General features: G+C 48.8%; 4 protein-coding genes across 25 annotated transcripts in view; 2 read left to right on the top strand and 2 right to left on the bottom strand.

Moving 5' to 3' along the window:
- LOC100550717 (lethal(3)malignant brain tumor-like protein 4) overlaps positions 1 to 33,894 on the top strand; it is a 45,037-nt gene extending 11,143 nt beyond the window's left edge. Inside the window, exons 3-22 of one of the 3 annotated variants that reach the window (XM_085208802.1) lie at positions 1,327 to 1,489; positions 3,822 to 3,930; positions 4,035 to 4,206; positions 5,596 to 5,653; positions 6,805 to 6,893; positions 8,129 to 8,233; positions 8,829 to 8,964; positions 9,352 to 9,443; positions 10,382 to 10,533; positions 12,041 to 12,117; positions 13,549 to 13,634; positions 16,327 to 16,437; positions 17,607 to 17,721; positions 17,837 to 17,936; positions 18,784 to 18,963; positions 20,336 to 20,467; positions 20,867 to 20,928; positions 22,668 to 22,834; positions 27,062 to 27,124; positions 30,361 to 33,894. In XM_085208802.1, the coding sequence (XP_085064928.1) occupies positions 1,327 to 1,489; positions 3,822 to 3,930; positions 4,035 to 4,206; positions 5,596 to 5,653; positions 6,805 to 6,893; positions 8,129 to 8,233; positions 8,829 to 8,964; positions 9,352 to 9,443; positions 10,382 to 10,533; positions 12,041 to 12,117; positions 13,549 to 13,634; positions 16,327 to 16,437; positions 17,607 to 17,721; positions 17,837 to 17,936; positions 18,784 to 18,963; positions 20,336 to 20,467; positions 20,867 to 20,928; positions 22,668 to 22,834; positions 27,062 to 27,124; positions 30,361 to 30,489 (2,298 nt within the window). In that variant the 3' untranslated portion in view covers positions 30,490 to 33,894. Of the gene's footprint in view, positions 1 to 1,326; positions 1,490 to 2,437; positions 2,633 to 3,821; positions 3,931 to 4,034; positions 4,207 to 5,595; positions 5,654 to 6,804; positions 6,894 to 8,128; positions 8,234 to 8,828; positions 8,965 to 9,351; positions 9,444 to 10,381; positions 10,534 to 12,040; positions 12,118 to 13,548; positions 13,635 to 16,326; positions 16,438 to 17,606; positions 17,722 to 17,836; positions 17,937 to 18,783; positions 18,964 to 20,335; positions 20,468 to 20,866; positions 20,929 to 22,667; positions 22,835 to 27,061; positions 27,125 to 30,360 lie in introns of all 3 variants that reach the window. The other 2 variants (XM_085208801.1, XM_010723392.4) reach the window with 2 other exon arrangements.
- Positions 33,895 to 34,679: 785 nt separating this feature from the next.
- Positions 34,680 to 52,996, top strand: TMEM200B (transmembrane protein 200B). Of its 4 annotated transcripts, XM_085208804.1 has the most exons (3): positions 34,680 to 35,371; positions 37,435 to 37,560; positions 51,454 to 52,996. In XM_085208804.1, the coding sequence occupies exon 3, from the start codon at positions 51,477 to 51,479 to the stop codon at positions 52,680 to 52,682; it is 1,206 nt and encodes a 401-aa protein (XP_085064930.1). In that variant the 5' UTR covers positions 34,680 to 35,371; positions 37,435 to 37,560; positions 51,454 to 51,476; the 3' UTR covers positions 52,683 to 52,996. The 4 variants fall into 4 exon arrangements, with proteins under 4 accessions (XP_085064930.1, XP_085064931.1, XP_085064929.1 ...); XM_085208805.1 differs by lacking the exon at positions 37,435 to 37,560; XM_085208803.1 differs by lacking the exons at positions 34,680 to 35,371; positions 37,435 to 37,560 and adding an exon at positions 45,414 to 45,683.
- Positions 52,997 to 57,347: 4,351 nt separating this feature from the next.
- Positions 57,348 to 126,384, bottom strand: EPB41 (erythrocyte membrane protein band 4.1). 17 transcript variants are annotated; one of them, XM_085208799.1, is made up of 26 exons: positions 119,315 to 119,523; positions 101,502 to 101,943; positions 99,226 to 99,456; positions 96,733 to 96,837; positions 93,759 to 93,801; positions 92,257 to 92,332; positions 91,337 to 91,555; positions 89,324 to 89,411; positions 89,037 to 89,189; positions 88,481 to 88,578; positions 88,061 to 88,233; positions 87,112 to 87,228; positions 85,844 to 85,975; positions 85,011 to 85,118; positions 83,354 to 83,565; positions 81,562 to 81,618; positions 81,384 to 81,428; positions 80,858 to 80,920; positions 78,194 to 78,373; positions 76,461 to 76,496; positions 65,447 to 65,851; positions 64,198 to 64,326; positions 63,431 to 63,532; positions 62,868 to 62,948; positions 61,682 to 61,789; positions 57,348 to 61,098 (listed from the first exon to the last, which is right to left on the bottom strand). In XM_085208799.1, exons 2-25 carry the CDS (start codon positions 101,934 to 101,936, stop codon positions 61,691 to 61,693), a joined length of 3,387 nt encoding a protein of 1,128 aa, XP_085064925.1. In that variant the 5' UTR covers positions 101,937 to 101,943; positions 119,315 to 119,523; the 3' UTR covers positions 57,348 to 61,098; positions 61,682 to 61,690. The 17 variants fall into 17 exon arrangements, with proteins under 17 accessions (XP_085064925.1, XP_085064911.1, XP_085064922.1 ...); XM_085208785.1 differs by lacking the exons at positions 76,461 to 76,496; positions 119,315 to 119,523 and adding an exon at positions 126,242 to 126,384; XM_085208796.1 differs by lacking the exon at positions 65,447 to 65,851 and having other exon boundaries at positions 119,315 to 119,522.
- Positions 126,385 to 132,968: 6,584 nt separating this feature from the next.
- Positions 132,969 to 140,754, bottom strand: part of LOC100550412 (CCN family member 2-like) — an 8,237-nt gene continuing 451 nt past the window's right edge. The window contains exons 2-5 of the mRNA XM_003212535.5: positions 137,936 to 138,149; positions 136,019 to 136,270; positions 135,383 to 135,591; positions 132,969 to 135,012 (exon numbers count right to left, since the gene is read on the bottom strand). Of these exons, the coding sequence (XP_003212583.3) occupies positions 134,701 to 135,012; positions 135,383 to 135,591; positions 136,019 to 136,270; positions 137,936 to 138,149 (987 nt within the window). The 3' untranslated portion in view covers positions 132,969 to 134,700. The remainder of the gene's footprint in view (positions 135,013 to 135,382; positions 135,592 to 136,018; positions 136,271 to 137,935; positions 138,150 to 140,754) is intronic.

Genomic DNA, 140,754 nt, shown 5'->3' with positions numbered 1-140,754 from the left:
AGGTGATAGGTTTCTTCTCTTAAGCTGGCCAGAGAAGTTTCCTCTGCAGGAAATGCAGTTCTTACCTTAGAATGATTATTTCTTTGTAATGAGCCATTTCTTGCTGAAATAAAAACGATGCTTGGTCTCTGGGAGAATGCAGAGGAAGAGGTGCACTTTGTAGAAGCAAGTCCAGCGTCTTTGAAGCCCTAAGAAATAGAGGTTTTAGATCAAAAGCAGGCAGGGGGAGGAAGAATATTTGGGATGAGGCTTTGATAGGGTGCTGGGGGTGGGATCAGAGACCAGGAAGCGTGCAGCGGTAGAGGCAGAATGGTGCTCCGTGATGAGGAGCCCTGCTTCAGAGGTGACAAAATGCTTTAAGACTGAGTTTGCCAGTTTTGAGTGAAGAACGGATGGCTGTGAAAAGATTTCAAACTAATAAAGGGCTTTGAGAAAAAGCTTTGGAGCAGAGCTTGCGAATGGAACCCACCTTTGACTTGCCTCTTTCATTCTTGAGCTCGGTAGCTCTGTGCTGCAGGCAGTGAAGAAGGTCAAGGAGTGACTGCAGCTATTTGCTCATCAGAAAGGAGGTTTTATATGTATATATATTGTATATATATATATTTCTTAATGTATATATATATTTTACAATGTGCCTGGCAGGGTTTTTGTGCTTTGCACCCCTGTTTGCTCCTGGCCTGTTGTAGGTTGGGCGCATCCTGGTTCTCTGCTACATGCAAGGAGAAGAGCTGCTCGCTGTCTCTTCGTGCCTTCTGTTGTCCAGCAGCAGTGCCTTTGCATCTCCCCACGTCCCTCTGCTCTTGTGGGAAGCTCACGTTGCCCAGTTGTGCCCCCAGCCCCTGCAGCTCACTGCATTCTGTTGCTCCAAGGTCTGCGTTCCCCATTGCAACGGGACTTTTAACAGCTGGGTGATTCCTGCCTACGTGGAGATCTGGGGGAATTTGCTCTAAATGTGATTGTGCTTTGCTAGGTTTGAAGCATCAGAACAGAGGTTTGCATTAAATTGGTTTTCTGCAGGTATTTATTCTGGTGCTTTTGTCCCAAGTCTGGCTTTTAAAAGAGGGAACGCATCCAAAGCAGGTAGAACTAACATGGCTTCCTTTGGCAATGAAATGCACTGTTGGGATTTTTGGGAGCCCGTTGCTGGCATTTTGAGGAAGTTATTTGGTGTTTCTTGTTTTTGTCGTTAGTTATTTTTGCTGCTTTTGTACGTTACATAGAGCCATTTCTTTTTGTCTCATACCTCACTGCTTCTCAGGGAATCCTATTCCTTCCTCTTCCCTTTCCTAACTTATTTTCTACTGCTCATTCTTCTGTTACCTGCAGTACTTTTTAAATGAGTTTGGAATGCTAGAAATCATTACTGAAGTAGAAGCAGAAAAAGCAGAAGCCTTAGAAACTCTTTCAGCCTCAGCAATAAATGCCAGTCCAGCCAGCTTTGCTCCTGCTGCTATCAACGCTCCCGCTGCCTTTAGCACTGCTTTGGAAGGTGAGCTTTTGGCTGTGAGATAGAATATACAGTTCCTGAAAAAGCTTCTAGAAACAGAACTGAAATGTGTGTTTCAGCAGCGCTGTGCTCCCTGACACAGCGTGTGCAGTGAGTCACTGTCTATTTTGAATATATTAGAAGTATTTAAAGTGAATGTAATTGCTGCACAGTCATAACACTACCTGGCTCCTGCATTGTGCTCTCCTATGTGGAAGGTAAGTGTGGTTATAGAAATGATGTGGGCTGGGTTTGTCAGCTTGGTCAAACATCCCACTGCCACTGAGTTTAAGCTTAAATCCTCGGGTGATGCTGAGAAGATGGAGCTCCTTCTTGCCAGGGCAGCAGATCATCAGTGGCATCGATGTTTGTCCTTCGTGTGGGTGATGTCCTTGTCCTGACAGCTGTTAGTTGGGTCTGCATTTGTATTAAACTGAACAGTTTGATGCACTAGTACAGATGTGCCTTCATTGATCACCCCTGGGGGCAATGGGAGCTTCCAGTGTCATTCCTCCACCTGCAAGTGGAGTGTGAGTACGTGACACAGTGCTGTGCTAATTGGGATTCGTGTCCCTTAATTAATTAATCCCCACTGTGTTAGCTTTGCTAGAACTCCTAGAGAGTTGAGTCTAACCTGACTCCTGCTATAGATACTGTTAGCTGCTACAGTTTCAACATTTCCAAGGCTGCTGCAATCTAAATTAGGGGAAACAGAGTTCTAACAGGACAATCTAAGCATGTTCCTAGACATGCATCAACGTAATGATCAACAAATATCTCAGATTGGTCTTTGCAAAACTCTTCTTGTTTTCCAGAAACCAGCAACACAAAATGGAACACTTCTATGCCAACCTCTCAGCTTTTTCATTCCAGACCTCTCAGTTATTCTGGGCAGTCTCCCTCACCTCAATCCCTCGTTTCCTATGACCAAATTACTCATTCTTTTGGCAGGGCTACCTTGTGAATGTGCCAAAGCAATCCAGTGCTGAATCACTGATCAAGGCAGGGCTGCATCCTTGAAATCATGCACACCCATGGAGGGAATTTCTTCTGTAGAAGAGAGCACTCTCCTCTTGTTGCTTGCCTGGACAAGTTTCTACCAGTTGGCTTTCCCAACTATTGTCATGGAACTATTTCTTTTCTCTGGTACGAGGGCTTTGTACCCATTTTCCCTGCTGTTTCTCTCATCTCAGGACTCACCGTAAGCTCTGTAGGTTCCCTTAAGGCATTCTTGTGCTCCTGCTGTCTGGCTGTAGTCTTCCTCCCCTGCCAGTGCTGAGGCAGCAGCAATCCATCAGGCAAAGAACCAGCTCATCTGTGGTCACCTCAGCACCAAGAATTCTTCACATCCTTTTAATCTGCCAGTGTGACTCTTTGGGCAGAACTCTTCAAGCACTGTTGGCCTTGCACGTTTCAAGTTAGAGGGTTACTAGGAAACGGGAATCCTGTCCTGTTTATAGCCTTGAGATTATATTCTTACTTAATACTTTGACACAGGGGCTCCATCAAAAAAGGGGTGGCCAGCAGGGACAGGGGGGTGATTGTCACCATCTGCTCTGCTTTGTGAGGCCCATCTGCAGCACTGCATCCAGGTCTGGAGCCCCCAGTACAAAAAAGACAGGGAGCTGTTGGAGGGGGTCCAGAGGAGCCACCAAGATGATCAGGGGGCTGGAGCACCTCCCCTACGAAGACAGGCTGAGGGAGCTGGGCTTGTTCAGCGTGGAGAAAAGAAGCTGCGGGGTGACCTCAGTGCAGCCTTCAGTACCTAAAGGGAGCCTACAGACAGGAGGGGAATCAACTCTTGGAAAGGGGAGATAACAGCAGGACAAGGGGAAATGCTTTGGAGTGGAGGGAGGGGAGATTGAGGTTGGATGTCAGGGGAAGTTCTTTACAGAGAGAGTGGTGAGGTGCTGGAACAGCTGCCCAGAGAGGCTGTGGATGCCCCGTCCATCCCTGGAGGTGTTCAAGGCCAGGTTGGATGGGGCCCTGGGCAGCCTGGGCTGGTGTTAAAGGTGGAGGTTGGTGGCCCTGCATGTGGCAGGGGGTTGGAGCTTCGTGATCCTTGAGGTCCCTTCCAACCTGGGCCATTCTGTGATTCTGTGATAGGGTAGAGCTTCTCCAAAATTAAAATATTACAGATAAAAGTAGTTTGTCTTTAATGAGGTGGTACACCCTATTTGTATACTGATAATAATTACTTCCCTCCCAACGCATTCTGAGGTTCACTTAATGAGAGTTTGTAAAGGACTTTGACAGAACTCCTTGCATGAAAGTGTTTCAAATGCATGGTTTTAACAATTTCCTTTAATAGTTTTATTTTTCTCTGCTCCTGTAGTGCCCAAAGACGACGTGCCCTGTTCTGATTTCCCGACTTGCAAGCAAATGGATTGCTTTGAGAATGGGAAGTTTTGTGCTCAAACAGGCTCACAGCATCACAGGGACAGGTAAATGAACCTCGTTCTGCCAAAGAGGTACAGAGGCAGTGGGGATACCACAAGAATACTGCCGGGCTTTTAATGTGATTTTGTTTTCAATTTTGAACATTTAGTGATACCAAAGAAATTCCAGATGGTTGCAGAAACAGGGGAAATGGTAGAAATCTTAATGCCAGCATTGGCTGTCAGGTAAATGAGGCTGACAGACCTGCGAAACGACTCAGAAGAAAGAGAAGATTGCTTTTGGAGTCTGAGGATGATGAGGAAAATGCATATGAGGATGAGGTAAATGAAGCTGCCTGTCTTTTGTTTGAGGAGAAGTGTGAAGTGCAATGCTGTGGCTTACATCTCACTGCATGGTGACAGCTGAACCAAGGGAAGTTGTTTTGTACCTATGAGAAGGGGCTGGGTCACTGCTCAGCTCTGAAGTGAGAGGAGTCACTGTTGGTGAGCAGCTCACGTGAAGTCCAGATTTCACCGTACCTGAACATAGTTCTGCTTACAGCCGTGTGCACTGAGCACACTTCACCGTAATTAAAATACATACCCCCAAAATATTATGCCTAATTACAGTTGAGGAATGCTATGTGAGGCTGAGGACTGGTGTCCAGATTTCTATTATTATGTCCTTGTGTGCACAACCACTAGAAGCAGGTATTAATGGCATCTGAACAGTACTTCAGTTGTGATGTGATCTTAACTTTCATTAAGCATTGTACTCCTTTTAGGGGCCTTTCTTTGTGCAAGTCTGCTCTCTGCTACCATGCATGTAATTTCAGGCCTGAACCATTACATCTGTACTTGTGTATTGCACTTGTTTTTCTAATGCAGAGCCACTGGAGTAGGTGCTTGTTGGTAATGCAAACTGCAATTTCTGATCTCATGAACAGTTTAACTCATCTTATTGCTTAGCTTTCTCTTTGATGTGCCTAAGAGTTTTCGAAGTACACACATTGCAGAAGTATTTGACTTCTGTCTCTTCCTTTTCTCCTCTTCATCATTTGAAATGGTACCTCTGTTTCGTCTGGGGCGTGTTTTGGGAGGCAGCTTTGCATTTCACATGTTGCCCTTTGGGGTTCACTCTGAGAAATAACAACCCTGGGTGAATTCACATGGGTTTGAAAACTTCATACAGCTATGAATGGCAGTTTGGCTCCAAGAGTGACGCAAGGAAACCTGTTTCGGGGTGTTCATCTATGATGGTAATTACTTGAAGCTTCTGCTTCTGAATTTCAGGGCTTTCTAAGTGCTTTGTTGGTTTTTCCCCTATCCATTCCCTGGCATAGATGGACATAAGAACATCAGAAAGCAAAAGGAAAATGGAGCATCGCAGTAAGGTTGCTTACATGAGCAGTAAATCCTGCATTGCAGAAAGCAAATCCTTAATTTCCTAATGGAGACTGTGGGCCTCTACTGCTCTTCAGTGGCCATATTGAAATGAACTTTAGTACCACATGGAATAACTTGTAAAGCATTTTGGGATGCTGCAGGATCAAAGTGATGTGTGTAACAGGCCCTACTAATGTTCTTGCAGAGTTATTCAAAGGGAAATGATGCTAGCTAATACTCCTGTTAGATCCATGTAACATCCTTATTGTACATGCATTGTGAGATGATCAAAGAGGGAGGAAACAACAATATTGCTAAACTTTTTTTTAACATATCTGTGTCTAGGAGAAGAATAAATCAAATAATATGAAAAGCCGCAGAAACAGTAAACCAATAAAACAAGGTGAGCTAAGCTCATAGTCTCTTTTCTTTAATGTTTATAGATTATTATTTTTTTTACTAGCTATTATAAAATGAATAGTAGTAAACAGAAGAGGACAGTAGAGCTCATTCCACATGCAGAGTAGCTTATGAGGCACATAACCCTCTTACCACAGTCAGTCTCCTGAGATGTATTAGCAGGAATACACGAGGTTTGCCTGCATGGTGGGCACAGCACAGAGGATCTGGAAGGAGAACAGCCCGGATGCAGAGCTTGCTGAAGCTGATAAGAATCCCTCCTCCATTGACTTTAGAGAGCTTCAGAGCCACACGCAGCAAATGCCCAACAGCAAATGACTTGTAAACAACGTGGGGTTGATTATAGACCTTGGGATAAATTTATTACCTACCTTAAAGGAGCTAGTGTAAACTGGGGGGAGATTTTTAATATGCACTCAAAGCATAATTTTGTGTGGACAACCATGGTCCTACTAGAATGAATCCAAGCACATGTCCACGTTGTCTTCATCATCTGTGTACTGACAGCTGCCTCTCCAGTAGATGCACTGTGCTATTAGCAGGCTATAAACACATATATTCATGTACCTATACATTAAAAAAATTGAGTGAACACAAATTCACTTGCTTTTTCATTTGTTTTGTTTAAGGTTCACATTAGACGCAGTTACACATTCCCATTTGTGCTGTCCTTTAGTTCCTACCCAGTCCCTTCTTTCTCTGTAAAATATCAGGAGAAGGAAGTATTTCCCACAATTTTACACCGTTATATCTTTGTCAAAATATTATCATGACAGCTCTCCGCGGGCAGCTTGCCAGCAATCCGGGGGCCACAACTTCTTTGACCTGTGATGCCATCAATTTCGGTTAATGAGAAACGAGCACGGTTTGTCCTGCTGCTGGAATCTGTACGTTTCCTCAAAAAGTTGGGTCACACTGCCTCCTCAGGGGCACAGCAAGGCACAGCACTGCTGTGCGTGTGGCTGGGCTGAACTCGGAGCTGCCTCCTCTTAAGAGTAATTCAGCACTGGAGCAGCCAGGAGATGCTCCAGGTGCTTTAAAACTTGCAGGAATGGGAGGAGAAAGAGAAGAGAGGGCAGAACGGGAAGCACCTGAGAGAAACATTCATTTTTGTTTCTGTTTTTGATTGCTCAGTTGTTCCTGCAAAGAAGAAGGTGTGGAACTGGATTTCCTACTTAGAAGAGGAACGGATGCCAGCTGCTCCCCTCAAGCTGTTCAGAGAGGTTGGAAGCTTTTTTCAGATCTTGCTGTGTTTTTCTCAGGCAATCTCACGGAATCACTAACTCCATGGATGCAGAACTGCAGACTGTCCTCAAACCAGCAGTTAGGTTTATTAGCTGTTTTGGTGCAAGCAGGCTGTAAAACCCAGTTGTTTCCAGCCCTGAGGTGCTGTGGAAAGTGACATCCACCCTGAGAGCCTCATCCAAAAGCAGCACTTTAAAAAATAGAGATTGAATCCCACTCACAAATAAACAGTGACTGTTTCAGGCTGCTTTGGGTAGCTCCGAATAGGTCAGTTGTTAGGCAAGCTCTAAGTAATGCTGGAGAGGAACAGCTTAATGTCTTCCATATGTCCTGTGTTTCATCCGTGGCTGTACAGCAGCCTTCCCAGCCTTCCTGTGTAGGGAATTGTAAGTCAAGTCGTGAATGTTAGAGATAAAATACAAGGGAAGGTGGAAGTTGTGGAAGATCCACTGAAACTGAGAGAATATGGCTGTTAATTTAGGCATGGTGAAGCTGCTTCTGCATTCCTGAGCTCCAGCCTGAATTTGAAGTTCAACTCTGAGTGAATCCTGTAAAAGTCAAGGGCTGTTTGCAGCCTGCAGGGTGAGGTGAGAAGGAAAGTCTGGTACTCTGTTGGATCCAGTAAGCTATTTGCAATTCTGGTTAAAATTCTTCAGCCTGTACTATACTCCAAATGTTTAATTTGGATTAAGTTTGCAAATAAATGAAAACCACAAACGTTTTTTGGAATGGCTGTGTGAATGGGCTCCAGATTAAACATGCTTTATCCCTTCTGCTGTTTGAAGATGAGAAGTTACCTTTTGGGAAAATCCATCCTGCTGACCTCGTGCTGACACAGGCAGAATGATTGGAGCTTTCCTCTCTATTTGTTTCTGCCAGCCCTCCTACACTGGGCTATGAAGGGAGATCTTTTGTGTTTGAATAGAGCTCATTTCTGTGTCTGCTGAAAGATTTGTTCCCAGTTAAATGCAACAGACTCGTGGTTCAGTGTTTTTCAGAGGTGAATTAGGATAACAAGTGAACCTGAAATACGGTGAACGTGCCATTACTGATCTCTGTACCTCTGCTTGTCTGTTAAAGCAGCTATCATTTAGGGGTAGAATTTGCCACTCGGAGCTGTAAATTCAAACCCTGAGGTGTATCTGACTGCTGTGCTACAGCTTTTTCTCTTCAGGAATTCAAAAGTTTCTCCTTTCTTTCCTCCCTCTCACAGTCTCAGTCATTCCCACAAGGCCGGAACGGATTTAAAGTTGGAATGAAATTAGAAGGGCTGGATCCTGAGCATCCCTCTCGATTCTGTGTTCTTACAGTGGCAGAGGTAGTTGATACTCCTATCTTTGATTCCAAAAATCCTGTTTACATTTATGGTATTTTTGTTAAAAGATATAAGAATATTATTTTAGTTCATTAATGATTAGGAGGATTTCAGATACTGAAGGAATAATGTGATTAAGAATCTGTATATGGAATCCTACTGTCAGATTTGTGCAGCTGTAATTCATAATGGTAACACACCTATTCATTCCATAAAACGAATGACTGTGAAAAAAAGCAATGCATTTTGGCCCTAAGACTTATTAAATATAAGCAAGCTGAAATGCTTTCATGCTTCTTCAACACATTTCATGGAATTGAGCTGGATGGACGTGAGTGTTCTGCTGCATTTGCATGCAGGACGTTGCAGCACAGGATGTTCGTTGTGTGCAATATGAGGGCACTGCAGCTGCACTGGCCAGTTTTATCACCTACAGTTGGAAGCGAAGAAGGAGGAGCATGGAAAGTGGGAGATGGAGACGAGGGAAAATAAAACCAGATCTTAGATATAAATCCAAGTACGGGAGGAGCATTTTATGAGTGTTTTTCTTTAAGTTCTGTGTGACCATGTGTGATAATCAGAACTCCCCTGCTCACAGGTACAAGGATACAGAATGCGATTACATTTTGATGGCTATCCGGAGTGCTATGACTTCTGGGTTAATGCTGACTCCTCAGACATCCATCCTGTTGGCTGGTGTGAAAAAACAAGTCATAAGCTGCTCCCTCCTAAAGGTTTGAGTATAATATAGCCGTGTACAAGAAGGCATAAACTGTACTGAGAGCTCTTTGTCCTGGCTGTGTTTGTTTTGATGTTCCCAAAGATTGACGTTGTTGGTTGGATTAGAAACTCCTGGATGTGTAAAGCAAGGAGTTTCGTTAGGGTTCAGAACTTCCTTTCCTACATTCCATTTCCTGGAATCATTTGAAGGTTGAGATCAATGATTGGACACTGTACTGAAAGAGAGAGGGATGTTTTAGCTGAAATGCATAACCCCTGAAGATTGTAGAAGAGCAGTTATCATGCAGAGTTCATATCCTTCCTAAGTAATTTCCACTTCTGAAAAAACAATCTGAATGTAACAGGGCTGTGTAAAACAATCTTTTTATCTCTCTTTCTAGGTTTCAAGGAGGGAGAATTTAATTGGACTTCCTATCTGAAGAACTGCAAAGCTCAAGCAGCTCCGAAAAGCCTTTTTAAGACCCTCAGCACTGTAAGTGATTATATTGAATACAAGGTGTTTCCAAACAGGTCTGATGCTAAGCGAGTTTTGACCAGAATATTTACGTGTTTTTAATATGCTCATGTCAGAGGCCACAGAGCAGTCAGATCCAAGCTATTTCCTGCTGTGATTTATTTGTAAGATGGGAAACTAGTACAGTTTTTCTTCCTTCCCATAGTCACTGGCTGTCCAGACAGAGAAATTGTATTTCCCTTCTTCCTTAGCACTGGAGGAAAAGATTTATTCCACCATTTGTTAAATATATTGCAATGGACTTGCTGTGTCCCTACAGTCAAGATATTTGTGTCGCTTTTGTCTAATTTAATCATTTCTAAAATAATTTCTGGTTTCCAGCAGCATGCTCATGTGCACCCTGGGATTCATTATGAGGCAATGGATCTTGAGTATTTTTCATCCCTCACCCACTGTTGTTTTCTTTCTGGTTGTTAGCCTCAGTTTCTGTATAACACAGTTTCCCATTTTGTGGTACTCTAATGACACAAAGTCCCCAATCCCATGGATTCAGTGCTCCTGATGGACAGAGCACTGACTGCAGAGGGATCTGAACTTAACCATACAGCTCTGCTTGTGAAGACTCTCTATTTTTTATACCAATAGCAGAGGACTTGCAGTGCTCATGCTAAGCCTTAGCCAATACTTAGCAGCACGAGATTGTGCATCATAGCCTTTCAGTTTGCATTGTTGTGTACCTGCAGATTCTGTTATTCAGGCTGCGCAGCCCTTTTTTAAAAGTGACAATTCCTGCCAAAACACGTGGAAGTCTAATCTGTAGACCTCTTGCTAATGGCCTGAGTTTTGGTCGGTGGGGTTTGAGGTTATAACCTGCAACTAACAACTTTACAGCAGTAGTTTAAATGGCCTAACCTAGACTATGACTGATTTCTTTTTCCTGCTGTCCTGTTCCTTAGCCTGTCACGCCATCTGGTTTTCGTCTGGGAATGAAACTAGAGGCAGTGGACAAGAAGCATCCATCACTGATGTGTGTTGCAACCATCAGTGACATGGTGGATAATCGCCTGCTAATTCATTTTGATAACTGGGATGAGACTTACGACTACTGGTACAGAGAATCTTTTTCTGTTGTATGTCTGCAAGCATTACTGCAGTTTATTTCACTCTTTCACTGAGGGGGATATCTAATATTTTAAACGTAGTCACTGAAGTCAGGATCTTAAATCAGTTTTCAAATATCTGAATAATTTGGGGGGCTATGACAAAGTGGCATAGTAGTTTCTCTTTCTGTTTGATGACTTTAGTTGGTTCAGTGCAGAATCAGTGAGACTAGCTTGAACTGCCAGTGCAGTGTTCAGGGTAATGCAGCTGTTGACTTGGAGTCAGGCTCATGTTATCCTTTGGAGAACTAAAGGAAGAACAAGCTGCTCCACTGGACAAACCCTTCTGATTAGTGTCAACCTCCAGAACTAGTAATGGAAGTTGGCAAACTTACATTTGGAAGCAGTACTGAAATCAGTAAAAATCTTCCCATTTGCTTCAGCAGAGTTTAGTTAAGGCATTTTGAAAATAGAAGTGATTGCCAGCATTTAAGCTTTTAAATCCTGACCTGCACTGCAGTTCTTCTGCATCTGGGAATCTCAATCCCTGCCCTGCATGCTGGGGCCAGGTAAAATATTAATCTAGGGAACATACTCTCTCTTTGGCCTGTGATTTCCAGCCCACATGAATGGAGAAACTGTCTTTGAATTTGCCTGTGAAAGCAACACAAGGCATGTGCTTATCTACGTAGCACTGACTCCATCAGTGCTCTGTATTTTCTCCCCCACCTCCTTTTATTTGTTTTTGTTTTGTTCTGTTCTTCAGAATAGGTGCCAAGTTGGTTTTTTCTTTCTTTGCCAAAAAGATATCATCCAGAACCTTGTAGCACTGCTGTTTCTATTTGCAGAACATTAGATCTAGTTCTTTTATCACTTTAGTCTGTGAAGCTTTGTTTCCATGTCTTGTTTTGTTTGGAATTGGAACATTTTAATAGGAAACACAAGCAAACAAAGCTTCAAAGTAGCAATTGACTGAAAACACAGTTTGTGACTAAAGGGGCTGTCTCAAATGGACCCATCCCCTCCTTCAGGGCCTCAGAGTGTCTATATTTGCAATAAAATTGGGAACCAGGCAAACCACCGGTAGGTTTCAGTTGGAAATAATGGCTCGTGCAGTTCTTGTTAGGACATTTGAAGTCATTGCCCCTTCTTGCACAGTAGTTGTGTTTCAGTTAGGGACAAGTGTTTGATTTTTCTTTTGCTTGCTTCCTTTGTATTTTAACTTGGATGATTTATGTCCAGGCTGAACTGTGGTTTGTGTGGTCTGTGTGGGGGTTGGAGCTATTTTATTGTTGTTGCTGTATTTGAAAGCAGCAGACATCTTCTGGAGCAGCTTGAATACCTTGATAACTTAGGTGTATAAATTCTAACAAGGCAATGCTTGCCTTTTACATCATGATCACACCCACTGAAAGCATCTGCTCCCCTAGCAAAGGCGTATCAGAGAGCATTTGAAATTCTGCTTTTCTTTCTGCTTTAAAATTGACTTGTGCCAACTTTTCCTCTTTGATTCAGGTGTGAATCTAGCAGCCCATATATTCGTCCTGTTGGCTACTGCCAAGAAACTGGAACCCCACTGACAACACCACCTGGTATGTTGAAAGTGAGACATTTCCTCCCTCAGCCAAAAAACCTGCAGGCTTTATCTTCCACATAATTATATGTTTGCAAGTTACAGGTTGACTCTTTTCTTTGCTGATTGAACAGAGTTATTGTTCATACTTTTTGCCACTGTAGTTTGTTTTACAGCTCTTTCAAGCAAAGGAACAAGGTTTGGTAATTTGCAATTGAGTTTTATTTCAGAGGGAAAGAAATTAGAGCTATTTTCAGAATTTCCTCCAAAGTGAGCAGGAAAAAAGAGGAATCGGTGTCATGATTTTATAGATGATGAGAGAATTTCTGAAAATGAAGGAGCAACTAGAGCCACATCTCTTTCTGCTTCATTGGAATTCAGTCAATGTAGAGAATGTGGGCAAATGAAAAAGGACAGAGCCTGCAGGAAAATCAGTGCTGTTTTCAGGGCTATGGAAGTTCTCATTTGTCTTAAAAATAATAGTAATTAAAAAATCATGTCTGCTGTTAGCTAGATTGACAGCCTTGGAGCAAGAAATTCTGTAATTACTTACAGCATATCAAGTTTAGTGAAGTGGGTACCACTACAAGCTGCCTTTGCAGTGGAAGAATTAGCCTTTGTGCCTTTTACTGCAGATGTTAAAGGGGTTATAAGCTCTTCAGCAGCATCACATCTGTTCCTGCTTCTGGAATGTGCACCAAGGCTGTGGTATACAGCTCCACTACTCACATCACAATTGCCTGTGCCCCTGAGAGAATCTGCAGTCAATTCTCATTTCTCTGCTAAAAGATTTATGTGCAGCAATTTGCAGTCTGTCCTATGCAATTAGTGATTGGACCCTCCCGCCTAAAGGGAACAATATTGAGGCTAAAAAATACTGAAATGGGAAGAAGAGGAAAAAAAAAGGTAAAGCACTTTCTTAAATGTCATTTGGGAGTTGCTGGTGAAGAGAGAAGCACAGCCATGTAGGTACCTGGGTAGGTGGGTAATGGTGATAGAGCTTTCACATCCAGACTGCTAATTCTATTCAGCTATGGATGAATAGGTGGGAAGAGACAAGAAGTTTCTACAAGCACTCACACATAGCATAGTTAATAAAATAGAAAATGAGTTTAGTGATGTCATTGCACATCACAGAATCCTCTGACTGGCTGCTCTTAATTGCCAGCTTTTGCAGAAGAATAAGAATGGATTAAGCTGTACAGAAAAAAAAAACTCTTCAGGTTCTTCAGATTGGGATTAAAATTTTGTGCAGAAGCTTGGGAAACTTGCAGTGCTGTTGTGTGTGCTATAAGTAGTGTGTATGAATAAACAGATCACTTTCCAATGCCATGCATTTTTAAGTGCTCCATTAACATTATAGCCATATGTTACATAGCAGCTTTTCTGTTGTTTGTAAGAATAACTGTGGGGTTCTCTTACTTAAATGTTAATTCTCCATGCTTTTCAGGATACAAGGATCCCAAAGCCTTCTCATGGGAGAAATATTTGGTAGAGACCAACTCGCAGGCAGCCCCAGCAAGAGCATTCAAGCTGGTTGGTGAATCTCTTTGATTTTCCTAGCTCAGGAGAGAAAGGGAAACACATTATCTTCCCTTTCTTTCTAGATGCTTTATTTTGTGACAGTTCACCATGACTGTGCCAAGAGGATGAAAGTGTGTTTTCTACTTTGAGTCTGAGATTAAAATTGTCTGTGCTGCTAAAACAAAACAAAATCTTGGTACTTCTAGGAAGGAGCCATCTGTGCCCTCTACAGGAATAAGCATACCACCTGGTGACAGAGCATCTCTGCCTAACTCCTAGGTGGAATGAGACCATCCTGCAGGCTAAATCTGAAGATAGATCTCTCAACCATAGGAACATGAGCATCATTTTCTTACAGTGTGTTTATCTGGGAGCTCACTGTGAGCAGAAACAAAACAAAAGGTTTTAGAATAACAACTTAAATAAATTCCAAAGTTTTGGTGTTTTTTGTTTTTTTTTTTTTTCTTAGCAGCATCTTCCATGCTGATTCATCTTGTTAAATCTTGCAGTGTGTTTAAGAAGTTTTTCTGTGCCATTGTGACATTTCCCTTGATTTCTTTTGGTAAAGTTAGACTTGCAGGTTAATACCTCCTTCCCTCCCTTATATTGTGTTGGCAAGCTCTTTGAGACTGAAGAAGATAAAGCAATCAAGGTGGCTCCAGGTAAGGCAGGTAAAAATCCAGCCAAAGAAAGTTGATAATTGCTAGATTTCAGCAGGCATTCATTTGAAGATGCTGTAGGCTGCATGGTGGGTGTCACGTAAAGAGGCTGTTTTGCCTCTTTAGAGAACTGTAGGGCCACAGCATGAGTTACCTGCAGTGCAGTTGATCTCCATAACATCCCTTGGATTTAGATTTTCTGCAGTTGGACAGGCTGCATCTCAGTCATGGAGCACAGCACGTGAATCATAAAGCCACAACAGTGCTGGAAAACAGGAGCCTGGAATACAAGAAAGAAGGAATGAGGCAGCCAATCTTCTGCTTAACAGAGAAACAACAGAAATAGTGTTGTAGAGACAAATGTTTTGGAAAGACAATAAAACTCTTTGTGACAGTGGAAACAGTGAAGTGCAACCTACTTAGAAATGCCAGGCTGAAGTCCTCAGTAATCTGTCATTCCAGCACTGCTTCCTCAGATTCCAGAATCCAAAGAGTGTTGAGAAATGTCACCTGAAGATCACAGGGCTTTTGCACAGTACATGGGGCCTTTTTCATGTGGGTACTCCCTCTTCTGGATTCTTCTGAAATGAAGCATCTCCCCAAGGGGGAATGCAGCCACCTTGTCTGACTCTTCCTGTTTTATATCAATTTCTGAAGCTTTTGCTTTGTTCCTTCAGATGCCTGGCTGAGAGAGAATGGTAGACCGGCTCTCATGAAACTCAAGAGTATAAATTAGCATCCAAGTCTGTTTTTTGAAATAGAAACAGAAAAAAAAGTGAAAGAAGACACTTGATACAGCAGCTGTTAATGTAACAATATAAGAATAATTTTCCAAGATTGCATTTTGTTATTTTTCTGGCTTGATTGGTCTGAAGTGCAAATACATGGCAGAGTTATTGATTTTATTATTATTATTATTACTATTTTTCCAGCTAGCAATTACAGGAAATCAGTATATAAAAATATGAGTTGAGAGACAGAACTGGTGTTTCTCACTGAATTAGTTTTTAACAGTTTTCAAGAGCTAACATACGTAGTGTGGAGACACTGATCATTAGCACATGCAGCAAATCTTGTGTCTGGGTTTCTGCCTTCTTGTCTAACCAAAGACACAACAGGAGACAACTGTTGTCAGCATCACTATTTCAACTTACTGTCTTGGTCTGTCAGTTTATAAACATCCAAAAGCCATTGCAAAAAGGTAGCAGCCCTTCAGCAAGGCTCAATTAGCCTCACTCATCTCCTGGGCAGCATTTTGTTCTAGCTCTCCAACTCCTTCCTCAAGGTACTCAGACAGTGTTGGCTGTCTCAGTAAGAATCTCTTAAAACTAAAAGCAGTGTAGGCTGTCTGCCTTCTGGTCTACCAGCTGGCTGAAAGACTTGCATCCAGTTCAAAAGACCAAAGAGAAACTTGAGGTTTGGAGTGGGTAGAAAGAGGGATGCCCCAAAACGCCAGGTTACAGGTAGGACAAAGTCACAGCATCAGAGGGAGAATTTACATTGCACTGATACGAAACCAAGTGTGTTTCCCAGCACTTGCACCAAATGAAGGTAATTAATATCCAGAGGCTGAGGCAGTGGTGGCTGCATGTGATGCTGGGAAGGATGTCACATTGTGTAGCAGAGGGAGAGGTCCCACAGCAACGTGCTGCAGGTGTTTGATAGCAGCAAGCTGGCTGGTGTCCTTGTCAGGTGAGGGGTGATCTCTGCTCTGCTGAGCAGTTTTACTGTCAGACTGTCCAGTCTGTTTGTCAGTGGAGTTTGTGGTTGTATTTGGGCTTTTTGATTCTGTCAGAGAAGAGCTCTCACTCTGGCTGAGATGCTGCTCTGCTCTGGGAAGCTCAGGCTTCTCGAGTACTTTTGGGCTGCTGACAAATGGACAGCTTATTTTCTTAGAAAACTCTGATTTTAACCTCTGAAATAGTCTGCCAGATGAGATGGGGGCAAAACAATAGATAAAAAACTAACTACATTTTATTGAGAGAAGGTGACCGGTTGCAACTGCCTTCACTTCTTAGTATTCTCTTTACAATCTTATCTTACAGCGTCCTGCTCACGGATTTCAAGTTAATATGAAGTTGGAGGCTGTAGACAAAAGAAATCCCATCTTGATAAGAGTGGCAACCATAACTGACAGAGATGACCATCGTATTAAGGTATGACCTTGCTTTGAAGGGCAGAGCCCTTGTGCTAAGGAATAATGCAATGATTGGCAATACAGAAAAAAATACCCATTTGGTGTGAAGAGCAGCAAACAAATGCTTTGCAGGCGATCTAGCCTACAGGAGTGCCCAGCTGGAAATGATTTCTGTTGTTTTGTCCCCTTGAAATCTAACGGAATTGCCTGGCATTGTTAGTTACTGTTTTACTGTAACTGTTTTGAAATAAGATTTGACAGAACGGTTTTCCATCTGTGAACTGCACAAATGAAGGTAGCAGTAACCTTCCACTGGTGGGAAGCTACCTGAATTTATTATTTTTTTCCTAACACACTTAAGGGAAATCCAAGAGCAAGTTAAATCCTGGCCCGTTTAGGATGTGGCTCTATGCACCAGTATGAATTTGTTGCATAGGTGCAATGTAACTGGTTGTTTTCATATTGATATGCTGCCAGGAGAGTCTCTTGTGCTTTTGTTTATGAGAAATTAAATATTATCAGCTGGCTGAGGTGTAAGTTGCACTGATGGGGCTTCTTGGCTACAGGAGTCCTTCCTAAAGGATGCTTCCATGAGCAGGAGGGGCATTTGCTTTCCCTTGCTCGTTTGATTCTCAATCTCATTGCTGTGGTTGTAAGCAAAAGTCGAGTTTTGCCAGAGTCTAGAGGCAAGATGTTCAGTTCATGCCTTTGTTTGAAACTTTGCCTTATTCACAGCCCAACAGCCTTTAAATAGCAGTGGTCCTTAGTCTCTGTTTGCCTAACCTGGATCCAAACCAGCTATTACTCATCCCTTCAGCAGAAAATTCTAGTTTCTTCACTGCAAAACGTGCCAAGTTTGTGGTGTTCTGGGATTTGTAGCAAATAAGACAATTAAAAAACCAGTTATGTTTGCATAAATTTAGACTTGAATGGAGTGCCCCAGAGCACCCCATGGTCTGTGCTTTCTTGCAGACCCTGTGATTTACTGTGTCACCAGAACGTGGTGCTTCTGTAAAAGATAGACAGAGAGGACAGGAAAACAAATTGAACACAAAGGATGGTTGTGCTTGACTGAAAGATTGAGTGAATCAGCTCCAAGCTGAGCAAGGTGAAACAAAAGGGGAAGTTAAAATAACAGCTGAGTCATATCCTTAACTGTATCTCTCACTGAGACTGTGCTTCTTTTAGATACATTTCGATGGCTGGGACTGTAACTATGATTTCTGGGTCGATGCAGACAGCCCTGATGTTCATCCAGTGGGCTGGTGTGCAAAGACTGGACACGCTTTGCAAGTCCCTCTAGGTAATATAGATGATACCATATCATTGTCCATGAATAATTTTCCCAAAATGCAGCCTTCTCTTCAGAGGTAGGAAGTTTTTCACAAATCTCTTCACCTTTGTATTTTATTCTCCAGGTGCTGTTGATCCTGTGGGAACAGTGGGACAAACGTGTCCCACTCCAGGCTGTCATGGTATTGGTCATGTCAGGGGGCCACGATATGGAACACATTATACGTACGTATCTGAGATCTTATGAGGGTTCTGTCTGGGAGCATCTGAGTGTTGCCTGTAATAATAATGCAGCAACAAGCACCTGCACTGCACTGAAATTATCACAGGGTGTTCTGGAGACAGCTATTAGTGTAATTGCAGCTCCCTCTTGTGTCTAAATGAGCTGTTCCACCATAAATTTAGTTTATAGCAGTATGTTTGTTCCAACTGCAATACAACATAGCGTAGATTAATTCACTCCAATTTCTACATTCCAGCATCACTGAAGGAATTACTTACGTAAAATAATGTGCTCAAGAATATTGCAAGGCAATAGCTAAAGAGGAAGAGAGTGCTGGTGTATTACTAGAGCATAAGAGTGAGGAGAGAGCTCATGTTTAATGGTTTCTAAAACCACATTGGAGTCAGAGGGTTTTCTTCCTGGCTTTTGGGTGACAGGTTTACCTTTGGTTTCTTATGTGTTCTTGGAAAAGGAATGTTTTTCTTGATTAAACCACTTTACAGAGCAAGAAAACAATCTCAGATTGGAGGTCTGGGGTGTACTTAATGTGATAAAGAGCTTCAAACAGTTACTGTTTCATGAAATGTTGTTCAGGCAACACGGGAAGATCTCCTGTTATTCTCTAGGACGATTCTTCAAAAACATAAATTCGTTTTCAAGATGTACCATTTGCTCCTCTGCTTTCCCATACCTAAAACTGGGTAATAATGTCTCCATCTGGGTGAGTTTTAGGCCTCACTTTTCCTGGGTTTGTTAATGGTTGTATCTGCCTGAGGCTGCTAAGACTATGACTTAGGAACATAGGAACATGCATCATAACCTCTCTCTCTTTTTTTTTTCTTAACACAGATTAGTTGGCTGCCCATATTCTGATGTGAACCTCAACAAAGAAAACGTGTTACAGGACCGCCTAGGTGGGGAGAGGCCTTCCCCCAGCAGCAGCCTGCAGAAAGCCAAGAGGCTGGAGACCCCTGCCCAAGTTCTGCTCAGAGCAGGAGAGTCTTCTCAGGAGGACTCTCCACAATCCAGGTGAGCTGAGCCCATTTCCCAGACACACACTGCAGAGCAATACCATTTTACAAGGCTGAAAAACACAGGAATTGGCAGAGAATCAGTAGTGCATTCAGTTCATCTTTCTGTAATATTGGCCCATGCTCCAGACACTCTTAACACAGAGCAGCGTGCTTTTATACCCTCATGTACCTTAATAGGTTTTTTGATTCCTTAATCCTGCTGCTCTGGTCACATTCCAACAAAGGAAATTGCATTCTGTCTCCATAATTTTTTTTTTTCTTGCTGTTTCAATTTAAAATATATTCTTTTTCTTCATTTCCTGTCCTAAAACTGTCAGGCAAGGTTATTTTGCACTATTAAATCCTAACTGCAATCCACCTCAGCGCCGGTCGCATTACAGTGGTAGGTGTAATGACTCCATATGTATCACTTGGCAAATAAATTGAGCCCCTTCAGATATTTTATTTTCTTATAATAATTTTGGAATTGAGTATCATTGAGACAAACCAATTTTTTTGGCTTCTGGACTGCAGGAAGCAGTTAGTCTGTCATGGGACAAATCTGGACACAAAGGCTTTCATTATTGTCATTTCTAGGCTGTAGGAATTAAGTTTCACCACGGCAATCTCCAGTGCTACCTTTGGCCTCTTTTTGTGTATTAAGGCTTATATACATTTTAGGGTTTCTTTGCTTTGCTTAAATTTATGACATTTTGTATTTTATATATTTAATATATAATTTTATATTGTATATATGGTATATTTGTTCAGACAGAAGGAAGACTTCTCAGTCCCAAGGTGCATGTGGTCAAAGTTTGCTTCCTCTCATCCCAGTACCACGCAGGGGTCTCCTTTTGTTACTCTTGATAGCAAAATCGATTGCATTTCAATGGCAGCATTGCCATAACGTTCCCTTAAGAGTTTTCAGATTCTCCCAGAACCAATATCATTCTAAAACTGTATTATTTTTACATTCTTCTGGGCAGTTCATTTCCTGATAGTGGGAGGTTTGAATTCGTTATGCAGGTATTACAGCTTCCTGCTGCTCATCCTTCTTTGGGCGACTGTGTAGCAACAAACTCAGTCATGTAAGTTGTCTTAAATGTTATCCAGGGTTCATAAATCCTAAATCGGTTTCAGTGGGCTTCCTGTAGCTGCTGGGATTGCAGCCTTTGTCCACAGGGACTGATTATTTCATATAATGTCTCTGAATCTCTGCTAAAGAGCAAAAAAGCACTCTGGGCTGCAGCAGTAAGGATGCTAGGGGAGAGGAGAGCTTTCACCACTAGGTGGTACTTGTTACTCTCATTTTTGCCAGCTTTGCTCTCTTCTGGGGAAAGGAAACTGAGAATGTCAGCTTAACTCCTATCATTTGTCTGTCTCTCCAGGAAATCTGCACAAGAGAGTGGAAAGTCCTGTCAAAGCAGCATTCAGAGTCCGTCAGAGCGGTCTGAAAGCAATGAAGCAAAAGACAGGGTAGAAGAGAAACCCTCTGGAAACATCAAAGCCAAACCCAAAAAGTAAATAAGATTTTTGTGATGTGTTTTTGTGGATTGATAGTTGTGTTTCTTGATGCTGCTGCGATATCTGAAATACAGGTGTTAATCAGGAGCTTAGAACAGCTCAGTTTGATTGGAGATATACAGCACAGGGTTTTAGAATTGCTTGTTAAGTCTTCTTTCCTCACACTAATTTGGGAGCTTTCTTTCCCACAGCAAACTCAGTTCTGAGTTGCAGGTATGAATTTAATACCACAGTTCTTAATTTAGAGAGGAGAAGCCAGGGACAAAGAAATTCTGTCGCCGATTGTAAGAGGGAGAATGTTCTGGTTCCTAAATACCCCATTGGTTGATCTGTATAGAGGAGCAGTTGCCCCAGTTTGTGTCATCATTTGAGATGTTTTGTAATTGATGTTTCAGGCTTGGATGCTCACATGCCTACATAAAGTTGCAGCTGGTGAAACAGGAAAACGACGGGAAAGGTTGGTTGGTTTTTATTTATTTGTGTGTGTGCATGTGCAAAATACCAGACCTGTGAGGATCATTTATAACTTAACAGATTTTTTGTTGCTGTTGATTCCACAATCAAGAGAATGCATGCTTGGAGATGATGATGGTGGTTGTCCTTCTTCCTTTGAAATGAGGAAGAAGGGTAAAATTGCCTAGAAGTGTAAGGTTTAATACCTTGTGAAGTTTTGTATTTATTAATTGAGAAGACAAGGTTTCACCATCTCCTGTAGCATTGCTTGTTCTCCTGAAGTGGCAAGGGGAGGCTGTTACCCCTTCCACGACCATTCTGCAGACACAACCCAAACCTATCAGGTGGTTGCTGAGTTCCATCAACTTCTTTCTGTAGGTATCCAGAAAAACAGTTAGAATCGTTTGGGGTGACTTTTGGAAGGTTCTCTTCAGGATGAAAAAGAAAAAACCAAATGGAAAAATAATGTCTTTTTTATTCTGGTACTTGATAGGTTAAGTTTGAAGAGAAGCTTTCTGATATCACTTTAGCAAACCATATGCTTAACTTTCAGATTTACTATAAAAAGCCATTTCAGAGAACCAAGCTGACCAGGCTTTTAGGAGGATTTAACATGGTAATAGACTCCAATCAAAAATAGCTAAGCAGGCACAAACTGGGACAGGTGCCTGGCTTTTTTTTAATTCATTTTTACCTAGTGCTGACTTCTGCAGTTGGAGAAGTCTGCCAGCTCTGAGCTGCAGTTGCAGTTGGCAGGGAAAGCTGTCTGCTTTCCTGTCGCATTCACCTTAAGCAGAGTGATGAAAATCAGTGGAGAGAAATTCTGCAGTAATCCACTGACCTGTAATTTCATGATTGCACACAGCTTCCATCCCATTTGAAGAGCAATTCTTACTTAGGCTTTATATGTCTGTTTTTAACCCCTCACTCTGGTCTCATTATTAGCAATAGAGAACTATGTTTGATGGCATCCTACATTGCTTAGGGAGGTGGAGGTGAAGGTAAGATGACACAGCTGGAGACAGAAGAGTAACAGCTGTGTGCCAGGCCAGCCTCTGCCTCTACTGTGACCAAGCATAATGCTGGTTGTGAACCAGAGGAGTGTGTTCCATGTTATTTCCATCCTCTGCTTCACTTCCTGTTGTATAACTGGGCAAATCCCTGTAGGACCATGACTCTGCACTACTCAAGTGATCTCATCAGGGAGGGGTGATTTCTTCTCTCTCTCTCTCTTTTTTTTTTTTCCCCTCTTTGATTTTTAAAGCTTCCATCACTGGATGCACAAGGGAACTGATGTCTGGAGGTAACACGCAGCACTCCTGGCCTGGGAGTCTCCTGGGGAGGCAGTGAGCCCAGGCCATCAGCTGCACACATCTCACTCCTCGCAGGCTGCCAGCAGCTGGGGCAGTGCCATTAGTTTCCAGCCGAAGATGCTGTTCCCAGAACTCCTCCACCTTGTCAATGAAACGCTGCAAGCATCTTCTGTGTTAGCAGCGTGACATCATTTTCCTGGGAAGAAGCTAACAATATTATATCCAGCCTGGCAATCTTATCTTTTTTTTTTCTTTCTCTTTCTCAGGAGGGTGGGGGAGCATGCCCTGAGAACACACTGTGCCGTGCAGTAGCAGTGCCTTGCTATCTTGTGCCCTGCCTTGCTTTTCCCTCCAAACTGTGACCTTTCCTTCTCCTCCATAATTGCTCCTTCTTGAAAGCTTGCTCTGACTTGTCTCGTTTTCTTTACAGACCTCGATTTTAACCTCCAGCAGGCCCTCCACCAGTCCATCTTCATGCCTGCCCTGGACTCTAACCCCAGCCACCGCCTCCATCTCTGCTGGGAGCAGCACTGCAGGCTCTTGCCAGAGGTCTCGGGCCTCACAGCCAAACATGTGTCCAAGTGGACTGTGGAAGAGGTGAGTTTCCTGCTTCCTCTCTGCTCCTGGCTGCGGGGGGTCCCAGGGCCCCCCTTTTCTGGAGTGCTAATTGGAAAACACCTTTTTTTCTTCCGAGGTAGTGCTTTTTTGTTTGCTTTGCATATGCCATAGCTAACTCAGCTAAAAGTTATACCCAAGTCCCTTTATAAAGGAAGGATCTCTGTTAACCCTTTGGTGTCCATGCCTTACTTCTGTGAACGCAACTCTCTTTGTTTATTTTCCCCTTTATCTTTCAGTCCTCAGCCCTGAAGCACCATTCTTACATCAGACTTTGTTTCTCTCTGATCTCCCCCCCCTTCTCCTGTGACTTTGCTGCTGATTCACTTTTATATTGCAGATAATCCCAAACTGCACTGCATGCCTGCTCCTCCCGCATCTCCCTGCCTGTTTCCCTGGAACAAACTGCCCACAGCCTGACCTGATTTCTGGCAGAGGCAGCTGTGTGGCTGGGGATAAGACTGCAGTCCCAGCTCTTGAGATGTCTCCTGTAATTAGGTGGCATGTGAAAAAGCTGCTGTCTTTTGCGTGCTGAGTAGTTGTTGTTTTTTTTTTTCACTTGGTGCCTTGGGCGTAAATAATATTTGCATCTCCACTTGGGAAGTGATGACAATTCGGATCCTGGCACTTAATCACAGGCCATTTAATTCAAGAGAAGTGTGCTGTAATGTTGTGCTGACAAGATAGGAGATAATCTGCAAAGCAGGAGAAAGGTGCTGTTCTTCATGATACATAGAGGATTTTCAGAGGCTTTCAGAAAGTGCATCTTCCCTGAGTGCCTCTTTGTCAGGGAAACCAATCCTGACTTTGCTCTTGGTGCTGGAGGACTACTTGGAGTGTGGTGGGACTGATCCCAGGGACAGGAACCACAGCAAAAGGGAAGGGGATTGAATAATTAGTAGGGCTGTTTTTAAAAATGGTCCTTTTAATATTCCTTTCTTCCCTTTGTGTTTTAATGAAAATGAGCTTAAATTAAATTGCTTAGCAAGGAGAAAAAAATCCGAGAGATTTTCTATTTGTATCCTTCTTTAGAAAAAACTCCCATTGTTGTGTTGTTTTTTTTTCCCAAAAAGGTCTTTTAATAAATCAATAAAGACAGAAGCAGCTAATCCTCTGGCATGAAAACAATCAGAATCTCTTTCTTTTGGACAAAACATGGAGGTTGGTTCATGGAAGAACAGAGTCAGGATACAAGCCAATAAAATGTGTCCTTTACAGTTGACCTTTACAGCAACTGCTGGGTAAATTTAGCTAGGATATTAGTTTGATAACAGATTAATATAAGTAGCAACCACAGTGCACTCTGGATGTGGTGATTCAAAACCCAGAATACAGTGAGCTGCCTTGAACAACGAATGGAGTGTTGGCAACCAGTGGGAGTGTGAATGGAGTGTTTAAAAAGATCAGCTGCAGCACCACAGTGGACTGGCTGAAGTCATGATGGATTCTGTCTTGCATTTCAGTAAAGTGGATTGGTTTCAACAAATTGTGCTCTTTGTAGATTCCCATGGGAATCAATTTAGCTTCTGTCTGAGCGCTTGGAGGATCACTTTGTGCAGGGCAGTGTAGCCACAAGCTCTGGAAGATGAATGCACTGGGACTTCATGAGTTCTAGTGAGTCCAAAGTAGGTTGGATCTGTCAGTATTTGGGCTCCTAAATCTTCCTACAGGGCAAACATTTGCCTATGGGTTGTACTTTGAACTGTGTTGCCCAGTGGAGCCCATTCTGTTGATCTGAAACAAGAGCAATGGGAGTGTTGTACTCTCCTTCAATTTGAGGCTGAATAACTGCTTTTATAAAACCCACATTAAGGAAAAAATCTTGCTTTAATTCTTTGTTGGGTTGGGAGCAGCTTAAGGAGCAGCAACAGCAGCAATATTTGGAGGCCCTCAAGCTAAGAAACTCTTGGTAACACTGAGCAGTCAACAGGAGTAGTTACTGTAATGCAGCTTTGTTAGTTATTGAAAGCTTCCTATCTTTTTTCAAAGCACAGCAAGCAAAGGATCATGGAAGAACTTTAATAATGTGCCAGAGCTGAATTGTTCATTAGTTAATCCTGAGTCAGAGGGTGTTACTTTGTAGGGGGACTGTACCTGTGCTAATGGCTTGTGGGTTACTGCATAGCATCAGGGCTGCTATAGCTTGATACCACATGGGTGCTGGTGAGAGACTCCCAGCTTTTCCAGAAGGATACACTAATACTGTGCCCATTTCAATACATGTCATGAATCTAGGATTATCTTAGCACCTCTCTTGCATGGAGCTGTTAAAGGTGCTCTCAGAATTACACAGAGCAGTTTCTCTTCCCTCAACTAATGTGCAGTAAGGCACTGCCACCAGAGGGATTTGTGAGATTATCAGAGGAGACTTTTACTAGCAGAAACAAAAGGGAACTGTTGACCTCCTCGAAGGAAAGGCCCTGATCTGTCCCATCTCCCACCATCCCCATATCTCACCTTTCCCTGGGGGAAATGTTTCCCTGCCATCACTGTGAAGCTGCTTAAAGGTCCAGACAAGTTTGTCCAACTCGTCACACTGCTTTGTTTTTGCTCACACCCTGAGATCCATCTCTCCTGCATGCTTATCTTGCATCCTCCTCCTCCTTTTGTTATCTCAGTTTCTGGCAAGCCCCAGGACTCTGTTTGTTTAAAAGACCATTGCTGTGGAGCAGGGAGCTGGCTGTGTACATGCAAGTGACTTCTGGTGGAGATCAAAGGCCATCACACCATCCATGACAGTGGCCAGCAGCAGATGTCCAGGGAAGGAGAGAAGAGCAAGGCAAGCTCAGAGCTTTCCCTGAGATCTCTGCCAGCCTGTGAGTGCCACAGGCCCTGAGGGACATTCACTGCCTTGCTCTCAAGGGTCCAACTGCCACTTAACATTCTGGAAGATAGCAGCCCTGCAGAAGTATTTCAGTTGTTTTTTTTTATCATAAGGAGATACAGGGAAAGTATTCTTTTGTTATTTGTTTGCAGTAGGAGATTGCACTTCTGCTTTGGAATCAGTGCATGATGGAGCTGTGGATTTTAGGGGTTCTTTTTAGGATGGAGCTTTCCTTCCTGGCATGGTGTAAACGTGAAACACAAGATGAGAGAAGCGTTCTGCTCTCAGATTGCATAACAGAAGCAGCAGGAGTCAGTGATGCTCACCAAAAAGCAGCTCTGCCAGGACAGAGCGCAGCTGGGGGCAAGCTGAGAGCTTGCTGCTGTGCTCAGAAGGACCCAGGTCAGCAATGGGATCAGCTGGAGACACAGTGATGTGATTTAGGGGGGAGCTTGACGATTGTGATTTAAAGGGAAGCTCATCTTTGACAGCGACCCCCTCTCCCCAAACTGTTTGTCTGTTTGTGTTTATGGAAGAAATGTCACATCTGTAATAACTCAAGTGAATATGCTTCATGAAACAGAGCTGTTCCTGCAAGGGAGCATCCAATTAGCATGAAACGTTTGATCTGATTATGCCTCAATATACAAATCTTCTGTGAACCAGTGAAGCTGCAGATGGAGAAGACAATATGTATTAAGTCATCCTTCACTGCATTCAGGATTGCTGCTTGCACTATGTAGTGTTATATAATATAATCCAAGGCTTGCTTGCATGTCTCAGAGGAGATTATTCCAAATGTTAACAGATTTCCTGCTTAGAAAGGTTTTCCCTAATATGAAATGTAAAATTAACTGGTTTAATCGTGTTGGTTCTGTGGATCCTCTGCATCCACCATGCATTAAATAAAACCACAACTTCTTTCTCTCCTTGCTTTTCTGCCTTCTGTGTGTTAATAAACCAGGAGTACTCATTTGGTTGATTTATATCATCTCTGAAAAGGATGTCACGATGGGAAATCGTCTAAATCCTTCTTTTTAGTTTTATTTTCTGACAAAACTGTAGAGGAAGGAAACTTGTGGAGGGTTGTAAAATAATATATGACTGTATACAGTTTTTAATGAGTGATGTTTTTAAGCAGTGGAGAAGCTGAACTCTTAGAGAAGTGGTCAAATAGCAATATGGGAAGTACAATTTGTGACCAGAATAAGCTTTACAGGCATGTTGTAGCAACACCCCATTGTTAATTCTTGTATATAACCTTAATTAGCAGGAGAGTTTTAAGTATTAAAGTTACAAAAATTCTTGCATACAGAAATAAGATGCTTGGTACTTGATCATCATTCTAATCATCCTTGTTTCTCTTCTTGTAAATCTGATTGTAGGTGGTAAACTTTATCCAGCGTTTACCTGGTTGCAAAGAACAAGCAGCTGTGTTCAGGGAGGAGGTAAGTCAGGTCTGCCCCAATCCTGTGCTGTGAGCTGGGTGGTTTTGTACCCCTGCTGCTCTGCAGTTACAGTGCTGACTGCACAGACATGCTCAGCTTTGTCATTAGCCTGTAGCATTTAGGAGACAGCTTCAGCTCTGAGCTGAATCCCAGTGTGGTTAATTGCATTCTGCTGCTTTAAATTTCCCCTCCCGTTCCAATCACTGAGCTTATGCTTAACATCCTGTCTTGGACTATTGTCTGGTGTTTTTGGCATCACTATAAAGATGTCCTGTTGGAATGGCACAGCACAGATCTCATCTGCTCCCTCTAACAAGAACATATGCCTGCTTCTCTTGGGCAGGCTGGCAGTCAGAGAGCTTCTTAGGAATCCCTGGCTTCTCCTGGGGACCACAGAGGGAGCAGGAGGGGCACCTGTCCTTGAACAAGCAATTGCTGGGGAGTCAGAGCATCTCCTGCTGCAGCACATCCTGTCACTGCCCTGTGCTGGGCTCTGTTCCCTGGCTATGGTGCATTCCCCATGGCTTCTCAAAAAATCCCAGCAGTGCAGGATGTGGCTGCCCTGTTCTTTTTCACTGATCCTGTGACGCTTAGACTCTGTTGAGAGCTTTGGCTTCCAGTTACGTCGCAGGGATGGTTTGGAGGTTCTTTATAAGCCCGTGATTAATTTGCACAGACGTGCCTCCTCTTCTGCTGCTCTGATTCTAAGAGCTTGAGGGAAGGGACTGGACCTTCCCTGCATTCTGCAAGGCACTTAGTGCACCCTGTGTGCTGAGGAGGAGCACTGCGTAGTGGAGTGGCTGCAGAGGACAGGTTTGTAATAGATGACTGCTCCCCAGAGCTGGCTTTCTTTCAGGATGAATCAGGCTGGAGTGCATTTTATGGGATTTACGTCCCTGTATTTTGCTTTCCCTTATTTTAAAACACACGCACAAAATAAAAAGCAAAATAAATTGATGTTTGTTCACAGTGTAGCAATGTGGTGGAATACCATTTAAATGAATGCAGTGGGAATGATGAAATTTCTTCCAGTAAAGCAGTCCTTCAGCATAGCTGGGTGTAAAAGATGCTTCCTGATTTCTAACAAAGATGAGTTCAGAGGTGAGGGCTTGGTGAGGTGTAAGTCTACTAATGGATCCAACCATTTACAATTTGTTTTCTTTCTTCTAGTAATAATTGAAATGGATCCTGAACACAGTGGCTGTTTTCTAGTTCAGAGAGCAGCACAGCCACGTTCTATTTTAATATCTTCTGCAGTCTCAAAGTGTGGTTCTGTGTGCCAAACAAGAGAGGCTTGGATTGTTTTTCAGGTTTGTGCTGGAACTAAACTGTCAGTGTAAATTTAAAACCCTTTTAGCAGTTTGGCTCTGGCCAAAATTCAGGTGTGAGCGACAGCACTGCTGGGCTTCACCAGGGTTGTCCATTACTGTAATCAGGCCTTTGAGTGCTCTCCGTTCAGGAGAAATAAATCCCTTGCAGACTCCTGTTGGCAGGAGGGAGGAGGATGAGTTCCTGCTTACGTTACAAATGAAGAGAACAAATTGTGCACAGAATTTGAAAAACCATCCAAATAAGATGGAACAAAAACCACAGGCAGTGATACTGCACTCATTTCTAGGACCAGCTCAGGGAAGGTCTGTTTAAAACAAACATCGTTGAGGCGATGCAGTGAAAGTGAAATAATGATAATATTGGACTCAAAAGCATTTTAAAGCATTAGATTGTTTTTTCAGCAGTTTTCTCCTTCTCTTGACTCTTTATTTAGTTTAAGCAGCAGTCCATTTATTTCAAGCTATTTTTACCATGGGCCTTGCAGCAGTGTTGACTCAAAGCAGCTTGCAGGTAGGATTCAATGAAATGTGGCTGGAAGCCTTGCTGTTCCCAGTGTGCAGACTGAGAAGTAAAAGAACTTTACTTGCTCTGCAGTCTCCGTGAGCTTAGAGAGGGGCAGCCCGAATTCCTGCCTCCCAGCTCTTTGCCTTATTGCTGTTTGTCCAAGGTTATTAAGTGTATCCTTTTCTACCAGTTGTTGACACTGAGAATTCCAGTTAGGAAAAGTGCAGGGACAGAAGGATTGTTGTTCTGGTTAGGCCCAGTGTCTGGCATTGTCCGCTGGGCTGGTGAGCATCAAGTGAGAGGAGGAGATGCTGTCAGTCTCTGTAAATGCACTTTAATGGAATAACTTAGACATGTACTGTTTGCCTGTGTCCATTAATCTTTGGCTGCTTCTCTGCAGCATTTGGGGTTTATATTAATTATATCCGTTGTCTCTGCGGATGCTTTTGTGAACCAAACTACATTTTTAACCTCTTCTTAAAATCATACTTTGTTACTCTCTGCTACCTAGAGCTCCACTTGTTTTCACGTGGTAATACAGTTTTAGATTGCTTGCTTTGAATCTGCTTGCATGTCTCCTTGCTGACGGATTAGGAGAGTATGTGTGTAAATCCAGGCAGATTCCATGGCTTTATTATGCCCTGTTTTATATAACACACCATCTCCTTTACCTTGTTCTGAACAAGCCCATTTAGTGCCATTGAAAGCTATTTCATAAAAGCCTCCTGCCACTCCTTTAAATGGAGGCCAAGTGTCTGTGGGCAGAGTGCTAGTTCTGAGAGCAGCCAGATGTTCACACCTGTCCAGTTCTTCTCATCTTGCAAAGTTTCTAGCAAAGCTGACCAAAGAAGCAGCAAAGCTTCACACTTCACCTTGAGCTGCTTAACAGGAGTCTGAGAAGCTGTGCAATGACAGTATGTAATGAGTGTGCTAGGAAATGGTGATGTGGTGCTTCTAATTGCTGTAGATGAGTGTAATGCATTAATTCTTGGATAGCTGCCTCCTGAAGGCTTGCATTTCCTGATCTAATTTTTTGCCACAGATTGGGACTAGGCTGTGGGATTTTTGACAGTTGTTGGCTTTTTATGGTAAGTATCCTTATAGTGAATAGAAAGTCAAGTGGACGAGCCTCATCCTCATTATTTCCCAGTGAGTTTTGTCCACATTCTGACTTTTCAGGCTTCAGGGGAAGGCCTGAGACCCCTGGGAAGGGCAGCGTGCTTGGGAATCGCAGGCTGGTGTGGGTGCCAACATCAGAGGGAAGATTAAGGTTTCCATCCTCAGGGCTGTGTCTGTATTTTCATTCCTCAGTACACTGTTTAACTGAACAGCCAGAAGTAAGAATCCTGCTTCTTTCTTCATTGTAATTTTTATCTCCTATTGTGTTTTTACACCTCTAGCAGATAGATGGTGAGGCCTTCCTGCTCCTGAACCAGAATGACTTGGTTAAAATACTCAATATCAAGCTGGGTCCTGCCCTGAAGGTTTACAATGCCATTCTCATGCTCAAGTCTGCAGAAGAAGAGTGAGAAGAGCCCTTCCCTCGAGCCCAGGAGGAACTGACAGGGAGCAGATCTTCACTGAGAGCATTACAGCATGCCCACGAGGCAGGCTGCGACTCAGATATATTTTAAGTAGAACTTATTAAAAAATATTTTTAGGACATAAAAATCCTGCCACAGTCTGGAATATGGGGCAGCTTCACTTCCAAGAAGAGGTTATTATATTTTGTAATTGAATTTGGTTTTGATATATCAATCTCTTTTTGAGATCTAGAAGAAACCTCCGGTTATAAGGGGAATCCAGGGTAACAGTGGTGGAGCTGCAATAGCAAGAGGACAGATATGAGTACAAAGTCTGCTGTGTCCCATGAGAGTGCCTGAAAGAGACTGAGTTATCACCAGCATGTTTAACAGATGTATGTATGAAAGCTCTGAAGAGGAGAGAGTAAGAAAATGGGTGAGCTTCAGAGCAGCTCCTCTGTATCCTTCAACGCTGTGATTCGGGAGCTGACCTTCCCACAACTGATTCTGAAGTTCCAGTTTCTCGTGCTGATCCTGGTTGTTCTAAACCCCTTGTTGGCTACTGGGCTGCTTCCACCACAACTGAATTGCACCATGGGCAAAGAGTTTCCATCAGTGGTGGCTCTGATAACAAGCAAACCGTTGTCATTTGTGCTGCCAGGCAGTTGGAGGAAGGCCCTGTTCGGATAGATTTTGGGTAGGCAAAGATCTCTCCTGCAGTTATCTCCCACAGCACCCAAATATTCTATCTCTTTTTTCTCCCATCAGTGCTTTTGGGCAACTGCTGTCTGGACTATGATCATCTTATGGCAAAATAACACAGTCAGGAGCACCTGGTAGTGTGATGAGTTTGTCCAAGCTGCCTTCACAGCCAACCAAATGCTAGGAATGGGAGCTGAAAACCCCACAGTGGACAGCGTATGCATACAGGTGCACGCAGAGTTCCTACAAACAATTTCCTTTTATTTTCAAACCTCTTCAAAACCTGTGAACACTTCAGTGCTTCGGCATATTCAGCCTCCAGGTGGACGTTGGTCCTCAGCATCTCTGGCAGTGAGGTGGGAAGAGCACATGGGCAGGTTTGCCTGGAGGGGGATCAGTCTGAACAGCCAGCAAAGCAAGCTGAGAACTGCTTCTCAAAAGAGATTTGCTGGTCTGTGTCAGGGAGAAAGCAAAGCTTGTGGCTCTGTTCCTACATGTGCAGGTGGCAACCCGTGCTTACATGGCAGAGGTGTATGCTGGTATTTCTGCTGTGCTGGAATTGAGTGTGCTTCTGTGAACATGTAGCAGATCCTGATCTCTCCATGTCCTTCCCAGTTCCTGAGAAGGTCCTCGTAACATTCTTAAGGTAGTAAGTTTCTTAAAAGTGTAAATAGAGCGGAATCCACACTGCTGAATGCGTTTGGTCCTGGATTCGTTGTAGATAGAGCAATTTATCTCCATACCTTCTATTTTCATATAAAACGTTAAGGATTTTTAGCCTTCCCCTGCGAAGACATGGGAGTGGTGGGGTATTTTGTAGCTGAAAGTATCAGCCATGCAACTGCAGGGGAGTCTTGTATTCTAATGCAGCGACAGGGATGAGACAACATCAGTTTATTTAACTGAATTTATGGTGTGATAACCAGGATCACCATTCCTTTGTCCCACTCTGTGCATCCCAGATCTCTGTGAAGCCTTGAGTGGCACATCCTGGGCTCTGACACAGCTCACCTTCCAGGCAAAGCAGAGCTGTTTTGTGACAGCTGGAGCAGAGGATTGTTAGCTGGCCTGTTCTGCTCCTGGCTAAATAACCTCAGCCCTTCTGTGCTCTGTTTTTCCTCCTCTGTAGCAGCCAGCCAGCTGGAATGTGTGCAGTTCTACCTTGTTCTTGTTTGCAGTCAGCATGTCCTGCTGAATCTTCTGTTTCACCTCTTTCCTTTGGGAAACTGCATTGAGGGACAGCAGATTGCTTCCAGCAATAAAACTAAATGTAATATTATTTCATCTCCTTTACTATATATAGACAGAGGATGAAGAGAATTGGTGAAGCAAGCAATGAGATTCTAGTCACTGAAATTACTCAAACAGAAGAGAGATCTTAAATCCTAGAGGCTTCCAAGCCAGCTGGATCAGGGCTGAAAATGTGTACTTGGAGTTTGTTCAGTGACAGCAGTAGTAGTGCTCTGAGCGAGGAGGAAGAAGGAAACCTTTTAGGGATAGAAGGAGGAGGAATGTGTGCTTCTTGTGCCTTTTTTTGTAATCCAGTAATTGTCTTTGCAGAGCAAGCAAGAATGTGCACTCATCTATTGCTGGGTCTCTTTCCAAATATAGCTAGATTCTCATAAAATCAGACAACTTCACACTGCTGCAGCGACAAAAAGATTCCCAGTGTCTTCATGGGCACACAGAAAATTCCTTAATTCTTCTAAGACTAAGAAAAACCAGAACAAGTCCTCTTTGAGCCCAGCTTTGCTCCTTGCCTTAGGAACTCAGTGCCTGCTGACGGCATCTCGCTTGCATCAGGGAGCTCTGCTTTCGTGTGCAGCCCAGCAGCTTGCTTCTGTAGCCAGGCTCTGCCTTTTCTCAGCCCTGATCACGCTCTGTGCCTAAGCAAAGGGTCTGCAGATGCCTCTGATTGCATAACGCCTTGTTGTCTAATTTGAAACACGCACTTTGAAGCAGAAAGCCAGAAGTTGTAGCTCTGTGTTGCGCGAAGCTGAAGCTGGTTAATGCCAACCTGGTTGAGGAGGCTCTCAGTCTGCAAAGCACAAAACCTGCTGCTGTCCCAGCTGAACCCAGCAATCACTTGGAAGTGCATTACTTGAAGCCACCCAGGGCTGTGACAGCTTCCCAAGGCCCAGCAGTGCCATCGAGAGCTCTGCTGTCTCAGTGGAAACGGATCTTATTTCCTGAGCGTGTTTCGGAGATCCAAGATGACCAAATGGTTCTCCTTTCTTCTGCTGTTAACTGCACTGTTAAAATCTTTTCTTGTGATCCCCTGTGTAATCCAGGAGGAGCAGATTTCAGCTCTGGGTAACGCATTAAAGTCGGACAGAAATGCTCAGCGCTGCTCATCACAAAGTTCTCCGACCAAAGGAAAGATTCTCAACCCAGGGGATAAGCGAGTTCAGCTGTGGAAGATTTCCTGCCTACTACTTTCATGCCCTGCGTGGGGATTTATGCCACAGAAAGCTTTAAAGTTTCTGACATTCTCTCTGTCATGTGCTAAGGGCTTATTTTTGAGATTCCTATTACGTGAACTGGAAATGTGCACAGGGAAGGGAGCGCACACCCGTCGTCTCCGTTCAGCCTCAGAAATGTTTGCCTGCATTAAAGCAAACAAATACTTGAGCTTTCTGCCACTAGCTGTGATGCTGCACTCCACCACTGCTTTCTCCTGGAAATGAGAATAAAATTAATATAAGTTCAGACCTGACTTGTTCTTCCTGAGCTCTGGGCTGGGTTCTGCTCCTGTCTCTTCTCCTCCTCCTCCTCCCAGAACGCAGAGGTTTCCATCTCTCATCTCTTTAACCAGGCAGAGCAAAGCACTGTGTCTGTGCTCTCCTTGATTTGCACACAGCCTTGGCCAGCATCACAGCTGAGGCTGTGCCTAATCCCCAAATTCCTTCCTGTCCTGTGCTGACAACATTTTAATCCCTCACGGTTTTCTGTTGCAAACCATCCCAGGACCGTGCTATCCTAAAGCTGCTCCCAACCCTGAGTGCTTAACTAAAATTAGCAAGTTGTTATCAGTGTGAATCAATGTTAAACCTTTGGGGGCTTTGTGCCTCTTCCACCTTCCTGCTGTCCCACATCCACGGTGGTTAACTTGCCTGCTTGTTGATTTCTGCTTTAATTGCAGTTAGCTGACTAATTGCAAATTGCTGTGCTGGTGGCTGGTTTCCTGCCCCCCAAATCAGGTGGTGGAAGCACTGACCCTGATGGTCAGACAGCTGTGTGCAGAGCAGCCCTGACACAGTGATGGTTCCTGGTGCCCCATTGAGCAGAAGGAGGTGAGGACACAGACCCACAGCGCTGCAGCCTGAGATTAGCAGACCTTTCCAAACTAAAAATATTGGAGAGCTGGCATCCAGCCATAATTTCTAAACTATCCTTCATCAGGGTAAACATTTGCTCTCACTGGTTTTCCTTTCCAAGTTTTTTTCTTTTTTTTTTTTTTTTTTTTTTTTTTTTTTTTTTTTTGCTTCTATTTAAACCCAGCTTGTTTGCTTTTGTTACCGTGTTCGGGTTCCCAGTCTGCTTAGCTTGGATGTTTGTTGTGTGCTCAGTAACACTGAGTTTTGCTTTTCCAAACTCTGTTAGTCACTCTTGGGTTCTGCTGGAATGCGTGCTTGTCTGTCTCACTGCTTTTGATACCTGAATTCCTCCATGGAAGCCGAAGGGTTGGGAGTTTTATGTTTTGTTTTGTTTTGTTTTTTAACCAAGATTTTGATAGGGAAGTCTTAACAGAGCGGTGTGCATTAACCACCCCAATGGCTGATTACATTTGCGGGTTGTTCTGCTCAGTCAGATGTGGGGTTTTTTTTGTTCTGAGCTGTGTTTCTCGTTAGGCAGCCAAACCTGTTTGTTCTCTGGATGCTGGAGTTGTCCTGCAGGCAGCCCCTGCCCTCGTGGGATCTGAGCATCCATGGGAAGGTTTCGAGGTGTCTCCAGGCTATAAATTGAAGACAGCTGCCCTGAAAGGGATGTGCTGCCCTTCTCTCATCAGCACAATGCAGCCCTTTGAGCCCACCACCCTTCCTAGCTGCCCTGAGCCCTGCGGCTGTGACTGAGTGCATTTTCACACTGTTTGCACTGTTTGCTGGTGGGCAGCTCAGCCTGCCTCTGCCCTCCTGGCACAGCCCTGCCCTGGGAGGAGCTCTGTGATGCCCAGCTCTGCAGCAAGGTAAGTCCTGCAACCTTCACTTGCCATTTCTCTGCTGGAAGTGCACTTTTCCCATAGGTGAAGGTGTGACCTGCAGTCTGTGCTGTGCTGGTGAGTTGTTAAGAGTTCATCTTCGAGCTGCTCCTTTCTTGTTACGCCAGTGTTAACGTTTGCAAAGGAGCAAACGTGGCTGATGTGGGTTGAGCCAGCAGTGGGGAAAAGGAACATCCTACTGACCTGAGCTCTGCACAGCTCCTGCACACTGTGAGTCCTGCTCCTCTGCCTCCCTTAAAGGGTTTGTGCTCTGAGCAGGCGTCCTGACTGATGTAGTGTGCAGCCTTTGGAATGCTAGGTTGGCTTCCTCCCATGTAGGTGGCTTTAACCTCAGGTGCCAGGGCTGTTTGCTCCGTTCTTGAACCATGAGCATCAGTGCCCACTGGGCTGAGTTCTGCTCCTGTCCATGGTGGGATGAGGCAAAGCAGGACAGCAGCAGATTGGTGATGTAAGGTGTGAGTGATGTGAGCTGCTCACTTCTGGCATTGATTGCATTGAATAGACTCGTGCTGGAGTTGCCTGTATTGCTTATTTGAGAGCACCGGCTCTTTCCTCCCCACACATGCCCATAGAGCTGGGTGGATTCAGCCTCTCGACCCAAGGCAGCTCTCTGCTGTGTATTCCTGCACTCCTTCCTCATTTGGCCACTGGTCCTTCCCCACGTGTTGGTTGGCTCTGTTGTTTATTGGCTTTGCATGTCACTTCCCCTAATATTTTCTCACATCCTTGCTGCCATGCGCATCTTTAGCTTACTAGTTTTTCCCCCAATTCTTTCTTCTCTGCACATAGTCGACCATCCCGACACTTTTCATGTAAGCAAGATATTTTTTCCTGTTTGGAGACACACACGTTTGCTGCTGGAGCATTTCCAGCCATTCCTTGGGCGTTGTGCTGAGGACTTCTGCACAGAGGGTTTCAATGCACCACCAGGAGCTCCACGTCCCCTGCAGACCTGAGCAGCTCCTGTTCAGGCTGTGTGCCTCCAAACCCAATTTCATGCCATTGCCGGGCTCAGACTGATGTTTTTTGGTGCCCTTTTGCAGCATCACTGATTACAGAAGTTGCCCCATGTGCAAAGTGCCAGCTGCTCCTGCAGCCCCGAGCGGCGTTTCTGCCTCTCCATAGGCACACAGGGATGTGCTCTGCGTTGTGTTATCTCTGACAGGAGCACAGGAAGCTGTGCTGTGTCTCCGTGTTACCAAGCAGGACCACACAAATATTCAATGAGTCTCCCTGGATGGTTTTCACACTGCCTCAAACTCCTCTCTCTTACGGGTGGGATTGAAAAAGACCAGAGGAGAGGCTGTGATGTAAACCCCCTCTTAGAGGCACATCTCTGCTGCTGCCCGTTGGCTGGGGAAGGCCTTGCTCTCTGTTTTCAATGCAGAATGCCCTAAGCATCTTCATTTAAGAGCCAGCACAAAATTAGAAGGTTTTCTTTTTTTTTTTTTTTCTCCCTTTCTCCCTCCATGAAACAGATTTATTTTTCCTTTGGCTCGCACTGTGCACCACGTGCAGAAGGAATGCACCTAATGAGTGGCTGGAGCTCAGCAGCAGAGGAGGGGGTCTGGGGGGGAACCAGAGGTTCCTGCCTCCCCTTGCACAGCTGGAGGGGCAGATCTGCTCGTGTTGGAGCAACGCACTGCAGCCTCAGGTGCTGATGGATGGTGATGGGTGCCAATGGGTGCCCGAGGATGTGGCACTCTGCTCCTCCTTTATATAACTTGCCATTGTTGGAGCTTTCTACACCATTCTTGGGGTTCCACAGTGGTCTGGGTGATGGGAAAAGGACTAATGACACCTTCATTAACAGAGCACGTTGGCTTTGGGTCAGAGCTCCATTCTATGCTATCAGTTTTGGTGCGAGACGTGTTTTATATCCAGGCGGTTTCTCTTATACAGTGTGCATGAGGACTTTATGTAAGCAGGGCAGGGAGCAAGCTCTGTGTTTTAATCTTGCGCAATTATCTCTGTGCCAGAGCAGCCAAAGCTTTCCTCTTGCCCTGAAACCAGTGCTTGTTCACATCTAGTTACAATCAGTGACATGAAGCACCCGGAGCGATGCGCCCTGCGTGATGCTGCTGCATCCAGAACTCGTGGAAAATCTTCATGAAGTTGGATGTGGAGCTTCTGGTGATGGAGCTGTTTTCTTTGAGGTGAGGGGGAAAATAGAGAGTTTTTGGCTGCACAGAAGGTGATAAAAGCTGCCCTGGTTGTATGCAAAGAGTTGTAGTGGTAACCAGGAGGAGTGTAATGTACCAATGTGCTAAAAAATTTACCAAATAAGAACTGAATCTCCAGCAGGCTGGAGGCTCTTCAGCACAGCAGGAGCCACTCCTCAGCATTTTCTCTCATCCAGAAGTTGTGGTTCCCAATGCACATGGGTGCAGCTGGAGCTGGGTGGGTGCGACCCCCACCTCCCATCAGCTCTGCACCCATGGGTGGGCCTGTGAGATCTCTGCTGAAGCACCCAGAGGAGCTGGGGGGTAGGAGGGGGGGGCTGTGGTGTCATCCTTAGAGCTGGCAGAATATTGGGGTGGTGGTAAATTAGCAGTGGAGGTGATGCTGGGTGTGCTCGGGGTGCCTTGGGACCCAGCAGAGCTCCGCCAGGGCAGTAGCATCTGCATCCCTTTAAGGAGCCACGTCTGGTTAAGATCATCTGCTGCTTCCGCCCCAGAAAGATTTAGAATAAGAGACCTCCCCTTCAAAGAGGTGGCTTTGTTTAGCAGTAAAATTGATGAATTGCTGGAAGGGATAAAGAAAACAAAGCCTCGTTGATCCTGTGGGGTGAGCCCTGTAGAGGCAGAGAAGCGGCATCTTCATCTCCTGCTGCCTCCCAGCAGCATCCTCCCAGGGCACAGCCAGATCCCTTTGGGCCAGAAGGGCTCCTGCCCAGTTTCAGGAGGTGGAGAAATGGTGGCGATAGAAAACATCCCACAAAGGGCTTTGGGGGACTTGAGAGCCTTTCATTCTGAGCCTTTCTTGGGGGAGAGTGCTGCGTGGGGATGGTGAGTGCCATCCGAATGGGTGCAGGCGTAGAGCTGTCTGCTGCATGGAACACCAGCTGCTGATAAGGATGAGAGCTGTGTCCTGAGCCTGCTCCCACCAAAAGCCATTGCTTTCTGCTTCCATACCCAACCCCCACACCCAAATGGCAGCTCAGGTTCAGCAGGACTCGTGGAACCACTGCTTGAGCCCTGGGCAGGATGTTAATTATTTCCATGCCTATTAGAGCTGCATGTGTAATTGCTCTGATGCCCATTAGCAAGTTTCTCTCCTGCATGGCCCCCCTCATTCCCCTAATTGTTATCCAGACACTGCTGCTCCGAACACTGATCCAAGTTTTCTGCTTAATGTGGTGTCAAACCTCTTCGCTCATCAGATCGTCCTCTCCTTCTGGACCACTCAGGGATGGTAGGAAACCCATTTTGCAGCAGTTAATGCCAGAAGAGCTTGCACTGCTGCCATGGAAGAAACCCAGTCTTCTTGAGCCTGTTGATTTATTTCTTCAGCAGAAAATCATCCCGAATTTCATATCACTTCTGTAAGACAGAGCTGGAGATCCCTCTCGTTACTGGAGTATTTCTTCCCAGGAGTCACCGCTCTCATTGCGTGGATTCCCCACCTCCCCTTTGGATCTGCATATCTCCTCCCATACCTCCTCCCATATTTCTTGACTTTTTACCCTCTTTTCAGCCCCCCATCATTGCTTCCATCTTCTCGTGGTTGAGATCTCCTGAATGGAGGACATGGAGAAGCATTGCTCTGGATGTGCTCCAGCAGCAGGGACGATGCTGCTCTTCCTTCACTACAGCTTCCAGAGATGCTTCTACCACCCAGCTTGACTCCTTGACACCTTTCAGCTAATGATCACACTCAAGTGTGCCTGCAAATATAATCAGTGGTAAATGCACATATAGAGTCATGCTGGGGAGGAGAAGAGGTGCTGCTTAGCAGCTCCTGCAAAGCATCGGCGTTCTTCAGGCTATCAGCCCTTGGGGAATGGCAGCACATGCAGTATTCAGCGGGACGTGGGAATCAACAGGGGCAGAACCATAAATATCTCCAGGAGAAGTCAGCGATGGGGATGGCAAAGCTGGAAACGATCGGCGTGGAGAGCTGCCCCTGGGAGCTGTGGCTGGAGAGCCGTGCTTAATTCCCTCAGTTTACCATGGGGGAAGGCCCCAGTGTGTGCTCACACCGTGAGGGGCTCTGGGGAAGGTTCCCAAGCCCCAAAATGCTGCTTAGGGCTGAGGAGGGGATGGGTGAGCTGTGCTCGTGGCCGTGCTGCAGAGGAGCAGCCCCCTGCGTACCTAATCTCATTACAGTATTTTCCATCACACCACAACGCCGACATAATTACTACAGGATTTTCCATTAGCCAGGCCCTGACTGAAAACTTACTCGGGGGGAAACAGTGTCAGGTTGCACACGTGGAAGTTATCCCTTTTTTTTTCTTCCCCAGGACCCCCCAAGTTTGTGCTCATTTCCAATGGTGTGCTCAGCTCTGCGCTGCTGCCCCTCCTCTGCTCAGCCTTCAGGTGACCACAAAACATCTCCATTCCCCAAACCAGCGTGGTGTAATCGTCTCCAAAGGGATTAGTGACGGTGCTTCTCACGGCTGTCATTGCCTTTATGCAGGCTGTCACCATCCCGGGACTCTCAGAGCAGTGCTTTGGCTCTCATACCTGGCTGAGTTGTGGCTGCCAGCTCTGTTCATCTGAGCTGTGTGAAGTGGCAGACAGATTGCATTACTCTCTAAGCGTGTGCAGCTCTTCCAAAATCCATCTCTGTGCTCAGTGTGGTGCTCCCTACAAGCTGGCAGTGCTGATGTCCCACAGCAGCCCAGGGACCTTCACCAGGCACTGCCCATGCAGCTCCTCTGTTGCTTTTCTGGATAAGAATGGCTCAAGTTGAGGCTTGATAGGAAGGAAAAGCATTGATTGCAGCTTCTGGTTTTGTGCTTTGACTGTTGTTCCATCAGCTGTGGATCTGCCTGGTTTCATCTAGGAAAAGGTGTATTGAAGGTACCTGCCTGTTGCTGATAGATATTTCTGCTGAGGTCGCAGTGCAGACTCTCATCACATCTATGGCAGGGAAGTGCAATGAAGAGTTCTTCATTCAGCCCATAAGAATTCTATATTTGCATTTATCAGCCAGGGCAGCTCTGTTTGAGAGTGGCATTGTGAGGATGCAGGGCTGACCGGCAGAGTGGCTCAGTGGTGAGATATTTGCAGCAAGAAGGAGCATCCAGAGACAGCGACAGGGAGAGAGGGAAGAGGGGTTTTGCATCCTGGGATGGGGCACGTGTGGCTGGGGCAGGACCCAGCCCTGCTCACAGTCCCCAGCAGATTCCCCCAGCAGCACGAGGCACCAGAGAAGCCTCCAGCCCCGCTCTTCCCATGTCCTGCCTCGGCTGCTCTCCCTCTGCTTGCATCATGGAAACAAATCTCTCCTCCACCCGTTGTCTGGCACAGCCCCATGCAGCCGCTCGCTGGCTCTGCTCCTCCCCTGCCCTCTTCCTTCTCTTGATGCTGCATCCCTAAAGGAGGAGAGGAGTGATGGAGCTTCCACCTCTTCTTCCTTCCTTCCCTGCCATTGCCAGCGAGAACTGATTAAAGCAGCCGAAGCTCAGCCCTTCCCTGCTTCCCTTTTAATTTCAGCCCCCTGGCAAGAAGGGACATGATAAAATGTGAGATTAAATGCCTAATACCAAGGATTTGGGATTACTGAGGCTGGGCTGGATGCTTTGAGAGAGAGACGTCTTGGTTAGAGGGCAGTTTCTGCTGGCTGCTCCTTCCCATGCCTCCTCTTCTTGCTCTGCTCCTGAGAGCTGTATGGTGGGTGGATGTGCCATGGAAAGGATGGGCTCCCACATTCCTGCCCCAGGGCGCGCAGGGATGAGGTTTCTGGGTTTGTAGGTAGCGGCATCAAACGATCTCTACCTCAACCCAAGAATAAATCGCCCTGAAATCCCACTGCTCCATATTCAGTCCCGGAGGATTTCAGGCTCTGATGGCTGCGAAGTTGCTGCTGATTTATTAATGGCCACTTCCCACACATTAGCTCTAACAGCTCCATCCTCGTGCAGCAGCACGCCCCGCTCCCTGCCCACCATCGGCTGCCAAGGTCAGGCACGGGGAGATGCCAGAGCCCAACTGTTTCCTGGAAATAGGTTTCTAGATTTCCATCCCCACAACTGGCCCTTTGGAACAGCAGGCGGACACCAGGAGCTCATTGTGTCTTTTCCATGCGCTTCTGCCCAATTCCTGCCCAACCCTGGGGCCACAACTCCCTGCCTGTGCCCTGAATGTTGTTTAGGAACATCGGAGAGATGCTGAGATGTGGCTGATGGGTCGAGGAGGGGATAAAGGCAGGGTCAGCACTGAGACACAGCTCAGCATCCTCTGACCTCACTGCAACAACAACTGCAGAGCACAGAAGGAGGCGGCGGTGCAGCTTCGGGGTCCCCTGCAGTGCTGGGCAGCTCTCTGCATCCTTCTGCTGTGCTGTGCCCATCCCAGCTGCCAACACATCAGAGCCGAGGCCGACCCTGCGGCGTCTGAGGGAGGAGGAGACGAATGGAAATGACAATTGTCTTCCCACAATGGCTGCGTGGAGCTGGAGCAGTTATGGCTCGATTCTAAATGAAGCGGCAATCTCCGAATATTGCCTTTCTGTGAAATATTCCATCCCAGCTTCAGCTGAAGCACTTTGCTTCTGCTTTTATTTTTGTTACCTCGACATTAGCAAGCGCTAATGCTTGGTAATTTAGAACATAACCTAAATGCCAAACCAAAACGTTCTGATGAGTTTGCTGAGAAGTTCGGCGCTTCTCCGAAACCTCCGTCTGCCCCGATGTGCACTTTGGGATGGAGAGGGTCTGGGGATGATTTTCTCTCCGTTGTTCCCTCCTACACCGGGAGCTGTGCCCACATCCCATGTGAGCCAGCAGCCAAAGCAATGCGCAGCCCCAGCACTGGGACAGCAGGAATGTAAGTGCAACCACTGTGTTCTCCCTCATAAATATTTCCTGCACAGCACGTGCACCTGGGTGCACTCTTGTGAACCTTTAGCTGCGTAAAGCTCAGCAGAACCACGCTGTGCCTGAGGTTGTTTGGGTGTTTGGGAGGAAGGAAACCATTCCCAGAGCTGTGCACGGGATGGAGTGCTGCAATGGGCAGCATTGCTTTACATGGCAGTGGAGCAGGGAGCCCGTAAATCAGCACTGTGTGGTACCACTGGGGGTGAGAACACGGGGCGGCGTGGGGCAGCGTTGGCAAAACAGTGTTGTAAATCACAGGGAGATGAGGCCTGGAGTTTAAGCTTGGGAACGTATTGAATTGGCTCTGATCGTTTTGTAAATTTGGTGGACTTTTTTAACCTTCAAAGATATACCAGTTTTCTTATATGTGAAACGATGGCATTTCCAGGGTTCAGATCTTCAAACTTTTCCGAGTTCTCACTGAAAAATTGGGGATAATTTGTTTTCCAGAGACACAGAGATAACGAGACTATTTGCAGAGCACAGGGTAGGGGTTTGTGTGCCTGTTTGCATTTGCAGCCACCAGAACAGCTGTAACCCCCATATAAATGGAGCCACCTCTGTAGCTGACGGTGCAGTTCTTATCCCCGTGCACTGGGAATCCAGCACTGTGTTTGCAGGTGTGTACCACAAAATACATCTGGAAGGGCTATGGGAAGGCACAGGTTCCCTCCTCTGCCTTGGAGTTGCTCCTAATGCCTTCCCCAGGTCTCCCCACAGTCACAGAATCCCACCCTGGTAGCAGATGGGAGTCTGGATTCTCCCCCAGGCTTCCAGCCATGAAATTCCCTGCCTCCCCACAAAGTGTGGCATCCACAGCCAGGGCTGCAGCAGTGAGTACTGCCCATCACCAGCCATGTTCTGCTCTTTGCAGCCAACCATCAGGGAGTGCATCTTTCTGTGCCTCAGTTTCCCCATTGCTCGGTGTGTCCACATTGTGCTCAATGCATCCTTGTGGCTCCAAGCCTGGGCTTGGCCATGGGATGGGTGCTGCTGTGCAGTGCAGAGGTGCTGTCCTCATCCCATCCCATCCCATCCCATCCCATCCCATCCCATCCCATCCCATCCCATCCATTGAGTCAGGGAGCAATGAACAGCCCCAGCTCCTCTCTCCCCTCTCTGCTCACAGGGAGGGCTCTGCAGCCTCAGAACTCGGTGCCAGATCCCTCTCCAACAGCTGTATGTTCTCCAGCATGAGTCATCCCACCCTGAGCTCTCAGCCTCTCCATAACAACATTCCTTCTTTCTGATCTAAGATCCTGGCTGTGATCAGTCTCTGTCTCCTTCTCCTTCCTCTGGCCATTCGGTTCCTGTGCCCAACCAAGGCAGCACAGAGCCAGGATGCTGTGCCAGGACCACCAGCCCCCAGCACCTGAAAAAAGGCTGCAGTTCCCTTTCCCTCTCCTATATCAAGAGCAAGGCGCCTGATTACCATGAGATCTATGTTTTATTTCCCCTCTCAGACAGTAACCTTGATTTACTTTTCTTATTGTCTTTTTGCTGTTCCTCCCCATTTCTGTAGCAGTGCTCCAAGCTCTGGTCCTGCTCATCTCCCACCCCACAGCGAACTCCTCCCCGAGATCCTTCCTCTCTATTCCTGGTGCCCCTTTGCCCCCTCTGCATTACTTTCTCCTCTGCTCTCCACTCCTCCGGGTGTTATATCACTTTCTGTGAGAAGAAGGAGGTGTTGAGACAAGGGAAACACTCACCTCCAGTATCCTCTGTGCCTGCTTCCCCCATCCTCAGTCATGTTCATGGTGTTAATGACACTTGGGGTGTCAGGGGGTGATCTGGATTTGGAATATTGCAGTGGAGCAGGCTCCAGTGCTCCGGTTGGGAGGGATGGAGCAATGTGCCTCTCTGTCAGCTCGTGCTCCTGGAGCTGAGCTCTCATCGCTTCCAGCTCCAGTTCCTTGGCTGGCTCCACCTGGCACAGGTACAGCCTGGGGATGGAAGTCAAATTTTGCTCAAAAGCATTAATTTCTCCTGGATCAATGAGAGCCCGGATATTTTCCTGTGATAGGAAAGGGAGAACAGGCTGTAATTCTCCCTGGAATGCTGCAGTAGTGGGGTGCAGGATGAGCTCCCCAGCTCAGTGGGACACCTGTAAACTTGCAGCTGCAGCCCCATCCCAGCCCTCCCTGCTCCAGTTTCTCTGGTGCTGTTTCACCCAAGCATCACAGCAGGGCTGGGAAGGACATCACCAGCTCCTCAGCATAGCCCAGAGTGGGGGTTCTCTTCCTCTTGTCGTTGGGTCCCGGGGTGATGTTCCCCCGCAGGAGATGGCTGCACATCCTGAGAACTCTAAAACCCTTTGCTGGGCAATGCAATAAAACCAAGTGGATGGAGTTTGCATTTGTTTACAGGCCATGGGATGCTGCTGGTGGCTCAAAGTCACACAGGGAAGAACCGTGGAGCTGTATTTTGTGGAGTAAGCAGGGATCTCATTTGATGCTCTTAGTTTTATCCCAACCATGGTGAAGAAGGGGAGTGCGAGTTGGGTATGTTTGCATTAAACCCTGACAAATGCAAATGGCACCGGAGCAGAAAGGAGCCGAATCTCTGTGGCACTGGTTGGTGTGTGGTGTTGGTGTGTGTGGGTGACACCGGGTGCGTGGCTTGAAGCAGTGCCTGCAGGGGGATGGCTGGAAAGTGAACTTCGAGCGGTGCTTTTATTCCAACAGATGTGCTCTGCAACTGCATGGTTGGAAGGGAGAAAGCAAAGCGTCCTGTAGACCCAATTCCCAGCGCAGGCAGACTCGACAGGGCCGGGACTTTGTGCGTCTCGTGGGATGCGAGCAGGACGAGGGGCTCCTTCCCGGGGCTCGCTCTTCTTTGGCTCCCATCCTGTGGACCTGGGGTCCGCGCTGCTGGACGGAGGTCGCGAAATCCCCCCGGTGCCGCAGCGGAGCTGCGCGAAGCGCCCGCAACTTTTCGTTCCCCTCCGGTCGGGTCGGGGCACGGCTTCTTCTCGCTCTTCCCTCCGCCCTCCTCCTCCTCCTCCTCCTCCTCCCTGGCGATGCTCCGGGCCCCGCGCTCCGCCTCCCCGCGGGGCCGCGGGCGGAGGGCGGGGAGGGGAACCGGCGCCGGGCGGGACGCGCTGCCGCCCCGAGCCGAGCCGAGCCGAGCCGAGCCGGAGCGAAGGGAGCCGCGCCGCTCCGCAGCCCCTCCATGGCCCCGACCCCCAGAGCTCGGCGGCCCGGGGGAAGCGGCCCCGGCGGGAGGCGACCGCCGGTGAGTGCGGGCTTGGGAGCGGGACGGGAGCGGAGCGGATCCGGAGATGGGAGGGAGAGCGGGGTCGGGGCAGCGCTGGGAGCTCGGATTTAGGGACGGACATCAGCCCCGGGCTCACGCTGTACCGCTATGCGCACACGCGGGGCTCCCACGGACACGCGTTTGCACGCACACGTACGCGTGTGTGCACGAAGGTCGGAGCCGGGTGCTTGGAGCAAAAGCAAGTGCGCACACACACGCAGATCCACATGCACACATCTACATGCACCATTCCCGTGCACGCCGCTCACGTTTGCACATCCACACGTGTGCACACATCCACAGGCACACAGCCGTGCACAGCCGGGACCCAAGAGCAGGGAAGGATCGGTGCTGTTGTAGCCGAACTGCTGTACTTTTTGCAGCTTCTCATCTCCTCGCTGGGGGTTGGCCTGAGGGGTGGTCACAGAGCAAATACCCACACAGGATTTGATTTAGGCACTCCGGAGAGGAGCAATGGGTGGAAATGACCCCCGGAGCTCCTGGTGGTGGGGATCAGGAGGGCCTTTCTGCAGCAGCAGTGCATTGGGACCCACACCTCTGCTCACAAGTAGGTTTGAGTTTCTGCTCATGAGCAGAAGCATTGCATTCGTGGCCGCAGGGCAGAGCAAAGTAAAGCAGGGCACAGAGCAGAGAAGATGTGAGCGTTCAGATGCTGGAGGGAAGAGCGATCCCAGCTGGGAATACGTTGGGAACGCCGACTGCCAGCGCTGCTCTGCATGTCAGGGATCCCTGGGTCAGGGAGGGATGTGCGCTGCCGGACCCCTCACACTGTGCCTGAGAGCACTGAGCTCCTGGCAGCCCCCACGTCCCTCCCCGCCTCCACTTTGGCAGGGATTGTTGGAGAAACAAAAGGAAAGGAGCCAAATTCAGAGTTTGATCCCAACTCCCTGCAAGATGCAGACCTGGGGGATTCCCTTCCTTTTCTCTGGGCTGATGTGCAAGGCGCCTGGCTGCAGTCCCTTCTCCTGCACCCTGCTATCCTGCACTGCTTCACAGAGGCAGGAATTCTCCCAGGAAATCCCTCTGAGCTCCCCACGCCTCCTCCTTCTCCAAGGTAGTGAAAAGCTGACATTAGAAATCCGTTCCCCGTTTAAATTTAGACGCCTGCGTGATCTCGAATTTGGATTTACTAATTATTTGCATCTGGTTCCTATCAAAAAGTTGAGCAATGCAGATGTCCTGATTTCAGCATCGGCTCGGAAGGGTTGCACGGAATTCGCCCTTGGTTGTCTCACAACAACGGGTCTGAGTCTCTTCCCAGGCCTGCCTTGAGCACAGTGCCCATCACCCCGCAGCATCGCCTCGCTCCGGCTGGCTGCCGCTCATTTCCCCGCTGTGGAGATTAGTCTAATTAGCAGAGTAAATCTGGGTAAGGCGAGCTCTGATAATTAGTAATCAGTGGGATGTTTCCACGCACTTTCTTTGCCTTAAGGGCAAGGAGGGATGGAGCAGATGGCCCCGTTTTGGGAGCAGGGAGGAAAGTCGAGGTGAAGGGGCTGGGATGGGTAAGAGGACAGAGCTGTGTGTCCGCTCACTGCTGTCCCATGTTCTGTTTCCAAGTGACATTGGTGACCACAGTGCCTCCAGGGACATTGGGAACTGATGAACTGTCACCTCTGGGCCATGGGCAGAGGGTGAATGGCCACATGTGGGGGCTGTGAGTGCTGACAGCACCTCAGGAGCTCGGCTAAAGGTGGGACCCCAACCCAGGGATGGAGCTGGGACCTTCATTCCAAGCTGTGATTATCACAGAAAGCTTCCACGGGGAAGCTTAATTAATGATGATTGATTAATGGGTGGCCCCAGCAACAGCTGGAGGTGGGGAGCTGGATTTTGTCACCGTGCTGGGAACGTGTGGGCAGGGTGTGGAGATTTACTCACAGGGACTGAGCCCAGAGGGGACTTTGTGCTGGTGGGATGGTGAGTGGGGCTGGGGGGTGAGGAGGGATTTCTTCTGCTCAGAGAACCCCAGAAAATGCGGGGCTGCTTTTTGCTGCTGTCTGGACACCTGTGTAGCTAAGGAGAGAGATTTGGAGGAAGAATAGGGAAGTGGGAGGGATGTGACTGTGGGGTGTAGCCAGGCTGGGAGTGAGTTCATCAAACCGGGATTGCTGGAGCAAAAAAAGGCAGTTGGCAATTGGAAGCAGAAGAGCTGGGGTGCTTTGCTGGAGAGCAGCTCTGCCTCGAGACAGCTGGAAGTGAGGAACCAGCAGAGGTTGGGACCCTGCAGTGCTCCAGACAGCTGGAGGTGAGGAACCAGCAGAGGTTGGGACCCTGCAGTGCTCCAGACAGCTGGAGGTGAGGAACCAGCAGAGGTTGGGATCCTGCAGTGCTCCAGGCACCTGCAGGTGCTGCTCAGGCACAGCAGCCACGATGAGGGCTGTGCATGAGAGCTGGGGGGGAGGTGAAGATGGGAGGAGGGCTGGCAGCAGGCACTGCTCTGCAGATCCCAGTGCTGGGGTAGAGGTTATGCTGATGTGTGCTGTTTTTAACCATCTTTTCCCAGAGCAGATTGCTCTCTCCTCACTTCCACTGCTGGGTGGGAAGCCCCTGGGCTGTGCTGTGCATCCCTGCACCCATGGGTCTGTGCTGCCCTGCTGCCCCTTTGCTGCACAGAGGGCCTTTGAGGGGAGCTCAGCCTCATCAGGCATCGGGACCACAGGAGCTGAGAAGTGATCTGAGCTGTTTTTATTGCGGCACGTGGCCAGCAGTGCGGTGCAGGCTCTGGGAGGATGGCCCTGCTGTGCCCACAGAGGATACTCAGGGTTCTGGGGAGGCTCAGAGCGGTGGCACACGCTCCCTGCAGTTGTTGGGGTGAGTTGGAGATCTCATCCATCCCAGCAACCTTTAAATGGGCTTTGCTGGGTGATAGGGTGATGGGTTTCAACATCGGCTCCTGAAAATCAGGAAAGCAGCATTAAAGTCATAGAAGTCAGGAGAGCAACATTTGGAAGTGCCACAATATTTCTAAAAAGGAAATGGGAAAATGATGCGTTTTCAGTTTGTTGGTGATTTCCTGAGCTTCTGCTCCCACCTGGGCCCCTTCTGTCCCTTTCCATGCCCATGGGGAACACCTGGGCTGTGCCAGCCTCCAGGAAGGAACACAGAGAAAGGACAGATGTGATGCTTGGCAGATCCTGATGTCTCCCACCTGCAAAAGTCAGCAGCATCTCTCCTCCCCATGAAGGCACAGGTTGTACCTTCCCCATCTGCTGAGGGTCCGTGGTGCATTCCCAGGAGCTGGGGGTGATGCTGATTGTATCACGCTGCCATCCCCTTTTGCACACCCCTTGTCCAGAGGGAGGTTTGAGGACTAAATATGACTTTTGATAGACTGTGGCATGCTGCAAATTCACATGGACAGCATGGCAGAGCATCCCGGGGCACCCAGGTCCTCCAGGGACCATCCCTTATTGTCTGCACCGCTGCCATCGGATGCACTGCAGTTGGGTGCCCAATTTTCAAAGCGTCTCCACGCAAAGGAGGGAGCAGAGGATCGAGGTGGGAGGACGGAGCTGGGGATGTGCCTTCGTGGTGAGGTGGATTAGAAAAAATATTCGCGTTTGTTTTCACGACAGCCTTATTGCTGGGATTGGAAGCTTTGCTTCGAACTCGGCAGCGCTCTGTGACAATGCTAAAGGCATTTACATTTCTATACCTCTCCCCGAGGAAACGGGAGCCCTCAGCACCAGGCAGGTTTGGCCAAGGGGAGGGATGCGGTGGCAAGGAGTGGGGCTGCCCCACATCCCCAGGCTGTGCTCTCCCAGCGGTGCCACCACGACCCCCATTGCTGCACCCAAACTTTGCCTGGCTCAGCTGCCTCCGCTGCATTAACACAACTGCGGGCGCGTCGGTGTCTGCCAGCTCCTGAATTTGATGGCAACGCTGAATTTTTCTGTTCCCCTCCCCACACTCCCCCCTCTTTGAGCTTATATAACCTTGGGGATTCTATTAATAAAAGTAATGGTTTTGAACTCTGGGAACAACCATCTCCAGCGATGCTGCAGCTTCTGGACGCGGGCAGCTGTTGGGTGGCACAGAGATAAGGGGCAGCGGTACCTCCGGCTCCGGGGGGGGAAGCAGAGGGATAAACAGGGGCTTCCAATGAGGAGCCCAACCCCGGGGATTGGGCAGCACCCGGAGCAGGCTGTGCTTGTGCCTTGTTGTGTGCCAGGCATCTGTCAGCCCGTGCTTTGGCTGTGAGCCATTTCCGATGGGAAATCGTGGGAAGAGCATCCCGGCCCCATGGTGGTACTGAAGGGGATGCTTAGGGGCGGGGGTAAGGGAGACAGTGAAGGAATTTGGTATAAAGGGCTCGGTGCCAAAATTAGGAGCTGCTGCACGGCCGTGGCAGGAGCTGGGCAGGGACCTGCAGCTTTTGCCTGGCTCTGGGTTTAGGGGGTTTTTGCTATTGTTTAATCCCTAAGATGCCAGCACGGTGTTTAAATGGTTTAATGTAACATTTGAGAGGTCGAATTTAGGACCGTAACCAACAAAACTCAGGAGGGAACCTAAGCAAGAGTGCTCAGAGCTGCAAGAAACACGGGTCACTTTTCCTTTTGGGTGACCGTTGCATTTGGTCTCCTCCAGAGCAGTGTCTGTTTTGCTTTCCGCCTCGTGACGTGGGATTACCAGCTGGTTCCAAAGAAACATTGAGATCTCACTCAGCTGTCAGCTGTAGGTTGGGTTTGTTTTTTGTTGTTTTGTTTTGTTTGGGGCTTTTTTTTCCCTTAAATCTCTCTCATTGAAATGGTCACAGCTTGACAGCCTCGTGCTGGGAACACGCTGTCATCCTGAAACTCATATCTTTAATTCCTTCCTTGGGATGCTAATGACACCTTAAGATGATTAAGGCTGGAAAAAGCCCTCGTGTTTTATTTTTCTCCTCCCGTTGGTGATGCTGTTTGCTGGCTCTTGCCACTTCATTCATCTCAGGGAGCAAATGAGACTGCCCATCTCCCCTCCCTGCCCTGTGCCACTGTGTTCCCAATCAGTTTTACTTTTGGCTTCTCATCACGGTGCTGTCGGGCTGCTTGTGTGATGCACAGCTTCCCTCTGCTGCTGTGTCACCTTTGGAGCACATTTGCATGTGGAGTTCTGACAGCTTTTTGAAAGCCATTCTACAGCTGCCCGTCTCCGTGCCTCAGTTTCTCCACGAATAAAGAGCCCCTTTCTCTCCGTGCCACCAGGCAGAGCTGCCTGCTGCCATTTGGTTGCAGGAGACACCAGGTGGCTCATTTTCTCTCATCTGTGTGCTGGCGCAGCATGGGCTGCAGCAGGATCGTGGCTGCCCTGCACAGCTTGGGCTTTGTAGGGCTTTGGTGGGTCTGAAGGAGCCCTCAGCTTTTCTACCACCACCAAGATCCTGAGCAGGGAGGCAGAAATAAGCAGAGGAAAGTGGGCAGTGAGATAGGAGATCAAAACTGCTGGACTCTGGCATGGCACAGCCTGTGGGCTGAGTGTCCCTGTGGTCCCCATCCTCCTGGTGTCCCCATGCTCCTAATGTCCCTTTTCTTCTCATGTTCTCAACACCCCTGTGGTCTCTGGTCCCCACGTTCTCAGCATCCTCATGCTGCCGGTGTTCTTTTGGTCCCAACATCCTTATGATCCTCATGTTCTCACCATCCCCGTGCTCCCAGTGTGGTCCCACTGTCCTCGCATCCCTCCATCCCATACATCCGGACCCCCAGATCACCACACGAAGCTCATAACACCTTTCTCCCTGCAGGAAGAGCAGCCAAGGCACCGACGATGACTGCCGAGAGCACCGAACCCAATGGCCCCATGCGGGAGCCGACGGTGGGGGGCACAAAGCCGTCAGCCCCCCCTGCCCCACCGCGGCGCCGAGGCCGAAGGCTCCGACGCAAGTCACTGCCGGAGGTGGCGGTGAAAGGACAGCTTCGCATGCGCTCACCATCGGGAGCCTTCGTCATGGTGGGCATCTCAGTGGTCTTGGTAGGCATGACCATTGCCGTGGTGGGCTACTGGCCCCACCGGGGGCATGGAGGTGCTGGGGCTGGAGCAGGGAACGCCAGCACGGCGGGGGACATGAGGAGGGAGGTGGTTGCCGGACGTCCCACGCCCCACAATGAGAAGCTGAAGCTGATCGGCCCTGTCATCATGGGCATCGGACTCTTCATCTTCATCTGTGCCAACACCATGCTCTACGAGAACAGGGACATGGAGACCCGCATGCTGATGCAGAAAGGCCTCTACTGCATGGCCACGGATCTCCCCAAGGAGACCAGCCCCAAGGATGAGGACACCCAACTGGCACCCAAAGCCAGCCCTGAATGCTTGGAGGGCTGCTATGAAGTGGACCTGTCCTTGGGCAGCAAGTGGGCTGATGGCTTTGGCCCCAACAGGCTGCAGACCACAGCTGAGCTCATGCAGTGCCCGGGGGCATCCCCAGCAGCCTCCCTCCTCAGCCTCCACTCGGAGGCAAACCTCGGGCTCTCCACCACCGTCGGGGCCTTGGCATTGCCCATCATCAAGCTCAACAACCGCTTGCTGGATGCGGCCTCACGGGGGGCCAACGGGATGACAGAGGGAGCCCACCTCCCCACTGAAGGCCCGGTGCCCTCCTGTGCCCTGCTGTCCCCCAGCGGCAGCAGCGTCGCACCTCGGGGCCTGGAGAACCACAGTGGCCATGTCGTCATCAACATGGAGGACGGTGGCCCCGCGGTGGATGTAGGCCCCGATGCTCAGCCCCACAACCCGGGGCACTCCAAGTCCCTGGACCTGGGCAGGCCGGGGGTGCTGCTGGTGGCTCCCATCAAGGACCGTAAAAACCGGAGTTGGCCCCGGCTTGATCACGTCAACGCGGTGGCTTATGCCAAACTGGAGAACTGGGGAGAGTCCTTGGACCGGCTACTGGAGACCAGCGGGACACCACACCATGCTGAGCCCCGGCCCAGCTCCTGGGTGGTGGGCATGGAGGGGGGCTCACGGGTCTGACAGCCCCGGGGTTGAGGGTTTGAAGCAGACTTTTGATGCTGAGAGGTCCCCGAGCCTGGGGAGGACTCCTGGGTTGGGACCTTTGCTCCTCCTCGCCTGCCTCTTCTTCCTCACCACCTTCCCTGGGGATGCTCTCAGCCTTACAGAGCCCTTCTGCTGGCAGCCTTCCTGGAGGAGCCCTCACTTGTAGACCCACGGTGGACCATGGCATGGGGTCGGGGTGAGCAAAGCACAGATGGGTCCCCTTGCCCAACCCAAAGGGAAATTTGCTTGAGCAGAGCCTGACAGGGCCATTAAATGTTACCTTGATGCCACGCAGTGCTCCCTTGTCTCATACTCAGGGTGGGAGTATGACATCCCCACCACTCTGGGCTCTGGGCAGTGTGGGAATGTGTGTGAGGAAGGTGGACAGGGAGAGCTTTTCCTGGAGAAACATCACCACTTCACTGGAGCCAATCACCAGCCCTTGCAAACCTCTGCTTTCCCTGAAATTGCCTCAAACCTGGGTACAGACCCATCTCATCCCTTGTTTCTTGAGCCTCTGTGCTCAGAGGACTCGGTTTCCCATAGGGAATGCCAAAGGGGTAAGTGTGGATGCTGCTGTCCTAAAAGCAGAGGTGTTCATTGCGCCGGTCCTGTGGGGTTTGTGCCAAATGGGGTCCAACTGCCTGCACTGGGGCTCAGCTCCTTCACAGCCTCTCTGTGCAGGTATGGCAGCAGGAATGCTGTGTGCCCTGCTGCTGTGTATGTGCAGAGAGGTGGTGAGCTCAGGGTGATGCAAAAGGAGCCCAGGGAGCTGCAGATGTTGGTGCTGCTGCCCACTTCACACTGCCCAGGCAGCTGCAAAGTTCAAGCAACAAAATGGAAAAGTTCCTGGAGTTTGTTTCCGAAGCTGATTTTGGGGTGGAGATGATAGTTTTGTTTGGATGCAAGCAACAGGAGGATGCAGTGGGGGAGAGAAAGGGGCTGGCTCTGGTTTTATGGTGCTGCTGGTTGCTCTTGTGTTACTTGGTGCCATTTGGCTGCAGGATGGGAGCTGCTGAGGGGCATCACGTTGCTTCCATGAGGACAAACCAGAGAAGGTTGTTTTGCAGCACCGCGGTCCATGCCTGATCCTGCTGCTGCTCCAGTGCTCAGCAGGGCCCTCCCCTCCCAAATTCTTTCCAGCAGCAGCAGCTGGGGACACGTCCCCAAACCTCCCAGCTCCTCTGCAGGCTGCAGTGGATCCGCACTCAGAGCTGCTGCTCTTGCCAGTGACCCGGGAGGCACAACAGCATGGCACTGCTGCATGGGCTGGATCCCTGCCTCTATCCCAAGAGCAAAGTTGTGGTGTGGGGCTGAGTGTCAGCTGCTGAAATATGTCTTTGCTGCATGAAATGTTTTTGTTTTCTCTTTTGTTCCCATCCCCATGAAACAAGCACAGAGTTTTGGACCTTGGAAGCTGCAGGACAATGTCTTTCTTCAGCCCAAACCATCTCTGCAGAACATTTTGGCTTGGCAGCCATGTGCTCTGACACAAACACACCGTGTTGTCACTGCCAAAGCCCCCTGTGTCCTCGAGCAGAGCTGTGCTGGTGTTGGGGACAGGGGGAGGGCAGGAGGTGCCATGGCTCACCACCAGCTTGCATCTCCACCCTGATTAGTGGTGGTGATAGCACATGGCACCAGGGCTGGGATTAGACAGACGAATGCCTACAAGGCTCAAACCACTGATTTTAGAGCAGTCAGGGCTTTTTTTATTTTCCCTCTTGGGAAATTTGGCATTGTGTGTTTCTTTTCAGTGTCTGCTTCTTGCTCTTTTGCCCCCACTTTGCTACAAAGCAGCCCAGCAAGCAGATGGGCTGTGGTTGGCTTCCTGCTTAACCTCCAGGTGATGCAGCACTCAGTGAGTGCATAACCCAACCAGCCAAAAAGCCACCAAAGGGCTCCCGGGGCAGGAATGCACCTGGGGGCTGTTTGAGATCAAAAGTAACTTTTCCTTTGCATGCACCCACACACCCCCCAGCTCTGCTGCTGCCCTGGGACACAGCATTGGAAGCAGTGTTGAAATGGTGCTTCCATCCCATCACAAAGTTAAAGCACCCCAAAAGTATCTCAGTGCTGTGCGGCTGTGAAATGCAATGCCTTAAGCTGGGGCAAAAAATAAAAATACAAATTAATATATATACATAAAATAACAAGGTATGGAAAAGAGATGGAGGGAAAATGCTGCTATTTTGCAGAGGGTTTCCAGCTGCTCAGCCCTGGGCTCATTTGCAGCGTTTCCCTCCCTGCACTGAGCAAACTCAGAGCTGTGATGCTGCCTGCCTGCTAAGTCTTGTCTGTTTCTCCCCCCTCTAAGATTTAAAGTCTATGCAAAGGAAAGCACTCTGCTGGTGCTGCGTGCTTGTAGTACAGCCAGGGAACCCAAGGGAGGGAACCCAAGTGCTGGTACATTATTTAGGGAAGGCTCTCCCTGCTATAAATCTCTGTGCACTGGCAGTGTGTGGAGGAGGGGAAGGTGAGAGGGCTCAGCGCTGCCACTTGATGAGATCCCAGTGGTTAAGGAGGGTCCATGCAGGGATGGGTTGTGCCCTGCAGTGATGGAGGCTTCTGACCTTTGTGCGTGGGATTTAGGGCATTACCTTTGGTTGGTTGTGGCAGTGAGCTCTGAGCTCACATCTCAGTGCTCGGAACCTGGCTGAGGTTGCTTGTTTTGTTGCAGCCTTTGTAGGTTTGGGAGGGTCCCATTGGGAAGCTGAGTTCTGAAGCCTGAATTTACTGTTTGCACCTCAGATTGTAAGGATGGGAACTTGGCATCTGTTCCCACTCCAACAAAACACCTGGAGAAGGTCAGGGGTGCCTGGCACTATGTTGGCTCTCTCCTGTAGAACCCTTTAACTCCTTGGTGATAATTAACCCCAAGGCAGCGTTAATGGCTCAGCTCCCTCAGTTCCTCCAAGCAGAGGTTCCAAATACAAAACTTCCAGAATGATGTGACTTAAAAATGCCCCTTTGTGCTCTCCTTTTCCCCCTGGATGTACCCCATAGCACTGAGGTCTCCGTCCCCAAGAAATGGACTGAAAGGTTTGGCTGCTTGGAGGAGGGGATGCAGTGGTGATGGAGTGCACCAACGTGATGTAATTATGAGTGCTGTGGTGTCTGAGAAGCACAGTGTGGAGCAGAAACTGGGCTGTACTGGTGTGGTGTGGTGGTGTGCTCTGGGCTGGGCCTCCTGGAGATGGTGTGGCACGGGGCTGTGTGCTGTGCAGAGCAGGAGGGATGCTCTGAGCCCTGAATCTTGCTGATGGGAACAGAGATCAGGCAATTATGGGGGCACTGGAGCTGCAGCACCCATAGGTGCTGGTGCTACAGTGCATGGAGCCCAGAGATCTTGGTGGGGCTGATGCAGCAGGGGAGAGTTTCCAGCCCCATCCCCATCACTGGGATGCAGGGGTTGAGGTGCCCCTCGTGGCTCCTGGGCAGGGAGAGGGGCTGTGGGTGCTGGGTGTCACAAGTGACAGCACTGACCCTGCCTACAGCAGCCACATTCTGGCTCCCAAAATGGCATCAACAGCCTAAAAATATCCCCATAGGATGCGGATGGGAACGTTCCGCTCCCAATGGGATCTGGAGAAGGGTGGGAGTGGGGGAGCAGTGGCTTTGGCTCCTCTAAATGGATGGGAGCTGTGAGACAGAGCCTGGGTGTGGGGCCCCTCAGGAGGTGTGCTTTGGGATTGGTGGTTTTCCTTTGGGTTTGGTGGTTTTCCTTTTTATTGGAATTCCTTTACATTTCCACGGTGTTTGTTTGCCTGTTTTTATTTCCCTTGCAGGCAGGCTCTGCATGGGGGGGAAACTGAGGCAGGGGTTAAAGGGATGCAGGGCCAACTCCTCACCTCACCAGCTGAATGTTTTGCTCTTTCTGCCCCAAACTCGTGTTTCTGCCCTTCTCCATTTCCCTCTATGGCACAGGGCTGCTCCTGCAGGGACAGGGTTTTGTCTGGGTCGTGCACTGGGCACTTCAGCAGCCCTCCCCAGCCCCAAGGCAGGGTTATTTAAGGAGCATTTTGGGCTCGCTGGCGCACACAGTGATCCTAATGGGGTTGGACAAACCTCAGAGCCTGGGGCACCGCTGGCTCAGCGACCCGATGCGCTTTTCAGCTTCATCTTTGTGCTGGGTCAGTCACACCGTGCTGTGATGGAAGAGGCAGCTCCAGCAGCGGCCGTTTCCCAACTATTTGTGGCTGATTTCTATGGCTCTCTTTTAAGTTGTGCCTGCAGCGGGTTGCAGTTGAAAACATGGAGCAGTTCGAGAGCCAATTGGCCCCCAGCCCCCGTGCAGCACCGCCAAGTGTGCCGTGTCAGCACTCCTGTTGGTGTTTCTGCTGCTCTTAAGGATGCTGTGGATGGGATGGATGCCTCCCCAGCCAAGCAAAAAAAGCTAAAAGTGGCGTCAGACAGCACCTCTGCTCTGGTTTGGTCACAGCCATTCTGGGTTGGGCAGTGGTTGCTTTGCAGAAGCGCTCACCTGTTAACGTGATGCTGTGATGCTGTGGGGGAAGCTGGGTGCTCAGGCTCTGCTTTTGGGGATCCCATCCCAACCCGGGGCTGCAGAGGGCATGGAGTGAACTGCAGGGAGAGGTGCTGGGAAGAGAGCTGGCAAGGAAACCGTTTGGGAGGCAAGGATGTGGTTTTGTTTGAAAATTTATTGAAAAATGCAATACAAGAAGCAATACCGAACACTTACGTCTGTCTAAATGCTACGGCAACTTTCCCTTTGATTTACTATGAAAGTCCAAAATAACAGCTCCCATCACTATTCAATCTATAAAGATCTGCCAATAGGTTTCTATTTTTATAAAGAAGAGTGTAAACAGCTAGCCTAGACAATTCACCATTGCCTTAAAAACTTTACAAAGCTCCTTCATATCTCAACTAACTTTTTTTTTTTTGTGTGTTTTTACAAGTTTAATCTCTAAGGTCAGGGCACTACCACCTCTTCAGGTAATTGTACAATTAGGAAATCGGCAAACCACAGTTCTTTAAACCAGAAGTCAGACAGTCCGTGGGTAATACCCCAGAAATTGCTGTTTGGTGACTGGAGCCAGATTTAATGGATGAGCACGGGTCACGAGCTCCGCTCCTTCTATAAAAACATTCATTCATATATAAATAGCTTCCATATAATGTATATTATACAATCAAGACAGTCTCTGGGTGAATTTGTGGAGTGGGAAGAGCTGGGAACATTCATAAAAATAGACCTTAGTTGCTTTGTCCCTAACACAGTGAGATTTAACAACCTGGTGCAGGAAGGGGAGCGGGCTGCACACCGGGGCTGCCAGCTGGAGCAGTGCTGCACAGAGCAATGCTGCACAGAGCAGTGCTGCACAGAGCAGTGCTGCACAGAGCAGTGCTGCACAGAGCAATGCTGCACAGAGCAGTGCTGCACAGAGCAGTGCTGCACAGAGCAATGCTGCACAGAGCAATGCTGCACAGAGCAGTGCTGCACAGAGCAATGCTGCACAGAGCAGTGCTGCACAGAGCAGTGCTGCACAGAGCAATGCTGCACAGAGCAATGCTGCACAGAGCAATGCTGCACAGAGCAGTGCTGCACAGAGCAGTGCTGCACAGAGCAGTGCTGCACAGAGCAATGCTGCCTTCAGCCCCACAGGCAGGAGCTGCCTGGTGCCCAGCAGCACTTTGCTGCCCAAAGCCACCCCAGCAAGAGCTCTCACCATGGGGAGGAACTCTGTCTTGTTTGAAGCGCTCGAGGAAAGCGAGAGGTGAAAAGAGGGAAGCGTGAGGATGAACAGCTTGAAAAGAACCACCTAAAATGCAGGAAGGAAAAATAGAAAAAAAAAAACATAGGAAAAAAAAAGAAAAAAGAATAGCTATTCTATTCTGTGACCTCTTAAAAAGGGGCATATGCAGCTGTGTTAGTGCACACTCGTGCAGCCTCTTGGTGATGCCTCTCGTGACTGCAGGTCGCCCGTTGGCCAAGCACCAGCCTTGCATGGTGCTCCCCTCAACTCTTGTGACTGCTGAGTGCCTCTAAGTGCTAAATTCACCACTGTAAAGCTCTGAAATTCTCTTAACGTGCACCCAGTTCCTGGCCAACGAGACGCAGTGAGCTGGGAATGCAGGAGCAAAGAACTCAGCTCCTGGAAAAGGGACAGGGAGCAGAGATGCTGCGTGATGGAAGGGCTGTGCTGCAGGGAAAGCAAGGGAGGGGCTGCTCAGGTGGACATAGGAAGGTGTGAGCTAATGGGCAGCACAGGATGCTCCAGGAGGGCACTGAGCCCTGGAGCAGCCGGAGGGGAGGCTGCAGCTCAGCCATCCATGAGGCTCACAGCCACGCATCCAGCAGCCCCTGTGTTCTCAGTGTGGGCTCCGATCAATACTGACAGCTTAACGACACGTGCACCTGAATCTGAGAAGTGACACGGAGCCACAATGCAGTCTGAGGGCTGTTTGCTGTCCCTGCAGCCTCAGCTAACTCCAGTGACTTCAGAAACAAATCATTCAAGTTTAAAAGAGCAGAGAGCAGGGGATTTTTTATTGCCATTTTCCTCCATCCTTGACTGGGGAGCGGCAGCGGAGCGCTCCACGCCTTCAGCTACCTATGTGCCACACTACACTAAATAAAAAATAATAAAAAATTGCATCTTCCAAATCTTACTGCTCACAAGCGTTAGGCAGACTATACACAGCTTTATTTTTTCGTGTTTAGATGCTGGAAGGAGAAACCAGGGCATGGTGACAGCACTCCCATGGAGCTCAGCACTGGGAGCAACGGAGGGAGCAGCAGTGAGACCTGGGTCACATCCACCGAGTGGGGATGGCCAAGGGTTTGGGAATGGGTGTGAGGGGGCTGGGGCTTCCACAAACAAACTTCACATTACGTGCTTTTCTTTCTTTCTTTCTTTTTTAATATCTATTTTTAAGATATTTTGTATGTGGTCTGTAAGCTCAGCCCAAAGATGCAGATAAGAGCCCTGGTGTTTCATTCCAGCAAGGCAGCCACGAAGGACAGATCCTTCCTCCGGCATGCAGGAGGGGAGGCAGCACTCCCAGAGTGCTGCACTGCTTTCCACAATTGGCTTTATTGCAACCAGCACTGTGACACCTCCTAAGGTTCCCTCTCCCAATGCAGCCTGCAGGCCTGGGGAAGGACTGGCTATAGGATTTTAAATTAAATCAAAGCAGGATGCAACACCTTGCCCTGATATGTGGGTAATGTGTTCAGCTTTAAATAGCACCAGGAGGGGGGAAAAAAACAAAAACAACCCATAACAGGGGGGAAAAAAAAAAACTCATTTAAAAATTAGAAAAAGAATACCAACAAGTGAAAAACTATGATACAGAAAGAAAAAAAATCAGTTACTGTGAATGCTGCATAAGACTATCTTAATAGCATCCAGAGTCCAAATCTCCTAAACGCACACTTCTAAGGGCTTTTTAATTTAATGACATCTAGAAAACACAACCAGGCAGGGAGCACTCAGCAGGGATGCATGGGAGGAGGGGAAGTATCTACCACAGTCCTCTTAAAGCTCTAGAATTCACAGTATAAGGTACTCGAAGCAACTTCCAGTATTCCTTAAGCTAGCCAACTACGAGGATGTGTGCATGTGTTACACCACACAACCCTACTGCATTCAGACACTGGGGGTCCAACACCCAAATGTGAGGAAAGTCCAAAGGATGAGGGTTGGGTGGGCATGGGGGGGTTGGGATGGTGATTTGAGATTCCCAACCTTAATGGTTCTATGAAGCTCACGGTGAAGGTAGAAGCCCTGCTCTGTGCCTGGGTGTTCTGCAGGAGTCTCACACTGCTTACAGCTACAAACGGAGGTAATTAATTGGAAATGCTGCACAAACTCAAGTCTGACCTTTTCAAGTGGCTCTTCTGGCAGAAGGACTCACTGCTTTCTGAATGTGTGTACAAATCCTGCAGTCAGGATATGCTCTGGTGTGGCTGTACCTCCATGATGCCTAACCAGGCTGAGGGAATAAGACTTTAAAAAAACAACAACAACAACAAAAACCACCAAGAAAAACCCACCAAGCAACCCTAAGAGCCCTGTGGGTTGTGTCTGAGCCTGCATCTGAAGAAGCTGTGAGAGGGAATGCAAATTTGAAAACCTGTAAAAATATTTAGTACAGTTAGAAATATGGCATACTGTTTGTCACTATATATATATATAATTATATATATATATATTTAAAAAAACAACCAACAAACTATATCCGAGAGGATCCAGTGCATTCTGGACAATCCCAAGTAAAATGGTGAAGCGTAAATCCAGCTAAGTGATATGAATTTCAGTCTCTGAGGATAAAGTCGTGTAGCTCTGAGGTCTCTGTGCTCCAGGTAGTTGTTTTGTAGTTTTGCTCCGTTTTATTTCCTGGTATCATCTGGAAAGAACACTTCCTAGAAAGAGAAACAGGGTAAGCTATGACTATTGACAGTCATCTCTCTGCAAAAAGGAATGTGCTCCCCTGAAGTCACTGGAGAGATGAGACGAGCTGCTGGCAGTGCTACGGGTGAGCCCGGGCTCTGCACAGCTGGGCATCTGTCCCAGCAATGTCCTGTGTCTGTCTCCAAAGCACCAATTTTAAGAGCCACCAAAGAAGTGATGCTTCAGGCAGGTCAGGAGCAGCAGGAGCCCACTGCCCCGAGGTGACACAGGCAGGGATCTGTGGAACCTGCAGTTCAGGATGCTCTCGAGGAGCTGGAGATGAGAGGTGTGACAGAACAGCCCCATCACCCATCTCACTTCTTTTACACCTTTTTTGGGGGCTCACTTCCACTTCAGAATAAGCCTGTGTTTCTGACTGCTACACCAGCCTTAAAAGATTCAATAGGAACAGTCTGAGCAGGACTGCTTGGTGAACAACAGTAATTTTCCTTAAATTCTGACCATGTTGAGCCAAACTTCCCTTGCACTGACATCAGCTGCCTGCCCTGAAGAGGAACAGCACTGTCCTTTATGGCACGTGGTCTCCCTACTTACTCAGCCCTGCTACTCCTCTGCAATCTCAGTCTCCTGGTGCACAACCACTTTGGTCACCGACATGTCCGGGTGCTGCTCCTTCGCTGCCTTTATGGCCTGAGCAAGGACCTGCAAGAGAGCACATCTCAGACAAGGGCCAGAGGGAGCTCGAGGTAACAAGAGCCTATTTCTAACTCTGGGCAGAAAGAAAGGAAAGCAAAGCCGCCTGGCTGCAGTTTGGAAGGAAGCATGGTTTAAAGGCAAGGCAGGAATCAATGGTGCACATTACACCCAGCAGAGAATTCCCATGTCCTGAAGGCTCCTGATCCCAACGGGAGCACGGTGACGAGGTGCTGGAATCACTGGGCCATTTAGGATCTGTACACAATACTTGGCCATGAGCTCCACGCAGAGGAAATGTGCTCGTTTCTGGGAGCTGGGCAGAGCACAGCTTTCAGTGGCACTGGGCTATTTGTTAAAGGCAAGATGGTTTTCTAAGAACAAATCACATCTCTCAGCTGCCCCCGTTAGAAGACGGATAGGAGCAATTAAGCAAACTCTGTTTATTCTTCCAGCAAGCATGACTAGCAAGTTGCAGACGTTCTCAGGCATTTGCTGTCAGAATTAACTAACTAGTTCTTGTTGTACAAGTGTTTTCCAGGCCCGTGATAGCTGCAACTAAAATTAAATCTAACGTATGATTCTCTGATGACAAAACCATCACTTCCAACACACGCTGCAGGCCAGTGAGGCTGACTCATCAGAAAGGCTCTCATATAAAGCCTGTGAGATTTAATGCAGGCACCTCTTCTCCAGGGGTGCTGAGTGCTACGGAACAACTTCCGGCACTGCACTGCAGCAATCTCTCTTGTAAGGTTTGAGAAAATTAATGCAGATAATCCAGATACCACGAAAAACTTATTTCATTTTCCTGCAGATTTTTTTTAAATCGTAATTTTCCAAAGCAATTCTATCAAAACACTGTTGCCAATATCAGTTTCAGAGCAGAATTAAGCTTTGCTGTCCCAGTTATGAAACTGCCTACTGTCGAAAAGGAATTTATTATTAAAATCAGCTTTAGAGCTTTATTTTTACCCAGGAAACAATCCCTAGGTTATTTTCTGTTTAAATTATCTTCAGAAAGACAGCATGGCTGCAGCCTGTGCCAATGCTGAGAAGCTCTTCTGACCTGCATCCAGACTCCTACCTGGTCATGGTCCACATCTGCATCTCCTGTGATGACAATCCTCTTTTCAATCCGTGTCTCTGAAATGCCACCTTTCACAGTCTGACACAAAAGGAAAACTGCTGTTAGCTGAGAAGCGAAAAGGAATTCGAGTGCACTGGGGCTGTCTGCCTAAAGATGGTATCCAAAAATAGGATTACCAAGTACTGCTGTCATACCAGAGTATCAAAATCACACAGGAAAACTGCCACTGCTCATAGACAAACACTGTCAAGCATTCAATGATCTTTTCTTGTAACTGCGCCAACGAAGAGCTTTGACTCACAGTGCATTTCTCTCCTGTTGTCTCACAGGACAGCTACAGCCAACATCCAGACCTGACTCCATGTAATACATCATCTATAGTTTTAATACAGCACAGGCAGTTCTGGGACCCTCAAGCTTTGTTTCAGGTGATAGTCACATTTTTTTGGAAAGGAACAGGAATGTAAGCTTTTTTTTTTTTGTTATTCAATTCTGCCCATCTCTTTATCACGTTGCTGCTTTACTTTGTTGTTTCTGTTGTCACTGCTTCATCTCATTACCTTGGTGATCTGTGTGGTGGTGGTGCTGCTGGTGGTCTCTGATGTGATGGTCTGAGCAGTGAGCAGGATGCCAGGGTCCAAATCTCCATTGCCACCATCTGTCTGTGGGAGACAAAAACAAACACCATCAGCCTCTGTGAGCAGTGATGGAAACAGGGGCTCCACCTCAGCAGAGCAGGCTGCAATCTGAGTACAAATCCCACCTCAGAAGCAGATGCAGGAATTAAGAGACAAAGTGACCCCCTCTGCAGCTGGCTGAAGGACTCTCAGCTGCACAACAAGGACTTTGTTGATCCCAGGAGGCTCAGCACAAAGCCCCAGGACTGGAAACATACAGATCCATCACCTCAACACCTGTTTCAGTATTGAGGACTAAAGGAGAATCTTCAAACGTTTCCAAAAACGTTTATAGAGTTCTGAAGAGGCATAAACAGCAAAGAGAACTGGGGGAACCAAGCCAAGCCAGCTCCTGCACAAAAAAAGCCAGCTCTAGCCAAATGTGCACAGCCTGATCTGCATCCCAGAGCTGAAGATAAATTCTGTTTGCATGCACATCTTGAAAAGGTAATTATTCTTCAGGGATGCTAAAAATGCTGCTACTCCAAAATCACTGCATGCCTGCAAGTACAGACCATAACCCGTGCTGTGGCTCAGCTGTTCAGAGGAAGGCAGGCAGCACCAGGTGGTGCTGCAGGATCACCCCAAGGAGCTGCATGTTAGGATGGGCTTAATTAAGCTCCTGGAAAATTAATCAGAACACACCTTACCTGTGCAGCTTCGTAGGTGATGGTCTTCGTCTCCGTGTGAACGATGGGAACTTCTTTCGTTGGAATTTCACTTTTGACAGCATTGGACACGTCTGAGATGGTGACTGTCTGTGTCTTCACTAGGGGTGGCTGTGAGACAGGTGTGAAAGAGCTCAGTCAGTGCCCTTCAATATTTCCACATCACAACTGTGGTCTGCAAATGTTCTGACACTGATCTGATAAAAGCTCTGTGGGAACCAAGGTCAGCCTGGAACCTCCACTGCTAAGCCTCTGCTCCAACACACTTCTCAAAGCTCCGTGTAAGGATTTAACAGACAGAAAACCCTCCAGATACCATGGCACCATCTCAGCCCAACAAAGGCAGTGAGGCTCCAAGCAGTGTCACCATGCCTTAAGGAACATCTCACCTGATTACGAACTTTCTAATTACTAGAAGCTCCCCGGCCAGCTGCCAGTAAGAGATGACCCTCGCTTACTGATACAATTAACACAACCCCTGGACAAATGGAGACTTGCTCACCGCTGAGAAGTTTCATCCTGACGACAGGCGGAACATTTCACTAAAAACCCTCGTCTCATCCTAGGCCTTCAACTTTTATTAAATCAATGTCAGACAAAACAGAAACGTGACATCTTGGAAGAGAAATGAGGAGGAAAGAAATCAGCTGTCCACCACCTGGTGATAATCATCCCAAAGAAGAGTTAGTTCAGCCCCGCAGTGTTTGCCCCAGTCACTCCACGGCTGTTTGCAGTCCCAAATCTGACCGCTGCCACCAGTTGTTAGAGGGGAAGCAGACATCTATTGGAATGGAAGCAATTCACGTTCAGGAACACTGAAGCAGGCAAAAATGCCTCTCAAGGTGGGGAGGAGAAAACGATGTCAATGCCTATGTCTCATGGAAGCACACTTGACAACGCATCCAATTCGCTGTGCTGCACTAAGGCTCAGCCCTGCAGTACAGGAGATGGCGAAAACCTAAATGCTCCTCTTTTAGGGATGTCAGAGGACACTTTCATTGCAGAAAGGCAAATGGCATTGTGCTGAAGCACAGCTTGTGTTTAGTGCAGGGATCAATTGAGAGGGGCTGGCGCACACCGACTGCAGGACATGGACCGGGTCCTCAGCGCCAAGACAGCGCCCAAGCCGAGGAAGCACAACTCCTCCTCGTGGGTCTGAGCACCTGCTTGCTGCAGTGTTTGGGGTTCCACTCCCAAGCCAATCAGGGAGGTGTGGGGACAGCAGGGCTACCTGGAAGCAGCGAATGACCACGGGCAGCTGGCTCGCACTGCTCGAGCCATGACATTCGCCATCGAGCTCCCCCACCAATCTGTCTTCGCCGGCCTCCGCCGCCTCCGCTCTTCCCTGGGGCTGCAGCAGAGGGGCAGCAGGGACTGCGGTGGGCTCAGGCAGCTCAGAGCCAGCCACCAGCTCTTCCACAGCTGCACGGGAGCCCTGGGCACGGCTCGGCTCCTCCTCGTGGTCCTGGCTGCTGGCGGGGGATGCAGCACGTGGAGGAGGCTCGGAGGTGTGCGGCACTGGGGTCTCGCTAAAAGCTACCGACTGCCTTGGGCCCTCCCATTCAGAGCCAGGGTTAACACTTTTCCACTTTGGCTCTTCAGCCACATCCTCTCTGCAGAGAAAGTCATTCATATTCTACAAAGAAAGGGATACACAAGAAGGCCAGAGAGAGAGAGAAAGAGAGAGAAAGAGGGTTAGGAAGAACAGGAAGACATGAAGCAAAACATTGGTCTCTTACAGCATCTCCATCAGTGAGCGCAGCAGCAGTGGATTCTGAACATTTAAGAGCTTGAAATCCTTTGAAATGTGATGGATTTACTGACACAGGCCTCCTGGTAGGTCAGCAATCCATGCAATGACAGTGTAATGCATTAACATTAAAACAAAATTAAATGAAGAACCAAAGAACCGCTGCTTCACACTCTTTGCCCAGTTTGAAAACAGGAATGATTTCAGTGTTGCAAGTGGAGACCTCTGCACACAGACAAAACCACCAGTGACACTACAGCCACGCATCAATTCTGCTTTTAACTCCTTGAAATATTTTACGCTGTTTAAATTTGCACATGGAGTGTAAGGGAATAAACCCAGAAGGATCATGCAGCACCAACCTGCAGAGCCCGTGCTTTGCTGGCTCCCAGCACCTGGGAATGCCACCTCCCTGCAACCAGTTTGCTGCTGGTCTCTGGGATAACAGAAACCTTTGCAATAGCTAAACCTCCTGCAGTACAGCATCATTGGCATTGGTGATAGCATGCAGAAGACCAGAATAAAGCAATGCAGCCCTCCAAGGAGCAAGCAAGCACATCTATGGCACCTGGGATATTTCAGAAGCCAGAGAAGCTGGCTAAAGCTGGTGCTATTCTGCCTTCCATTCAGCTCATTAACAAGTTCCCAAGTAGGTCTTCTCTCCGGGAGCCCTCTAGCCAGCAGGAAAGCAACAGTGACAAAAAGAGAAGAGTTAAAACATGAGCAAAACAGAGCTGTAGCACAAATGGGCTGTCTTTCCAAGTGATTATACACACTTATGCTTAGGAGAGCATCTTCAGTGCCAGCTGTGAGCGATGGCTGCAACCCAGCCATGCCCCAGAAATGGTGTTTCTCTCATTCACATGCTAGGATGCCTTTAAGGAAGGGCAGAATAATCTGCAAGTACAATTTTAGACATGTGCTTCATTGAGCATCAGGCAACAAGGAGAAAAAAAGAATGAGGTGCCACTGAAATCAATGCTACTGCTAATTCTTACCCATAATTGACAGCCTCACAGATGACTTCTGGTAAGCTATAAAAACAGGCACATATCTGTATATCCAAGATTACATCTTCATTCAAGCATGGCTCATCCACTGTTGTCACCTTTAATTCTAATTTTGGCGATGGCATGAAGATGAACAGAAAGCATTGCATCACCTTCTGTTATGAAGACTCTCTGGGCAACCAACAAACTGTAACTTACACTTAAAAAGTGACGTCTGAAGGCCGTGGGTTATTTGGTACAATGCATCTGTGATCCATCAGAAGCTTTCAGCCTTACTGACATCCTCTAATGGCACAGCTCAATAGTATTTTAAGAAGCATAACTGCTTTGTGTAGAACAAATAGAAGCTTATTTTAGTAGAACTCCCAGAAAGGACTCTTCTCCCATTCCTCTCAGGTGTTTTTCAGTGCCCAGCTTCTTTATGGAACAGACAGATTACCTGAAAGAGCCTATCCATTCCCATTTCCAGCCTCTTGGGCTTCTGTTAAGTTCTGTTACTGCTTAGGGAAATCCACTGAATAGGAGAGAAGCGATGGTGATCAGTGCTGTGATGAGCAGATCAGGCTGCACAAATGTGGAAGTGCTGTTTCTGATCACAAACCTCTTCTGGACGTGCTCTTCCAGAAGGTACAGATCACAGAATCATAGAACCATGTGAGTTGAAGGGGACCTTTAAAGGCCCCATCCTCAAGCTGTGTAACAGAAGATATTATACTGCAATGCTTCACAAAACAATACAATCTTAGGTTAGCAGATTTGAATGCCAATGACTTAATCTTGCTTTAAAACCTGGATTCATACGCTGACATCTTAATTTTACATTTCAAAGCTTGCAAAATAATCACGGCATCTTGAGGTGATGCAGTGCATCTTCTGGATTTTAATGGGAAGTGCTTTAGAAGGAAGATTCCTTCCATGCCAGCCAGGGCACCCATTCAGCCAAAAGGAGGAATGTAATCCACAGTTAAAACAAAGCAGATCAAGCAGCCACACAAACACAGATCCACTGAAGAGACAAACATCTGCATACAATAAAAACAACTCCACGGCTCCCTTTCACATACAGAAAAACCATTTGCATTTTAGAAGCATCTCGCATGGTGAAAGCACAGGAGGGCAGAGAAGCTGGAATGATCTCTGTGGTGTGGCCACACACATCTGCAACAGAGCACAGCGCAGCTACAGACATGCAGACTGAAATCCTGATAAGATCAACTAAACAGAAGTGCTTTTATTCTTGCCTTCCTGCGCCGCTATTAAGAAGCCAGGCTAATTAGGAGCTATTTCTTTCTGCACATAATTATCTATTTACGCACAATTTTTTTCCAATATGACTATGTTTGTTTCTGTATTTATAAATGAAGTTTGCATGTAGGCGAGAAAACATTACCTTCATACCAAACCAAACACAACAATCCACCTCACTGGGAATTTGGCCATCTGTTACACATTCTGATCTTATCATGATTTTGCTTCACTTTACAAATGCAAAAGCATTCCTGCTTTGAGGGCTCGGATTTGCACGTTCTCACGGAGGCCCACAGACTGTTCCACCCCACGGGCACAGAACCAACCCCGCTACATGGAGTGCTTGCAGCCATACACAGCATAAAGAAAACACAAGGAGGGATGCAGTGCCCCAGAAGAAACAAATTCAACCACACACGGACGCAACTGAAATGTCACCCTGCTGAACACAGACCTCTGCACACCTGATGTTGGCAGAAACTGAGGACAGAGATGATTCTGAAAGCCGCAGTGTAAGAAGTGACACAGAATAACTCAGACTGGGGATAAATTAATAACAGGCTTTGACACCAGAGGCAGAAAGGATTATTTCTGAAGTGTTCTTGTGCAAAGTGATGCTTGCCTGCGTTTGTCAGAGGACCTGCAGTTCTGGCTCAGGACACAACCACGTATAGCAGCCGTCCCAGCTCCTTGCACTGCCTGGGATAAGCACTCTGTGCTGTCTGCACCTTTCCTCTAGTGGAAAAAAACTCCTGCATGAAGAAACAATTTAGCAGTGTCTGCTAACTCCCTGTAACAACCACATTTCATGCTCTCAATCCCAGTGCCTATTTCCCATCACCTCCCTGCTCACCCTGGCACTGCAGCAGTTAGCAGGTGCATGTTATTAGGTTATCCCCAAACAGATGCACGCAGGCCACTGGAGTGGGTGATGGCTACAGAGGCATGAGCAGATAATGGTGCTTTTGCAGAGAACCACACTCACCAGTAAGAACTCCCAGATCAAATGGGGAATGGTCAATCCCACAGCTGTCAAAGCACTATGAGTAAACAGTATTATAAAGCAGAAAACAAGACATCCTTCTTTTACAATACCTCCTGCATCTAATAGAACTTCTTTGCCTTAAAAATAGAACTTAGAAAGTTTAGAAGCTGTTCAGAAAAGCTTGGCACGTGAAAGTGACTGCCATTCCCTATGGATTTCAATTTTTGGACCACTGTTTTTTTCTATTGCCATTGCTGTGATCACAATGCCCTGGTCAGGCAACAGAAAAGGGAAAGAGAATTTGACCCAAGTGAAAGGCAAAGCAAGAAAATACACAGCGTGCTTTAAGCCAAAGAAAAAGATCAAATTGCTGCTGTGAAGCAGAATCCCAAGGTATTACCAGATACACAGCAGCCACTTCCAGTGCACTGCATCAACCTTGAAAGGTGAAACAAGCCCAGGATCAGCACTGCCTCACCAAACTCAGGCTGCTGAGGGAGACGGTTCCAAAAGCATTTCCTCCCCCCACACTCTGCTCCCTCCCCATCTCCTTCAGGCTCCAGCTCCTCTTCAGTGCTGTGCATTTTTTATTTCAAGTGTCCTTTGCAGCAAAACAAAAAGAAGCCACGTGTGGCAATACAGACACTGCATTAGGTTCAGTTTAGCAGCAGCAGAAGACAGAACGTGGATACTGTCAGGGTTTATGACCAACACACAGCAGCTCTGTGCTGCTGCACTTTGCCTGCTCCATTTGCTGTGCCCAGGCCCTGTTCTGACACTGGGCTCGCTGACAAAGCACAGGCCAAATTTCTCCAAAAGGAAATAACCTCACAGAACACAAGCTGGGAGGTAAGGTTAAAATGACTCTGCATAACCTCTGGCCATGGACACAGCTGGAAGCCAAGTGAAGACTTGCACTGCCAAGCAGAAAGATGCTGGTTCATTACAAACGTGGCTGCTTCACTTACAGAAAAAGATGGGAGCATTTTTCTCCTCAAATTAACACAACACCAGGGGAAAGACTCCCAGAGATGCACTGTGCCACGTGCAGCCCAGGGAGTCCACAGCCACAGCAATGGTGCAACACAATCCTCACCTCAGAGCAGAGCAGAGTGGGTGCTGGGAGGGGCAGAGCAGTGACACACGACCTGTGATGCTTCTGCACTCCAAAGGCTTCCAGCAAACGACTGGATCTCTCTTTCAGACTCAGAAGTGAGAAGTTAGAGGCACATTAAGTATTTCCAAGAGTGCTGAAGCTTGTGGCTCCTCTGCAAACAAAGCTATTCTGCATCACGCTGGATTTAACCCCAAATAAAATTACTCTGGCCACTCTGTAGGCATGCATAGCTAGCAGCAACAGCCCTCGTGCCCCTCTGCACAGCAGCATGAAGCTGCACCAGATGTGTGCAGCTGCAACTGGGCACAGCTCATGGACCCACACCTGGATCCCACTGCATGAGCTGCATGGGGCTGCTGGTGCTTGGCAACACTGAGGGTTACCCCAGGAGTCTCAGCACAGGTCATAGGCCTTTTGGTGTTAATAAGCAGTGGAAAGTAGAATCTGATTTGCAATAACATTTATTAATGATAAATGTACATATTTACAAAGAAAAATCTGAGAAAAAATACAAAGCCAAAAAAGTGTTCCAAAAGAGAGCATTGTAGTTAAAAAGAAAGTAATCTTAGTCCCCACAAACTGATCCAACACTACCATGTACCACTGCTAGAAGGTCACAGAGGGGCACAAATCACTGCCCCAAGAACAGACAGCCTTTACCCAGAGCTTGCAGCCCTTCCCTCCAGTGTTATAAACCAAGAGATGCCAACAGGGAGACATGAGAAAGCACCACATCAGGGTCTCCCATGTCACCAGCAGGAGTAAGCAGAGACCTAACATCTCCAAACGAATCAGTAACCTCCCTGCTTTGGGATACATTTTTCTGGAAAGCATCCTACCTCAGTCTGCGTATCACAACAGGCACAATCAACTCACAGCCACAAAAAGAAAACCCAATGAAACTGGAATCATCTCAGAGTGATGAATCGCCAACGCTTAAACAAACTGAAAGATGCTTCATCTAGAAATTTCCTGAGGAACCCCAAGGTGCAGATATGGTAAGGGCAGTCTGACCTCATTCCTACAAAGGAGGAATGCCAAGAAACTCATTTCTCCCCTTTATTCCAGGACTGGAGGTAAATACTGAGCACCTACCCTGTATCCTTGCCATTTGCTGTATAAACTGCATGGAAGGGAAACTGCTCCTATCCTTAATTCCAAGTCCCAGCACATCTTCTCATAGAGAATCCTCAGTTCGTTGTCCATTAACCCACTGGGCAAAGCAGCACACAGCAGGAGGTACAGACAGTACCAGCTGTCCTTCAGTAACGGAAAAGAAAACATGGCCACTTTATGTCAAAGCATGAAAGCCCAAGAAACTATTCTGCCTTTTATCCGGAGATCAGAAAAGCTGATATCAGGGTAAGAAGACTCAGAAAGTCAGCAGAGAGCCAACCACCAGCTCCGGGATGGAAACAGAGGAAGGGGCTGAACCTCAGCTGGTCCCTTAGCGCAGCCATTGGGACCCACATGTGAGCACCAATGAGTCCCACTGCAGCAAGGCAGGCTGCAAAGCATTGGGAAAGTCTATTGAACAGCAACACTGCTGGCAGTCCCATAGCAGTCGTGTTTCTGGCGTGTCAGAGTCACTGAGATGTCACTTTCTGCAGCACCTCATGCTGAAGAATCAGCATTTCCCATGTAAACAGGGATGAGGTTATCTGCAGATATTTTCAGCTTCCTTTTGGAAGTAAGAATCGCATGGGCTGTCAGTACTTTGCAGCACGTTTGTTCCTGAGGAAGAAGTGAGCTCAGTACACGTAAGTTCCTTAATGAAAACCTGAGACCTCTGCCCTTACACTAAGCCAGAGGGTCCAGAGCCCTGCAGCCCTCCTGCAGTGCCATGCCTCAAACGGGCATCCAGCAAATGCAGCGAGTGCAGGAGTCACCCAGCACAGCACAATGCACACCATACACATAACACACGAAAACAAGACCCTAGCAGGTTGCTTCAGGGCACTGCTGTAGCTCCATCTGCCATACAAGCAAACAGAGAAGAGGAAGAAGTGGCTGGAAGAGCAGGCTGGAGCACAACGGACTGCAGACATTCCCAAAACACACCTCAGCATCAGCCAGGGAGTGTTTCTGCTCTTGATAAGCTCCCTCCACAAAAGACCATATCCACCTGAAGGAATACAGACAACTGGCCCCTACGCTGCCCTAGAAATACAAAGCATTGGTTCAGTTTCTTTAAGCTCTTCAACGATAACTGTTCAGTAAACTCCAAAAAATGTACCTGAACATTCTCTCAATGTACAGTTTAAGAGGTTGTTTTTTGTGCTGATAATATCCAGCCGTATCTCAAAGTTCAACAACAAAATGCAAGAGAGAGAAATCATCTTAATTAAAGAACTGAGCTGCAATGGCCAACAGAGTGCATCGCTCAGCACTCTGGAAGAAGATCACCCTGAGCAGAGTTCAAACACTGCACCAGGCAAAACTTTCAGACTTCAGGTCCTTTGGAAATGGCAGGCAGACAGCAACTAAAAGCCTCTGCTGTGGCTTCAGAGTATTTATCATCAGCTCAGAAAGACAGTGGGCAATAACCCAAGCAGCTCTCAGTGACCGCTATCCCAAGCAATGGCTTTTGGAAGGAAGCAGGAGGTGCGTGGTTAATTCTTCTCCATGAAAAATGGACAGAACACACAGAGGAAGAACAAAACATTCCCTGTCCCTTCGTGCTGTGGAGGATGAATGGCTCCCACATCTCGTTATTCATGCTCCAGTTTCGGAGAGCTTTTTGGAAAGCTTCTTCCCTCCGTCATTTTCTGCAATGCAGGAGCACTTCACATCCAGGCTCTCCCACCTCTCCTCTCCAAGGCCCACTTATCTCAACACAGTGCCCCCGAATTTCAGCCACACGTACCCTGAGCTGCCCTCCTTGGGGCTGCTGACAGCTGTCCTTCGGGCTGTGGTACACCTGAACAAATTTCCACCTGCCATTCCTACTGCTGAAAGAGGAAGACTGTGTATTAAAGGCAGTGTATTGTAACGGGAAGAATACTTTCCAAGGAATTCAGCAGAAAACTTAAGTCCTAAAGGCACAAACTGGTGAACTAATAGGAGCGTGTTACAAGAGAGCAGACAGATCAGAAGGATTCCGGGAGATCAGATGGAGGGTTTCACTCGTAACCTACATTTCTGAGACAGCATTTAGAGAGCCTCAGCCTCTACACATACAGGGATCCTTAAGGTGAGCCAGCACATGCCAAGCTGTGCACATACCTAGTTTGCCTTGCGCCTTTTTCCTGTAAGCATATTTGCTAACTTCTTAAATAACACTGTTCGCACAGATATGGATCTATGAAGGGTTATAAATACAGGTATTTATATATAGTCACATATTTTGGCCCCTGTGATAGTTGTCCTCCTTTCTCTTCTACGCTGTTGGAGCAGCTGCCAACACTGATGGCACTGGAGGCTGTTCTCAGAAGTAACTCTTCCTACACCAACACTACAGAAAGCAACAGAAAGCATATTGCTGCTGAAGGAGAAGCAGGTGGCTCAGTTCACTCACAGAATTACTATATACACAAAGAAACCCCATGGACACAAAGCCCCATCCTCCCTCCAGCTTGCAGACCTGGTTCTGCCCATCCTACACAGCTCGACCACATTCATTATTGAGTTAACTTGGATAAATAAGAGCATCACCCAGACAATAGGCAATAAACAACAAGCAGCATGCAACGGGTTCCTTTTCTTGTTGTTAGAGAAGTCAAAACAATAAATGGCTTTAACATTGGAGCTATGGCCTGAGCACAGTGGTCTTATTACAGTTCAGGTAAATGGAAGGGTTGGAACATCAACATGCTACCAAAGGCGACGCGTGTAACAGTGGGTTATCCCATTCCTGTGACTTAAGCAAACATGCTACAGTTAGTTCAACGTAAATTAAAAAGAACACAGCTGGGGCATAACCAAGACCACCAGAGAGAGAAAAATAATTGACCTATGCTTACAATAAATATTTCCTTCTAATGCATTTTCTCCTGCAAAATGATGCATTTGCTTTGAAATGAGAATACGGGCGCAAGATGGAAGCTGTGATGCTTTGCCAAGGGCTTCCCACGGGGAGAATGAGAAGCTGCCTGTCCCTATCTCTAAGTTAACAGTAATAGCAGCACTGATGATCACTGCTACGTATTTCAGTGCCAGACTTAGTTTCCTGGAGAAGGAGTGGTTATGGATTAGATTCGGTAGGTTGCTGAAAAGCCTCTTTGGGTTTCTGGATCACTTCAGACATCCTGCTTGTGAACACCTTATGTTCAAAACAAGCCTAACAGCAAATCTTCAGCAGTGGCTGCATGGAGGGAGACCTCCTGCCACACAGCCTGCCCTCTTACAGCTGAAGCATCTGCAACTGGGAATACATATTGCTGAGACCGGGAGCCATCCCAACATCCGTGGCAATCCATTACCACTCCTGCCAGGCCCCAGATCACAGCCACACAGAGAACAGCAGGATTAAAGCAAATGTCACAGGGTGTCCCCCCCAGGGGCAACGAGCTGTGCAGATCAGAGCCCAGGACAAGGAGGATGCAGCTGATGCCACGGCCAAGAGATTCAGGAGCTTTGGTCTTGAGGTTTCTGCGTGACCCTGTTCCCACTCAGAGAAAGAGCAGCCACCAAACAGTCAGTGCTACCACCACAAGAAAAGACATCATAAAGGGGATACGTGGAGATGGAAAAATTCTAGAGTACAGCTGGCACTTTTTGAGTGATTTATGCTCTTCAGGAATCGGAATAGAAACCTTTGGAAGAGTTTCTTCGCTTGCTTGCCGGGGAAATGTTGTCTCAGTAGGGATCTGCTGCTTTTTTAGTTTGTCTTCATCCTGCACTAACAGAGGACGTTCCTGTGTCTGCTTTCGTGGTAGAAGATCAAGAAAGACAGAGAGAGATGAACAAAAATGACAGATGGGAAGTGCCCAAAACGATACTTGGAGGTGTGCAAAGCGTTTGGCCAGTCCAAATGTCAGCATGGAAATGCACTGCTATGAAAGCAGAGCCCCAGGGAGCTCAGCTCACACCCCTGGCTGAGCTACAAAGCACAGCTCTATCTGACAGAGCTCGTGGGTCTCTGAGTCACGATCCACGTGTGTTCTGTGCCTGCCCTCCAAGAAAAGTGCATGGTCAAATCCTGTGACAATGTGTTTGGAATTGGAACGGTCCAGGACGGGAGTCTGCTTTTGTGGCATTACAAATAGAAATGGTGCAGACAAAGACCACGCTTTGTACAATTCCCTATTCTACAGTGCCCTTAAAAATAGCATCTGTTAAATGACGGAGAACATTTATACTTCAGTGCAGATAGAAAACTTTTTGTTTTTTTCTTTAAAATTCAGACAACGGTATCAAAATTTCCATCGCTTTGAAAATTCTGCTGGAAGAAGTGAAAAATCTTTACATCTTAGAAATGCTGAGCGTGGAACGGTTCCAAACTCCTTAAACTTTGCTCTGCATTTCAGTACTTTTGCTCCTGGATTCTCAAGAATGTAAAACAGAAGGAGTCAATCGTCACACAGGATCATGCAAGGGCTCTGGTGTGTTCATTGAAAAAAGATTGTAGGAATGCTGCTGTGACCCATCCAGGCAGCTCTCCATCCCTTCTGCTCAGCCATGGTGAGGCTATGAAAGGAAGAACTTGGCTCTGAGCTCCCTCAGCTGAGCCAGCCTCCTCTGATCAGTGTGGTATTTAGGGACCGGCTCTTTGCACACCCCTAAGTGATGAGTATCAGGGAGAAAGTAGCTGGGAGACTGGGCAGCAAAAGAAAAGATAAAATGCAAGAGTAACATGATCATTAAAAGAAAAACGGAAAGAAAGACAACATGAAAAGAACAGGGTACAGTTAAACTTTCATCATTGCTTTTCTCTCCGAACACACCGTCACATCCTTCATGCAGCTTTTTCCAACCAGCCATGCACCAACATAAGCAAACCGAAAGCTGCAAAAGCTGCAGCAGTGCACAAAGTCCTGTCGGTGTTGTGAGTTATGAAACTACTTCATGTAGCCAAAAGAAAAATGCTATTTAGCAGCTGCTGTTGAGTTTTTGCTTGGTGCCATTGCGATAGCAGAATTCTGATTCAGAAGCACATATCAGAACAGCAGCTTTACCTCAAGCCCACCAACCAACCTGTCTCTCAGAAGATAGGACAGTGACTTTCTTTACCTGGACACACAGAGCACGTAAGGTTCAGTCGTCTTGCAGCAATATGGGAAGAGCAAAAAACAGCCCCTGGCAGAATAATATCCTTTTGCCACCACCACAGGGTTAAGATACCACCACGAAACAGGACTACTTTGCATTATGAATTATCTGCATTATTTTCACCGTCCCCAAGCTTTTGACACTGATGTGCAGATCAAGTGAACCACAGCCCCCAGGAGGTGCCTTCTTTGTATGTGGCAAAGATACGTTTCTGGAGATCCACAGCAGAATGCAAACTAAATGAATTTCCAGAAATGCAAATCAAGAGCTGACACCAATCTTCACATCACTGTGGATCACTGCAGCCTTCAATGGGTAAATCCACACCACCCAGTTGCTGTGCACAGCAGCCCCCCCAAGCACCCCAAGTGCAGCCACCACAAAATAATAACTAAGAATTGCATTTTTGCACTGCAGCTGCTGAGCTGGAGGGCCCCTGCTCTATTCCACCTGCACGTGCACAAAGCAGCAGGCTGAGCTCTGCAATGCTCTGCTCTGCAAACTCCTGCAGAATTTACACTAAGAGACAGCAACCAAAGTGTGAAGCTCATCCATGTCTTAAACAGGGTAATTCCAAGCACAACAACAGATTCGTTTTGGTGGGCTTGTTTTGCTTTTCTAACAGGAAAAAAGCCCTGCACTGGCCTGAGAAGCCTGCAGTGAACTTTTGTCCAGTGAAGCCCTGTGCTTCTGCTGATAACCCTCCACCCATTGCAGAATTACTTCTGATTATGGAGTACCACCAGCCTTGCAATGGCATGAAAAGCAACCAGAAGTCTCTCTGCAGAGCAGTGGGCAGGAAGGGCAGAAGCTGAGGTTAAGCCAGGAGAGATTCTGTGGCTGCCTTCACTGCAGCCAGGATTCAACTTCTTCACTTTTAATGAAAATCTCATTCGTTACTGCAGGGACTGATGACCAGTTTCACTCACAAGCTTCAAATCTGAGCCAGGTAGTGCCAGCATTAATACAAAGGGAGAAGCTGTCCATTATCAAAAGAGAAACAAGCTGGCAGACATCGCTGCTCCATCTCAGTTTCTCTAAAAAGTCCCTTTTTTTGAGGGAATGAGCAGGGAGATTCGGAATGCCTGCAGCCCTCATCATGCAGACACAGCTTCTGCAAGGACAGAGGCCGCCGTCTCAGACAGCCCTGCTTCACCACAGCACACCCACATGCACTAGCAGAGCCCAGTGTGACACCAAACCCAGGGACTGGATTAAATGGAGACTGCAGTGACATCTGCAATTGATGCCATGCTTGTGTTTGCCCACTGGATTCCTGCAATATTATCTCCACAGTGCCAATGTCTTTTGATTTAGGGCTGGGTTGTTGGGTAGTTTTGTTGTTTTTTTTTGTTTAATACTTTGGGGAGATGCATTCTTTGGTACTAAGAACAAACCAAACCCCAAAGCAGCCATGCGAAGTGCACTGTCAGCACGGACAGCACTACGAAAAGCACTACCAAAACCAGGTGAACAATGTCCACATTCCTTCGTCCAGCTAAATAAAACCCACAGTTTTAGGACACTAAAACAAAAGCACTGATTCTCTCAGAGCCCATCTAACAGTCACACTGAATTCACCCAACCCAGGGGCAGCTGGGGCTTGACCTCAGGTGGCAGAGCTGTCCCTGGGCACCCTCCTGACCCCAGGTACTCACTCCATCCGCTCCCGATGGAATCTGCCCGTTGACATTGAGTGTTCGGAACGGGGAGTGAGTGGACAAACGTTTGTCCCATTCACTCGGGCGAGGCTCAGGGACAGACTCCATGAAGTTCTTCTTCAGCTCGCTGATGTTGGCGTGATGCTTCTTTATTTCTTCTTGGGTCTTATCTAGATCCTGGTGGCGGAAAGACAGAATAAATGAAGAGACACAGAGACAGGCACCTACAGTTTGCCTATGCTGCCACAAAGCAAAGCTGCACTCAGCAGAGTTGTTGCCACCTTCCATCAGTGGTGCTCACCCTGTGAACGTACCTCTCCCTTCCTTCTGGTCTTGCATTGAGCAAACCACACTCAGAACCACACAGCGTCTCCTTCAGGACCCAAACCTGCCATCAGCTTATCTCCAGGTGTGACTGCTGAGGTGTCACCTCATGGCCTTTCTGCACATGGGGCTTTTCAAATTGCAAGCCTAAGTTTGCTTGGGTTCTTTCATGCTTTTGAATTTGCTTTTTTTTCCCCTCTGCTAGCCTGAATGCTCAAGGATATAAGTATAGTTAACGTTTAGGAAGCTTCTCTCCAGTTTCATTTCTTCTCTTTATACTATTCTCTGTTGTCTTAACACAAGTTATCTTTGGTTCCAGAATATCCCTTTACCTTTTTTTTCCTCTCATCTCATTTCCTCCCTCCAGGAGCCACCATAGGAGCTTTAGACTCCAGAGCTGAAGATGAGATGCAGACCTCTAAAACTCAGCTGAGCATTTACTTCATGCTGATCAAGCAGGAAACTCCTGCTTAGATTACTGATCTGGAAAGGGCCAGATTTCTTCTCTACAATGCCAGTTTACAGCATAAATGAACAGACTTCGAGGCAAGTCACCTCTGTTCAACTAATATGTTTAGAAATAGCTTCCCCTTGCAAGCAAACAGTTAGTTTAACACAAAGCTATTGCATAAAATAGGCTTAAGCCAAACGACTTTTCTGGAGAGTGCCAGAAAACAGCAAGCCTCACTCTATAGAGAAGGAGAAAGTAAGGTCAGGAAAAGCATCATTGCCAAAATTCACTCCTTTTATGCTTCGAGTTGGTAGCCAGCCCATAGACCTAAGAAGATGGGAGAGCAAGCGCTGCCAGAAGCAAACACCTCCCCAGAGGAAGACGTCCCACTCTGGTACCTGCATCCCTGCAGCATACAGGGTGACAGACCCCAATGCCCAGTGAGTAAATTTGCTCTTTTTGGCACAGTTCTGGGGAAATAAAAGCTCTGCCATCAGTCCCAGATAAAGCACAGGGTTTGCTTACGGGAAGTGGCACGGAGAGGTGGGCTGAGGACTCCATGCAAACTGCATCTGGGCATGGGGTCAGGAGCCCTACAGCTGCAACTGGCTTAGAGAAGAGAGAAAGAGCACCCAAATCCCTGCTGCCATTCCCAAGGGCTGATCTGAGCCTGCAGAGAGCGAGCCAGGAGATCACAGCTGCTCCTGAAACACCTTAAGGAACATGCTATGCCCAGCAAGCCTTCCCTCACATTCTGCCTTTTTCTAAGTCCACAGAGAGCAGCGTGTGGAGCACTGAGCAGCTCAGTGCAATTAAACAGCAGCTCCTGGAGCATTTCTCTGCCAGCAGTTGTGAGGTCTGCTAGAAACCACCTGCTTTGCCACGCACACGGAGTAAAGAGGAGCAGAGGAGTGAGCCACTGGAGCACCTGCAACAGAACCAGCGGGAGGGTGGGGGGAGCAGAGCCTGGTCCCTCATTAACAGGAAAAAGCTGTTTGGAAGCAGGGTGTGGGTAAGAGCTCTGCTTGGAGCTGGGGAGGAGGAGCTGCTCAATTGGTCTAAAGGAAGCGACAAGGCACTGTCCTCGCAGTGGTGGCCAAACTCTGCCCGTGGGTGCTCTTGTCCAAAAGCTTAAATTGTAGCAGTCATTTTAAAAAAAAAAAAAAAAAAAAGAAAGAAGAAAGAAAATCCCCAAAAGCTGCAAAACTTTTAAAATTCAGATTAGGAGAAGGCAGTTAGTACACTTCGCTTTCGTGAGATACCAAGAGAAAAACCCTACTACCAGCTGCTGGTGCTGCAAGTTGGAGTAGAAACACATAACATAGGAACAGAATATCAGAAGCCACAAAGTCTTCTGTAACATGGTGTAAGGGTAAATATATGATTGGCACGTTCTGTTCTGAGATTGTGCTGGGTGAAGCCAAGGGAAGGGCTCCCAAAGCCAACGGGAATGGATGGATGGATGGATGGGCATCCATTGCCACGGGGTCACAGCCAGCCCCGAGGGGATGTACTGCAATGCAGGCTGTCCCAGGATATGTTTCCTTGTTTCCACCAGAAATAATTTATTTCCAGCTAGCAGAAACTCATAGAGGAGCCTCCCCCCACAACGTGTGCCGTGGTCCAAGAACAGAGCAGGCTGAGCACATGGCTCTGCCAATCATATATCTTGGGGAGTGTGAGAGAATGAAAGTCAGAAGGGGTAGAAGGAAGAATGCCTGCACATCGTCATGTTTACTGTCAACATGCAAAAGCGTACTTAAAAAAAAATATTTCATGCAATAGCATGCAAAAAGAAAGGCAGCAGCAGAAGAGGAAGAAAAAGTTGAGCACAGAACACAGATCTAGGCAAACGCAACTGAAAAAAGCTTTGAGTTCATACAAACCTCCAACATTAAATTGCTATGCCTGATATAAATGTTTTCACCATCTAGTCTCTTTGATCTCTTCTGTGAAAATGAAAGAAAAGGGGGAACAAAAAAAAGAAAAGCACAAAAAATTAAAAGGTTGTTCTTGCAGGATCGACAAATTGGCAAATTAAAAAGTCAACTCAATGAGTGGAGCGCAGCGCTGTGCCGGTGAGGGATGGGCCACAGTCACCACCAGTGAATGGAAGGTCTGGCTCATGGGGATGGGAAAATGCAATGAGTGCAATGAGTCCTTTAAAGAGACAGCTCCCAGGGTTTCATTGGCTTTTGCTTTGATTGGTGGTGCCTCTCTGACATTCAGTGTGGGCCATTTCAGCCACCAGACTTCCAAATCAAGCATGTGACAGCTCTGGTTTAAAAAAAAGAGAAAAGAAAAACCCAACCCCAAAGCACACGAAGGAATTGGAGCACTGTCTTTTTAAACAGGTCAAGTATGCATGAGTGATACAGCAAATTTGTTTTGTGAAAGCGTAAAACGGCTGACCTTCCTCATTCTTATCAGCTCTTCCTCTTTTTCTGCAGGCTGCTTCTGTTTGGGCCGTGATAAGAAGGGAAAAAAAAAAAACAAAACCACAAAAATGGTTGGTTCATTTCACTGCATCGAACCTCACCGTATAGCCTTAAAAAATAGTGAGTGTCCTAACTGAGATAATGGCACAAACCTGGGGTCGGTCACCAGCCGTAGTGGGTACTGTGACCTCAATGTGCGTTTTCCTCACCTACATTTAAGAAATAAATGGGTAAAAACATTTCTTGTTAGTAGCCTTTTTCTCGAGAGACAATTTAGTTTCCAAACACAGTTGAATCAGGTTGGTTTTGAAATGCACATGCAAAAAACCAAGATGCAGCCTTCCACAAGGAGTTAATGACACCGCAGCTCTCTTGCAGTCTGTTAGTTCATTTCAGGTCATTCTTTCAGCTTGAGAGTGATGTGCATTTGCAATAGTGCTCTCTAGTGCTGCCTTCCTGCTGGCGTTATACTTGTCAGCCCATGTTTTCACTGGATCTTCCCATGAAATCATGACCAAAAGCAACACGTTCACATGAGCACAGATGGGATGCTGCGGTATTGTGTTTGTACAGCCAGTAAGAAGAGACCTACCCATAAAAATGGACCTAATATCACAAATTAGGGTATTTATGAACATGAGCAGAGAGCCCAGATTGTCTTAATGTTTTAAGGAAAGCACTTCAGGGAAACTGGGATGCTGAATACTCTGAAGGTGAAAGCATCAGTTGGTGTTAAAAGAAGTGTGAGAAGGTGTTCTACATGTGAGAAACGGCACATTTGATGTGTTCAAATCCACCATTTCCCCCCACAACTACGTTTAAAGGGGGGAAAAAAAAAAAAAGAAATATTTAGGGGAAAAAAAAACCCAACAACAAACAAACAAACCAACCAACAAATCTGCAATAAGCGAAATGGAATAAATTAAATTTACTTATCCTCACTTTAAAGCTATTGGGTGTGAGTGGTGTAACAAGAAGAGTGATTCTCAAATACACCCTCCTGAAGATTTCCTTTGGTATTTTCATTTAGAAATTATCATCCACACAGGTCAAGAAATTTACTACTCAACTGTTGTCTCTGCACCTCCATCTGCCAGCTGTAACTGACAGTGATCTCCCATGATGAGACCACATGTCTCATGTCTGTTGTGCATACCAGACCACATACATCCCATGTCACAGCAAAAATTGGCTCCAGGAACAGCTGGGAACAACCAAACATTCGGGCTGACATGGAAATGGTAACTCAAGGCGTGCACCAATGCTGCACCACTGAGAGCTTTCAGTCAGTAGGATTTGCAGAATGCTAAGGACACTCTGCTAGGAACAATATTTTTACACATTATTTTGACTTAAAATACCAACACACGAATATCTTTATCACATCAACACCAGCAGAAGCCTCAGACATCTGTGGAGAGTGTGAATATTCTTGAAAAAACCTCCGTTTAAATAATAAATACCCCCAAGGTCTGAACAGCACCGTTTACTACCAAAATTTCAGTCTGGTTTTCAGAAACATCCAGAGGAAGTATATAAATTAAAGAGCATTTGCATTCAGATATTGGGCTGTGGACCATTCCCAGGTCACTAATTTCACCAGAACTGCTCACGCTGTCCTATCAGGAAACAGCAGATAGAGCTTAGCAAAGAGTGAGCCCCGAATTCAAGTCAACACAAACTCAAATATCTGTTTGTGTGCAATTCTTGCCAACTTTTTAAATGTGTCAGCCCCGCTGTGTTTAGTTGCACCAGAGCTCCCACCAGCCAGCCCTTCTGCCTTCACCTGGCCACCCCCCTCCTTGCACTGTGGTCAGGGCTGGCATCTCCCTGCTATCCAGGTCCTACTGCTCCCTCCCAGCCGCTGCCCAGGAAGGGAAGGTGCTCAGGGCCACAGCTCCAGCCTGGCACCAGCCTCTCCCCAAGTGATGTGGACTAACATACCTTAGATGCCTCAGCTTGCTCTGCTTTGGCTCTCTCTGGGAGGACCTCCTCACGCTTCGCCTCAACTTTCAGTGCTTCCTTTTCTACTTTTGATGCAGCGAGGGCTTCCTTGGCATCAGGTTTAGCTGGGGCTGCCTCAGCCACGTGGCTCTGGGCGATGGCAGGGGCAGACGTGGGCCGGGGGCTCCTCTCAGGTGTTATCACTGCCACAGCTGAGGGGACAGACAGACAGACAGCACAAAGGTCAGAGCAGGCAGCGCTTCCACAGCTTCACACAAAGGGTTTCCAAATTACAGCGCTGTAGTTGTAAGGGAGGGAGGAGGGAGAAGGAGGCAAAAAGGGAAGAAGAAATCAAGATGTCGAGCAAAGCAGCTTTTGCATTTAGTATGGGGAAGTTGAGATTATTTTCCTGATGGTTGCAACAAAATAAAAAGAAAACTCCACAAGAGATGGTTTACTAAAAGCAAGCTTGCACTCCGCAGAGAAGCCACACCAGAAAGGCTAATCTATTTTTGACGTTGTGCCATTGATTTCTGGGTCCTTCATACAGAACTCCATCAAAACACAACCTTTAAAATAGCAACACTTGGAGCTGCGGTGAATTCTGGATCTCCTTTGCATGTCCTCAGTCAGAAATGGGTGGTTTCTGGAAGAGTAACCAAAGTTTTCCCATAGAGCCCTGATCTCTTCAGCAATGCAAAGAAGAATAAAAAGGAAATACCCTGGCAAGCATTTCACCATAAAACTTTACAGCAACTTTCAAGTGGCTTCCAAAGCAGACTCACGCAGTGTGCCTGAGATGGGTATCTCCTGCTGCAGCACAAGGCACGGCTGCAAGGAGATATCCAGCATCTCCAAATCCGTGCAAGTGCACAAATGCATAACATGCTTTGAAAAAAAATCATTTTCTGAGAGGATGAGTCTGAAATAAAAGCACTACGTGTGCACAAAACCAACTGCCTGCTTCTTCCTTTGAGTTCTGACTTCCCAGACAGCCCCTGAGCTCTGTAAGCCCGAAACTTCCACAAATATTCAAGCTAATGCTGTGCAACAAAGCGAGCCCCAATTAATTCATGGTCTTTATCTACAGGCACAACAAACTATTTAGTTCTCCCAGTGTTGCCTTTCGATTTTTATTTCACTAAAAACATCATCTACACGTGGTCAGGAAGATTACACTGCGTGGATTTCTTCCAAGCCCACCCGGCCAATCACAGACACCATAATTCTGGAATTCAAGAAGGAATGGTAGCTTTAAGTGGCTCCTCAGTGACACTTCACGTCACGCCATTCACCAGGGAGCTTTTCATTTGTGCCCCAAAAGCGTATGGAATAGAGCATCCATGGGTCAGCCACACAGAAGGCAGATGGGTGAAAAAGCAAGACCTTGATCACTGATCTGATATCTTTAAGATAAAGTCCTTGACACAGGTCTTGCTGAAACCCACACTAGAGCCCCCAGTTACCACTGCTGTCTGCATTCCCCCTCCCACCCTCCAGCACAGCAGTGAGTCAGGCATGCTGTTGCCCTTCCAGGAGTACATCTGCTCCAGGACCTGGTGGCATTTGTGCCTTAGAAGCGGTGTCAGCTGCCCGAGGAGTTGTATGTGGGGTTGTGACATGGCAGGCATGGGGGGAAAAGCTGTCACAGTCGTACCTGGCTCCTTCAGGGCTGGCTTTAGCTCTCCCATCACCAGCAATTTTTCTTCCTCCTCCTCCTCTTCTTCTACTGCGCTTATCTCAACAGTGCCAGAGGCATGTGTGGCTAAAAAAGTTATGTGTGTGTTAAATGCCACCTCAAAGATTAAACAGAAAAGGAAGCAGTGCCACCTGTAAAGCTACAAGGCCAGCTCTCTATAAGGACTGGTGCTCCTCACACAGTGCCTCAGAGCTCCAGGACACACAGCAAAAACGACAAAAAGACACTGAGCTCTTCCTCTGCACCTCTGATGGAGGTGCATTCCATCCAGAACCATGGTATTTCAGGTTTGCTCAATTAATGACCTTTAACTATTTTAATATACTATTCTAGATTTAAACACAATCAAAAATGCTCCTCCAAAATCCAAGGTTTAAAACAGCAATCATCACCACCTTGGTCAAGAGGACAGTATCTACTGGGAGCAAAAGTGTCAAGAAGAGGAAGAGGTGACCTCCATGGGCCCAGAGAACACGATCAGGTCTGAGGCACGGCACACTGCCCATGGACACTAATCCTACAGAAAGGCACAGTGGCACAGAAGTGTTAGAAGGCTGTCACACCCAGCTGGCATTAGTTCCACTGCAGCAGCACACAGCCAAGCCACATCAAGGCACTCCACTCACACCACAACAAGTGCTGGCACGTTGGCAAAGCTGGTGGTGATTTCACCAGCAATGAACACCACTGCAAACAAGGCAGCCTGCCCTGCAGCACCACTGCAGCCCAGCAGTCCCAGCACAGGTGACTGCAGTGGGCACCTGAGGTGCCATGCACAGCCGTGGCGATACCTGACTGCTGCTGCACCAGGTCCGGCAGCTTTGGCTCAGCAAGGGGAACCTGAGCCACCTCTACCTTCTCCTCCTCCTCCTCTTCCTCCTCTGCAATGGGTTTCATTTCAAAACTTTCAAGCACGTGCTTGGCTAGAAAGAGGTTTGCATGCATTAATGGAGCATTTGGGCACCCACGGGCACACGGCAGCACAGACAGGGAGTGGAGGTTCCTTGCCAAGGCAGCCTCAGAACAGCAAAGAGTTTCTAAACCAACACTGCTCAGCAATAATTTTCCACGCTGAAATTGCCTGTCAGTCCTCCTAGATCTGACAGTCCCAATAGGATACTGGGGAAGAGTTAAAATCAAAACTAATCAGCTCTTTGGGTTTTTTTCCCATTGAAGGCCCGGCTGAGCTTTGGGGGGACATGAAAACTATTCTCGAGCGCTTTGTAAGAACATCCATCCATCCATCCTGCTGTGCTACATGCTAACTCCATCTTCTGCTCTTCCACCAGAGGGCTGTGCTGACTGCAGGAACAGAGGGGAGACATTGGCAGGGGGGGAAATCTGCCAGATCACTTTGTGAAACCTTGAGCTGGATTTCAGACCTGAAAATGAGTGATGTCAAAAGCTCACTGCAGAAGTTCATGGTAGAAGAAGGGAAATGGAACAGCACACAATGCATATGAATTATGCTCAGTTGTAATGTATCGCAAGCACTGCCTATTTAAGTGAGGAAGAAAGTCAATATCTGACATCACCACTGCTGCCATCATCAGCAGTATTTAAATATACATAAGAGGATGTTAATATTTATTAGCAATAAAGAGAAATCTAGGCTCCATGTACTAAAATGGAAGGCATTTCTCACACCACCAAAACAGGCTCAAAAAAAATTGCAAGCTGTTCCAGGAATGAAGTCTTCCAGAAGCTTTATAAATAGTATTCTGACCACAGGAAAAGAACTTTGAGAGTTTTCTAATCCGTATTTTAAAAAACACCCAAATTTAACAAGGAGACAGTTCTGAAGTGCCATCCATCCTGCCCGCTTCCCCACCTCCCCAGGGCTGCCTAACGGGGTGCAAAGCAGGAACTGAATGAGAACTGGGGCTCCCCCAGGCTGCCTGTCCTCTGTCTGCAAAACTCTCCTTGAAAAGAAGCAAGAAAGCAAGCCGCCAGGCTCGGTGAAACTTGTCAGAGTTGTCAGGAACAAGCATGTAAAGGCATCTCAGTGGGGAAAGGATAGCAAACGCACTGCAGAGAGTTGTAGCCACCACAGCTATACCTGGCTTCTCTCGGAACTGATCCACGGGTTTTGGTTCGGGAACCTCAACCACCACCACCTCCTCCTGCTTCTCTTCCTCTACGGCTCTGAACTCAACTTTTTGAGTCGCACGTTTAGCTGAAGAAATGGTGCACATGTTAACAACTGCCCACACAGCAGATGGAAAAAGGCAGCAGACCTCAACGGGGACGGAAGCGTTACGTTCACGGGATGCTCTTTCCATGCCCTGACACTGGGTTACAGCATTGCAGCTGGGAGTCCTGATTTTACAAGCACTCCCTGACTCAGATCCAAGGCAGCAAACTCTCACCACTCCCCCTTTCACACTTCACCTCTCGTGCTCTGTCTGTTATCAGGATCTTTTAAAATTGCCTGGAAAGAGCCCATCTGATGGATGTGCCACAAACTTCAGTATTACCATCCCCCTAACAGACACTGACCACGATTCAAGCACTAGTGGCAAATCTCTCCCCCTCAAGGAAAGCAGTGTAACTTAAGAATCTACATTAAATAGAGAATCATAGAATGGCCTGGGTTGAAAAGGACCATAATGATCATCTAGTTTCAACCCCACCCCATAATACATCAGCAACATCCTACAATTCTTGATCTCCCAAAAGGAATATGTCCTGAGGCTGAATGTGATTACACCAGAACTTTGCAAGGAGCCTTCAGCACCAACATCCACAGCTGTTTTTTGACAGTCAGTTCTTGGTGACACTGCTATAGGGTTTATCTGTTACATCCAGGTCTTGCATTGAAGTGAGAAGTTAAATAAGTTGCTTTTTCACAAATAAAGAAGCAAATTCTAGTAGCATTCAGGGAATACTTAGAAGTTTTCAAAGGGATCAAAACCCTAAGTTCACCAAATCAAAGCGAAATCAGACACAGCCAAGAGCTGAACCCAGGCAGGATGCTGCAGGGGCACAAAGCAGAGCTGCCCACTAACCTCCATCAAGGCTCCTGGAAGCTCTCTTGCTCGCTGTGCGCTCAAACTGGGGTGCAGGTCGGTCAATCATGGCACTCGCCTGCCTGGTCTGCGCCTGCGTCCGCCCACTGTAACGGAACTTGGAGCCCAGAGCCAGGAATCTGCTCTTGGGGATGGCCTCAGTTGAAGTCAGCCTGGAAAGCAGACATGCAAGTTAAAAGCATGACTCCGGATCTAGGAAGCGACGCACATCTGCATGAGAAAGAAAACCTCACATGGAAGCTGCATGGAAATGTATTGCAATATAAGTATTTCATTTCCCTGCAATCATCTCACTCTGATTTCTGTTGGAACTTAAGGAACGCTGAAGGTGTGCTCATCTTCAGCCACTCAGCTTCAGCATTCATTAGTCAAAGGAAGCCTATCTAAATGGAAACTCACCTGAAAAATGTGTGATGTTCAACACATACTTTCCACAGCTTCTTTGCTGCCCGGTAACTTGGTAGCTTGAATCCAATTGTACTTTCATACTGCTCTTGCTGTTGGAAACATAAGTGATTTAGGTTGGGCAAGAAGCAACTGCTACAGAAGTGCAGCCCCAGCCCATCTACCTCATGCCCAAGAGCACTAAGCTCACTCCACGGATGTGCAGGAGGAGCTCAGGTGTGAGAAAAGTAATGATCTGCCCCGTATTTTGCCACATTTCCAGAAAAGGAGGAGGCTCTCTAACATAATTTCAGTTGTGAACTGCTTTCAGCCTGGATGTGGGAATACCAGACTGTGCCAGGAGGTGGTGCTGGATGACATATTAAAGTTTTCCTCGTCTCTCAGCACTTCAGCAAAGTCACTGGGCTCTGCTTGAAGAGCTGAACTTAGGGTCAAGCCAATATCAGAAGCACAAGAGAGTATAAAATGCCAACTCAGTAGGAAGCTCGCTTCCTTCCCAAAGATATCAGAAGATAATTTAACAAAACACCCCAAAGGAGCCATAACGTACCTCCCCTGGGCGAATCTTAATAAAGAAGCTGCTGCGTTTGTAGGAAATCTTCAGGACTTTGGGCCAAGGGAAGCGGTTGATTCTCAGCTTATCTTTGTAAACAAGAAGGCCACTGGAACAGACTCCCAGAGTGATATCCACTCCTTCCAAGTCCTGAGAAAGTACATGTACATTGAAGCAAAGACCAGAGTCAGAGCTGTACTGGGTTACAGGGTGTCCTCCAAATTACTCCTTTAGTCTTTCCCCGAAGCTCTTAATTAATCTCCACACCTCCCACTGATTCTCACCTTGGCGTGGTGAAGGTCAACTCCATACATAGACAGCTTCTTTGCATTCTCCAGGAATTCCAGGTCTGCTTGGGCTGGAGTCATGGATCTGGGGAAAGAGAGAAAGGGTTTGGCATTTCCATAAATGCTGCTTTTATGAGGAGACGCATCAGATCTCACAAAACCATTTACTTGTTAGATCTTTTGCTTTGAGCACAAGCAAATCTGTGCCCAAGTAATGAATTACTAAGTTGCTCTGAATGCATAAGTTTGCATTTTGAGACACCCCCATAAAATAGAAGCATCATTCTTCAGCTGAGTGCTACTGACACCAGACTAGAAAGTAACTGATCCGCGAAAAAAGTGTGGCACAGGGTTCAAAACTGGAGGTGGAGAACACTCCATTCAGCTGAAGGCAAGGAGAGACAGGTACTGTGCATGGTAAGCACACAGCCTGAGACCTTCCCAAACCCAGCCATTGTTTGAGGACAGCTGAAACCAGGTCGCAGATATTCCTGATGGGGCAGACGAGATGAATGAGACGTTTTCTGGGAACAGATGGTACCCTCTGCAGGAAAGGCAACACAACAGAACTTTGCTTAACAGCAACATCCCGATAATGGAGGCTATTATCAGTGTTACTGAAGTGCCCCCGTTAATAAGTTTCAGTTGTGCAAGGTACATTCAGCAGCTCAGCTGGATAAATATTCAGTTGCAAACACTCCATTTTGTCCATTTTGTTCACAGCTCTGATGTTTTCCTTGCTGAGCACTCACATCCATGCAGTGTGCAATGTAAATGGTAGTACTTAGCAGTGTGCAGGACAAAGAGCACTGCAAGGACAGTGTCCTGCACAGCACCTGAGAGCAGTGACTGTTTCCAACCCACACCTTTGCTCTGCTAATAAAGCAGTGAGAGAAGGAGCACTTTCCCACTGGAAATCCTCTGACAGTTCACAGAACACGGACCAGAGATGAGATGCACACATACTACATACTTCCTACTGCACACACGAGTGCATTTAAAAAAATCTACGTCCCACACAGTCAAGTAATCTTGTAACAAAGGCATGAATAATTCAGCAATGTGATCTGCTGCTTCTGGCACAGCCGACGGCCTTTGACTCCAAGTCATGAAGCCTGTCAGTGGCCCAGTACTTATTGTCCCTCATTCCTCTTAGTGCAAATGGAGGGGAATCAAGATCAAGTATTGATTTGCATGGTTGAGTGAGGCGTTAATCGTAGCTCTGGTGATAGCCAGGGGTCTATGCCCACCCCCACGGCTGCACTTTGGTTATTGGTTTCCATGGGCTCTGCTCTCAACCATCAGTGTATCATAGCCAGCAGCTTCCCACAGGTCAGAGGGCTGCTAGTGCAACACCTCCACAACACCTTGGTACCTTTTTGGAGCACTTTTATGGGCTTTTTTCCCATAAAAATACAAAAGTATCACTGGAACTGTGCAGCTGCTTGCTGGCTATGGATGTTCCCCGTGTCACCCCTCTGGGAGCACACTGCTCCACGGAGCTTTTGCAACAAAGCACTTGAGAGCATCTACAAAAATAAGGTCAAGATGAGATGAGGAGGAGGGTCTGCCACTGTGACCCTCAGATCTGACATCAGAGCCCTCCAGCCTCACCAGAACAACACACATCTGCCCAGGTCACTAATGCATTTGTGGACATGATGACAGCATAATGCACTTTTGTCCCTCAAGCATTACCTGGAATAATTCTACACCATAACACATTAATTGTTATGTGTGGCAGCAGAAAACTCTAAGCATGCTGCAGACTACAGCACATACATAACGACAAGGGATCTGTTCCAAGCAGATCACAACCCAAAACTCGTGTAAATCCAAAAACAAACACATGAAAAGAGAAGCAACAAGGTTAAAGCAAGGAAGTCTATGCTTTTATATGAAATAAAACCTACTTTCATGGCTATATTGTTGAAAAGGAGCACTCATATGAGGCACCTGTCAAAAAAGAGCAATCTAAAAAGACAGTTCTTAGGTGCCACCATGCTTTACCTGTATGTTTTATGAAGTTCCACAACCTTCTCTTCAAGCTCTTTGGTCTGGTTTGGAGCCAGTTTGAATTCATTGATGTAATCTGTGCTGTGTAGGTCAGGATCATAGTCCCCCAGCTCGGACTGCACTGTGTAGGAACCCAGCAGAGCCAAAGTTGCAAAGGAACAAGGCAGTCGCCCTGAGATGATGTCCTGTCGAAGCTGAAGACACAAGTAATACCTTTGGCAGGAAAAAAAACAATGCTATTAACAGAGACCACAGAGACCTGAGGAAATTTGCTCCAGAGCACTGAACCAAGTCATTATTTTGCAGCACTACGAATTAAGCAGAATGTTTTTTCTCGTGTGTATTTTTAATTATGGGATGATCATCACAGGAGGACAAGAGGACTTCAGGTCACCTCCACTCCAGAAAAAAACAGGACACTTCCTATCATCAGAAAAGTTTCTTTTAAATAAAAGTGTATTTTCCCATACAAAAACACGACTATAAAGACACTGCTTTCAGCATGTGGACTTTGGTGAAGGGAAGGAGCATCCCCATACACACAAACATTCCATCCAAACAAACAGAACCCCTCCAAACAGTTCTTCAGGATGTCCTGAAGGATGGAGCAATGCTTCAGTATTAAAAACTTCTGTTTCAGAGAATCATGGAATCTTATAATCACAGCATGGCTTAGTTTGGAAGGCACCCTAAGGATCATTAAGTTCCAACCCCTGCCACAGGCAGGACCACCAACCTCCAGATCTGGTACTAGAGCAGGCTGCCCAGGGCTCCATCCAACCTGGTCTTGAACACCTCCAGGGATGGGGTATCCATCTATCCACTGCTAATCTGATTCCAGCAGCTTCCTGAAGGTGCTCTCAGTGCTGCTCTGCAAGCTCTCTAGCTGCTAGCAAGATGAATGGGGCACTCACCTCGTTATATCCTCAGTCAGCTGAGCAGGATCCGGAGGATAAAACTTGACATTGAAAGTAAAATCCCAGGGGCCTCCTGAAAATACAAAGAGAAGTTTTAGAGAAATAAACCCAGCAGAAGAGCTTTGCAACAGCCAGCTATCAGACCCAAACATGGGCTCCAGTTCTGCTGCTCACACAGCTCACTGCTGCTGAGGCAGATGGCAAAAGATACAATCCCATTTACAAGAGCTAGGATACACACGAGAAAACAAAGCAGGGCAGATGAATACATGTGAAAGATGCCACAACTGGTGGAAAAAACAATTAAATTCAATCCCAAGAGGCTAAATTACTCAAATACTTCTTCACTGATAAAAAAAAAAGATTCATGAAGAGAGGTCAGACGTGCTGTAGGTTAATGAATTAGTGTTTCATCACTCGACCCAATTTTCAAATGTCTCATAAGGAACAGATGTGCTAATTCACTCAGCAGCCTAATGTGCTGCGGCCACGTGGGCAGAGCACACTTCAACACAGCACAGGCATCAATCTGGAAGGAGCAGCAAGCACCAAGGCAAGAAGAGCTTTACAACTCAAGAGCAAGCTGTGGCAATAAAGCCTGCTGCAAACAGCACTGCTGCACACATTACAGCGAGGACCCCTGTAATTGTGTTGAGAAGTGGCATTATTTGTGGTACAATGAGCCTGCCTGGCTCAGTGACACAGCTGAGCAGGTCACTTGTGTGTGCTGCCCAATGCACATGCAATGCAACTCCTAATCACATCACAGAGCAACCGTGGAATTCCCTTCTCCTGTGCCTTTTAGCACTGTAGTTCCAAAAAAACTTTGCTTCAGGAAGACACTATGTGCTTGCTGCTAACTTGCTAAGGTTGATTAAAACCTCAGTCATGCAGAGACACACTTCATTCTGTGCCCCCCAAGCACACCCATAGAACAGTGTTTACTCATGAAGCAGTCATACCCTATGCTGTCCCTGAAAGAAAACAAAAGCCTCACAAGTTTACTTAACTTTGACACTGCCCTCATCTTGAATGAACTCAGCACTAGAAGAGCTTAAAACCCTTCAAAAAGCATGTGGCATCTGAGCTGATCCTGCTTGAGGCCTTTGTTTATCATTCCAATATCCCTATTTGGACCCTAAAACCACCTTGGAGCCCACACTGCTTCACTCCAGCACGCAGCTGGGCTCAGCTCCAACAACCACCTCTTAGATTTTACATGGCAACTGCTGACATCTCCCTCTCCACCCTATTTAGTAGTAGTAAGGAAAGCATGGCTTGCACAGGGCAAACACACTCCAAGCTATGTTTTTGCAAGGAAATGACACTTCTCCTCAATGTAGAGCATAACTAAATACTTAAGAAGAAGAGAAAGAAAGCACAGATGGCATGAACTCGTGCTGATCCTGCCCAGCACTCAGGGCCACACACCAGAGCCACATGTGTGCAAGGAAGGGGAGAGGATACACACAGCCACCTGATAAATCCCATCCACTTACCATGAACTTGTTTTTTTATTTCTTTGGTAGGATCCAGCCACGTCTGTAAGGGAATAAAAGCATTCACAGTGTAACAGACGTTACAGAAACACCGCAGCAAACTGCAAGTCACCAACAGCGCAGCAAAAAGACAACAGCAGGCACGGATGCAACCATGGAAACTGAAGATGGAGAGCATGTTTCAGAAGTTTTACTCCAGTCTGAAGCCTCAGCATGTGAATTTCCAACCCGACAATGAATATGAATGAACAGTTTCCAATATGAAGCTGTTCTGTCTCCTTTGAGATGACCCCATTAACTCAGAGGCTCAGCACACACAGCCCATGAGCACCCTACAGCATGCAGGCAGCCTTTACAGAAAAGGGTTTAAATGAATGCATTTATCCTGGCTCCCGAAAACACAGCAACAGCATCTGAGGGAACTCAGCACAGCACATCCTGCACTGGCAGATCCTATTTTCACTGTCTTTTTTAAAAGCAGCATATTAGAAAAGGCTGCAACCGCATCCCAGCAGGTATGGACTCAGGCAAACCCAGCCAAGGGGAGCACTTGTGCAACACATTTTTCCTCAAAGACCTTTGAAAACAGACAAATTGTGTGTTTGCCTTCTTGTTATGCCCCTTATCTGCATACTTACCCTCCTCAGAACAAAGATTGCAAAGACCTTCTATTATTAGCTGTGTTCTTTAATGACCTAATCACTAAAATGGGAGAGAAAACATCCAGCAGCTGGAGAGCGTGACACAAACTCAGTCTCTTTAAAGTATGACTCAAGTTTCTAGTAATTATCTCAGCTACAAATTTAGAAATATATCCTTCCCCCCCTCACCCTCCCTCCGTAATTTGGGGTTTTGTGGGATGATGGTGCAGCAGAAGGCTCAAAACAACACTCCTGCTTTTGCCAAGCACAGTGGGAACAGCTCCCAGCACTCCTGCCTCTTTGCAGTGCTGAGACCTGAGGAAGGTTTGCACATCTGGATCTCCTGAGGCGCAAGAACTGACACACTGCAACCCCCGCAGCAATTTCTCTTGACTAGAAGGACTGTTAGCTTTGTGGCAGGGAGACAGCAATGCTTATGTGTAATCCTATCTTTTTATATGCTGGCCTCCCTAACGTAAGCTAGTGATAGGAAATCCATCTCAGAAACAGGCATGCTGCTCCTGCATTTGCTTTCTCTTTACAGCTGCTGTTTTAAGCAGAGCATCCCTGTGTACACCCTGGCCTTGGGGCTGCTTTGGTGCTAAGCAGTGCCCTGTCCACCTGAACCCTCTGTAGTTCCTTCTCTGAAAACACCCATCACCAGGAAGGTTTCTTGCCTGTGTATGGGAGAACCTGCACACAGCCTTCTAACTGCCCTTGCACAGAGGCCTGCATCTCCCTGCTGCTCTGCAAGTTGCCAGGAGGTAAAGAAGCACAGCTACAGGCTTCCTACTGAGATCAGTTCTAGCAGTGAATCAATCACCTGGTGGCAGGTCCCCCATCAGGACAAACCAGGCTTCAATAGAGCAGCTTCCTCTGCACTAGAGCAACTTTACCTTCCTGCACTCAGCCCTGACACACTGATCTGACAGAGCTATCTGCTTTCTGTCTCTATGGTTAAAAAGCTGCACAGCCCCTGAGCTCAGGTCAGGCAGCACCCAGAGCCAGCAGGGCAGCTTGCTGCCTGTGGCACAAACAGGACAAACAGAGCTTTGTTTCGCCTGCATATTAAAAATACATCCTTTCAATTATTTAGTCCCTCAATAGCAAATACATCTTGTAGCCGTTGGAAACTGGCCCAACATGGAAGCTATAAAAACAGGGAAAAGCAGCCAAAGTGTGGACTGATGAAACTGGTGTGAAGGACATAAAAGTGGCCCCTTGTTTTCAACGTAGCACACTTTTGGCTAGCTTCATTAAATAGAGTTTGAGTAATTGCTCAAGTTAAAGTGTAACCAGGGGTTTAAAAGATAAGGCACTGCTCTGTCCAACCAGAGTCCTTAAACCAAAGCCATGTGAGTAAGAATTTTGGTATGAAAAGGCCTCAATTCAAACCCACCAAATGCTGACAGTAGTGCCAAGGCAGCAGCTGGTGCTCCGTACCCCAGCCATGTTTTCCCTTTTCAGAGGCACAATACTCATGGAAAAGGAACATACATATACTTTGCCGCTGAAATTCCTAACAGCTTTTAGGGATTTGTGACTTCCTGCTGGAAAAATACTGAAACAATTAAAAAAACAAACACAAAAATCCCAAGCCTCAAATGTTAGCCCAGGAATCCTCCCAGGCACCACCAAGGGTGTGTTTTAGGCTGGCATGTAGGTAGCAGAAGCTGAATCTGTGCTGGAAGCCAGCAGCTGCTACATGCTCACCTGCTGTACATTCTAAGCCTTGATTCACTCCCACTTCCCTGCCCGTGTTCCCATCACAAAGGTGATAAAGCTACCAGCACAGCTCAATGTTATTGTTCAAAGAATGCACTGAACCACTCGTTATTAAAATGGCTACATTTGCTGGCACTGCTCTGGCGGAGGAGGACATCAAGGGTAAAATAATTCCAGCATGAACTCAAAGCCCAGGATTTGTTACTGAAACAAGAGGAAGGGGAGTCACAAGTCAGAGGAGGAACAGGAAAGCAAACCCAAAGCCTCCCTGAGCACCAGAGCCCAGGTCTGGCCCTACTTTAAATAAACCTCCATGCGATGACTCCTCTGTGCCCAAAGCATAGCAGTCGTACTCCTGCTGACACTGTGTGCCTTCCATGAACACAGGCTCAAGGACTGCAGTGTGTCAGCATTTAGGTCCATCTAACATCACCTAAGGGGAGCTAACCTCCTCTTCAAGTCGCAATACAAAAAGCCCTTTTAGTCCTTTCTCAGTGAGGGGATCAAAAGTCGTTTTAAGAAGAGCATCAGCAACTTATGCATCCCCATCTTCATGGAGGACAGCTCTGCACAGAGCTGAATCCACCCATAAAAGAGCAACTTCTTACCCTGGAGGTTGGCATGTCCCATATGGCCAAACCAAAATAGTCTTCTTCCAGGAGATTAAGGTGGTCACAGACTTTCTTGAGTAGATCCTGCCCCTTGGCATGTTTCTGCAAAGACACAGAAGAGATTCCAGAGGACAGGCTGCTTTTTGTCTGCAGAACAGCAACAGAATCAAACAGTAGACACTACAAAGAAAGGTGAAAAGTGTCGACTAGCTTGAAATCAGGTTCTCAGACAACCAAGTGCTGATTAAACGACAGCCAATGTAAGACATGAAGCTGCTGCAGCCCCCCATGACAGCCCCCCTTTGGAGGCTCAGCAGCTTCATGAAAGAGCCAGTGGCTCAGAACAAAAGGCCATCATTTCCAAAGCCATTTCCTCAACCCGATCTGCTGATTAAACCTAGCTTCCCTATTTTTGCCTTATACACTGAAAGCTGCTTAGCACTCAGCTTCTTCCCTCCAGAAATACTGAGTATCTCCATCTACTCTTTTTTCTTTTCTTTTTCCAAAACCCTGCAGAAGTGATGTGAATGAGCTGGCCCTAGGAACTGATACCCTTTTAGTCCAAAGCATGAAGAAAAACATCCCTAAAGGCACAAAACTATGGTAACCAAAAGCAGTGAATTCTATTGGAGGGTTTGGTAAAAGAAAGTGCAGTTCCAGTGACGCCAAATAAGCTTCACTAATGCATCACTTGTGCTGGCATCTCCCCTTTTAGTCATATTTGCATGGCAATTGATCAAAGCCCACAGCCCTGTTTTATTCCAGCCCTGTAAGGCTGTTAGCACACACGCTGCAGCTCTATAGTTAATGCACTTCATGTATTAGCCTGGGATATTTCTCAAGGAACTGGCACTTGAAGACATGTAGGAATTAAAAGCTTTCTATGGCTGTCAGCTGGAAGGATCGTCTGAAAGCAGTTATTCTCTCTGAATAAAGGCACTGGTGCTGGTCTTTGCCTACACTTTTGCAAATCCTTCTTAATGAAGACTTGAATTCTCAAAATTCTAGATTAGAATTACTGAATGGTTGGGTTGGAAGGCACTTTACAGCCCCCCACACTCCAACCCCTGCCATGGGCTGGCTGCCCCCCAAAGGCTCAGGCTGAGCAGAGCCCATCCAACCCAGCACTGAGCAGCTCCAGAGATGGGGCACCCACAGCTCTCAGGGTCAGGGCATCACTGCCTGTGGATAAAGAATTTATCCTCCCATCTAAACCAAATCTCTCCTCTTTTAGTCAAAAGCCATTTCTCCTTCTCCTATCACTGTCTGCCTGTGCAAATGGTCTCTCCCCTCATTATAAGCTCCCTTTAAGTACCCAAATGCTGCAATGAGGTCTCCCCAGAGTGTTCTCCAAACAAGCCCAGCTCCCTCAGCCTGTTGTCTTTGAAGGAGAGATGCTCCAGCCCTCTAGAAGACGATACTGGCATTAAAGCCAAGGGTACTCGTGCAGTTAAGAGCTGCTCATCGACAGCAGCCGCTGCCTCTCTGCTGCTCTGAGCCCACTGCCATGCTGTGCACACGCAGGATGGCTGTGCCAGACCAGCACAGCAGAGGGGCTGCCAGCATCACCCTGGCAGACAGCAGCTGGCTTTTTTGGGGGGCTACACACGAAATCCCCAACAAACACCCAGTGCTGCAGCAATGCTCAGTGCTGATCCCGCTCAGCAACAACGGCTGTGCTGTTACACAAACTGCCAGCACTGACCTACTTGCCCAGGATCACCCGAGGTGACGTTCCCACAAGGAGCCCTGTGCCCAGATACCTTTTAGCTAGTGGGACAAGGAAAACAAGCTGGTGGATGTGTGGTGACTGCCCAATTATTAATATTCTGGGCAAGCACTTCAATACTGAAATAGGCATTTCTGCTCGCTTTTTATTGCCCTGACAGCAAGGCAGCCCAGCAAGAGAACGCACAAAATAAAGCAGAATAAAAGCTCTTTGCAGTGCTGTAAGTCAACATAATAATTTTAAATTGTTTACTGCAAACATATGCAAACCCTGAGCTAAATGCAGCTTGTTTTTCTTTACATCCAAACTACAGGAGATCGCCAGCAGCCTGACAGCCAAAGGCACTGTGGGTGAACAGAAAAGCACAGATTAACAGGACAACACATTTTATTCAGATGAAAGAGGCAGAAGATATTTAGACAATCCCAACACGGCACAATAAACCCAACTCTCGCCTGGTATGAAAAAGAGAGAGAAGATGAGCAGCAAGAGGGGTAACATACTTCTAAACTTTCACCCACCTTTAAAAACAAGGTGCCTGGAAATCACAGAACAAGAAACAAGACCAACTCCTGGAGTGAAATGCAGAGATTTTCACAACACACTGAATAAGTTACAGCAGCTTCTAGCAAGATGGCTGTGCAGTAAAGGCTGTTGTGTAAATCACTGGCTGCAAATTAGGTCCCCATTACATAGTGTTGGTGGCAGTTGGAGGAGAAGTGAAAGGGAAAAGAGAAGATACAAACTCTGCATGTACTTACATCCACAGAACACTCAAAGATGGTGTCATCCAGCAAGACAACTTTGCAGTACATGTTTCTGTGTCTTCTTATGGATCTCTGGGCAGCTTTCAGATCCTTGTCTGCTTTGGGCTCTGCAGCCTCTGGCTTCAGCTCTGCCTCAGCGCTCTCCTCCTTCCCTTCACCTCCTTCCTTGCCCTCGAGGTCTTTGCTGTCTGACTCCTGCTCTTCCCTCCTCTCCTCCTGCGCAGGCTGAAAACCCCAGCACATCCACACAGCCAGTTAGATGGGGCAAACAAAAACCCGGCCCATGAAACAAGCACTGCGCCCCAACATTTGTTATCAGCCCAGATGCATAACCCACAAACTGGAGTGCAATAAGCACACTGAGCAATGGTAACCTGTACAGTGCTTCAAGTCATTCTCTTCATTTAATAAATGATGCAAAAAAACAAAAAGGGGTTGATTAGAGAAGTTGGGGCAGGTTAGATCTTGCCAATTTTCAGGTCACCAAAAGGGGAAGTCACCTTTCGGCCCTGACAACCTCTCCCTTTGCCCACTGAAGCACTTCAGGAGCCAGCTTCACTCACTCAAGTAGCAGAAAACGACACAGTTTGGGAACAGAAGAAGGAAGGAAGTGGTGTTTTTTCCTTAACCAGCCATTTCAGCAGGTTAAATGAGTCCACAGCAAGCTCAGATAAGTGCTGGAAGTGCCCCAATGCACGCGGCTGTGGCAGGGGAAGGGAAAGCCAAACCCTGGTCTGAGCCGGTGGTGAGCTGTTAATTCAGCCCATCGCATCTCATGAAATCACAGCCAGGCACAGCCGCACGCAGGCACTGCTGGCTGTGGTATTTAGAAACTCAATAATGTCCACAAGCCGCTGACTTCTGTCCCAGCAGGGCTGGGATAATAGGGAGCAGAGAATCAAAGCTCGTAATGCCTATCGGTCAGCATTTATCAAACAGGCAGCACCTCACAAATGCTTTCACGGCAGAAATATCTGCAGAGTGTCACAGTTCAAAAAGCCACCAACGTCAATCTGAAATAAGAACTAAAAAAAAAGCTCTGAATGCTTCATCTGAAACGGCGCTTGCTGAAGGAAGGCTGTGGGTTTGCTCTCTCACGTGCAAAGCAAAGTTAAACAGAGAAAGAAATCACGCATTTCCTCCCAGGGAAGCAACTTCAGGGCTGAAACTACATGAAAATCTTCAGCTGCCCAACATGTCCCAACCCTGGTAGGTACAAAGCTCGAGCAGGGATCATCCCATATTTTTCACAAGCTCAGGAACTTGGAAAAATAAAACCACCTTACCTGCTACCTTCTTTGCAGCACTGTAAATTTACGGAGTTGGATTTACAACTACTGCCTACAGCTGGGAACACTCCAACACTCCAACTCAGACAGCATTTCTCAGAAAGTCTCTAAAAACCCAGAGTTTGCAGTTCAAATGTAGCACATCACTGGAGACCATTCAAAACCCAACAGCAGCAGTGCATGTAGTTCAGATTTTACCATTAACTTGCTGTGTCTCCATCAACACACACAGGTTGGTTGGGCTTTAGGAGGTCCCAGGAGTTGTGGTCCCTGACTTTTTGTAACTCCAGGCAGCTACACTGGTGTCCACAGGGCTGTATCCCCCCAAGATCCCACCAAGGAGTAAGAGAGGCCAACTGACAGCCTAAATGAGCTGCTGCTTAGTGAATGTCTCACTGTGGGTATCTCTCCCTCGGTTCCTACCATGCTTTAGCTGCTAGGAGCTAGCCCCAGCACATATGCTGTGCAGAAATCTCTATCTATATGATGCTTTTGTAGAAAATACTTGTATTTGGCAACTGCAGCAACAGCCCAGACTGAAGAGATGCCAAAGCCCTGAAATGCCACAGATACACCTCTTGGAGTTCAAGAAACTCTCCCACAGGTTCACATTCTCTTGCAGTTCCCACCTTGTACCATTAACCTGCCTTTATTCTGCACACACCAAATGAGGGCATCCAAATGAGAAACTGCTCTGCCAAGAACGACGAATTCAAACCCAAGTTCTTGAGGGAATTTCCACGCCTCAGCAGAGCACTGAGCCAGTGCAGGGTGTTTTAAGATATGCTTTGAAGAGTGAGTACAATCTCAGGTGGTTGGCAGTATGGTTTGATAGCGGAGCAAGCTATGCAATACATGGAGATGACAAAGAGACTGCAGCATCTCAGGGGTTTGTCTTCTCTAGCTTACTATCAATGGATAAGAATTGTTCTATAAATCTGCCTAAGCAGACACGCTGCCAGGCCGAGCAGAGTTTTTTACCTGTGTTTCTGCACTGCTTAAGGAGTGGAGGTCAAGAGATGGATCAGTCTTCAGCTCCGGTTCGGGAGCTGCAATTGGGGCCTTCACCAGGATCTCCTCCTCATCAGGGTTGGCTCCTACCCCTGAGTCCTTCTGGTCCCCACCGCCCTCCTTGGGCACATCGGTGTCTTTGTCCTCCTCAGACACCTGGGACTTGGGCCTCCTGAGAAAGGAGGAGAAGAGGCGGGAGAGACCCCGGCCCTCGGAGGCACGGCGCTCCTTCCGGCCCTGCTCCTCAGCCGTGGGCGTGTTGCCGTTGGATGCCTTCTGCTTGGGCCCCGACCCCTGCTCTGGGGATGCCTCCTGCTTCTGTGTGTTGGCAGCCCCTTCCTCCTCCTTCGCCTGCTGCTGCTCTGAGTTTTCGGGGTCTGCCGCTGGGCTCTTCTCTGTTGTCATGGTGGTGCTGTAAGAGAGGTGTGAGAGGTCAAACACTGCGGATAGGAGGGCCGAGTGGCTCAATGCACAAGCAGACATAGAATCACAGTATCACAGAATGACCAGGGTTGGAAGGGACATCAAGGATCACGAAGCTCCAACCCCCTGCCACACGCAGGGCCACCAACCTCCACATTTAATCCCAGCCCAGGCCGCCCAGGGCCCCATCCAACCTGGCCTTGAACACCTCTGGGGACGGGACATGACCGCCCTGTCCTGCTGATTCCAGCCTACAAAATAAGGCAACAAATAACTCATTCTGCTTGTTTTGACAGAAAACAGCTCTATGGCTGCTTGCCCATGCATCCTTCACCACTTGGACAAGGCTGGCTAATGCCCTGGCATCACATCTACAGCTGGGCAAGCAAGAATGGTTAAAATCTGGGAGCAAAGGGGAAGCAGAGCCCACATGGCTGTCCTGAGGTTCACTCCTTCATGAGTCCCCTTCCCCTCTTGCACAGTGCCTGGACATGGAGCAGATGAGGACACACACGTGATGAGATGTTCTTCCTCCTACCAAGCCATGCAAAAATCCTACACAGCCCACAGGGGCTCACAGCACTACAGCACCCCCCTGCCCAGCTGCTATGGGAAGGGAAAATCTGCTGCTGCCCACCCAGCCAACAGGAGCTGTTATTAGGTCAGGAGCTGCATACCCACCAGTGTTCCTCACATCTACATGACCCTGAAACAGGTTGCAGAACCTCAAAATGATCTAAAAAAGGGGGGTGCAAAAATAGGATCGACTGCTGTGCTCGGAGCTGTGCTTACAAACACCACCCTGCCCAGCACAAGGCAGACCCAAAGAGGCTGAGAGCACTTTGGGATTCATGAGACCTCTGCGTTGCACCATCAAACATCTGAAAAATTTAAGACTAAAAGGCTTCCAAACAATCTCCATAATGGAGAGCAGATTTCTTCAGAGCTGTGTTATTAAGCTGATGCAATGTTTATTTCAACTTTAGCCTGGGCTGTTGACACAAAAAGATGGAAATCACATGCGGGGAATATCTATTTAAGGTATAAAGAGGCCCTAAAATAATCATGCTTTAGAGAGGATAGAACTAATCTTTGTGCACTGCATCACATGTATCTGCAGCAATAAATTGCCACTGCTTACGCAGAGCAAATAGCATATAATCCAATATGCCTCCCAATCCCCCAGCCCAAACCTCAGCACAAAAACATTCCCACAGAGCACAAACTTAAGGAACATGTTAAGATGTCACCTTCCTACGTATCGGTGCAGCCAACAATTTTAATTTAGCTCCAACTAATTGTCAAAATAAACAGAGTGCTTAAAGGACAAAAGCCTCCCAGCTTTCCAAAGCTCTCTAACGTTGCATTTAATGCAAAAGCTTAATGTTATTGCTAAAGCTGTGGTTTATAACAAAGCAGCATTAGGGACCTGCTCTGACTTTCCTTCCCAGTAATGCACAATTCCTGAGTTCAGCCATGCTGCTTTTCCACAGGGGACCCCTGGCAGCCTGCAGGGCACTGTGGGCAGCAGAGATGTAACATGGGATGGACCATGCAGCAGTGGGACCCGGACTCGAGCTGCATTTGGGAAAGGATCTCTGAAACCCCCCAAAATCCCATCCCCTGGCCCAACCACAGCAGCCAAATCTGGGAATGAGCCACAGGGCTCATTTTAGCCTGGTTTTGCAGCACCAGACCACACGCACAGCTGCCCACACAGTGAGCTGGTGGCCAACAGGTTGGCCGTGAGAGTGGCCAAGAAGGTCAGTGGGATCTTGGGATGCATTGAAATTCAAGAGCGTGGCCAGCAGATTGAGGGAGGTGATCCTCCACCTCTACTCTGCCCTGGCGAGGCCACATTTAGAATAGTGTGTCCAGTTCTGGCTCCCCAGTTGAAACAAGACAGGGATCTCCCATGAGGAGTCCAGCAGAGGGCCACAAAGTTGATGAAGGGCCTGGAGCATCTTCCTTGTGAGGAAAGGCTGAGCGACCTGAGTGTTCACCTTTCAAAGAAGTCTTGAAGGAATTTGTTTTTGCATGGTTAAGGCAGAAAAGGCTCCTCAAGAAGGCTGTGAAGTCCCAATGAAAGGAACGCAGCACTCAGCCAGCTCCCTGCCATACTGCAGGTCTGCCCCATCCTGAGCACCCAACAAACAGCCGTGCATCTGCTGCCCAACAGGATGCTTAGTTGCTGCTTCCCTCTGTGTTTGTTTTGAATAAACGCATTTATAAGAACCGTTACCAAAACACACGTTTGAAGTGCTCTGCTGTCTCAAAAACAAAAAGGCAGAATCACGGCTCTGGAAATCAGGAGCGAAGGTAAGGGACAGCAGAAGAGAAGCCTCAGCAAGGCAATAAACAAGACAGCCTCCAAACAAACACTTCCTCTGGATGTAGCTTTCTCTTTTTAATCACTAATATCTCTGCAAACAGCCTGTTCAGCCTGTTTGTTTGCTTGGATTTCAAAGCAGCCACCACTGTGCACTGCAGACAGCACTCATCCCAGCGTCTGAAGGTGGGACCAGTCTGACTGCAATAAACATCTCCACATCTTTCCTCTGTCCCCCAGGAATGGCGTCAGAGCTCAGCTTCCCTCGGCCAAATCCCCCTCCCAGGGCAGGGGATGTGGAGATGGGCACGTAGGAGCACTTCCCTTCCCTGCCCTTCCCAACAAACACGGAATCGTGGCAGTGAGCCACCAGCACTGCTAACACAGAGTGCACTCGAGCATCTTGTTGTAAGAGCTCAGCCCTGCCTGGGCTGGCAGCTGCCTTTCAAGTTTTATGCTCAGAAATGCTTTCAAGCTCTCAACCCAAAGCAATGGAGCTCACAAGTGAGACACACAACCAAGAGGCCACGGTACTCTAGGAGCCCATTCCTTCAATCTTTGCTCAATTTTGTTCCCATGCAGGATATCTACAGTAGAACTGACACAAAGTTCCTGCTCTGCTGCTCTCTTGCTCATTATTTAGACAAAAAGTGGGTTTTAAATACATTTTCTCCACTGCAGTTGGATCAGGTTTTCCAGCTCTCATAACACTGGATGCGGAGGGACTCGTTCCTTCTGGTTTTGCATTTAGAAGCACTGCTGCTCAGCTGCACTAACTGCCATATTTATCACTGATGGGTTTGGAGGGAGGTTTCTGGTCCAGTGGAGAGAGGGCATTTTATGCTACAGAAATACACAAAGCACAGAAAAATTCAGATCTGGTCCCATGCTGCCTTTAGAGATTGCTGAGTAAATACCTCACCAGCAAAGCGTTCACGTATGGATCTGTATTTAAGCATTTCAAAGTTTAAGAGCATCCTACTTCAGACAGGAAGTCTACAGCAATAGGAAGCAATCAGAAGAAAACTTCGTTGCACATGGTTACAGCAGGTCTTCTGAACCTACCAGCCTGCAATCAGACCCTCAGCCCCCCAGATGCCCCGACCCCTCTGGCCTCACAGCTCACAGCCCAGCTTCCACCCAAGGGCCCATAACATCACTGTGGGGAGTGCAGGCTTCTTTCAACCTACTCTCACCCTCCTTCTCTTCTCCAAAATCCTTTAAACAAAACAAATCCCAGCCTTAAAAGGAGTAAGTTGTCTGATTGCTTACCCCGCTTCTAATATACACATTTAGATTCGATGCTTGGTAGTGTTTGATGAGCACAGAGGGGGTATCCACCCTCAGTTCCAACCCACACCAGTGCGGGCTTTCCTCCTGCAGATGTTGGAGAAGAGTTGTCCCTCAGGATGGATGCAGCCTTTGGTTCCACCCCTCCCATCGGGCATTCTTTTGTACCCACTTTCCCCTTTCTTCCTCTTCCTCCCACCACACACCCAAAAAAATCGAAGAGTCACTTTTTGCATGAGGCACACAGAAGCTGACTGCCTTCAAACAAGCAGAAAAACCTGAGCTTGAAGCTGTGGCCGGATAAGAGGAGATTGTAACTGCAGCCAACAGCCTGAAGAAGAAAAAGGAGAGCCCCAGCAGCACTGCATTTCTGAGAACACAAACCGTCCTGCAGTGAGGCCACACACCATGGAACTACAGCCCTTTGCTAGAACACATTGCCTGACCCTCCCGCCCAAAAATGTGAGGCTTCACTGAGCACCACAGTTCCACCAAAGCTTGGAGACGCCAACAAGAGAGACACTTCTGCTGAAAACAGAAATCCAACAGCTGCAGCAGCAGCAGTGCTTCTGTTGAAGTGCACTCCTTCCCATTTCGCAACGCATGGGGAAAGCGCACAGCAAACGCAGCTCTGCAGGGCTGCTGCCTGCACAACCACGGTGTGTTCTGGGATGGAAGAGGAGAGGAATGAGCAGAACGTGTTTGAGTAACACAGCCCACAGATGATTTTTTGTACCACTAGGAAAGCACAGCAGAGGACTGAGTGGTTTCATTTTTTTTTAACCAAAATAAGAAATTCAAATGCCTCTCAATAAATACCCCTAGAAATGGGAACAACTTTAAGCAGCAGAACCTCTACAGAACCACTACTGAGGCTACGGGACAACAAAGGTCCTACAAAGGGACAAAAAGGTCCATAAGAACCATGCCATAAATAACTGCTTTTGCAAAATTTAACATCTTTTATTAGAGGCACGGTTAGCATTGAGTATCTCCTATCCGTTAGCTTCTGGTGCTGATGCTTCGGGTCCTGAACAAAAGGGATGCCTGCAGTAATGTGAGATGGGGGGATCTGCCTGGGCACACAGGGAAAGCAGCCACAAGGCAGATGGCACATTGGAACCGCCCGGATTTAATTCTCACCAGACCAGCCCTCGTAATCTACTGTATGTCAGCAGCACCGTGCCCCTCTTTCATCTTCTGGGAGCGTACAGCTTTCCTATTTAAATGAGGGCAAAAAATAGTAGCTTACCATCTGCTGGAAACAAATCATTTATGTCAAATTGAAGACCAGGCTTAAACAATGACCTGACTAAATGGAGCAGTAAGTGCATTACAACAGAGCAAAGCCAGAGCCCCTCCCCTATATCCTCAGAAGCCCTCCCAGATGCTGCAGCCCTGGACGTCACCATGCAGGAAGTCATAGGCTCTGCTCATCAGCAAAGCACTGAAATTTCAATGAAAACACGTGCGTGCTGCTCGAGCCCGGTCAACAGCAATGGGTCCTGAAAGGCCGCCTGCTCGGGATGTGTTAGGGAAACTTGCTTGAGCTTGGAAGAGATTGGACCAAAAACTGAGCAGCCAATGGATGGATTTCTTGCAGAGGCTGCCAGCACCATCAGTCCGCTTCCATGCTGTCCCTAATGCTGCAAGACAGAAGCAGGTCGGCAGCTTGCTAACAGACAGATTGTCAGGATAAGACAAGTGTCACTTCCTATTGTGCAGGAGTGACTCTCAGGACTCCTTCAGTCCAACGAAGCAGAACCAGTGCCATCCTGCCCTGAGCACAGGGTGCGTTCTGCAGCTCACCCCATGCAGCAGCAGGTCTGCAAAGCACCCGATCCCCTGCAATGGAAGCAGCCAGCACAGCTTGGGAGCAGCTGTTGCACTGTTAACCCTGCAGCCCTATCTGCCCAAGGAAGGGAGGGGCTGAGCACCCATCCCCACCCAGCACAGCCCCAGCACCCACGCCTGTGCTTGCAGATAGCACCCAGTCCTGCAGACATGGCACGCGCTGCACGGGGCCAGAACCCAAATCTCAGCATATAAAAGCACCCTGGTCACCTAAAGCAACAGTTACACAGAAATGAGCAGAGATCTCCAATGGCTGAATAGAAGGGTTTTCCCTGCATTATTCATGAGGTTTTTTTCCCTGTGTTTATTTAGAATAGCTTAGCTTGGAGGGGACCTTAAAGACCACCTAGTTCCAAACCCCTCACCATAGGCAGGGCTGCCCACCTCTAACTCAGGCTGCCCAGGAGAGCTCTGCTCTCATTCAAACCCTGCACTGTACCCTCCTCCCAGCATCACAAAGAGCCCAAACTTCTACTATTTCAGTAGGACAGTGCCGACATCACTCTGTGTTACACACTGCACATCCTCAGCACACACTCAGAAACTCAGGGCTGCCTCAACAACACCCACCTGTACTGCTTGTGATGCTCCATGACCCGAAGTTGTACCCCCCCCATAGGGTGACTTCACAAGCTGTAAAGCACAGGAGGTTCTGCTGGCATCTCAACACCTCCTGCACAGTGTGACCACCCCCCCCTTGCAGCCCTCTACATCCTCACCTGCAGGCTACATCCCACAAGAACCAATAATTCTCATAGCAGATTCCATCACTCAGTGTTCCCTCTTCCAAATTTTGCAGTGTTCCCCACTCCATGCATGGCAGGCAGTGCAAGGCAGCGGCACCGCAGCTCCTCAATGGTGCAGAGAGCTGGAGCTCGAGCATCCCAGTGGTCCTCTGCCCCACTCACAGAAATCAAAGCAGCCATTAAAGATATTTTTCTGGGCTCAATAGCCAATTACACACAAATTACAGAACGACTCGGCCCTGCCATTCCCCCCAGAGCTTCTCTTTTCGGCACCGTTTATGGCTGCAGCAGAACCACCAGAGCAGACACTTGGCCTTGCAGTCATTTCACCAGGGTGTTTGTTTGTTTTTCCATCCGGCAGTGAAATCAGGCAGCTTTCCCTCTTAATCCTCTTAATTAGGGGTACGCAGCGGTTTTCATTCCTTAATTACATGCATCGACACATCTGATGCAACACATTTGCAAACAACCATTTGCACTGACGATGGCTTTGAATCAAAATTGCCGTCGTTTCCCACACTGCTCTGTGCTGCTGACAACACAAGATGTGAACCAGCTTTTCCAGCTTTAACAGGACGCATTTAAACACAGCTCCAAGAAACTGCATGCAGTTTTCATTAAATAATCACCTGTTCTTCTGGCAGGTATTAAGTACTCAGTGGCCACAGCAGTGAAAAATCGCCGTCGGTCTGCTTGGCAGAGCAGAGCACAGCTTTAAGTTGGCAGAGCTAAAGCTCCAGTTCCAGGCAGTGTGCTCAATACTGACACAAGGGATACAGGGACATTTTCACATCCAGCTCCGTTACTTTGGCAGCTCCGTTACAGCTGGACAAGGCACACTTCATTGCAGTAGCTCAGCTGTCAGGAATCCCTTTGATCCTCCAGGAGGGCACGAACACTATTACCATGGCTTCTGCTGCCGAACCAAAATAATGATGCTGACACCTTCTGCCTGCCCACAGAGCCATTAGGGCTGAGTCCACAGGGTGCCCGTGCTCACCAGCTTTGAATTACTGTGCCCACTCCTGCCCTAATGCACTAATGGCTCACGGGGACACAGCAGCTGGGCTCCAGCAGGCAGACTGCTGCATCGGCCGCAGCAAAACAGCAAGCAGGATATTAAATATCACCTTGAGGGGAAGAGAGAGCATGGATTAAAAAAAATATGTGAAGGAAGAGAGCATGGCACTGCAGATGTTTTGCTGGAGATCACTGGAAGCATCCTCTGCCCTCCACACAGCACCGCTCTGCTCACCTCCTGCACAGTCCTCGGCTCACAGATGTTGCAATCATTTGCATGGAGGAAATGTGCACAAATGTTGGTTTCTTGGAACTGCAGAAAAGGAAGCTGTGCTCACGCTGAGTACTTGCAGGGGCAGAGTTACAGACACATTCTGCACCCACATGACAGGGCTGTTTGCTGACATTTTCAGCTGCTGTCCTGCTTTCGGAGCTCGCTGGGGCTGCATAGGAAGCACGGAGCCTAATGTGGGTTTTGATTCTAGGGCAGGCACTGATACCAGCACTGCTGCTGCATCTGAGCAGTTCTCGAGCAGCTTTTTTACTTCTTCAATTCCCCTCTTGGCAACCCAGCACAGCAGGAGGACACACTGGCACTAAACACCACCCCAGCACTCCTCGGTGGCCTCTGCATTTCTGAGCAGAGCACTGCAGCGACTGTGCCTCAAGCCAAGCTCAATTCTGCTGCTGACCCCAATGCCCCCCCACGCAGGAGTCCAAAGGCTGCTCTGTGAGATGCACTCAAACACTCCTCTCCCATCCTCACATTCAGCTGCACTCATCCTGTTCTCCTCCTGCACCAGCACAGCTGCTCTGCTTCTCTCCCAGGCAATTAATAGTCCCTTGCTTTGTCTCCCCACTGAGCTTTCCCCATTCCCTCTGCATCTCTCCTCCCCCCCCCACTCCCCCAGCTTCTCCATTTCACTTTACATTAAGCACTGCACCAGCAGCCTGGTGTCCCTGAGTGCATTAAAGAGAACCTCGGTGCAAAGGCAGACATTTGCAGGCAGACCACAGGCGTGCACCAGGGAACCTGGGGCACAGCTTTGAAGTTGAAAGAGGCTTTCCCTGCTCCCATGGTGCGAGGCTGGAACGCTCCTGGCTGAGACGACAGCAGCAGATAGCACACAGCTCTTGAAACGGGGCAATATTAAACAAACAAATAAAATAAATAAGCAAAAGCAAACAGAATGCAGCAAGGTTTAGTATCTCCCCATCAAAATAAATCATCGTGGTTACAGTCAGCGGAAATTTTCTGGATGGCTACTGGTCCTACGTGCCCATTTCATTGAATCACTGAGGTTGGAAAGGACTTCAGATCACCAAGCCCAACCCCAACCCATCCCACCATGCCCTTAATCACATCCCTCAGTGCACATCTCCATGGTCCCTGAACACCTCCAGGGACGGTGACTCCACCACCCCTGTGCAGCCGTGCCACTGCATTATTACTGTTATGGAGAAGAAATTTTTCCTGCTACCCAACCTGAACCAGCCCTGGCCCAACTTAAGGCCATCACCTCTCATCCATTCGGCATCCTGTTGACACATATTCTGCAAGTCAGGTCTCACAATAATCCCCCCCCTACACAAAGTGAGCGCATTCGTGTGCACACAGCCAACAACACAAAGGCAGCGCTGAGTTTTTGGTTTGAGAAGTTCTGCTTATTTTTCCCTTTTTCACATTTCAATCCCAGTTGTGCAACTGCCTCTTGCCCAACAGAAGCCTCACTGCCCAATGGGCCAGCTGAGAGCCACAGATCTACAGGGACCCAGAGCAGCTCAGGTATGGACCATGCACCAAACCCTGCCGAAAATGAAAAACAGACATCGCTCTCATCCAGGCTGTGGATATGAAACCTACTGGTCCTGTGCAGCCGACAGCAGAACCGGAGGCAGAACCCCACGTGCCCCATCTGCACCAGACACACGGCCGACAGCGGAGCCCACAGAACAATATTGCTGAAATCCACATTCACAGAGCACAAGAGAACAAAATGCCACACAAATCCTCTTTTCTGCAAGCTCTGTCGGTATCATTGTTAGGGACAGAGCTGCGATGAGAAGAGCCTTCAAACGACGCCAGGGCGAAAAGGTGAAGAGAGCAAAAAGCGAATGTGATCTCACCCATCTCCACCAGACAGATGGCCGTGCAAGCTGCCTCTCTGCCCTCCAACAAACGCAGCCTTAAGCCTCCTCCTTTGCATTTTCTCATAGGCAATGGTTCAGGTTCTCTTTATAAACTGCTGCTGAAAGTAAACGGTCGCTCGTTCCTCGTTAGCGGTTCAGTGAGGTGACAATAATCAACGTGGAGCTGAGTGGGGTGCAGGATGCTCTGTGCAGCTGCAAGGAGGATTTCTTGGCTGACTTAAGAGGGAAAAGTAAAGAAGCACAAATGAAAAATGGAGATTTCCTCCGTGTGCTGGTCCCAGCTTAGGAAGCACCCACCGAATGCACTTCAGCACTGCGTGTGCAACCCAAGCTGGTTACCACTGCTCAGTGCTGAAGAGCCCACAGAAACTGCTCCAAAGTGAATTAAACCTCCCACTTAAGGATATTTCATTATGTTATCCCTAATGGAGGGAGGTGCTTACAAACATCACTGAGCACAGCTCTGTTCTGGCTCCTTGCTGAAGCACACAGTGAGCACCGATGGGATTTACCCTTCCAGCATCTCACCTGCTGCCATCGCACTTCCGAGCCTGTTTATTTAACTGTGCTCCTACTCTTAAGCTCCCATCCAATTACTGCTCCCAATTACTCAGCACTCAAGAGCCTACATTAATTACAGAGCGCGCCCCGGATCGCGGGCGGCACAGCGCGGTTGGGAGCTCCTTACAATGAGCCCGTGGATGAGATGAGCCTCTGCAAAACGACAGAGATCTGTGGGGCAGGAGGGACACAGAGCCCTACGTGAGCTCCTTTTCAGCCAGGGACGGGCAGTGGCTGAGCCACACGGAGCCGGAGCTGTGTTGGGACTGAGCGCAAAGCCTTCACCGGCACACTGCCCATTGCCGTGAGCACAGCTAACGGGAGCTATTCTGCAACTTGCATTGCTAAGATTAAACGCTCACCCAGGCATAAGGCATTCTTCTGATGGATCTTGAGAAAATGAAACATTTTCAAGGCAGATGCATGCCAAGATTCTATAAACTTTGCTCTCTTTTTTGCCTTTCCACATGTAGACTTCTCTTGCAGAAAGCGCTGCCGCAGTGCCACCCTACGAAAGAGCTAAAAGCCAAAAGCAAATGCTACACCCCATCACCACCATCCACTCATTTGCTTGTTCAGTATGCATTCAGCACATTGTGTTTTGGGTGGAGTGGTGCACTTTCAACACAAAACTCAGGAGGTTTGGTCTGTGCAAAGGAAAGGGGGGAAAAAATGAAGGTAAACAGCTCTCCTCTGACCAGTCTGTATCATCTGTGACTCATTTCTGCTCTCCCCACCTACCTCAAACCTGAGCTCTTTGGGAAGGGAAGTTCATCTCACTGCAGGGCTGCATGGCACCAGGGCTGGGACCTGCAGCAGGGAGCCCATGGGAGGGTGAGTTGGGCACAGCGGGTGCAAACCTACATGAGAGACACGGGGGAACAGGGTGGTGTGCAGCTGTCGCTGCTTCAATGGAGCACTCTGAGACAGCAGAAAGATCCTTTCTGCTCCACCATATTTTTCATACGAAGAGCAGTGATGAAAGCCATCGGTGCTCACCCAGTGAACAGCTTGTTCACAGTTCATCTGCGCCGCAACAACGTCGTCGTAAGCACCACAAACAACTTCCAGCCTGCTGAAAAATAGGAAACTGCCACCCAAACATAACCCCTCCAGTGCCAGCAGAGCAGCCCATCGCACGGCTGTATCTCACACACATCCCTGGTCACAAACATTCAACGCCAAAGGTATCCTGGTATGCAGGTGGCAAAAGCCGTGCTGCTTTCTGCTCGTAATAAATGCAGATTGCAAACGTGCTCACTGCAGCCACACAGAGCCATGAGGGCTGTGCCAGGCACCACATGGACTCAAGGCTTGCATGGCAAACCAGCCACTTACAAGGCAAATATCTGCACTGCTCCAAGTCAAACTGGCTTTCAGTTTGCACTCAGAAACACAATTCATTGCTTGGAGTGGCGAAGGCAGACTTTTCTGAACAAGCAACAAATTACAAGCCTTACCTCTGAACCTGCTGTTAAACAAGCTTATCAGTGCCAATACCAATGCATCTAGATCATCTCGGAGTTATAAGCCTTCATTTTAAGCTTGTGCAAAGATCTGGGCTCTCCCTGACTGGTTCACGAGACATGAACCCTTGCCCTCCTGGGCTCTGTGACTCATTGCCAAATGCCTCCAGGCTGCAGCATGCAAACCATGCACCCAAAGAGCACCCTGTGACTGCAAAACACCCAGGTAATGGGTGGGAAAGCAAATGCAACAGAGGCATCAAGTTCAGCCCAAAAATGCAAACAAAAGCCACACACTGTACAGATGCTTCCTCCTGCAGAGATGGACGTGGCTGAGCTGGAGCTCGTGGGTGTGCTGAGCCCTAAGGAGCAGCTGGCTGCATTTATGCACCACTTCCCAAATCCCAAATTTGGTAGAAAAGCTCGGGTGGTGTTTTCCAGCTGAAGGAATACAAAAACATTTGTGCTTTTCTGCTTCAAATGAATGACAGCACGACTCAGAGTATGTTCTCAAGGAGCGATTCTGCTGCAGTGGATCAGGGCAGGAGAATTCCATCACAAAGCCCACACTTGGCCAGATTCAGAAGGTGAACCCATTTCCAAGATGGGTATAAATCTACCCATGGTTTTCAGCAAGCTTGATCAGAGGGGCACAGCTCCCTTCCTTACGATGCTGCTCACAACGTAAAAGACCAAAGTCAGGGCTGTTACGCTGAAATCGTGCTTAAGACTTTTTTGCATCTGTTTCTATGCCAAGAGCCACTGTGCTTTCTGGGGTCTGCAGAGGCACAGAGGTGCATCTCCACCTCAAAACAAGAGGAAAAAAAAGCTAAGCCCACTGCACAGCCATTCCCTTTCCTGCAGTGTGAGCTGCACAGATCAAACCCAGGCCAAAAAAGCTGGCTGGTGCAGCGATCAGACGACTCTCATGCCGGGGAGCCCAATATAGTTAGAGAAAGAAATAAAGCTGCACAAAAGGCATCACAGCAAAACACTAAATTTCACTTTAATTGCAAGGCTCCTTGCTTGGCTGAAGCCATTGCTCACCATCACTATGTAGCAGTGGCTCTGCCTCTGGAGGCACGCAGATATAATGCTAACAGATTCCACGTCCCAGGCTCTCCTGCTCCATCCACCACGTGGTAGGACCTCTTTTCAATAAACTACATCTTTGCAAGGGGAAGATCTCTACTTGCTAATCATCATTTCTCAGTAAGCTACAGAGCAGCAGCAGCTGCAGAACGTGAAGCCAGGAGTGCAGCTCTGCATACCTGGGTGCAGGAGGGGAACATTCCTTGCATCGGTGTCCTGGAACGTCATCTCACTCCAGGAGCAAAATGAGACAGGAAAAAAAAAGTTGCTCCAGCGGTGGGAAATATCATTGCTTGAGGTGCTGGGGTTTGTGTTACAGCTGCTATATGGGAGAGCAGCAGCAACTGATGGACGGGACAGCAGAATGGCCTCGAGTTGCACCAGGGGAGGGGCAGGTTGGGTGTTTGGGTGCTCCAGGGTTGTGGGGATGTGGTTATGGTGGGATGGGTTGGGGATCCTAAAGGTCTTTCCCCAACCTCAGTGATTCTGTGCTACGATTTTCAGCCACATCCTGGGCGAGGGAAAGGAAGTGCACGGGCAGGAACAAACAGAGCAGATAGAGCTGCACGTAAACACAGGAAGCGTTTGTTGAAGAGAGCAGTTAGGTGGGCAAGGGGGAAACAGCAGCAGCCACACTGGAAACAAAACACATAACAACAGCCCCAGAGAAAAGCTCTCCTGTAACGAGGCATGCATGCTGGAAATGGGATCAGGAGCAGCCGTGGGCAGAGCAATTCAGCACACCCTCCCCATGCTGATGCCATCACTCCTGCTATTCCTCATTGTTAGATGACCTTTCCCCAGTGCCCATTCCCTCGACAACATCACATCGTCAGTCAGAAACTCCTGCAGACCAAAGGCGCCGATCCTCATAATTAACTGCAAATCAGAGCACCTGGAAGAGCTCCTTTCCAGCACATCTGAACACAGCACAGGGCCTGGCTGCACGTGGGAATAAAGGGAAGAGCAATATTGAGCCTGGACTTGGCTGTTCCTCCTCTCCAAGAAAGCCCAGAAGTCCTCAAAGCCTTCAGACTAGAGATGCACAGAAAGCAAACACCCAACAGAAACCAAAAACCCAACAGACTTTTAGCTGAGAACACTCACTCTGTGCGCAGCCGGACACCTCCCTGAGCCCCAAACGTTTCTGATTTGTACACAGATGAAAGTTATTTCTGCAGCTGCCAGCAGGCAGCCCACACTTCAGTTCTACACTACGGCACTCGGTGTGTTTATCCCCTGTGTCTCTCACCAGGTTCTCACTGCACACATTCGCTTTCAAGTCGGCAGCTGGAGATAACAGCAGAGAAGACCGAGGGTTGGAGCGGCTCTGGGGCTCACCGCCTCTGCTCCGAGCTGCTCGAAAGCAAACTGCAACAAATCCTTGCTGCTCTCTTGCAAGCTATGCTACATCTTCTTCCTTCAATGAGTTTGGGAGCTGGAAGGCAACAAGCAAGGCAGGGGGCTGCAGGAGGAGAACAACTCCCAGTAAGGCAGCGGGGCTCAGCCCAGCTGTGTTAGCATCCCAGCAATGCCCAAACCTCAGGCTGAGGGCTGCACCCGCAGGAGGTGATGGAGGCACGAGGAGCAGCCCTGCACCATCTTCTGCCTCTACCCTGCAATTCCGCTAGGCAGCCGTGTGAGCAGCTTAGTCATTTATTTAACGAAAAGCTTTTAATTATCTCTCTCACACACACGCACGACGTGGGGCGGGGAAGGGGAGGATATAATCAGCCTACAACGGGTGACCCGCGTGTTCAAAGGAATTGTGTTTTTCATAGAAATAGCCAACTAGATCAAAGCTGCTGCTGCTAAGCCCTGCCCCAGGCTGCAGGCTGCACCCAGGGCGTGCTCTGCTGCAACTGTAGCTCATGCTGAGCCCATGCCCGTGTTTAGGCAGAGAGAAGGTTTCTCCTGAAGCAGCTGCAGGCATGGTGAAGGAGGTCAGCGCACGGCTTGCACCTGCTGGAAGCAGGGCTGATGCAGCGACATCACACAGCACTCGCTCTCAGCGACAGACGGAAGGGAGAACTCTGCAAAGCCGTGAGCTCAGGGGCTGTGGGGGGGCTCAGACCCCCTGGCAGCACCGGTTAGAATGCTGTGCAGCTCAGCAGGACGGCAATGGGGACGTGCTGCAAGGTGCGCTCGCTGCAGACACAACAGCTCCAGCAAGTTTGCACAGGAGCGTGTATCAGAATTGCAGCAGGATCCAAAAGAGTGTGACTGCTCACACCCAAAGCCCACACAATTTCCCTCTCCGTGGAACTGCTGCGTTAAAAAATAAAAATGAAATTAATAAAAAAAAAAAAATAGGGATTTAGTGCAGAATTAAAAGTCTTTTGGTTTAATACATAACGTCAGAGGAATTACAAAAGCAAAATTTCAAGTAAACAGCAAACAGGCGTAAACAACCGACTGAGCGTAAGGAAACTAATAATATTAATCTGGATTAACTGCAAGCCATGGACATTCCTACCTAATCCACCCGATGGACAGACACAAATCCCCACCATGCCGCATCCCACAGCTCTTGGCAACGTAAGGAACCACAGAACTGATCAGAACGGAGCAACAGATGAGAAGAATACAGCAAAATCTTTACGTGCGGCTGCCTGCTTAATCTACAGAGGATTACAGCGAAAGCCAGGCACCAGGAGAGCAGAAGAAGCATTGCAAAACATCGCTGAGCCCCAGCTGGGAGCTCCTCTCGATGCAGAAAGCGTGGCATGGGGCTTCCCAAGGAGCTGCAATATGGGAGGGTGGGACAACGCAGACCTGGGTGAGAGCAGGGGGAGCGCTGGCACCTCTTGATGCTCTGAAAAGTTGCACTGGGAAGAAGTGCAGCCAGGAAAAAGGTGGTAAACCCGGAGGTGAGTATCAAAGCACAAAGGGTGATTAAGAACTGGAAGCTATTCGCACCCACAGGACTGCTGTAGTACTCCTATGTCGGACCCCTCACGTCAAACCAACGTCTGTAACAGCTCCACCTCGTTGCCCTTTGCTACCAGAACCCCGTGAGGACTGAGCGAGTAGAGAATCAAAGCATCACCAAAGCTGGAAGAGACCTGCAGGATGAAGAGCACGCACACATCTCCTACCTAAGCCCCCCCATACACGCACACAGGCCACACATCCCCACACTGACTTCAGAGCAGAGCAGCTGACACCCCGTGGCTCAATGCCCGCGAGCTGCACAGCACAGCCACGCTTTGATCGCTAATGAATGAATTTGTAAACGAGGCTGCTCAGCACAGAAACACAGCATCTATCAGCCCCACTTTGCATCCATTTCAATATTTGCTCAGCAAGCAGCAAATGGAGAATCGGAACTAGACATAGTGTGTTTTGCTGCTTTCCCCAAATCAAAAGCTGTCAATTGCAAACACCACATCCAGAACTGCCAGGTTGGAGTGTAACTCTTAAAGCACTTCTGGGCTGGAGCAGCACAAGGTGCTCAGAGAGGGGCAGTGAAGAGCTCTCCCTCCCCCCCCCCACCCAATGGAGGTGCTGGGAAGGAGCTTTGCCCCCCATCTCTGCTGCTGCACTGCCGAGAGGGATTTGGTGCACATCGTGATTGGCAGAGCAGATCAAAATGCAATTCTTCCTGTTCTTCTGACCTGGAATGATACAGGAGGAACAAAAAAAACCCACCAAAAAATACTCAACATTTCTCTCTGCTTGATAAGTCTGATCTGGCTTTAAAAGTAAGGAGCGCTCTGTTTATCCCAAATTCAACCTCGGCAGCAGACGATGTTTGCCACAGAACCCCAGAATACAGACTTCATTGGGCAGCTTTGCCATGTCAGCAGAAACTGACTGACCCCACAGCCTTAATTCACACCAACTGACGGCAGAGATGCATCCAGAGGTGCTCGAGGTTGGCACCATTTGTACACAGCATTCCATAAAAACACCATCTGCAGAGCAGAACATCCCCACTGCCACAAGCACAACGCTGCAGGAAAACCTTCAGCCAGCTGCCAACGCCGTTATGGCACAAAGAGCAGCTCCAGATCCACGCGGGGCAGAACCTGGAGCAGCAGGGCTGCAGCTCTCACCCTGCAGGTCTCCTCCCCTGGGGTTCCACAGGGATTATTTGACATTCATTACTGAAGAGTGAAACTAAAATCTGTCCCGGAATTGGGACGGCCTTTAAGAACTGAGCTCTGTGCTGCCAGTCGTGCAGCTCTCAGCACACGAAGCTTAGGGAGGACCCTCAATGCAGCCCACCCCAAACCCACGGAGCAGGCAGCGAGTGCAACACACCACACACCTACCTGCGGTGTCAGCTCCCTCCCAGCCCTTGGACCTGCTCCTACCACAAACCTCACACTGCCTAGGATAAAAAGCCAGCAGCAGCTTGTGCTGCAGGTGCACTGCTGGGACCTCCATCGCATTGCCAACCACCTCGGCAGCCCCTCCAGCAAGCGCTCTCCTGCTGAGCCGCGGCCTCGCGGCACTCAGTGCTCCATCACACACACAGGCTGTGCAATGCACACACAGCACAAGCGCCGTGCAAGCAACACCACACACACAGACACAGACACACACGCAGAGCAGAGCTTGCACAGCGCGCGCGCACCACGACACGCGCGCACATGCAATGCGTGCATCAGCCGCGCGCGCGCGCACCGCGAGTGCCGAGAGCGCCCTTTGCACGCCCGCACCCCTCGCGTACACGCGGGCTACGCACCACGCAACGCAAACCGCGCACACACAACGCATGCACCGAAGCGCCCAAACGGGCAAAAAAAAAAAAAAAAAAGAAAAAAAAAAAAAGAAAAAAAAACAACGGCGCGCGCCCGGACGCGCCATGACCGCGCACACGGTCCCGCATACACGCGCACTTACCCACCCGCCTCTGCCGCTCCTCACGCAGCGCACCGGGGCCCTGCGAAGAGCCCTCGGTGCGCTGCTGCCTCGGGGCCGGGCCGGGCCGAGCCGAGCCCAAGCAATCCGAGCAGCGCCGCTCCGAGCCCCTCCGCGCCCGCCGGCAGCGTCCTCCCGCCTTCCTCTCGCCCTCCCGCCCGCACTCTGGCTCTGCCCCCGGTCCCGCCCCCACCCACAACACTGTAGTAAGTTCCCATTGGTAGATCTCAGGGGGCGGGACGCCGCGCCACCCTCCTATTGGCGGAAGGAAAACGGCGGCTGTCGGGGAGGGCGGGGGAGCGTCCCTTCCCCCCCCCCCCCCCCCCGCTCTCCCCTCAGGGTTCTGAGCAGAGCGGCGCGCCGTGCCGCTGCCCGCCCCGTTCCCTCACAGCCCCGCGGCGTTAAGGCCCGCAGGGACCGGGCTGCACACACACACACGACCGGGGGGGGGGGGTTCCGTCTCAACGGGGGACGGCAGAAAAGGGGCAGAAAGACGCGTTCTCGCCTCGGTATTGCCCAAGCGGCCACCTCCTCAGTGACCCAGATTGCGGAGCGGCGTCTGAGGGAGAGAGCTGAGAGGGTTACCTCAGGGAGACGGAGAAAGGAGCCGGGGTGAGGCGGGAAAAGCGCTCTGAAAATCATTTTGTTGCCTAATTCAATGTGAGTTACACCAAAAACACGACAACACGTGTGCTGTGAATTGCTGGCTTCGCTTCTTCCATCCCGCACAGCCCCAAACTGACCTCTGAAATCTCGGAGGAAGCAATGGAAATTTCTTACATTCTTCACCATAAGAACATTTTGCCTCGTGCCAATATTGCAAATATTTAAAGAACTCCCCCCTGGTTTAAGTCGCTTATAGGAGTCCCTTAGAGATGGGGAATTACTTTAATAAGTCAGGATTTCTTGGTATTCAGCTGCTGCATATGGACTAAGGAAAGGAATTATATCCATGCGAGGCATTTGTTTGTGATCTCTAAGGCAGGAGCCGTTCCTTGGAAGCTGAAGGGCTGCTGTGTGGATGCTCTGATCCTCAAGCATTGCTCAATGCAAACCAACCAGGACTGATGCACAGCACCCTACCTGTGTCTGTGTGATGGGCACACAACTAGCAAACAGCTCTAAGTCTGCTTGCAGCATCTTAAGAGCTCCTCAGCACCAGATTAACTCCAGCTGAGGTAAGTTCTTCATAAAAATATCCTTTGTAAGGTGATCCGATGCCCTGCTGTTAGGATTTGTGCATTAACACAGAGCTCCCACTTTGCCATTGCTGCTGAACAATGTGTTCAGAGCATTACCAGCACAAATAATAAACTTCACATAGCTCTCCATACCCCAAGGAGCTTCTCTAAATGAGGAATTCCCAGCCTAAACAACGGAACTACGTGGCATGCTGGTATTGGTGCTTCCTTCCCCAAAGCAAGGAGAATTTAGGATGAAGAAAAATAGTCAGGATTGCTCCAAGCCCTAGGAAAACAAAGAAAGGAAGCTGGCCAACTGGATCATTTATAAACTACTGTTCTAAGCAAGCTGGTGGTATGTATGCTGTACATATTGCATCCACAGTAGGCATGTTCAGCTTCCATGCCACTTTGCTAGTAGGAGAGCATCTCGAAGGCAGCAGCAGCCATTTCACAGAGCAAACAAGGTGGGAGGAGAGCAGGTGGCTTTGCTGTGCCAGTGCTGGCCCTCTGCCCTTGGCTCCTCTTCCAGATTCAGTGTCACCATCAGCGGTGCAGAGCTGGCTGATAGCAGAAGGCCAAGATGAGGCATAAAGGAAATCTCCCTTCAACTTCACAAGCATCATTTTACTGTGAAACAAACAGTGACGGAGAGCAAAGATAGCTCTGATAAAAGATTTACCTCAGAGGAAGGGGCACTTCAGCTAATGCTGAATTTCTCCAGTGCTCACATCTTGATTTAGTGGTAGACAGCCAAAAAAAAAGCCTGTAGTAATTCATCTCCAACAGACTAAATTGCAAATGCAAGAAATATTCACAGAATCACAAAGAAATAGCAAACGCTGCATCACTTTGCTACAACATGCATGCACAGTGATGGCAGCCTGGGACATCCACGCTCACCAAACACTGCTGCAGAGACAAACCTCCTCCAGCCTGCCACGACACTCCAAAACCAACAACCAATTCACTGCTGAGCAGGTTATTAAAGGGACAAACAGCACGCTCCATAGTCAAACAGCCTTAGCGACTTTGCTATTGTGAATCCACTTGGCAGCAAGTGCCAAGTTGTGCTAAATCCAAGCTGCTTCTCCTGGTCTTTTCTATGTGATCCTCTATTGGGGGTTTTTTTCTTTTATTTTTATTCTTTTTAAACCACAGGAATTGTGTCATTTAAAGACCATCGTTGCAGAATTAAAACCACATGTTCTTTCTTGTGGGCACGAGAATCCAGCCACTATATTTTTGGAACTGGGTTGGTGTATGTGGGTGCCTTCTGGGGAGATGGGAAGGGCAGAGGGGAAAGCTGGGCTGGTTCCTCTACACATAGGAATTCCAGTCCCAGAACCCGGTGATTTTAAGCCCCATCACTGATCTGAAGGAAGCCGATGTTCATTCGATACAGTGTTTTGCTACACAGCAGACCAGCTCCCAGAAGGAGGAGGAATAAAATAGATACGGAGGAGCACAGGCTCTCTGCAGGCTGTGTGCCAGCACAGGGAACAGCTCCCTGGAAAGTCAGCTTTGTTCCAGGGCTTAGAGACAGCATGCAAAGCATGTTTCTGCCAAGATGCCCCATTTAAAGATTAGAGGAGGTCAGCTTAAGATTGCAGGATTGAGTTTTCATATGGCGAGTGTTTCTATGCTGAGAGGGAAATACTTTTCCCCGTTAACTTTGGGTAGGAAGTATTAAGCATACAAGTGGCTGCACTTAAAGGAGATAAAAAGTGCTTAGAAACCCCAGGGCATAGATTACAAGCAATGCTGTGAGTACAACTAGTGCATGCTCAGGAAAAGACAGAGTCGGTGTGGAGCTGTCATGGGAAGAGCCAGCACAGGAGAGGAGAGACGCTGACCATCAGGCTGTGAGCTCTCCCTCATTTCAAGCATTTACCACTTTTTCATTCCCTAACAGCCTTTGTGGAAAGAAGACACGACCAGAAATAGAGGAGCATGCTCACAGAGTGCCCGTGCTCCCTATCCATCACTAAACATTCCAGGAGATGCTGCTAAAAACCTTGGTCTTTGGGCAGCAGGCTTCTACACCAAACACGAGCAGCCAGCTTGGCCAGGGACACAGCTGTCACTTCAGCGGGGGACACACTCAGCTATGCAGCCTTTGTTGAAATAAACCTAAAAATAACAGTTAGTGCCACCTAGGGACCAGCTCTAAGGCAGGGACACAGAAGAGCCATACCACAAACAAAGAACGTCAGTGGCTGATTTACTCCTTGCACGGTTGAGAAGTCAAACTGCAGCAAGGAGAGGCAGTTTAAACAACACCAGGAAGGTGTGGTTTGCACCGCAGCTTCTCGCCCCACGGTTAAGTGAAGCTTTCACAACAGATTGTTCAAGCACAGATTTGACTCCGCACTGCTGCTCCCCCAAGCTGGGCAGAGCATCCTTTGGCTCTGAGCATTTTAGTTCAGCAGACAGAGGGAAGCAACCATTCCTAGATCAGAGTTTATGGAAGAGCAATGTCAACCCAGAGGCAAGCTACAGCCAGGTGCTCAGAAGGGCTCTCGTCTACAACAGAACATCACACAGAAGCTGGACCTGCACATTAGTGGGGGATACCTGCCTGGAGCTAACCAGAGACATTCACCATGGAGCAAATATTCCTTGTAAGCAGAGCACAGCCCACCTCATTTCTCCATGAGTAAGAGCTGAAGCACCCTTCTCAGTGCTGCTCCCCCACCTACCTCCCTGGACCTTGCAGGGTTTTTGTCTTAAGCTACTAACGGGATCAGATTTGTCACCCTGAGTCCTCTCTCCAGATGATCCCACAGCCTAATGCAGCATAGCCAGAGCCTGCTGAGAGAGGCAGTTCTGCAGGTGCGCAGTGATTAATTGGTGCACATTTCCATATCACAAATGAAAGAGAAAGAAAGAAAAAAGACTTCTAAGCTCTAAGTTGAAATGCAGTATATTAACCTTTGAAAATGGCAGTCATGGATACCAGCTTCAAAAAGATTAATATCAATAGGGCAAAATCCCAAAGGGTAGCATCACATCGCCACCAGTTTCTCTGAAGCTTTACAAAATAAAGCATTTTGAGGCTTTATTTAAGGTCGTATGTTTCCCTGCTCGTTCTAGGAAGGAAACCTGAAGCAATTCTGATTTATAGGCAGAACCCAAACATTGGGGTCAGGAGGAAAGGGGAAATCAGAAGGCCTGAGGAAAGCTGTAGGTACAGATGAAAAAGCAGGAGGGGAAGGGGTGAGGAAGAATGCTTCAGCTGAACTGCTGCCATCGCCACAGCTAATTGCTGAAAACCACCCTGCAAAAAAGGTTTGTTACTGAAACAACGCAGCTCAGTTGTGTGGCACATTCTGTGGGTCCACAAAGGCACAGCTGCAAGTTAACACGGTGCACACAGCAAACCTTTCGAGGGAGAGATGCAGCAATAGCTGCAGAAGCCAAATCTCACCCCTGCGTCCCGCTTCCACCACACACCGCATCAGAAAGAAGCTAATAATCATTAAGCTGCCATCTTTTATTTCTAATTATTTGGCTCCGCAGCAGGGCTCCTGCAACCATCAAGTAGGAAGGAAGCAAATCTCAAGGGAATGTTTTGAAGAGGCTCGCAGCTGCCGCTGTGTGAATGGCTCTCCAAGAACAGGGGCAACTGCTGCATGCTGCCCACAGAGCTGGGAGCAAAGCATCTCTGTTAGGGCTGGACTGCAATGTTGATTTTTAGGTCAACTAAAACAGCTTTTCTTATGCAACAAAGGATACAGAAGGCTCACATGCTTTGAGGTTTTTTTGTTGTTGGGTTGTTTTTTTTTTTTTGCTTTCATTTAATTAGATGGTAATTCAGAAGGCAGCGCTGCTATTTTAAACACTACAATGAGAAGTGTTTCATTGCCTTCAAAGCAGTGAAGTGGAAGCAGTTGCAAAGCCAGCCCTAGAACTTGGCACTGCTTTGGATTCTGACCACTTCTTGTGATGGGGTGGGACGAACAGAAGGGATACCCTGCTGCCTCACTGCCAGGAGGGATTTTGAGCAGAACATCTCACTGGAAGGCAGAAAAGTGAAAGACCTCATTTGCTCTTCCTCTTTGAGCTCTACTTGGAATACAAATTACAGGAAGGCCCAAGTTTACAAAACAACAGCTGTTCAACAGCTCCATGCAGCAACAACCTTCTCTAGGAGAAGAATACCTTAGTCAATTAAGCAAGAGAGAAATGATTTCATGAGCAGGTAAACATTGGGATGACAACATCCAGCTCACAGCACCACCAGTGCCAGCAGCAGGACACACCTCTGCAACAAACAGCTCTGAACATTTTTCTGCCAGCACACACCTCCCCTGACCGCACTGAAGATTTCTTGATGGGATTCAAATGTCAGCAACGTATCTGAAGGTCCAGAACACAACCCCAAATGCCAAAGGCTCCTCTTGCTGCTCATGCAACTCAACATTTTTTTGTTTTTGCCCTCCAGCTCTTTGCAGCACATCTCCCTCTAGAAGCTGATGGCAGTACTCTGAGCATTGCTGCCCAACACCGTTATTAGGCCAGGAGAAGACACTGACTTAGCACTGCTCCCATGCATTTTGTGTTCACCTCACAGAAAAGCCAGGCTTAAGGACGGAAGGCAACCTGAGCCATCTGATTTCTCTGTGAGGTAAGGGTCAGGGTTATCCCCGATCCACTGAACCTTTATCTTTGAACAAGGTACCACTTGGCCTTGTTTGCTGAGATTAACACCAGGTTTCATCTGCCGTCAGGGCAAAACCCCGAGCAGCAGGAATACTGACATACATACACTGCATTTTGCTTACATTTTTCTTCAAACTCCAGCTCCTGGCTAGCAGGCTGCCTGCCTGCATTTCTCACAGTTAAACCTTTTGTGCAGAAGGGTTTTATCCTGCATTCAAATGACTGCTTGGGGTTTGGATGGCAGCTCGGCACCTCTGATCAAGGCAGATTCTCTGGTTAATTAATTCTCCTTCTCTGAGAGACTCAGTAGCAAAAACCACTCATTCAGAACAGGAAACAGTCATGCAGCTTCCAAAGATAGCACTTCACTTGGTTCTGTGTAAGAAGAACAGGTTCATACTTGGGTCTGATTCATCCCCAGCCCTCCCCTGTGAGGCACTGTGTAATAATGCTGAGCGGAGAATCAAGTCATCTGCTCCCAGAGCCTTCCTCTGCCACGAAACCTCTGCTGAGAGACCACACGAACCCACTGCACCGAGAGGATTTTCCCCCACGCAAAGAAGGATCTCCATGGCCCTAAGCTGGAAGCATCAGTGCCTGGTGCACTTCTCCAAGCTCGCTGTGCATTTCCTGCAAGAAGAGCCCCAGGCTGCTCCCTGCAAAGCCACACGCAGCTACATTTCTACCCAGGGGAACCCAGCACAGCTGCAGCCTCCAGGGAGGCTCTTACACAACTACAGCACTGATTTAGAACCAACGGCTCTTGGGAGGAATCCGGGGAGAAATAGGGAGCACTGCTTGCTGCTACCAGGGAAAATTTCAACCTCCAAGTCTTCACGTGCTGTCAGCTCAGGAGCTCACACAAATAACTCCATCTCACAGTCCTGGCCTGGACATTGCTATACGAAATGCCTTTCAATATCTCAAACATTCACAAATACACACGATAAATTCCACTTTATTTGAACAACCAGCACTCTGGAGATTGAGATGGAAGAAACAAGGGCAGCTCATTATTAAAGCCCAAGGGGTTCATTTCAGCTTTCCCTGAAGCAGCACTTACCCAGAGTTGAGGCAGCACGGCAGCACACGCAGGCCAGGCACCAGGATCCATCACAGGGCAGTGCATAGGAGAGAAAAGAGAAGAGACACCGGTCAGTAAGCAGCCCCAGCCACACAAAAAAGCCCTACACACGCTGCAAATATCCCTCCAGCCACAAAGTGCTCACATTCGCACTTCATGCCATCGGCGCCGCAGAGTTCAGTAAGTGAACTACAGCATCTGGCTTTTCTCAGAACAGCAGGTGGAACCGGACTATCACGTTGGGCCACTTCTTAGAAATGTAAACACCAAATGCAGAAGGAAAAAAAAAAAATAATAAATCAGCTGGTTACCTAATGCTGATAAAGCAGAAGGCACTGGGACCGCCGTCCCGTGCTCAGTGTGCTCCAGCAGTGCGGGCTGCCCGTGTGGCTCAGGTGCCCCCTGGCACCCCTGGAGGAGCAGCGAGCTCAACCCCGGCTCCTATGGCCTTGCATAACTTCCAACTTCTCTTTTAGGTTTCATTAGGAGGGGGGTGGACTTCGCACAGCACGCCTCCAGCCCCAACTCCAAAGGGCTTCAACTGAGCCCTCTAGTGGGCTTTAAAAACTCAACAAAACACCCATAGACCTAATTTAATTAATGCTCTGCCAGAGGCCTCTAAACCCTAATCCTCTCAACAAAAGGATCATTAACTAAATGAAAAGATTCAAGAGAGCAACGGGTCTCTCAGCTACAACCAGGCCAGCAGTGTGCTCTGGTGGGCAACGCCAGAGCCCCAAAATGCCCCCAAATGGTCCTCAGCCCAGGGTACGGTCCGACACAAGCACACAGCAGCACATGGGGGACACTGAGCTGCACCAGAGGATGGGCACAGGTTCATTCCCATCCTTTGGGATGTGTCCATGGGACATCACATCCACCATGACCATCCCTGTGCAGTCATCTCCAGTGAGCTCAGGAGCCATCAGGGCTGGAGCAGGGCAATATGAGTACAGTGCTGATTGATTTCAAGGTTCCTATCAGCTGGTGTCAGAGCCCAGCAATCAGGCACAAGCTTTCTTTTCAAGGCAGCCTCAGCCTGGGACAGCACCTCCATCCAAGGACCATTTGGGGGCAATCCAGGGCCTAAATGAACAGCAGGGAGGGTCGCCCACACATAAGAAAGCAAGAGGTGGGATGCACATTGGCGGACCAATTCAAAGCATGCAAGGATACAGTCCATTAAAGTACAGCCAAGAAAAGCCTTTAAAGTCAAAGGTTCCCAGCCCACACAGCTCACTCCAATGGGACAAAAATGGATGGAGATTTGGAGTTGCCCTTTGCAGACAGCTCTCATGGAAAGACACTTCCAGTTTCTAAGCCACACACAGGACCCAGAGCACCATGGCTGCAAAGAGCACATCCACAGGAGTACTCATTAGTGCGGTGAACAGAGCTTAATTACAGAGCAGAGACAGCTCCCTCCAGGTTGGATGAGTGCAGGTCGTGCTGCCCTGCAGGGAGGGCATTCCTCATGGACCTGCACAGCCTCTGGCCACCCTGATCCCAATCAGGGCCCTTGCAAGCAGCTGCAGAGCCCCGGCCCACAAACATGAGAACCCAAGAAGAGTAAGACTTCAGGTGTTGCTTGCAAAAAAGCCTCCATCAGCAGCAGCAGCCTACACAAGTCTCATTGCAGATGCTACTGCAGCCCCCCCCCCCCAGATAATGGTATCCTGGGCACATCCATCCTGTTCAGAGGAGCAGAGTCTCACCAAAGCCCAAATCTGAGCTCCACTCATGCTGCTCACCAGGGCAGAGAGCTGATCACACCCCAAGGGCGGACAGCCTGGGCTGGGCTCTAAGGAAGGCCAGAGGTGCTTTAGCACATTCCTTCTCCACAAATCAGCCCACAGCACCAGCCAAGCCCATCACAGAGCCTTGCTTGAAAGCATTCATGAAGCCCCCTGTTTTCAGCAGACATGTTTACAGGACAGCTGCTGCCACGCAGAGCCCTCCCTGCCTGAAGACACAGGAACAGCCGTTCCCAGAGCTAATGAGGCTGTCCTGCTTTGACCCGGGGCACTTTTCAACAGACACAGAATAAACAGTCCTCTCTGTGTTCACCTCCTAGAATAAATCCCACGAGCTTCCATCTCCCCAGCGCAGGCAAGAACACAGATGGTCACGGAGATTAAAACATACAGAGAATTAACAGCCCCGTGCAAATGAGCTTCTTCATCCAGCCCAGTGCTGCCAGGTGGCACGAAGAACAGCACTGGGATACAACCGCCACGGTTTGCTGAGCTGCAGTCACAGCCCCATATCGAGCAACACAAGGCCAGGGAGCAGAGTTTGTAAGGGAAGGAAGGTGCAAACTGCCAGAGCCAGACACTGCAGTAACCACGTCTGCCTCAGCCTGGCTCCAGTCGGTGTTTCTAAGGGACAGCTTTCAGAGTCAGCATCTGAATTTGTGCAGATTCATGGGGATGACTCAGGACAGGCGCTCACACTGCTCAACACAAACTCCTCCTGCAGGGAGGAAGCTGCCCTGAACTTCTGAAATGCCAACAAGCAGCTGAACCCATTCGCAAGGATGTCTGGAGGGAAGACGCAGAAATCCAAGCCCTTAGAGGCTGGTGCTGCCTGGCAAGCAGTAAAACCACCACTGCATCCTCCCTGTTGTGCTGCTTACCAGGATGCCAAATCTCACTAAGTGCTCAGTGGACTACCAAGTGCTGACCTCACTCCTTGCTCCTCCAACAAGGCTTTCCCAGGACCCGCAGGGAAATGCAAGTTCCTTAGTCACCTATTTACAAACAGCAGCAGAGAACACTTTAATAGGATTCATTAATTTAATTGAATGCTGCAGAGGATGTCAGTGACTTTGTGTTTGCAAAGGGCTTTAGGATGAGCAAAGGGAAGAGCAAGGACAGGCCCTGCTCCCTAAAATGCTTCAGAGGGGCAGAGTTGGGGCTTGATTTTAAAATGGTGAGTCCCAATGGCAGGCGCTGGAACTGGATGATCTGCAAGACCCCTTCCAATTCAGCTATTCTACGATTCTGGGAAGCCCAAGGCTCAGCATCCTCCAGGCATGTTTTCCCAGCTGCCTCCAAAACACTGAGGAGGAGGCAGAAAACTCCAGCACTGCAAATCCAAGCTCCCTTCCAACCTCTCCTTCTCCCAAAAGCCACAAATGAGAGACAGTTTTACAGCTCTGCCTTTTGAATGGCTCACGTGAAGCTTAGGCAACACAAAGCCTCTTCTACCTGCCCCTCCACGCTCCTGGGCACACACGTGGAGTGGGAGCCCAGATGGTGCACGTGCTGCTCCCGGTGCTCTGCACACAAGCCTGATTTTCCAGGCTTTTCCCCAGGGGCAGCAGGAGGGGGCTGCAGACAAACCACACTAATTGGATTAACCAAGAGCCCTGTAAAGCAGGGAGCAGCTGCTCAGAACCTCTTGTGAACAGCAAAAATAGTTTCATCTCAGGAGCAGGCATGGATTAAACACCCTTTTATTTTCACCATTCAGAGTGCATTCCCTGTTCCCCCCCCCCCCAAATAAAATAATTAGATCCACGGATCCAACCAGGAAGTTCAACAACTTGGAGCAATGACAACAGCAGGAGGATTTTCCAGGCCTTCCAGCTTGTTTTGCAAGCCCTGAGTTATGTAAACCATTGCCCTGCCCATCGTGGCATGGGGCTGGAGCCAGCTGGCAGCCACCACAGCAGGTTGGGTGCAAATTCCTTCCAAGGCACCTTCCACCATGGCTCTCAGCACGCAGCACAGAGCGCCTCGCACTTCACATGTAATTGTTCAACAATTAATCATCTTCCCAAGATTTGAGGTTTTCCAGGACTCCAACCTGTCCCAAGCAGAGCCTACCTGCTGCCTGATGGGCACCTCCCATGCAGTGAGCTTTTCCCTACAGCCAGTAACCAATCCCTAGCTTTGCTGCTGGAGGGGTGAGCAGTTCTTGCTGCACACACACGCCTCCAGCACACAGCACAGGGTACATTCAGCACCCACCATGAGCAGCTGGGAAAATGCCACAGGCAGCCCCAGGGAAGAGGGCTGGGAGCTGCCATCGGTGTCCCAACACAGCCGAGCCCCTTTGCATCCTACTTGAAACCTAACAAAATGCAGAGAGTTACCGTGGGTGGGCAGGAGAGCAGACATGCGGGGCAGCTCTGAGAACTCCAGACCCCACTGCTCATCCAGAGCCACGGAACGCCGATCCTCTGTTCATCAGCAGCCTCTAGTGGAAAGAAGCACGCAGCCCACTTCATGCAGACCCCACAGAGCCCACCTCGGGGTGACAGCCCTGATGGCCGACGGGTGCAACACCCCGACTGCCACAGAGCAGCCGTCCCCACGGCCCTGCACCGCTCCTGGCTGCAGCCCCAGCCTGACTCAGCCTCACCAGCCAAAGCCAAATGCAAGCCAACCCCAAACCTTCAGCTGCCGCAGCCCAGAGAACAAAGCCAAAATGCTGCCTTGCACCAAAGCGCGGGCGCTGTACTCCAACAGATTACCAGGGGGTACGGCTGCAAGCAAAGAGCAGAAGAAGCTCTGTTACACGTGTGAGGAATGCTCCAACTCCACCCAGAGGGCAGCTGCCTCTCACCCACCCCCCAGCAGCGGGGCCAGATGATGCTGCACTGCAGACAGCTCCACCGCTGCTGCAGATGAGGCGGCACTTTGCAGCTCGGCGGTGCCAAACTCTCTCAAGAAGGCCCGGAGCTGCTCTTAAAGGAGAGGCGAAGCAAAGCACAGAGCGCAGGGAACACCTCGAGCGCAGCCCTGAGGATGCAGCTCAACCAACGGAGGAACTTTTCGCTGTCGCTCTGCTCCCATCATGCCCCACTCTGAGTGTGAAATGCAAAGGATGCAAAGGACTGCAGAGCTGAGCAGGGAATGCGTCTGAGCGGGCTCAGGGAGCAGCTGCACACCTCAATCCAAACCCCACGAGCTCTGGCTGGGCACGGAGGAGCTGCAGACCCACAGCACGTGTGGGGCAGAGGCTGCGGGATTAAGCAGAGCTGGGAACCTCAATCCTGTGACACCTGAAACTCTCTGGCACGGTTGCAAGTTACTCCCACGGCCAACCCGATTACCATGCAGAAGGAGGGCACGCAGGGCAGCAGCACCGAGCCTGGCTCTCAGAACACATCAGTGCCATCATTATTGCTGCAGGGCTGGGGAGAGCCGGTAAGAACCTCACTTGCCTCGATGCAGCCCCTTGCTGCAGGGAAGCTGAGGTTAGAGGCGCTGCTGAACATCCCCTGCCCTCTGACTGCTCACATCACCCGGCCCCGCTGCTCCCCCACGTCCCAGCGCGAGCTCAGTTCATTTTCCCCAAGCAAAAGCCTCGGGTAAATCAATCCCCAGCGAGGCGGCAGTTACCGCGCCGAGCCAAAGGCACAGCCCTGCACTGCAACGCCGACCTAAAGATAGCGACCGTCCCCTGCAACTCTGGCTCAGAGCCGACCGGGACACGGGGAACCAGAACCCCCCGGCACAGAGGAGCGGATAGGATCAACCCGGGACGGGCAGGGAATTACGGGATGATTGAAGAGCTGCTGGGGACGTTCGGTCCCCTTTGCAATATCAGCAGAGAGCGGACGGCTCTGAAAGGCAACGACGGGCCAGGAAGGGAACAGCGGGGATTGAGGGCCGAGCGGCACGGCGGTCCGGGAAGCGACCGGAGGAGGCGGCTGTGCCGCTGCCTTCGGGAACAGCCTGGGAGGGCACGGGGAGCGACTTCGACAGAGGAACAGCGGCGAGCCGAGCAATGCCCCAACGCCTCTGGGACAGCTACCGGTGAGAGATGGGGACACGGCAAGGCGCAGCTCCCCCCGCTATACACTGCATGGAACACCGAACCCCGGCGAGCCCGGAACGGGCAACCCCGCAGCCCGGGCACCGCCGCTCGCACCGCGGCCCGAGCAGAGAACGGGGCCACTGCGCGGCAGCCCCGAGCGCCGCAGCTGAGAACCCGCCGAGCAGCAGCGCGTAGCAGCCCTGCAAGAGCAACAAATGGGAGCCGGGTCCGCCGCGACCACCCGCGCGCACCGCACAGCCCCGCACTCACCGGGTCGCTCCGCGCTGCCTCCACCTGCGCCGCCGGCCCCGCCCCCTGTGACGTCACGCGCACCGCCCCCGCGCCGCCGGCCACGCCCACTCCGCGCCGGCCCCGCCCACCGGCACGGCGTTACGGGGGGGGAGGGGCCGGCGGCGGCGCTGCAGTGGGCGGGGCGGGCAGGTGTGGCGTGACGTCACGGGGCGGCGGGCGGGAAATCTACCCGCGGGGGATGGGGGTCGCGCCTTTGGCTCCGTGACGTCACCGCGCCATATAAGGAGCGGAGACCCCTTCCCCCCATACACACGTGCACACATCGCGCGGTCTGTCCTCACGCACAGCGAACACCGCGCTGCCAAACGACCCCGCGGTGCCGATAAGGACACGCCCGGGGCTATCGGAGCCGCACACGCGGCCGCTGCTGATACGGGAGGGACGGCGCCGGGGGGGCTCCTCTCCACACCCCCCCCCCGGTCTGTTTGCGTGAGGGCCGTGTAAGCCGCTAAGCTGTCGCAGAGCCTCTCGTGCTGCGCGCTGTTATCGCCCAGCTGCTGCCGGCTTTGTTGGTAAGCGGGCGTTCAGCGCTGCGGGCTGCAAAGCGCCCACGGGACGCCGCAGCCATCCCCAATGCGGGACGGGGAGCCCTTGGAAACCCCTCCCTGCCGGCCTGCAAAGGGTGTAGAAAATAAAGAGATTTATTGGTGTGAAGTGCAACCTCAGCTGAGTTTGGTGCTCGGAATACAAAAAAAAAAAAAAGCCCAGAACTGAGCTGAAGGGCAAAGAGGAGAATCTACAACATGGAAACGCCCCGAGTGGGGTTAGGATACAAAACCTGTACAAATACCTTTAAAAAAATAAAACATCAGAAACCATCGCATCAATTATTTACAGTTTGCACTGATGATGCACAGCAGGCTGAAGGGTCACAGGATGGGAGCAGGAGGGGGCTGAGGTGGGGGCTGCGTTTTGCAGCCTGGGGGGAGGAATCAGGGGCTGCAAAGGGAGAACAGCTGCTGTGGGTTTGGATCGGCCCCGACCCACGGCTTTGCTTTGGAATGGGAGCGGGGATGGAGAAGGGCTCAGCGCTGCAGCGTGGCCCATAATCCTGCTGGGCTGCAGCAGTGGGGATAGAGAGAGGGTGGGGAGGATGGAAGGCACGAAGTCAGGCCTTTCCCTGTGTGTTTCTACTGAAATCAGCAGAAAGCAAATGCACGAGGCTGCTGAGAACCCTGCTGGCTGTGGGCTCACGAGTGGCTGTCCTGGATCCTCAGTGCCATGGGACAGCCCAGCCGTTGGACCCCAGCTCCAAGGGCTCTCCCTGTCGTTGCCCAACTTCAGAGATCTGCTCCCCCTGGGGAGCTCTGAGTTGATCTTTAAACCTCCAGCTCCTGACCCACCATCATGCAGCTCCAGCCCCCCTGTGTGCACATGAGCCAAAGCTCCTGCAGAGCTGCTTCTGAAGGGACTACAGAGGGGACAGCAGGACGTGGTCATTGCACTGTCAGCTGCCACGAGGAGACCTGCTATGCTCCGCTCCAGAAATGCTCCTTGGGTCTGAAGGAGGAAACTACACCTGGCTGGGTCTTCTCCTCTCTAAAAGAACCTCCCAGGCTCTGAAGGACAGCAGCGTTCCTGCAGTAACACCCCACAGCCTCCTTGTGCCTCTGGCTTTGCTGCCATCCTCACTGCACACGAGGCTGAAAGGAATTTAACTGTACAAAGAAAAGACAGCTTTCAGCTGTGCAGAGAATAGGGCATCCTGGCATCCAGGAGCAAAGAGCTGCTGTTGGAAAGCATGAGGCAGGGCGAAGGGTGAGCATGGGGGTGGGGAGAGCTTTTGCTGACTTGTTGAATCTAATTAACCAAAAATAATTAAAAGGTTCGGTGGGAGCTCAGCATGGGGCCTCAGCACTTTCCTCACTGAGCCGCTTTGCAGCAGCACACATCAGAGCCCCGTGCTGCTGGCAGTGGCTGGGAGTGCCAGCTGGCTCTGACCTCCTGGGCTTCCCCTGCCCCATTCTCTGGCTGCATGGTGTGGGCAGCTGAATGGCACAGGGTGCTGTGCCCACTGCGCTCCCTCTGGAGCCAGGCTGGAGCCAGATGGCTTTAGTCCACTCTCCCACCCAATCTATGGGAGAACAGATTAAGGTGGCAGCTCAAGCTTGCTCCCAGCTCCTCTGCTGAGCTCTGCACAGAGGTGTGCTGTCAGCCAGCAGCGTGGGGCAGATGGGGCTGATCCCTCATCCACTGTTATTAACAAGGCCACCAGGACCATAGGAGGCGAACGGTGCCGTGGTGAAGAACGAAGCCCCTCACAGAGCAGGGAGAGGCGGCGATGCCCCGGAATGCAGCCATGAGAACATTGCAGAGCCCTCGTTTCACCCTGTCCTGTGGGTCTGGCACACAGAGAGCTACTGCCTGTCTGTTTTGACGTGGTCCCCAATCATCCTCCTATAGTAGGTGTCCAGGAAGATGTCGTTGTCCCGGGGGCAGTCATAGTGGCAGGAGCACGCCTTGATGAACATCATCTTCCTATGGAAGGAATCCCCCTCGGGGCAGCGGAATTCCACCTCAGCAGTGCTGGTGATGTATGGGGTGCAGCAGCGCCCGTCCACACAGCTGCCACAGAACTTGGGCCTGTAGGAACGGGTGCTGCTGCAGCCTGAAAACTCGAAGAGAAGACGCTGGCGGGGCTTTGGGGTGCGCACACACTTCTTTCCCTTCTAGGGAGAGAACAGCAGCAAACAGGTCAACAAGAATGTGACAGTCAGACCAAAGCTCACCTGGGCTGTGCACCATCCGTAGGATCACTGAGGTTGGAAAGGACCTCTAGGATCACCGAGTCCAACCCCAACCCATCCCACCATGCCCACGTCCCTCAGTGCCACATCTCCACGGTTCTGGAACACCTCCAGGGACGGTGACCCCACCACTTCCCTGGGCAGCTGTGCCACTGCACTCCCACTCTTCCAGAGAATAAATATTTCCTAATATTCAATCTGAACCACCACCGTGCAGGAAGGCACAGAGAGACTGGGAGCGCGGAGCATATCCTAAGCCCTTAATTACAAGGTCCTCTCCACCAAGCCCTACCTTGGCTTTCTCCCAGGGGAAGTCACAGGGCCGCACCATGCAGAGCCGCGTCTCCTTTTCCAGGTGGCACTGGGGGTTGTTGTTGGTGACCCGGGCAGAGATGCCCATGCCGCAGCTCTTGGAGCACGCACTCCACTCGGTGGTCTGCACCAAGCAGTTCTCCTGCAGGTTGTTCAGCTCCGGCTCGTGCTCGGGATCCTCCCTGAAAACTGAGCCGAGAGGAAGAGGCACGAAGGTCAGGTACCCCACAGGGCCCTGGGCAGCTTGATCTGGTGGGAGGCAAAGCTGGGGGTCTTTAAGGTCCCTTCCAACCCAACCATTCTGTGATTGCATGCTTCTGTGATCTTTGTAATTCTATAAACAGTTCTTAATTCTGATGGTTCGATTTCAGCTCTTACAGGCTGCTCCGAGACCTGGCTTTGCTTCTGCTGTTCTGATGCCCGCAAGGAACTCACGCAAGGGTGCCGCAGTGGGCACCCACCCCCAGCAAACACCCAACACCCCTGCAGGATGCTGAGCAGGACACAGTTCATCCCCCTGCACCAAGCGAGAGCCACCAGCTGTAAATAAAGTGACTGCGGGCAGTCAGGGTCTGCTCCATCCCCCAGCAAACCGCCCCGTGCACCCGTCTCTCACCTGCCATGACAGTTTCTAAGCGCTCCTCCTGGCCGCCCTCCTCACAGACCCACTCCTCACAGCACTTGTTGTGGATCTTCACCCTCCGTGGGTGGGGGCACTCAGGGGATGGCAGGCGCAGGTCGGCTGAGCACAGCGGGATGCAGCCGATGGCCCCATCCAGGCAGATGCACTGCAGCTTGCAGCTGGGCTGGAAGCTCTCCCCGTTGTGGTACACCTTGCCCAGCAGGTCACACGTTGCGCCCTCGCGAGCTGAGGAAGGAGGAGAAGGAGGTGTGGGAGCAGCAGTGATGCTCTAAGGTCCGGTCCCGCACAGAGCTCTGCTCCTGGCTGTTCTTAAGAGACCAACAGGCAACGTTCTCCTAAGAACAGCTGCTTCCCCACACGTCTCCGGGTGGGCTACAAAAGGAAAATAATGCACTGAGTTTATGACCTTCGGGGCTCTTCATCCCCTTTGATGACCATCTTCCTTCCTGCCGCAGCATTTCCATCTCTTTCTTTGCTCTGATCTCTGTGTCTCTCATCTCCAGGCCTCCTCTGAGCTTTTCACTCCTTCCCGATCAAAATTAAAGGAGCAAAAAAGGAAAGGCAGCAACATTTAACCCATAGCAACAGCGCTAACAGCACTCACACGTTCTTACATTTGTACCAGCCCATTTTTTTTCCCAAAGTGTTTCACAGGCAAAGCCTGTTTTGTGAATGCTTTCAGTGAGAAAAGGCTGAAGCATTTCAGTCTGAAGTAGTTTTGCACCTCTCTGCTCTTCCTGCTTCCATCACATCCTTCCTATCCGGGTACCCGCAACACTTCCAGAATTCCCCACCTTCCAACAGAATGAATGGGACAGAAGCACCACCTGAGGACATCATATCCCAGGCCCTCATGTTCTGGGAGATGTTCTGCTCCACATTCAGCTGCCATTTTTGCCATGACAATCTCAACTTCTCGTTTAAAGGCGGGAAGGAGAGCTGTGACCTTCAGACCACGGGTCTGATTTCCTACACAGCAGAGACCTGGGACTGTCACTCCAAAACCTGTGCTGCAAATCCACACCTCACAGTGATCACAGAGCATTTTCTTTAAGAAAAATGTCCAATATTCCTATAAAGTCTTTGAGACGGAGGATGTAAACTATCCTAATGACTTCATTACCCTCAATCCTAATGATTTTACTGCTGTAAACATCTCATTTCCAGCCTTAATTGAGCAGCATGCATCTTACACCCCCTGGACATTATCATACATACACTGACCCCATTTAGCATCACTCAGCAGCATGAGTGCCTACAGAAAGCACTGGGAAGCTGCTGTGTGTTCTCAAGATGATGATTGCCCTGTCCATCCCTGGAGGTGTTCAAGGCCAGGTTGGATGGGGCCCTGGGCAGCCTGGGCTGGGATTAAACGTGGAGGTTGGTGGCCCTGTTGGCAGGGGGTTGGAGATTCATCATCCTTGGGGTCCCTTCCAACCTGGGCCATTCTGTGGTTCTGTGAGCAAGGGGAGGAAAATTAAGCAGAGACTTTATCACAGTGTCTCAAAAGAGTGAAGAAAACACCTTCTACACGTTCAATTCATTCAATTCAGGTTGAAAAGCAGCACCAGCACTAACTGAGAGAGAACAGGTCTGCATTTGCATTTACCTGGCTCAGCAGCTCTCATGCCCTATGTGTACACAGACTATTCGCTCATCTATTTGCACCCAAGTGCTAAAGCCAGAATTACGCCGTGCCTCCTGCAGGGAAGCAGCGGAGCACAAAATGCCAAATTCCAGCACCAGGCAGTGAGGTTTGGGTGAGGCTCTGCGTGCAGCAGCACTTCTCACTGAAGTGAATATTTCCCCTGCAGGGCTGCAGGCATTCCCACCCGCATGGCAGGCACAAAGGAAAAAAGCACACAAGGACAGAACGCGTGGCTCTCTCACCTAAGCAGATCCCACTGCCTCTGTGGATGTTGGAGAAGTCACAGTAGAGTCCCTTGTGGTGGTCACAGGGTTTCTGCAGGGAGCACAGCTCGCCCAGCTGCCTGGCGCACACCTTGCAGCAGCCGCAGGCGTCCAACACGTGGCTGGTGCCAGCAGGGCACTGCAGGGGCTGGGAAGGACACCGACATGGGTACGTGCAGCCCTGAGCTCCTACCTGCAGGGCAGAGAAACCACAGAGAGACTGAGTGTGCCACAGTGCAGCCAGAGGAATGAAAACATCCATTTGGTTCAGGGCATCCCATCGTCTGCGCAGCCAACAGATGGGACGGAGCTCTGTGCATGCAGCTCCCAGCACCCGGCTTGTCTTCTGCATCAACACAGCTGGAGCTCAGAGGAAGAAGGCGCAGAACTGACAGCACAGGCAGCAGCACGGAGTCCCACACAGCTCAGCCTCCCCTCTGGAGGCAAGAACACAGCAATCATGAGCTGCAAGCGATTCGCAGCACTGCTTGCAAGAAAGCATCGTTAGATCCCACCCAGAGAAGAAAGCAGCAAGGCACGCACATGGGATGCACCCAAAGCCAGCACTGCTGTGGCTGAGGAGTGCTGTGTCTGCTGCACCTCGAGCTGCCCCTCTTATGTCCATAGAGGTCCTCTCTGCCCTCCCCTTTGCATGGAGCAGTGCCACCCTGGGCACCTGGTGAGCTCCAGCTGGAACTCAGCACGGCTCTTATGTCACACTGGGTGCTGTTTGTTACCAATAATGGCAGTAAAGCGTTAAATACAGCGAAAATGCAGCAGTGATGTCCTGCTGGTTTCCATGCATGAGATGTTTTTTAAGCATGGGTGAGTGCATGGGGGGGATGAGATGGTAGAAGGGGCAAAGCATTCCTAGCACAGGGCCTGTATTAAACTGCGCTGAAAGAAACGATGACAAACAGCTTTTTCCAGCACAGCATCACCCACAGGCCATATAAAGCAACACCCAAAATATCTCTCCCACTGCAAACCAAACCAAAACAACCTCTTTCTGCACAACAGAGAACCCAAGGGAATTAAAGCCAGCTGAGTTTTCCTTCTTGCCGTCATGAATCACTGTTGGTGCTGTTTGTTTCCTTAAGAACTCACCTCAGAAAGCATCCAGCTTTGCTTCCCCAGTACAGCTGCTGTCAGCACAAGACCCAGGCTCAGACCCCGGACTCATTTCCCTCATCCATGTGCAAAAGCCCCAACTCTTCCACGTTTGCAGTGCTCTTCTCATCTTTTAGAGGTTTTCCTATCTGTCAGCTCCTTCCCCCACCCAGTCCTCCTGGCCCAGATTGTGCTGAGACTCCTGGCTGCTGCTTTGATTGCCAAGCAAAGTCAGTCGTGGCTTTTTGTATCTCCTGCTCCTCACTCACATTAAAATCTTCCCTACCAACCATTAATAACACAAAGGCAGCATTTCCCCACCGTGGCCACGGACCCAGCTGCAGAGGGGTTCTCCCCATAGGTCCAGCACTTGGTTCCCCTCTGCTGAAGGGTCTGTCCTTAAAATCACCCTTTAACTTCACTGAGTGGGATCCCAACTACAGATTCACTACAGCTTTGTTCTTCTTTCTGCTAAGAGCGCATTGCTGTGAACTTCAGGAGCAGCAGAACCAGCATAACAGAGCGAGGTGAAGATTTAGGGAAGTGAGAGCCCAAACCTGGCATGCTGATGCTCCCTGCTCCTGGCTAGCTCTGCTGGCAGCTCCCACTGAGCCTGGGGAAAGAGGCAAGATGTGCTCCCTGCTTTGCATGCACCCAAAACCTCTCCCTCTGCGCCCTCTGAAGGTGTGAGGATGGGATGTGGGCTCACACTGCAGCAGCTCTGCAGCTCCTGGTCAGTTTGCAGTGCAGGGAGCCAGCATGGCAGTGCCTTTACAACAGGCTTGGGCTCAGCCCTGCGCTCAAAGAACTGAGGAAGGAGTGCCAGGGAGCTGGGATGGCTGTTTGCTTTGGGAGCCGGGGGTTAATTCAATAAGCACAGAATTGGTTCTGTTCCACGCTCCAAGACTGGCAGAAGATAAAGCAGTCAGAACGCGGCTATTCCCACACTGCAAACAGCCAATTACTGTGGGTAATTCCTGCTCTCCTCCCATCGCAGCGCTTGGGGCACCATCCAACAGCTGCAGCTCTGCCCCACAGTTTGTCCCAGCCCCGAAGAGCAGCAGAGCTGAGCACCCTGCGTGGCTGAGGTGCTGCAGTGCCAGCTGTGCTGCTGTGCTGTGTGCATCGAGCATCCGAAGTGCCGTTGCCCAGGCAGCAGGTTTAGGGACAAAGATGACATCCCTGGTAACTGTGGGGCAGCACAGTGACAGGGTTTGCTATCGTTTGTAGGATGGCTATGATAGCACCAATGCTGAGGCAGGAAAAAGGAACAGAGCCACTCCAAAGCCCAGAAATAACCCTCAGGTCTCAGCCGGGTGCACAGGGCACCGTTCTCAGGAGAAAAGGGGACAGAGCAACTTGTGAGTGCTACAGCAGCAATGGAACCTGATCAGAAGCTTATTGCACCTATTAACACAAATAGGCACTCAAAGCAACCAACCCAACTTCTTCACCGACCCAAAAGACACTGCAATTAGATCTGATGCTAACAAACACATTAATTATGCAGCAGTGTTTCCGCTCATACCAGCACCGTGTTGCACACAAACATCCCAAGCAGAACCAGCTGCTCTGTGCGTGCACTTGGACACGGAACAGACCCAAAGCCCTGCAGGGGCTGTGCTTTGATTTCCTCCTCGGGTCACTACTCCAGGAGCAAATGGATTTTCGGGGCAGGAGGATGATGA

Source organism: Meleagris gallopavo, chromosome 25 (assembly GCF_905368555.1).
Source record: "Meleagris gallopavo chromosome 25, MGAL_WU_HG_1.1, whole genome shotgun sequence".
Taxonomy (NCBI): Eukaryota; Metazoa; Chordata; class Aves; order Galliformes; family Phasianidae; genus Meleagris; species Meleagris gallopavo.
Note: the sequence above shows the minus strand (reverse complement) of the source record. Positions and strands in the feature narration are given on the sequence as shown.

What these genes read in the sequence shown, in the direction of transcription:
- TMEM200B (XM_085208805.1), top strand. Translation starts at nt 51,477, where the DNA reads ATGACTGCCGAGAGCACCGAACCCAATGGCCCCATGCGGGAGCCGACG.
- EPB41 (XM_085208799.1), bottom strand. Translation starts at nt 101,936, where the DNA reads ATGACAACAGAGAAGAGCCCAGCGGCAGACCCCGAAAACTCAGAGCAG. An exon ending in AGCTGATAAGAATGAGGAAG is followed by an intron (nt 80,921 to 81,383) that starts GTCAGCCGTTTT and finishes TCATTTTCACAG; the next exon opens with AAGAGATCAAAGAGACTAGA. An exon ending in TTCCATCGGGAGCGGATGGA is followed by an intron (nt 76,497 to 78,193) that starts GTGAGTACCTGG and finishes CTGTGTGTCCAG; the next exon opens with GTAAAGAAAGTCACTGTCCT.